Source organism: Eublepharis macularius, chromosome 8 (genome assembly GCF_028583425.1).
Source record: "Eublepharis macularius isolate TG4126 chromosome 8, MPM_Emac_v1.0, whole genome shotgun sequence".
In the NCBI taxonomy this organism is placed as follows: domain Eukaryota; kingdom Metazoa; phylum Chordata; class Lepidosauria; order Squamata; family Eublepharidae; genus Eublepharis; species Eublepharis macularius.
Window position 1 is genome coordinate 58,651,658 of NC_072797.1, and position 144,179 is coordinate 58,795,836.

General features: G+C 42.7%; 1 protein-coding gene across 1 annotated transcript; it reads right to left on the reverse strand.

The window, feature by feature from the left end:
• Nucleotides 1–11,620: 11,620 nt before the first annotated feature.
• On the reverse strand, nt 11,621–108,134 carry ST8SIA4 (ST8 alpha-N-acetyl-neuraminide alpha-2,8-sialyltransferase 4). Its single transcript, XM_054987134.1, has 5 exons — nt 107,772–108,134; nt 97,781–97,912; nt 69,592–69,849; nt 58,256–58,549; nt 11,621–12,014 (listed from the first exon to the last, which is right to left on the reverse strand). The coding sequence occupies exons 1-5, from the start codon at nt 107,882–107,884 to the stop codon at nt 11,732–11,734; spliced, it is 1,080 nt and encodes a 359-aa protein (XP_054843109.1). The 5' UTR covers nt 107,885–108,134; the 3' UTR covers nt 11,621–11,731.
• Nucleotides 108,135–144,179: the final 36,045 nt, after the last annotated feature.

A 144,179-nucleotide genomic window follows, 5' to 3' on the forward strand; every position in this document is an offset into this window, starting at 1 on the left:
CCATGTTTATTATGAACCTGTGCTCGGGGTTATTATAAACTTGTGCTTGCCCACAGGCAAGATATTGTGTGCTTTACAGCCTCCAGACCTGCAAGTAATGATGGGGCTTTGATGAGAATGTTGTCTAAGTATGAAAACAGGGACATGCCCTGAAGCCTCAGGTGTGCTACTAGGGTCACCAGAATCTTTGTAAATACTCTGGGCAATGACTTCAGACTGAAAAGTAGTGCCCAGTACTGGTACTGTTTCCCATTGTAGGCGAATCGTAGGAACCTTCTGTGTGATTCCCTTATCAGGACATGTAAGTAGGCCTCTGAGAGATCAATGGATGCCAAGAATTCCCTTTCTTGAATGGCTGCCACTATGGATCTGATGGTCTACATTCTGAATTTGCAGGTCTTGAAACACTTATTTAGCCATTGGAGATCCAGTATCGCTCTTATGTCCTCATTCTTAGGGACTATGAAGAATACTGAATACTCCCCTGGGCTCTGTGTTCTTCTGGTACTGGCTATATAGCCTCTCTCTCCAGTAGGTGGAATATGGCCTGTTGTATAATCATGTGTTTCCTGCTTGATTTGTTCTTCAGTACCTGTATAAAGAGATTGGTGGGCATCGAGTTGAATTCTAAGAGGTAACCATTGTTTATTATGTCCAATACCCACTTGTCCATTACCGAGCGATTCCATATGTCTGTGAACCTGTGTAATGCCCCCCCCCCCGCCATTGTTTGCACTTCCAGATAGTCATGCTGAGGGGAGCTTTTTTGATCCCTTAAAGTACTGTCCTGCTTTGCTGGAGGAGAAGGATCTATTCGTGTCTCGAGACTTGGGTTGCCAGCGCCCTTTAAAAGGTCTTGAATTGTTTGGATGCAATGGCCTTTTGGAGTCCCAAAAGAACTGGAACCTCCTTTTTGGCTTGCTCTCTTTTTTCCTTGATGGCAGGACCTTTTTCTTTTCCTTGTCTTCTATTAGAAACTTATCCAGGGCTTCACCAAACAAGTTGACCCCCTTGAAAGGGATCCCCACCACCTTGGCCTGTGTCCAGTTTCTGAGCCACCTATTATGCCTGGCTGCCACATTGAAGGCCATAGCTCTGGAGGCCAGTTGCAATGCATCTAAAGAAGCAACCACTGCAAACGCCATTGCTAGCGCAATCTTCTTGACCTCATCCTTGACTTCCTTAGGTACCTCACTCCCTGCTGCCACCAAATCTGAGGCCCAGGAAAATGCTGCTCTTGTGAAGAGTGAACCTACCACTGATGCTTTAAGTGACGTAGATGATGCTTCAAAATTCCTGCGAAGGGCTTGCCCTATCCTCTTATTGCAGGGGTCCTTGGGCATGCCTTCAACATCCATTAGTAGTAGAGGTAGATGCCAGGCTGGTCATTGGGGTGTCTACGGGGCAATTTGAGTTTCTTGGTGGCCTCTGGAGCTAGCAAGTAAAACTTATTAAAGACTACATAGGGGGCTTTTGGTTTGGCAGGGGTTTCCCATTCCCATTTTTATCAGGTTGTAGAAGGCTGCAGGAAGGGGAATGCCTGAGGAAGCCGTCCCTGACTTGGGGAGGGCTCTCTCTGATCCCTCTGGGAAGTCCAGATCAGGTTCCTCTTTCCCTTTGGGTTTATGGGTTATCTCCCAAACTCTCAGTACTTTAGGCAACAATATGCTATAAAGCTCCTGTGGAAAAAGCCTAGTGTGCATTGTGGAAACCAGTTCCTCCTCCTCCTCTTCCAGTAGTTCACCCTCTTCCCTATCTGAAAAGGAGTCAGATCTCTGTGAGTCATCTGAATGTGTGTCTAGCAGAAGACTAGGGTCTCTGCAGGTTTGGTTCCCTTCCCTCCTCTGTTTAGGTCTTGGGGGAGAATGGGATAAGTCATCTTTTTTCCTTTGGGGCTGTATCTCCTCTTAAGGGATCTTCCCTGTCTGAGGATCCATAGGGAGCACTACCCTGGGGGCATTTCTTCAGGGCTTCCCTAAATTCTCTCTTAAATCCTGTCCTAAGCCATGTTAGTAAATTTGCTTTGGCTTCTTTGCCCATCAAGTCTAGATCCTGGGCTTTCTGCCTCTCCCCCCTCCCTGACTTCTGAGAGGTGGTGGATGCTGAAGAGGTGGGCAGATCTAGATCACACACAGCATTCCCAGTGCCTGATACATTTGTTGGGCCTGTTTTAGCCACCATTCTGACTGGAGGGTGCTGTGCTCCTTCCTGGCAAAACTAGAGGGGTTAGAAGGGAAAGAATAAAATGAAAGTGAAAAGGGAGGCAGGGTGGATCCCTCACTCCAAGCCATTCCCCTTGTTCTCAGCCTGGGTAGTCTTACCACCTCCAGTGCCTACATTGCAGCCTGCTTTGGTTGAGCCTTTGGATGGGAATGCGATTTCCTCATGCTTTCCTTGCTCCTTGCTGGGCTTCCGTGGACTCTACCATGCCCCTGTGCTTTGCAATGATTGATGGGGGGTAGGGAGAACAGCCTGTTGGCTAGGCCCTCCTCAGGAGTCTGCACTAAGCTGAGGTACTAAAAGATCTCGTGCCCACCGTAGCCTTGTTGGGGGCCAATCATCCCCTGTGGACCTAGGGAGTGTCTAGGACAGTTGTCTGGGGAGTTCCACAGCTTCATGCCGTGAAGGGGGGGGGAAAGGAGAGGCAAAAAACGCTGGCCCCATCCCTCCCTGGAGCTTATGGTGTAGTTTGTCTCTTCTGCTGTCCTTTCTGCCGCCAGGATCGTTGCTGTCTGCAGAGTGTAGTCAGAGCAGTCCTGCTCTCAGGCAGGCCCAGAAAAACTGGAGAATGCTGGAATAAGCTCCTCCCCTGGGATCAAAAAGAGTCATCTGACACTTCATCAGAGAGGAGGAGCTACATTCCCAAACATCTGGACTGCCCCACTCCCTAAACCACTGGAGAATGACAAAATTCTAGCATCTGTGAAAGCCATTATTTGTACTCCTTGCCCATGCTGGCTACTAAAATCTTATAACGACCACATAAAGAAGCCCTTGATGTCTATTGTAAACAAGTAATTAACTAAAGGCACCTTCTCTCAGCCTCTCAAACAGGTGGTCATCCAGCCACTACTTAAGAAACCACCCTTAGACAAAAATGGTGTAGACAATGTCATTCAGTCTCTAATCTGTCTTTTTTGAGAGAACAGCTGACCAACTCCAGGCCTTCTTGGAAAACTCTAGTTCACTGGACCCATTTCAGTCCAGTTTTAGATCAGGGGAGATGGCCTTGGTGGCTCTGGTTGATGACCTACACCTGAATGTTGACAAAAACCATGCTTCATTGTTGGTCCTCCAAGATCTATCTGCAGGCTTTGATACAGTAGACCACACCATCATGTTGAAGTGTTTGGAGGCAGAAATATGTATCAGGAGATGTGCCTTGGACATAAATCATTCCTCATGGAACAGACTCAAAGGGTTGCTGTTGAAGAGAAACTATTGTCAGTGGATGCAGAGGAGTTAGCCGTGTTAGTCTGTGGTAGCAAAATCAAAAAGAGTCCAGTAGCACCTTTAAGACTAACCAATTTTATTGTAGCATAAGCTTTCGAGAATCAAGTTCTCTTCGTCAGATGCCTGATTTCAGTCCAGTTTTAGATCAGGGGAGATGGCCTTGGTGGCTCTGGTTGATGACCTACACCTGAATGTTGACAGTGGAGTTCTGCAATGTACAACCTTATCCCTCATGTTATTCAAACTCTATGTAAAGCCTTTAGGAGAACTCATTTGTAGCTATGGAATTGAATGCCATCAATATGCAGATGATACTCAGCTCTATATCTTGTTATCCAAATCCCCTGGTGTTGCAGTAGAGTCACTACTGCTTGACAGTGGTTGTGAAATTAGCTGAAAGCAAACAAATTGAAATTGAACCCATACAATACATAAGTGATGCTGGTTGGTGAAGCAGAGATCTTGAAGGACATTGTGCTTCTGACCTTTGATGAGGTTCAGTTGACCCCAGCTGACCCAGTTAAGAACCTAGGGGTTATACTAGTCTGTGTGGTCCTAGAGAAGCAAGTAAATGCAGCTGCACAAAACACCTTCTTCCAACACAGACTAGCCTGGAAGATGGTTCCTACTTTGACTCAGCAGATCTGGCCACCTGGATTCATGCCACGGTAATATCAAGATTAGACTATTGTAATGCACTCTGCAAATGCAAAGTCAACTCAGCTGGTGCAGGATGTTGCAGCCTGCTTACTCTCAGGAACTAGATAGAGCATTAATATCACTCTCATTTTGCAGTCACTTCATTGGCTTCCCATCTTTTACTGGGCTCGATTCATGACTATCACATTCAAAGTCCTTTTGTGGCCTTGGCCCCTCATATCTGTGCTACCATCTCTCCTCCTATGTTCCACCACAACAGCTTTGCTCATCTGAACAGGGCCTTCTCCCTACAGTTGGGCAAAACCAACAGCTGCTCATGCACACTCTTTCTCTGTGGTGGCCTCCATATGGAATGGCTCCCACTCTCCTGGCTTTCTGCAAACTATGCAAAGCTGAATTATTCAGGAAGGCTTTCTACCCAGATTATAGTGCTATGTTGTAAGAAATAGCTCAGGGCCAAGCTACAAGTGATAAATGACACTTGAACGGCAAGTGTATTTCTCCCTGTTCACTTGCCCTCCACTCAATCCACTTGCCGTTCAAGTGTCATTCATCACTTGTGGCTTGGCCCTCAGAGAGATGCTTTGGTAGGTAAAGGGGCTATATGCTCTGCTATTGGGTACTGTCTGCTGGTACTCATAAGCACCATTAGGGAGTTTTCATGTCGCTTAACATGCCATGTGACTTAGTTATGCTGCAGAAGATTTCATCTCTATGCTTAACTTTATGCTTTCAAATTTATGGCTACCATACCCTATTGTATCTGTTCACTGAATATCCTAATTGTTGTTCATTGTGGTACTTGTTCAGTGACTGTTCTGGCTGTTGATTATATTGTATCTCACTTGCACTGTGCAATCTGCCTTGGATCTCAGTGAGAAAGGAAGACTATAAATGAAATAGCAGCAGCAGTACATTCAGAGTTTTTATTTTGTGCCCCCTTGAGAAAAAAGTGACAACACTGGAAAGTAATGTACATAGCACAAAGAACTGGAAACCATTTTCACTGAGTGTGGTGTAATGGTTAGTACGTCACACTTGGATCTTTGAGACCCAGGTCCAAACATCCACTGTGCATGAACGCCACTGGGTGACTTTCACCCTGTCAGTTTCTCATAGCTGTTGCGAGGATAAAATGGGAAAGGGAGAAACATGTATAATGACTTCTGTTCTTTGGATAAAAATATGCTAGAGAGAATGATATGTTAAGCACTTCAAGGAGAATATTGGTCATTTGTAGCCTATTTCAAATAAATTGCCTATTAGCCACCTATTAATTCAAATTAGAAAGTATTGCTATAAGAGAGCACTGGCCTGAATCTAAGGGTCTTCTGTGTGCAGACAGAAGTCTGTAGAACAAGGAACAAGTGTCCGATGTCATTATCTATCACTAGTAAGAGTTGTGTTCTCTCCTGTCACTGAGAAAAAACTGACTGCTAGTGCTAAGGCATTTGTCCAGCAGTGAAAGTAAGGGGCCAGAGTCCATGTAGATCATCAGAATTGTGGGAACTGATGCAGGTATGCTATGGATAAGGGTCCTTGCCATACATCTTGGTGAGAATGGCAGAAACAAGCCAACTTGGTCTATCCTGTCTGCAAAATTATCCTGATATTCTTGTGCATAAAGTGCTGTTTCCAGTCGTTATCACAGTAAAAAGTTCATAAAACTTCTTCAGTGAAATGTGACATATACTTAATAGATATGACATCACTAAGAAACTCTAATAGGTACACAGTGCATCCACACATCTATGTATATGAAGTTATTTAAGTCAGTGGTGAAGTCTCCAAACACACACATGACTCAGGCCAAAGAGTTTTTATCGGCAGCCATGATGACATTAATGTAGCAATGAATAAAATAGATTGCATAAAAATGTTAGTAGTAGTAGTAGTAGTAGTAGTAATAACAACATTCAATTTATATACCGCCTTTCAGGATGACTTAACACCCACTCAGAGCAGTTTACGAAGTATGTTATTATTACCCCCACAACAAAACACCCTGTGAGGTGGGTGGCGCTGAAAGAGCTAGAAGCTGTGTGACCCAAGATCACCCAGCTGGCTTCAAGGGAAGGAGTAAGGAATCAAACCCGGCTCTCTAGATTAAAGTCCTGACCTCTTAAACATTATATCAAACTCCAGCAATAAGAAAGACCATCCATTATATAAATTTTCCATTAATCATACTGGCTGGCCAGCTTCAAAGCAAAATAAAATAAAATTCAGTACTTTTTAAGAAGATTTGAAGAATAATAATTTATTAATTTAGGGGATCTAATTTGAACTTAAAGGGATAAATTTTAGGCATATATGTTGATTTCATTGTACTTGGTTAGCACATGTACAAATGTTATAAAACTGTACAGGGTTGTTCCCTCTGAATACTTGCTATAAAACTCTTTACGTCTTGCTTTCAATAAAATTAACTCAGAGCACATTACAATAGGAAAGAGTAGGATTCGGAAGTGAGCCAAAGCAGTTAACTACTGAAAACAAAGTTTAATTTATTTTACAGTTTTACAAGTAACAAAGTAATTCAACTCCTGTACACAACATAATAATAAACAGCATCAAACAAGATGATCCTGACAGAATACATCTCAACAGTGCACACAAATGGGACCTGGGTACGCTCAATAGCAGTAGTACTGTTCAGGAAGGCCCGTTTGTACAAACTTGCTCCCTCATTAAAACAATTGTGCTTTTGCCTATCCAGGATAACAGCGCTCTTTTCTTAAGGAAGGGGGGAGGTGAAGAATGTGAAGTTGTAGAGCATTATTCCACAATCATTTGATATGTATGCCCACCACTTCGATCTAACAGGGAAATACATATGCAAATAGGTGCTGGGTGCATGATTCTTGAAAAGCCTGATCCAGACACTCCAAGATGAAGAAAATGTGTCCAAAGCACCTGTTTGCATGCACTTTTCCTGAAGATTCAGGATACAGGTCCTTTACTCACAAGGGAGCTTTCTGGTGATTTTCCAGGTCAATAGTCCCAAGACCTTCTACTAAACTCATCTTGCTTATGAAAACCTATTAGGAGTTCAGCTGGCAAGATGCTGAAATGGATATTGAATGAAACACCCTGGTGATTGTATGCTATTGCCTTTCCACTTGGATGATATTTACTAAATCGCAGACTAATCCTTGAAGAATTTACAGGGCTGCACAAAATCTACCCCAGTAAAGTCAATGGATATTTTGATGTAATTAGTATTTGAAGTCACTCACCACAAAGCAAACTAATTGGAAGGAATCCTTGATTTTGCCTTGGGTTGGTACACAACAAGATATTGATTTTATGTATTTCTCTTTATCTGCATGTTGGAGACCCACTGGCAGATACATTCATTCAATCTATCTCAACTATAGTTGATTATTTTTGTGTGCATGTGTAATGTCTTATTTTGCAAGATAGGTAGCTATCTAAACTGGCTAAAAAAATCTTTTGAAATGTTGAACAGACTTCACATTTTAGAAAGTGAGTAAGAGGAGAAGAATCCCCCCAAAGCAAAAAGCAAATATATTATCTATTTATCTTCATTAATCTCAGGAACTCCAGAGCTCCTAACAGAAAATAAAATCCCCAAGAATTATAAAACACTGGTTTATGAATTACATTCACAAGAAAATTATCTGAATGAAAACAAATTCCCTTTCTTACTTGTATGCATAAACAGATTAGGTTTTGTTCCATGTCAGAGACAGGGTTGCCAACTCCTGACTGGAGAATTTCTGGTGATTTGGAGGAGAGGTTGCCTGGGGGGCTTGGGGAGTGGGGTGACCTCAGTCAAGTATAACATCATAGAGTCCCAGCAAAGCAGCCATTTTCTCCAGGGGAACTGAGCTCTGTCATCTGGGGATCAGTTGCCATTCTGGGAATTTCCACCTGGAGGTTGGCAACCCTAGGCAGAGATAGTGCTGGACAACAGTGATTGAGAAACTACTATGATAGTTATTCATGACGGCAGTGGGGCAAAAAAAAATGTGTTATGAAAAAGAATGAAAACTGTTTCTTGACTACTTCAGAACAAATGTTATTACAATTTGATGAGAATGCAAGTATGGTGTCTGTCGAGTACCTTTCTTCCGAGGAACCTTAAAAATGATTCTAGCTGGGAAATGAGGAATTCAAATGAATTTTAAAAGAATATAAACCCTCAAGGAAGCTAAAAAAGAACAAAAAACTTTTTAAAGGGCACCTACATTTTTACTGCTCACAGTGAACAGAAAGATAAAGAGATTCAGATGAACACAAGGAAAGACTAGATATGACATGAGATCAGCTGTATGAAATAAGTTTGGCCAAATTCCGTACAATGCAGAAGTGCAGCCACATAGGTCAGACTCCCTAAATTGTACCCTATCTATCTGAAAATCTGAAACAGCACCATGTCTTTGATAAATAAGAGGGCATTGTACATCTGGATTCTACTTGATACTCAAAAAGGGGAAAGAAACCCAAAATTGCAGTGACCATAAAAGAGCCACTGAGGTATTGATTTATGGGCACAATCATAGGAGATGAAAGCTCCTATGAAGATAAAGATGGACAAAAATGATCCCATTCCTATTCCATCATTTAAATATGATTCAGTTATCCCAATTCTTCATCTCATGATTTCATCTACAGCAGAATCCTATGGATGTTTATCAGAAGTAAACCCATCAGAATTCACTGGACTATTTGTGGACAGGATTCCAGCTTTACATTATGTAGCACAAGAAAACATGCTTTCTTACATTTTGTATTCCAACTTTTGTTGTTGAATTTACAGTGTAATAGTAAAATTTCCCTGAGATGAAAAAAATGTAAAATCAGTGTTAATTAGTATTATTTTAGCCCTTGCTTGATTATGGACCCATGTAAATAGCTCGGAATATGAGGATTAAAGTTATGGAAGATGATGAAAAGGCACTAGTCTAAATTTTTTTTCAAAGAAGAGGATCTGTGAGTTTATAATACCAAGGTGCCAATCTCGTTAGACTGCTCTAAAAGAATATATATATATATTTCTTTTAGTAATCAAGGAACTAGAAAAATTTTTCTCTTAAAACATTTTCCTAAAATGAATAAAATAGTTACAGCCAATTCTAACTATTTCTATTGAAACATCTATTTTCTTATTGCACTGAAATAAATATGTTCATATATGAATTACATATACAAATTGAACTTGACCTTTGAAAAAATGTTGATTGTACATAGTGAGGAGAGTGTATAAGAGATATTGTTAAACACATTATTGAAACCCACATATAGAAGAAACTCTGTCAGACTAGGACTGGGGAAACCAGCGTTTAAATCCTCAGTCAGCCAGGACGTTTACTGGGTAAGCCTGGGACAGTAACTCTCCCAGCCTGCCCAACCTAACAGGATTGTTATGAGGGCAAAATGGCAGAGGGGAGAAGCATGCAGGCCATCCTCAGTTCCTGGGAGGAAGGGGCAGAAACGGAAGATGGGGGAAAGGTGGGTTCTGGATGAGACCGTTTGGGGTGAGGAAACTGACAGGAATGATCTTAGAAGAAAAGGACAGCTAAGCTTCAGTCCCATGCAACAAATGAAGTCAGTTTAACATAGTTAATATAAAAGGAAAGCTTCAATACCTCTATCATCAATTTAAAAGCTTTTGCCTCAGAGTTTTGTTCATAGGTAAGATGATTGGATTTGAAAAAAAATGTACCACCATTTCATCCACCATTAATAAAATGGTACCACCATTTTATTTATTTACTTACTTCAATTATACGGCACTTTTATCCTCTAATTCCATGGTCTGCAATAAAGAACTATTCTTATTTACTTTTCTCAGTGTCTTCTCTGTTCTTTCTTAGATGGCAGAAATGCCTGATGATGATAAAGAAATTGTACTTTCCCCCTACCATTCTGAAATAATTCACAAACCATAATTAAGTCTGCAGACAAAGGATGCAAACCTGAGCCTATACTGATAATACTACTTGCCCAAACTGCCACCATTAATAACTCTCATTATTCATCCATTCAGAACAAAGTATACTAATAGAACTTGTCAAAATTGAAAAATGTACAGAAGGGAAAAAGAAAAAGGAAAATGCTCACCCACTGTTCATAAAAATATTATTGTCCAGAAAAATGGGAATATTGTCCAGCACTATGAAAAATTCATATTTTGGATAAAGGGATTCAATAAATTAGTAAAATTTTGAGTATTGTTCAATATGGCAAGCAACTACATTGACTTTGAAATATCAGCATTATTTATGGTTTTCATTTCTGAATAACTGCCTGCTCCTGATTAACAAACCTTATATTAGTATCACAATTAAAGAATGGAGAGCATCTTTTTTGATTCAAGCCATGTAGGGGGGAAAAGGGCAAAGTCAAGTTAAAGAATGTGTCATTCAAACAAAAACTTTGACAGCAAGTTACAGTAAACAAAAATGACTGGAAACAATTTCCTCAGCAGCGCTGCAACACAATATTAAATTCATATGTTCCTGTCATAAGGAGAAAAAAAGAATCTACATTGATTACAAAATCAGCATAATCTTTGGTACCAAAAGTAAGGGCACCTGCTTGTTAACTGTCATCTTCATTTGTAATGTAACATCTTTCTTTTAAAAATGGCTCAAATTACCAACTCTTTTGAGAGCCTGTTTTTACAAGCAATTGGGAGATTTTAAGACCTGGTCTATCGGTTATACCACTCTGGAAGATGACTTATTCCAAACACTGCTACAAAGTGCAGAGTTGAAAAACACACTGTATTTGTGCATCACCTGGAAATGATTCATGCCCTTGCTACACATTCTGTGAAGTGGCTTGGGCTTGTATGGAATGTTTCCAAGATCTGCAAAAGTAAAACCTGGAGATTGGCTCTACACATTACAACAGTGTCAAGTCATTATCTGGAGGCCATTTCAGCTGTACTGATATACCAAGCCTATGTCAAACAACAAGACAGAATGAAGATTTTAAAATAATAGGGACTTTAAAAAAATTTCTAAGACCACTTCTTGAGAATTACTTATATTGTTCATATTATTATTATCATTTCAAAATCACTTAAAGAGTTCTAGTACCCATAGAAAATCAATGACAATTTTAAAAACAGGGAAAGAAACAGAGAAAGAGGATATAATACAAGGTCAGGCAGTCCTCCTTCTGAAGGTATTTTTCTTAATCTTTCTGTTGTTATCCACTGCACCACCAATTCATTTTGATTTTTCTTACCAAATGCTTGTAATTCCTTAAGATCAGATCTTATCCCTGGGTATTTCTTCTATTTTCTTGCTTGACTCTGTGGTGGCAGTTGAACAGTAAATCAACTATTTGCTTCTTTTACCGGTAATGAATGCATTGTTGGATCTTGTAAACACTACTTATTTTATACATTCAAGCTTTGTTCTTAGTGAAAGTGGCACTTACTTGAACCATTGCACTCAAAATTTAGCACTTCAACAGGTAAAACGTGAGCTGGTAATGGAGTACAGATGCACTACCTTATTCTCCATTGGCTTAGCCCAGTACAGTGGGGTATCTCCTCTCTATGGGCCCCATTGCTGTTCCATAAAATCTGTATGCCAATGCCCATATCCTATGCTTCTCACTGTATGTCACTTGTGCTTTATTGCTGTATACATTTCCCTGTTGTCAATTTAAGTGCTCCTCTGTTATGCAACACATTTAAAGTTTTAAATTCTAGCGGCATCCTGTGAGGGCTGGCATTCGAAAAATATCGGTACTTTAGGTCATCATAATAATGGTATTTGACTGATTTTCCATTTATATCCTTTGGGAAGGGCCAGAATCCATAGAGATGAATTTCATCACAGAACCTTGTAGCAAGTGTATACATGAGGAGTCCCGTGCTAGGTCGCTTGATGAAAACCTTGTTGGTCAGCCAGTACCTGGAACACAAGTGAGATAACAGAGGATCAGGATTTTTTTTGTTCAGCTTCTCTAAAAAGGGATGATTAATTTATCTGGTCATGATGAGAAAGGTAATAATTAGAAAGGACTATGCAGTTCCAAAAGTGCCCCTTGAACACTCCTGTTAAAGGTTGGCATTTTAGTTGCTTTTCAAAAATATTAACCTATCTTTCAGGCATAAAAAGTCTTTTAAAAACTACTCATAACAGTTTACGATTTTCTATCTACCCAATGACTAAAATGTTCTGTCCATTGACTAAAACCTTACAGAGCAACTTTCAGTCAGAGTCTACTTCTTAGAGCTGAGCATGGATCTAGTACTTAGGTAGACCTTTGGTCTAACTCAACCTAAGTAATGTACTTAAATCTGTAATTATATTTTTCATGAACTGCTGCCTTGCTAGTTGGCACTAATGCTTTTGCAGCTAAATGCAGCTGGTTGCCATCAACTTTACAATAAAATCCAATGGAAAAAAAGTATAAAGGGAGAATGCGCTCAGATCTATTGGCACCTGCCTCTGATCAATACTGTAAATTGTACTTGGATCCATATTATTTCTTTAACAGCTTGCTTTGCAGTTGGATCTTCCCTTATAGAATTTTCTTTCTTTTTCTTACCCTTTACCTCTAAGCTATATGATTTCAGACGCTGGGTCCAAGAGTAATAACATCTGTAATTCTTGCATATTGACCCTTTAAGTTGCCTTGAATGCCATCTCCAAATGACCACACCCAAGAGCTTTTGTGTATATATTCCATAACATCTTGCTCAGAGGTATCTTGAATGGGGATTGCTGACAACCAGGCTCTGGTTACTTACCTATATCACTACAAGCCTGGCAGGCAGAGATTTTAATTTCAAGGATGCCATATTAGCTCCACCCATTTGCCCACTCAGCAGATTCAAAGGCATCATCTACACTGTAGAATCACCTCTGCCTGTTCATGTGATCTCTAGAGCCACTTCCTGTCCAGGAAGAGGAGTTCTAGGCTCAGAGCATCCCAGGGATGATTTCATATTTCTTGTCTCAGCTGTTTCAAGTTTGATTTTAACTTCTCCTTTATACAAACTGAACCTGTAATTCTTTAATTTCCATATTATTTTCCATGGGCAATTTTTCTTCATAAAATGTACATTATTTCAACATTATCTGTTGAAATAAATCAGCATTATGCATATTAATGGCCTACACTGTATGTATCAATGCATACATATATACTGTATATCAACAATGTATGACATGTGCATACAATACAATTGAATAAACAAAGTTAACAGTCCAAAACAAAGAAACAAAACTACCAATAAAAATATAAATGGATATTAAAAAAAGAAACAGAAGAGGAAACATTCTCTCGTCTATACTGCATTATAACAAGTCTGTCTGACTGCTAGGTGCAAAGATCCAGCACATGGAGTTTGTACTCCAGCTGGAGTGAGCATGTGGAACCAGGGATCCTTGTGAGAAACCTAGATCTTATCCAAGAGGACTCTCTAAGGGCCAAGCTACAAGTGACAAATGACACTTGAACAGCAAGTGGATTAAGTGGAGGGCAAGTGAACAGGGAGAAATACACTTGCCGTTCAAGTGTCATTCGTCACTTGTAGCTTGGCCCTAAGTTATTAATGCTATAATATAAACCTACTCCAAGCTTCATCAAACTCTCCTGAATAGATCTGCAATAATAATATGTTCTGTCAGGCTTAAGTTTGGTTGTCCATAATACCAGGTGGGCCAGGTTTTTCAAAGCATGTAGTGGTTATAATTTAGAACTGCAGAAAAGCAAATGTTGAAACAGAAGTGACAGATGGAGGTGGGGAGGGGGTGGATAAAAGAGTGAGTGTAAAGCATTCACTAATTTTAGGGTTGTTTTCTCCAGTGTTAAGAGAAAAAATAACTCCAACTATCAGCAAATCCTTCAGAAGATAATTAATGGCCACTTTCCCACCATATTTTGAAGAAACTGAAAAGAAATATATTCTGCAAACAGACACTGAACCAAAATACATGACTTAAAGCAGTTTGATTCCTTGGTGTGCTTTTTTTAAAAAAATGCTACTTTTTTCTCAAGTTCTAGTCAGAAACCCTTTTCTGGTTTTTTTCTTTTTTCTTTTCTTTTCAGTAGAACAATATGAAAGCAACGGCTTGGATATACTGGTAATTTCCACAGATGGAAGTCTGTGGAATGCAACATCCTTGCCTTCCCCTCTCACTGCAGCCCCAAATGCCCTCTGAAATTCTGCTTCTGGTTAATGGTGGGGGAGGGGGGAAGGAGATCCAGCAGGAGCAGCATGAGGTGGGAGTACGAATTCTCTCATTGAAGGCAGGAATTAGAGAAAAACGCCCTCCACTTTTAGTGGAACTACTCCAAGTGATCCAACCCTATACTCCCAAATACCTGTAAGAAGCAACATAGGTAAGTGTTTATTTAAAACAGATTAACTGAGCCACAGAAAATGAAAGTGCTGCTGCACGTTCTATATATTTATTCAAAAAGGATAGGCACTGTATGTAATAATAATAATAACATAAGATTTATATACCGCCCTTTGGGATGACTTTTTTTTTTGAAAATTTTTATTTTTTAATATCTAACATAGAAAACTACAAAAAACTACAAAAATACAAGGGAAAGAAAAAGGGGGAAAAAGGGGAGGGGGGCTGGGAAAGGGGGAAGAGCAACATACAAACAATAAACACTACACTACATCTCTTGTATTCCCTTCATGCTGCAATTTTTCTTAAAAGTTAACTTTCTAACATGCGATCAGATTAGTAGATCTTATACAGTACAAGCCATATTCAGGATCAGATCTTCTCCCCCCCCCCTTGCGTCTCGGTCTCAATTCTCTCTGCGCAGCTGGAGCAGCTGTGCCCGCTCTCTCCTCCCCCCCACCTTCCCCTTCAGACTTTGGACGTTCGTCTTGATGGAACTCCTGATGATTGAACAAAAAGTCTGTCAGCTGGGCTTCCGATGTAATCTTATACGTTTGATCCTTATAACTAAACAAAACGCCTTCTGGAAACAACCATTTATATTTCACATCACATTTCCTCAAGAAAGCCGCAAGTCCTTTATACTTGAATCTTCTTTTACGAGCCAAAAATGGAACATCCTTCAAAATTTTAACCTTGTTGCCCAAATAATCCAAGTCCACATTGTACGAATTATATAAGATGGTGTCCCGAGTCTTCCTAGATGAAAAGTCAATAATAATCTCGCGAGGCAGCTGCCGCTTCATTACATACTTTGAAGACGTCCGCCGGACCTCCAAGATGTCGCTTTTTAACTCTTCTTTAGTTGCCTCTGCGAATGTCGCCAAAAGTCCAGACACCACATCTTTTAAATTTTCATTTTCCTCCTCTTTTACATTCTGAAGATGCAGTACCGTTTGGGCACGGTCCACTTGCAATCCTATTAATTGATTCTCCAAAAGCTTCACTTCCTTACTTGTTGCTTTCATGAGTACTGCGTTCTCGTGCGCAGACTTCTCTGCTCCGGTCGCTGTTTCTTTAATGGCTTTCACTTCGCTCTCCACTGAATCAACCTTTTGCCCCATTTCATTCAGTTTCGCTACAAAGGGCTGCACAGCATCGAAAACTGCTCGTCTCACCAACTCTTCCAAAGTTTCCCCCTTCCCCTGTAGCGTCGCCATCACCGATTTACTCATTGCTGGGCTCTGCTTTTTCATCACCATCTTGGTGGGGGGGACGCCAACTGAGTTCCGAAACTCGGTAAAGGGGGAAGAAATCCGCACCTTCTTAGCTTCAGCTCCCACCAATCCTTCGCATACGCTTAAGAATCAGAAGGGATTTGCTTACTTACAGGCTTTCACCTTAAATCTGCTTACTGCCGTTCTCCATGGCCCGGCAGCACACGTGGTGCTGCGCAAGTCTGCCGGCCTCCGATGGAGCAAGCGGGCAATTTACCCCCTGCATTACTTCCAGAGGGTTCTTCCCGCGGCGCCCCGGATCCAGGCTCCCTCACTGGGAGTCCTGGAGGTTAACCCTCACGGGTCAACCGCCCAGTCAGGCTGCTCAGACAGTTTCCCCGGACCTGCAGAGGGGAACATCCGACATGGCCGGGAAAACGAAACCGACTCCGCCCTTTGGGATGACTTAACACCCACTCAGAGCGGTTTACAAAGTAAGTTATTATTATCCCCACAACAAAACATCCTGTGAGGTGGGTGGGGCTGAGAGAGCTAGAAGCAGTGACTGACCCAAGGTCACCCAGCTGGCTTCAAGTGGAGGAATGAGGAATCAAACCCGGCTCTCCAGATTAGAGTCCCATGCTCTTAACCACTACACCAAACTGGATGTAAGACAATCCCTCTAAAATGTTATACATTTTAAAAATTACTTCACAAAACTTTAACTTGTATGGAAATTTGTCACAGTGACCTCTTTTTCTTGATGGTACATATGGAAAAACCACCCTAGTATTCTTTTCAATGTATGCTGAAACACTGTAAATCATGGAGAAAGACATCACAAGCCTCTACATATGTGCTGCTAGGATATTCATGTATCTGTAGTTATTGTACTACTTCTTAGGCTTCAGTGGTTCCTGTTCAAACAGAGATTATGGGTAAAGGCAGCCCCACATGGTGACGTTGCCCCATATGACGAACACCATGCTGACACTGTGTCCAACCTTGACAAAGAACAAAGGGTAACATTTAACATCAGGAAACAGAGAGAAAGGAAATTGATTTTCAACCTGTGCTTCATGTTCCTTTGGAAATCTGCCTCCACTGAGGGTAGTCGCTTTTACACTACAGCAGCTGACTAGTATAAAATGTTTGCAATGTGAAATCTCTTATTGTGGCAGAAAGAACTGAAAGTTGTTTTCAGGGCTTGGATAACTTCACATTTATCTTGCAGGGTAAATTCCCCCTCTCTCTTTGGCACTTAAAAAGAGTGACATTGAAGGCACCTTTAGCTGAGTCAAAGCAACTTAAAAAAAGAAGTGAAATGGTGTCACTGCTGGTAGAAAAAGTTGACAGGAATAGGTTTATAGCCTAGGAGTCAGATTTAGCTTCTGTTCTTATTGGGCATATTCTGACTGGACTGACTTCTCACAGGAAGTTAAATTTGCCAGACATACAAATCTGCTTTGAGATAGTAGCTTTGGCAAGGCTGGTTCAAGCGCTGAGAGCAGACAATGAGGATCTGCTTTCCTTATTTTCTTTGCTTGGATCCATGCCTAGAGTGAACATCTGTTGGTATTTTATTGTATACTTCCAAAGCATAGTGTAGATAAAGATTTACTGTGCTGTTCATGCTCAGCCGAGCTGACTCCAGGCAAGAAAGGATGTCGGTGAGTCTTCATTTCACCTGCAGGCATCAAAACCACACTCATACTTCACCCATATGCACGATCCCCTTGAGAATGTATGAAGAACATTCTCGGTATAACCACAGATAGCATCAAAACATCTGTGATCACAGAACGGGGCATCTAAGGTGATGACTATTACTTAAAAATACCACTCATTTCATATATTTAGGAAATCTGTGCTCACAGAACACACCAAAACTTTCTGCTAATAATGTGTATGGGCGATCACAGAACACAATAGCAAGGGGCATGGTGGTAGGAGTTGATGGTGGGCTCTTCAACAGTCTCTCACCACCAACAAATACCCAAACCCAACCCCAGCTGATGCTAGAACATGCAGAGCTCAGAGTGCTATGCTTGCTATATATGAGTAACAGACATGCACGTCTGTTCCAGGGCTGTATGGTCCACTTCCATAGAAGAGGGCCCTAGCAGATACTGGCAGGGCCAGTCTGTGTACATGCTAAACAAACAGAAAAATGAGTTTGCTTTTATGACAGAAGACAGGATGGAAGGGAAAATGGAGACAGAGATATACTTCCATCTCTTGCACACTAGGGTAGGCAGAAGAAGCTAGCCTACATGTACTATGTAGGGATCAGCGGCAAAATGGGGAGAAGGGGAGAGACGAGAATGGGAAAGATGAGAACCACAAAAACAGTATGTTGTGGCTGGTTCCCCACAGGGCAGAGTTTTTTTAAAAAGCTCAACTGAATGCAGTCACCAGAAGCAAGGTTGGACTGTCTGCAGAACAAGGATTCAGGTATCATATTGCGGGGGTGGGGGTGGGGGTGGTAGTGAGGTGACAAGGAAGCAGAGTTTAGCTGCTTTCACCTATACACTTCATTTTTTATTTTTCTTGAGGGTCAGGGAGATATTCTTCCTGCACCAGAAATTTGGAAGGGAGACCCTGGGTGAGAGGTGCAAACCCTGCAAATTTTATCGCAGATTAGTAGAGGGAAAGGGTTACAAACAATGTAATCATTCGAAGTAACTACTGGATTGATTTCCCAATAAAACTAGATGTAATTCCAATATTTAAGAATTTAATCCAATCATTAACAACAACATATGATGAAACGCCAAACTTTTTCTTTTTTGCAACCCTTGCTATGTACCCAAATACATAACTGAAATGCAAATACTTAGTAGTAAAAACCAATCTTTAAAAATTAATGTTGAAATGAACAAATAAAGCCTTTCTCACACGCTACAGATTCCTTAATATTGTGATATTATAACTGTTGGGTACTGTATAATTGACTTGAGAACCCAGATTAAACCTCAATTTCTAAAACTCTAGGAAAGCTTGAAATTCAGTGCTGAGTTTTGCAGCTTCTATCTTGAAGAGAATCCAAGTGCATCCAAGTAACAAAATGACTTGAAGCATTTAAAACCTGCAGTTTAGAGCTTAAATCCTTTTACAGATGTTGAGTTTGTAATTAATCAGCCAGTAACACATCTCACCTCAGTAAATCTCTAGCTCTTTATCCCTAGCTCAAAATGATTTAAAACTTACCTCCAGTTTCTTTGGATTCTATTATTTGTTTCTAGATTATATGACTGACCTGGTTAGTGAGCAATATTGCAACTCTTCTATGTGTTTGGTCAAAGCTGATTATTGGATAATTTTCTAATAAGGAAAATGATTGTGTGATTAATAGGCTGCATGCAATAGTTGTATCCTGTGGGTGGGCAAATTGCTATTAATAAATCCCCTTTTCGAAGTAGCACTTCCTGGAATACACAGATTCTCTTTGTAGACTCTTTTCTTTCTGCCACAACAGCAAAGATAATAGCATAATCATATTGGAATAAAGGAAGCAGTGGGCCCTAAATAAAAGTGAAGTTGTCACAATGCTAATTTTTAACTCTCATAGAACAATGTTTTTCATTTAAAATGGTATGACACCCTCAATTTTTTGATTTAAACCAATGCACTAGAAGCATTTTTAAATCCAAAGGTAACAAACTATTTTATTGAACATAGATGGGAAAGTCAGGTGAAACCGGGGCTGAAAATTTCTGAGGTAACTCAATATAGATAACTTTGAGGTACAATCAGTACATTCTAGAGTTGCCAGGTCCCCTTACCCTCTGGGCGGGAGACCTGGCACTCACCTTTGGGTGGTCCTCACGTGTATGTGCATGCTCCCAGGCTGTGCAATGACATCACTTCCAGAAAGTGACATCATTGCACAGGCCATGTGACATCCCAGGGAGCACTCCTGCACTCCACAGCAGGCTGAATTGGCCTGAAACAGATCCAATTCAGGCCGAATCAGGCTACTGCAGAACCCAGGAGCGCTGCCAAGCTGGAACAACGGCCCTGGAGCGCTCCTGCACTCTGCAGCAGGCCGAATCGGGCCGCTGCAGAGTGCAGGAGCACAACCGAAACAGCTCTTCACTGTTACTTAAATCTTTGTTGAGAGGCTTTGTTCCAGTGTTCCCCAAAAATTCTAGTACACTTTCTTTGAGTATTCTCTTACTGTTTTGGTTTCCAGAAGGCTGGTACCTGCTTTCAAGTACCCAAACCCCTTCTCTTATAACACCAGTAACTGTCTTGAGTTTTTAACTGACTTTTAAGGCTGTTTCTAACCACACCAGACCAGGAATCTCTTCACTCTTCAGAGCTAATTCCCTGTTTGACTGGGTAGGGAAATTCTCCTCTCATTAGAAGTTCCATCCCCTTTCTTTGGCCCAAATAGGAGTCTGCACCTGTTTTCAAACTTTCTTGCCAACTTTCCCCCAGTTCTCTCATCTGTGTTAAACTGCTCTCAGTCAGGGCTGATTCTTGAAACTCTGTTCAGCTCATGCTACCCAATCATATTCCTTGCAGTAGCCTCTCACTCGGGGCTCTCTGTTTCTGTGAAGAATTAACCCTTCACCATCCTTCAGCTGTTTATACAGCACTTCTAAGCTTTTAAAAAGTGCAGTCCATCACACATGGGTTCAACCATGTTGCTTCTCCATCTATAGTGGGAAGTAAGCCACAGAATGCTGTGCGCAGTTCCCTAAATCATGATGAATTGTCAGCCATCTGCATAGCAGCAAAAGAGCATAGATTGTCCATTGGCTATTATTTACATTATTTATAGTCCACCTTTCTCACTAGAACTCAAGGCATATTACATAGTGTAAATTTCTGTAAATTTCAAAGACATTTCAATAAACAATGTAATAGGGTATATAACTGCAAATTTGCAAAGATTTTAAACCAGTTGAGAACTGGACTTCATTGGGGGAGGGGAAGAACATGCATATGGGAAATTTTTGTATTGACAATTTCCATTTGGGTGATTTACTTTATAATGGAAACTGAGATTCACAAAAGAATGTGGAACTAAGTCTATGAGAAAAATGATGGAAGTGGAGGAAAAGGGAGTCTTGTAGTACTTGAAATTTGAAACATTTATTGTAGTTTAGCTTAAGAACAATGCATAATAAGAAATCTAAGTTAGCTAACTCCCAAAGCTTTCCCCTGGCTGCGCTCTGCCCTGCACAAGCCTCCAATATGTATATGGCTATTGCAAAGTGAATTAGGGAATGATTTCATATATCACGTCATGTGGGTCTGTCTTTATGAGAAGCCCAGCACTATCACAAAAAGCTTTCCCCATTTTTATAAACCACCTCTGTTCAATTAAATGATGTGATGGAGCCCTATTTCCATCTGGTTGATGTAGGAGTGCCAACAACCTAGAAAAAAGTCTTTCCCCTTTAACAGAATGTTATTTAACAGCCAGTAGTGCCACTGTGCTACAAAAAGCTGCAACTATCCATTCCCACACATTAAGTCTCTATTAAAGGGACAGGACATTTTAATCAGAGATGGGCACAATCCACATTACGATAATGGCGATTGCGCGATCGTGAACCGGCGGATCATGATTGTCCACGGCCAATGATCCAGTGATTGGGAGCGGCCTGGATCGGGGCGATCGGGCTCGGATCGGGGATCCAGACACTCAGGCACCAGCAATCTATTCCCCTGGCAACGGAGCCAGGGGAATGCCTGAGCTCTGTTTGCCCTCCTTCTGTCGCCCTGGAAACCTGAATGGAAGCCCAGCTTTCCTTGATCAGCAAGGCTTCCTTCCAACCACGGAGCAGCAAAGCAGTCACAAGTTGGGAGAAGACACCCAGGGGAGGGAGGGGGAAGGGGGTGTTCTGTAGCCATGGGTATTCCAATCTCATCCCTGCAAACCCTGATAGGCAGCTCTGATGGCCAAACACAGACCTCCTGGGTTGCTGAATGGGACCCATGCCATGGGCTCCCAGGCTGGGTTTCACTTTCTGCGAGCAGTGGAGTGGGACAGAGCTCTTGCTTGCTACTTGATAGCCTTTGGAGAGAGAGAAAGAGACTGAGTCAGCCGCTGCCACAACCCACCTTCCCACATAGCTGGGAATACCAGCGTGCCCTGCTTTGGCATCCACGATCCACGGTTCGGGGGGAGATGATTGGTGTGGATAGTTAATTCGTGATTGTCGCCGGTGCCGATCCACGATCAGCTGGATCGTTAATTTTTTTTTGGATCGTGCCCATCTCTAATTTTAATCCCAGTTTGTTGACAACCCTAAGTGGAAGACATCATCACCTCTCTTGCAGTTCTAAGGAAACAATTTCTTACTTGTGGGTAGCAACATGCATTTCTTTTCGGGTGGCAACCATGATAAACTTGGTGGACTGCAGGTTTATTTTAAAAGCAGTCTACTTCCCTTACAGAGTAACTATTAGGAGAATTGAAATGTGTGACATTCTATAATAGAATCTAATAAAATAATAGCCCCGCATTCAGAGTCTGAAATACTGAACAAGATTCATCAATCAGGGGAGGATATATGCCATGTCATTTTGTCACAATTTGTTAATCTATTCACTGGACTTTAAGTAGTGCATTAAGTGATATAATTGACATCTGTCACTGTAGAATATTTTTTGTCTAATCTTATTTTGCCCAAATGAAAAGGCATACATTCAAAGAAGTATTTACTTAGTAATTCGGGTTGCTTAGGTATGTTTGGTTCTTGCCTTGGTTGTAATTGCTGAACAAAAATAATTTTTCCCATTTACTGCAATATGGAAGTTTTATATTTTTATTTTTTAAAGAACAGAATTATTCCTATAATCATAGCATGAAAAAGTCAGACTTCATTCATTTGCTTGAAACATGCCTTCAAAATGCAGTTTCGCCATCTCCTTTCAAGCCAGAGATCTGGAGGAGAATGTTACACACTTCAAGAGAAACCACATACAACACCTTGGGTTGAATCCCACCAGTTTTCTGTTGGTACAAAAGGGAGAGGTGGTTTTGATCTCCCCAAAGGCTTGGCAGGGGATTGGGAGACCCATGAAGACCATAAGCCACACAGGGTGGGCTTTAGTAAGAATGGAAATTAGGTAAGATTGCTCTTCCTTAATGCTATAATGCTTTGTATTACTATGAACTGGCAACACTTTTAACTCTGTAGTGTATTTTAGTAGACATTCTAATATGGCCCTTTGGATTAACACAATGAAGTCAAAGTCACTCCATATTTTATAGGCAGCATCATCCCTCCTTCTTGCTCCTTTAACAAATTGTAACAGGATCATTGTCATGGCCTGTAGCTCAACAGATTTTCTAACATATGCAACTCTTACCTTCATCACAAGCTAAACCCAATCTTATATTGCAAAGGATCTATTAAGATGCTACATAAGACAGCGTATTCTTGTCGGAAATCAGCAGAGTTAATGCAACGATTGTGCATTGGAATTAATGAGAACAGACACATGCTCCAGTGTAGCTCTGTAAGAATACTTTAAAGGTAAAGGTAAAGGTAAAGGTAAAGATAAAGGTACAAGCACCAAGTCATTACTGACCCATGGGGGGGACGTTGCATCATGACGTTTTCTTGGCAGACTTTTTTACGAGGTGGTTTGCCATTGCCTTCCCCAGTCATCTACACTTTACTCCCAGAAACTGGGTACTTATTTTACCGACCTCGGAAGGATGGAAGGCTGAGTCAACCTTGAGCTGGCTATCTGAACCCAGTTTCCACCAGGATCGAACTCAGGTTGTGAGCAGAGCTTGGGCTGCAATACCGCAGCTTACCACTCTGTGCCATGGGGCTCTTCAAAAATACTTTACTAAAGGATAAAAATAGGGTTACATTGGAGAAAAATAATAAATTGCTAAACTGACTATATCTTGCTAGAAAGTAAGTGAGAGAGACTAAGAAAACAACTGAGACAAAGAGCAATAAAACTTCAGTATATAGCATCACTTAATTGCCCCCCCCCCAATAAACAGGTTACCCAATAGAAAATCCTAATTCTAATTCATTATGCTTAAAGACTCCCCTTTCTATGGTGGGAATCCAAATTCAAGGCCTAAGTGGTTACATACAAATAAGTTTACTAACTTAGTAACACAAATAGTTTAACTCTTTCATGACTGAAATGGAAACACTTGCTAAAATCCCAACAATTATCCTGAAGGAAAACTTATTTATACTAGGACTAACTATCCCCCCTTTCAATACATAAATGTGCTATGAGAGAAATGCTAATATACAGGGAGAAACAAATCAAATATTAAAATGCTGTTGCAAACCCTCAGAGGAGGCTGCATAGTGTGCATCTACATGTTGACTGAAACTGGTTTCGTTTCTTTCCAGTTAGCCTCCACTGGGGGCAAATCATTCTGCTGTCTCGTTGCATTGGTAGTAGTCATGTTCCTGATATTCTGCTCACCCAGTCACAAGGGAGTCAATTGTTCTGTGTTGTCTGTCAGTGTTATTTAGATACACAGAAGAAAATAATGATTCATCCTGTTATCATGATTACAGTGTTTTCTCACCATTTTTTTGCAGCAACCACCCCACTGGTGTCCACTGATTTTTAAAATACACAAAATCAGAAGAAAAAAATCAGTTTGAGATTTATGAATTGAGACATTACTAAAGTGGCTTTATGTGCTTTCTGTGGCTGCCCATGAATCCACTTAATCTTGCAATCAGTTCTTGTGATCTCTTATTGAACAGATGCTGCTGGCAGCACAAGTGTAGAAAGAAGGCAATATGAACCAGCCAATGTTGCTTATTCATCTGAGTACACAAGCAGAAAGAAAGGATGCAAGGAAAGAGAGAAGAAATGAATAACAAGTAATTTGGTGATTTACACACGTTGACATAACCATTAGTGATATGTGTCTCTTCTTTAGTAACTGAAGTGATTTAGTTCTTGGACTGGGCAAAAGCAACTAAAATGAATGGGCCCTATAGCACAACCAGCCACTTGTAGGGGAAAAGCTATTCACCATGGTGCTATGCTTGAGATAAACTTCACCAGGAAACATTGAGGCAATCCAGTCAGAAATAGACGTGGGCACGAACAGCATTACGAATGGAAAAAACCCACAAACAGACTGTTTGTCTGTTCGCAAACAAGGTCGAATCCACATTCATCCATTACCCGCATGTTTATCGGATAATCTTCCGTTTGCCTCCAATCCGCGATTTTTTCCTCTTCGTTCACATTCCTGCTTCCAATCCGTCTTTCTCGCGTGTCCCTCCGGTCACACGGCCGCTCGAAAACCGCTTTTTTGGGCGGGACCTTTTTTCCCCACCCATTTTTTAAAATTTTTTTGAGCGCACTTTTCCGTTATTTCGATCTTGCCTTATAAAGAAACATCATTGAAGATAATGATGCCTCTCTTTCCCCCACTGATAGCACTGATGGCTCTCTCCCGTTTCTTTTTTGGAAATTTGGAAGCATGTGGGAAGCTTTTGTGGGCATTTCCTATGCAGGACAGTTCAGTGCCTGAATTTTACTGAAGTTTCACTTCCTTGGAGTGTCATTATTTCGATATTTCATAATTTCGATATTACAGTAATATAAAATAAAAAAAATAAAAAACAGTTAAAAAGGAAGTTTCGCGAGTCCGTTCTGAAGGTAGATTCACCCCAAAATGATTTTTCAAACTACCAGATTTGATTCAGAAACAGCATAATCAATAAATCCAATGCTATGAAGTCAAAAACAGTCTTTTGCAGACTACAGAGCACTTGCAAGTTGAATCAGCCAATAGGAACTCTCGGAACGGCCGGAGAGACAGGAAGGGGGGTGGTTTTTAAAAAAAACCGCGTAAATTGCGCATTGGCCCGTTCACGGCCACCGTGAAACTCCTGTTGAAAACCTGTGACCACATATTCGGGAGAAATGCGAATGAAATGAGTCTGTTTAATGAGGTAATGTGACCGGCACTTGGGATTGCGTGGGGAATGCGGGGAACATGCGACTTAGAATGAGTAATGTGGATTTGACCCAAGCCATTCATGAGGCCCCATTCTAAACGAACAAGTGGTCGTTGCAAGCCTAGTTCATTGCCTTCATCAGCCATTCATCAAGCCAGACAGTCTGGCGCCTTTCAATCAATTCCCCTGGCAATAGAGGCAGGGACTGAACTCTGTCTGAACTCCTTCTGGCTTTCCTTCTGACTTTAACCCTTCAAAGTACTTCCAGCAGAGAGTCCTGTTTTTGCCACTGTGAAGAGAAAATGACAACAAAGGGGAGGACCCATGCATCATGCCTTTCCCAGGGTGCGATCTCTCTGAAACTTGGGAGGTCTTTGGAGGACAGTGAGGACTATGCCCGCTGCAAATTTGGTGTGTATTGGACATTGGGAAGGTCAGTTTGTAACCCATCGAAGTAGCTGCCTTCCAACAGGCAGTCCAGTTTTTGCCGCTGTGAAGAGAAAATGACAGCAAAGGGGGGGACACATGGATCATCCCTTTCCCAGGGTGCAATCTTTCTGAAACTTGGGGGGTCTTCGGAGGACAGTGAGTAATATGTCCCCTGCAAATTTGGTGGGTATTGGACATTGGGAAGGTCAGTTTGTGGGGTGTTTAAAGGGCCCTGCCCCTTGCACGTGGCAGGAAAGGGCCCTTTAAACTGTCAGCTGGCAGGCGGCAGGGGGGAATCCCCCCTGCCACCTGCCAGCTGACTGTTTAAAGGGATCTTTAAAGGGCCACGAACAATGAACAACGAACATGTTTGTGAACAGGGTCATGTCCGTTACTGTTCATTGTTTGTTGTTCGTGGATGGCAATGAACAAAAAAAAGCTTGTTCAGGTTTTTTTCCCCGTTCGTGCCCATGAATAGTCAGGAACTTGCCTAACATGTAATCAAGGGGGTCTGAGTACGGTACATTTGCCTCTGAATCACGTTTGTGTCAAACTTCACAGCATGCCTTATTAGTAATGGTTGAATCACTCAATTCTTGAAGCAGGGTTACCCACCCTCAGAGGAGACAGCCTATTACACTTCTGTATTAATCATAACAACAATCAATAACAACATTTGATTTATATACCGCCCTTCAGGACAACTTCACACTCACTCAGAGCGGTTTACAAAGTGTATTATCCTCACGACAATCATTCTGTGAGGTGAGTGGGGCTGAGAGATGTCCTAGAAGATATGACTGACACAAGGCCACCCAGCTGGCTTCAAGTGGAGGAGTGGGGAATCAAATCCGGTTCTCCAGATTAGAGTCCCACAGCTCTTAACCACTACACCAAACTGGCTCTCACTGTCCTAGGCCAGTTTCTTTTCAGTTAGGAGGTACACACAAATTATGCAGTAATACTGTGCTCCTTTCAATGACTAGTTTTCACACTTGTACACACTAGAAGTAACCCTTTAGGGCTATGAGAGAGAAGTGTGTTTAGTTCCAGAAATTTTGCTTCAGAAATTTGGGAAGCACTTTAAAAAAAAAAACCCTTTCTGATGCAAGAGCATTGCCAGTTGCTGAACACGATCCACTTAAGTGCTGAATATAATCCCCCTTTTCAGGGAGCAGGGACAGTCGTTTTACATATAAGCTGATTCACTAGGGTTACCATTCCTCTGGTGAGAGTGGGGAATCCCCTGCTCCCAGCCTCCACTCTCCCCTCACCTGGCTAGTGGGGAGAAAGTTTCAGGAATGGTCCAACCCCCCCACCCCCAGGGTGCTCTTGTATACTTCAGAATGCTTCCATGTCATGCTGGGAATGACATCATTCCCGGTGCAACACAGCAGCACAGGGTCGCGGCAAGGGCCAATGCTAGATTGGGGCAATTTTCACCAAATTGGCCCTTGGCGCAACCCGTCGCTTCCACGTTGCACTGGGATTGATGTGTTCTAGAGCATGTGTGTGCTGTGCACAGGTGCTATACACACGTGTGAAGTTGGTATCCCCATCACACACACCCCCATGCACCTCCATCCCCCACTTTGAGCCCTGGGGGACCTGGCAACCCTATCTACACAAAGGAAGATGTCATCCTATATAATCTATGTTGAAATATCCAATATTACTTGCCTCATGCAAATACAGCGTTGTGCAGCTAGGCTCAGAGGTGAATTCAAATAAACCATGAGTCATCATGAGTGTGCCCTGCACCTCTAACAGGAATCAGGCAAAGCTTAGATTTATAATTAAGACTGCACTGAAGATCGGAACTTATTTCCAAGTAAACATGCACAGAACTGAGTATTAAGAAAGGAAATTTAAATATGCACACTCAGCTGTTTATCATCTGATTATTATTCCTAGAAATTGACAGCACGGATTTACCCTGAGCATAAAGATGGTAAGTACTGGATCCTAATGGCACTGGTGGAATTCTGGTATCATGCGTAGGAAAGGCTCAATATGTCAAACAACTTATATATGATTATTTGAAAGAAAAAGAAAAAAAGCAGAAGCCAACAGCCCTCTACTAGTTTAAAAATTGTGTGTACTTCTAATATTTCAAAAAGATGGCAAATTCATGTAGATTGGGCTCGTTCTATGCATCCAATATACACAAATCTGTGGACACCTAGTATAAATCAGCATATGCTTGAGTAACCTTTATACATGATGTAAAACTGATTACTCAGAAGCTGAAACCGAGCCCTGTTTTATATGCAATCTGCTGATTTTGTGCTGTATCTCAGGCTGGACTATGACTGATGGATTGAGTTCACTCACAGTGCAATCCCATGCAGAGTTACTCCAGCAACCCTGAATAGATTGTACTGTGAATCTCCAGATTTGTGACTGCCATGGAACGTCATTTTTTTAGGGCAGAACAGGCCTTCTCTTGAAAGCAATAGTCCTGTGTCCAGATCTCTTCCTCCTTCTGTATGCTGACTTGGGATGTTATCATATTGTGTTTCCTGGCTGTGCCTTACATCATGGTGCTTCTAGCAGATACACTTATCATGATACTATGTCACAGCTGTATTCCTAAATGTGATAGGGCAGGGAGCAAAAAGAGGTTTCCAGTACCATGGTTCAAACACCATGTCTAATTCCACCTTCGCCCCCAATCAAAGAAGTGCATGTATCTAGCATACTTTTGAAAGGATAACAGAACATAACACCTACAAGACTAGAGGTTCGACAAGGAAACAAAATAAACACTGTCTATGAGACAAGAGAAAATATATGTATATCAGGTGTAACCAACTTTGGTAGATTTGGAGAAATGCACAGATTCTTGCTATGTAGAACTTCTCAACAGGCAGAAAGAAAATATACATTTATATGCAACTGTAAACCAAATTACACCCTTCTAATTCCATTGACTTCTATGGACTGTGGCAGGTAGTTTGTCTTCACAATTTAAAATGTCTTCAGGGAAGACTTTAATTTGGATTGGAATATGCACTTTCCCTCCAATCCAATTATCTTTTAAGTTGTGAGGAGACCAGTCCCTGTACATTTAAAGGATCCTAGAGGGGGAAACTGGGGTCAGAGTGCACATTCCCTGATCACAACCTTCCTCCTCATATTTGGTTTATGTTGAAAGGAAGCAGGAAGAAAACTCAAAGTGCTAGTGCTTCCCTTTCAAGCCCTAAATGGCTCTAAGAACTGCTGACTTTTATGTGAACCTTGCAGAATATTGACCTCCATTGTACGTCCTGCTATGGTTACCCCATGTGAAGTGGGTAGATATCTAAGACAACTCCCCCCCCCCTTTTATGATACCTTGTTGGTGAATTTCCCCCCCTGCATCTATCCATCTGGAATTTTTTATTTTAACAGGCCCCAATGATATGTGATTTTTCAGATTTGCACTCTCACCTTTCTTGTTTGCATCTAATTTTATTGCTTTATTTGTAGTTTGGTTGGCTTTTTTGTTGTAATGTTACCAAGGATAATCTTTTATTATTGACTTGATTGAGTTTATTGTATTTTAGTATAAATGCTGTGAGCTGCCCCAACGGGGCTGAGAGGCTTGTGTTTCTCAAGCAGCAGTCTCCATGCCATATGGTGAATACATCAGAAACTGAGAGGACTTTCAAATGGAATAGGGAATCAGCTCTTCTGTAAACACCTCCCCCCCAATTACACATAGGCAAACCAAAGCTATAAAGCAATTAATTGGAACTCAGTCTAAATGTCTATCTAATTATTTTTCCAAAGGCATATATATAAGTATAACTATTTTTGAAAAACTGCTATCATCTCTCCATGCCATTCTATAATATGTCATACAGTTCTACAACCTATAAAAATGTCATGCATGCTGTTTTCAAAAGAATGCAAAAGTGATTTTTGTTGTAACAGCAGTTTGTCCAGAGAGGCAAATAAAGACCCATACATCTTGTAGGCTTAGTCCTTTTAGACTTGCAGGAGTTTGCACATCTGATTTCCCCCCTTTTCCACACAGTAAGTTCTCATACAGCTGGAAGCCTGCTTCTCAAGTTCCCCAATTACTGGACATTGCTTGTTGAGAGCCTCTGGACTGGCTTTTAATCAGCAGTCTGCTTGTGCCTTTGGTTCAAGATTTTCTCACTGGATGATACAGCATCCAAGTGACAGTTTCAACAATCACTGGGTGCTGAATTTCACAATATAAATGTGTTAAAAAAATCACAACTGCTGACTTTTAATTATTTATTTTAGAGCATTCTGAAGCAGCTGTGTTATCAAAGGTGAAACACACTATAATAAAGGGAGTTTCAATGCCTGACAGTCTGTCTCCTTTTAATGATGGCAAGCTTCACTCTGTGGATCAATACTACCTTCTCCTCCTTCCCACTTTGACCTCAGTGAGTGCTAAGTGTTTCTGCTAAATATTTCAGGCACAGCAAGATTCCTGTTTGTAAAGCAGATATCAAATTGAAAGGCCATCAGCATGACCTTTAATTTTACTGTCTTCATTCTCACACAAAAAGATGAAAAAAGATTCTGTTACTGAAGCTTTAATCAGATTTTTTCATCCCAAAAGTACTTAAGGGGAAGGAAGTCCATCTGAAATCAACAGATCACTTGCCATGTCGGCATGCTTATGATTGGGACGAAAGCATGTAATGTTGTAAGACAACTGTACGCACGAAAAATTCTGAGTTGCCAAAAGCTGTCAATATTTGTTGTCTGGATATACGGCCTACGAACTCGACTGCCATCTGTGACTTTCAGTCTATTCTAGAGATATAACCCAGTTCCAAGTTTAGCTGATGGGACAGCATTTCAAGGCTGCTTCTGAACATACATTTCACAGATATGTACCTTAAGACTTGTGTCCTATAATGTACTGTCATGGCATTTCAGACTATTTAGAAAGTACTCTGTTTCCTTACCAAGCTTTCCTAAGTAATGTTGGTAACTTTTCTAAGAAAAAATATCTAATAGCAATCAAGCAAACAGTTGACAAATGACATGACATTGGGCTACATCCTATCCTATCTCTATCCCATTTTTATCCTATCCTATCCTCGTCCACTAAGGAGTGCAGGACCACATACTTGGTTCTGCTCTCATTCACTTTATCCTATCAGTCATGTGAGGCATTTCAGGCTTTAAGAGAATGGCCCAAGATCACAAAGTTTGTTCCATGGTAGAGTAAACCCAGGTCTCCCCAGTCTTAGTCTGATGTTCTAATTACTGTATAACACTGGCTTTCTACACAAACCTCTCAGCTGAGAAGCCCGTGCACTTTATTTTATTTTTATTTATTTACTTCATTTATACCCTGCCTTTCTCCCCAATGGGAACTCAAAGCAGCTTACATCATTCTCCTCTGCTCCATTTTATCCTCACAGCAATCCTATGAGATAGGTTAGGCTGACAGTGTGTGACTGGCCCAAGGTCATACAGCAAGCTTCCATGGCAGAGCAGGGATTCATACCTGGGGCTCTCAGATCCTAGTCCAATCACTCCACCATGCTGGCTCTCAGAGGATGTAGAGGTTGCAGATGATTCAGAGACAAGTTATAATTCGTATAAAGCATTAAGTAGGTCCATTGGACTCCATTTATTTATCTCTCCCAAGTATCACAGGACCCAAAGAGTTTAGAACAATATAAAAATTTGTTATTGCCTTCTGAGAACTAGGAGTATACCCCCCCCCCCCCAATCCAGCATGTCTGTACGATGCAAGTACAGGAAAAGACTGGCTGCTGTAGTTACTCAGAAAACCCTGTTCATTTACACTCATTTTCTCTTGGAGGGATTCCTGATAAGCTTCCAAAAAACCACACTGCTGTTCTAAACAGTTTGAAAAGCAGCAGATTCCTCCACTATGTGACCAGCGAACAAGGCCTGAATATTCACTGTACAACATTCTGAAGTAATTGTTGTCATACAGTAAGACACAGCAACTATAACAGTCTGACCTCTGTCCAGTAAACTGTGTGAAACTAGGACCCTTTTCACACTCTTGCCTTGCTCTTGAGCTTTTCAGAAGTGAAAGCTCATTTATTTGGACCATTTGTGTTTAGTGTATTATGCAGCTCTACTTTGGTGCTGAATTTCTCTCCCAAGTTAATTCTCTGTGCACGTGTGCGCACACACACCCCATTGGAAAAGGAGTTCTGATTGGAAGAAAGATCCTCTGAAAATACTTGCCTCATTGCACATGTAATTTATTTTGCATAACTTTAAACTGCTAAAGCAACAAATGGCCAACATCCTGCTTGAGAATATCTCCTCCTCTCTCTCCTTTCACAACTGTAACATATAGAGTTCTGGCTAAAACTATCTTGTTCTGAGATATTAAGGGAGTATCTTCCTGGCCACTAAGGTTAGAATCTGTTCTGAAATCTTGTGAGATCTCTTCATGGCAAAGATGCTGAGCCTTGATAATCCATTTTGCATTTTTTGTTCTGGGTGATCCTAATTGTTTTGATTGCAAGCAGAGTGATCTATAATTACAGAGATTGTAAGCAGAGGTTATTTGGGTTTCAAGTCATCTAGAAACCTTTAGATTACATGGGTATAGATAGAATGTAAGTGCTGATTAGAGAGACACTCCTCAGAATAGCCAAACAAGGTGAGAGAACTGTGGTGTGATGGACAGACTGAGCACCCCCAAGTAGCAGGAGTCATTTTTTAAAAAATACCCTGGAAGCTGAAAGAAAAGAGAGAAGGTGAGAAAGGGGAGGGAAAGGAGAAGAGGAGAAAAGGGAGGAGAGAGGAGCCAAAAAGATCAATTATCGTGCAGGGTCGATGAAAGGCTAATGTAAATATGGCCGTTTTCACACACCCTAACCCTCTGGAAAATCATGCAAAACTCACTGCATGAAGCATCTTCCTAGCAATTTCCCGGCACGATCCCCTTTAATGGCATGTTTTCTGACATCATCGAGCCATTAAAGGGGATCATGCTGGGAAATGGTGCTAGGAAGACGCTTCATGCCGTGAGTTTTGCGCAATTTTTCAAAGTGTTATGCACACGTGTGAAAATGGCCTATATGCACAGGAGTAAGACTCAGCATGTTCTCACATTAAGGAAAAAGCTACCAGAAACCAGCATCCACTAAACCCGGGCTAACCCCAGGGTATCATTGGGATCACTACTGAAGGTATCAAATGCTATGCATAAGTCAGAAGAACACTGAACACAGTACAGGGCCAAATGGGAAGCAAATTGCCCATGTGCAAAAAGTCTAGAACTACTGTTGGCTATGAAATTATTTTGGTGAGTTGATCCATAAATTATGCATATGGGTTAGTAGATCAACAATCTCACATCCAACTTCCCTAAGAAGGTCTAGAACTGCAGCTCTCAACATCTCAATTTGACTCCATTTTTCAGACTCCATTCCTGAAACAGTGACGTTGGCCTGCATACGTCCCACACTTTCCATAGTAAACACATTTAGTTTCTCCACTATCTCCCCATCTTTATTTAATAATGCTTTTATTCCATGGTCAACCAAAGTCCCAGCTATTTCTCTGTTGGTTTCTTGCTCTGGATATATTTAAAGAATTTAGCAATCTGATCCCCAGCTTCTCTTTTTGCATGCTTAACTGTTAACTGACATTTTTGTTTGCTTTTTCTTTTGTCAATATGATTAGAAGGGTGTATCTCTGCTTAGGACTGCTCCATAAATATTCTAAAATAAGTATCTCAGATATGGGCCATTTCTACACGGTTTACCTGTGCTTGTAACGTCCTGGTAGATCGCGCAAAAAACACGGAAGATCACATTTTCTCGCGCAACGTCATGCGATGTCGCACAAATCTCGTGCGAGGAAACGCGATCTTCCGCATTTTTTGCGTGATCTACCGGGACGTTACGAGCAAAGGTAAGCCGTGTGGAAACAGCCATGGTAATAGAAGAATTTCTTAAAGAATGAGGAATATGGACTGGAAGTTAAAAAGATATCAGTGGGGATCAACTTTGGGGATCAAATTTGATTGTATTCTGCATGTTTTAGTTTGTTAACTGCCTTGGTGGGCCTGTGGGTGTGTTATGTGCCACCAAGTTGCTTCTGATTTATGGCCATACTATAAATGAAAGCCCTTCAAAAATCTTATTCTTAAGTCTTGTTCAGATCTTGCAAACTGGAAGCTTTGGCTTCCTTTACTGAGTCAAGCCATCTCATTCTGAGTCTTCCTTTTTTTCTTACTAGCCTTTCACCTTTCCTATTATTATTGTATTTTCCAGTGACTATTCTCATATGTGACCAAAGTACAATAGCCTCAGTTTTATCATTTTAGCTTCTAGGGAGAATGCAGGCTCGATTTGATCGAGAATCCACTTATTTGTCTCTTTGGCCATCTATAGTTTCCATACAACTTGCCTACAACATCACATTTCAAATGAATCAACTTGCTTCCTGTAAGCATTCTTCATTGTCTAACTTTCTCATTCATACATAATAATAGGGAATACCACAGTGTGGATTATCTTGATCTTGATACCCAGGGACACATCCTTATCCTTATGGATCTTTTCTAGTTCCTTCATGGTTGCCCTTCCAAGTCTCAATCTCCTTTTAATTTCTTGGTTGCAAGTCTCCTTTTTGGTTGTTGATTGAGCGAAGGAACAGAAAATCTTTAAAAATTTCAGTTTATTCACTGTTGAAATGGAAGAGACAGCTTGTGAAACCTGTACCTTTCACTTGGTAAAGAGTTTTTACAAATGCCCCTTTCTCTTTATGGAAATACCACTGTTTTCCTCTGCTCTAGGGAGTCCAAGAAGGATTTTGTGACAACAGCACCTTCATAGCCCCCTTTGGACACAACTAACAACTATAGCTCAGACTAAAGAAAGAGGTGAAGTCAAATCACACTTAAGAGCCTGGAAAGCAAAGGATCAGGAATTAATGTGGAAGCTACCAAGGAAAGTGACAACCAGCATAACTAATCCTCACCATATTTAGCAGGCATTTAGCTTTTGTTGTATAATAATATTCAAATTGTAAAAACCTACAGAAAAACTACCCAAACTACCCCAAATAACAAAAAGCACCTCTAAACTTCCTCCTCAATACAAATATTAGAAGGTTGCCTGGATAATATAGTAATCAGGATTAAAGAATCAAACATATTATTATAATAATATGGTTGTATCATATATTTCATCCACAAAGGCCTTAAGTCTTCACACTGACTATTCATTTGTAACTATGGCACCTTAGTAACAGGGTTTTCCCCCCTTTATATACACAGTACATTAAATGTAATGCTATAATTATTGTTCGTTATATATTTTGGAGAGAAGCAAGTTGTCAGACTAGCCATAGCTAGATTCAGGCAAGACTAATCATACTTATTAGAGAACGTACGGGGAGTGCTGTGGGATGGGATCCAGCCACATAATAGCCCAGCATCCTTTGTCAAACAATGTCCAGAGGGATGTATCCAGGAAACCCACAAGCTAGGTAACAATTCAACAATTCTCCTGCAGTGGGTACTCAGAGGTGTAATGCCTCCAAATGTAGGTATCATTAAGCTATCTTGTCTAAAAGCCATTTATACAACAATCCTTCATCACTTTCTCTTTGAGACACAAACGAGCCAGTCATCAGCACCTCACCTTATGGCAGCAAATTCCATCAATTAATTATGCGTTGTGCAAAGATGTCCTTCCCGTTATCTGCCCTGAAGCTACTGTCAATCATTTGCATTGGGTGACCAGGATTTCTAGCACTGTGACAGAAAAATTTCAATCCATTTTCTCTACACCATACATAATTTGATAAGCCCATTATCATGTCCTCCCTAACTAAATGTCTTTTTAAAAAATCCAAAGTCCCAACCTTCCTCATAGGGAAAAAAGCTCGGATGCCTTGCTTTGATTATCTGATTACCATTTTCTCCCACTTTTTTCATCTCATATCCTTTCTTGCGTTGAGCAACATGAACCATACACATTTTATTTTCAATCTCCTTGCTAACAAGCATAACACTGAATTTGCCTTTTTGTAATGCACTTTCATAGTGAGATGACATTTTTCCTGAACAATCTGGCTTGAACTCTAAAATTTCTTACCTGTGCAGTCACAGGGTTAAAGTAGTTAAAGATGCTGGGAACTCCATGTGTGGAGCGCCTGAGCTCTTTTTCTTTGTAAACAGCAGCTGTAGTGGCTTCCATTTCAGAATGAGACAAGAGGGCTTAACACCAGCCCCCAAAGCTGTTTTACCTTGCTGTTCCATGTGCACAATAACTTTGACTCAAGGCTTGCAGAAATTCAAGATGATGGTGATTTCATCCAAGTCCCCCTCCTCATTGCAGTCCCCTGTGCCACAGCACATTATGTTTATGTGTACATCCCCAACCATCAACAAAGGATTTTTGGGGTGTGCAGGGAGCAGCTGTACGAACATGGTTACAAGTTTTGCACTAGTGCGAACTTCCTTATGTAAGCTAAGCCACTGACTGTGTACAGATTAGAATAAAACTTTCTAATTCAAAAAGTGTCAAAAATCACAAGTGTCTACAGTCAGCAATCAATCAGGGATGCATGATGGGAAGAAAGAGGGAAGGAGTATGTGAACCTGACTCATTCTCATAACAAACTGAGCTTTGTTCATGACATCTGGATGCAACTATTTAACTCCACCTACCATTTTGTTATTATTCAGCCAGTTTGGAGAGATTTTGGAAATCTGCAAGGAATGTTTCCAAAATCCTCCTTATCCAAATTTCTTTCCAGATTTTGGATGTGCGAATAATCAGATTATGTTTCTAAGTCAAACTGATACATTAATAACTCTTCACTGTTGTTGTTTTTTAAATTTCCAAATGTTGTACAAAGCACTGTGTATGTGCAAAGGAAAGAATGAGGGAGAGAGAAGGTATCATCCCAAGCTTTCAGTTCCTCCAGCTACTTTGTACTTCCCTTTTTATATAATGGTGCATGTACGCGCATTAATAATAAAACAATGCAAAAAATATTTAGTGTCAATTGTATATCTGGTTTGTATCAATTTTGTGTGTGTGGCTGTGGCTTTACTAGTGCATTGGAAAGCATGTTCACATCACTAAAGCACCACACAAAATGAGTCTCGATGCTGTGAATGCTAAAAGGTGCCGTGAATGTCAAAAGAATGTGGGTACAAATATTTTAAATAATAAATGCATTTAAACAAATACATAAAAGATTGCTTTCCTTGTGTTTTAGCAATTGACACATGTATATTGGTAATGCTGGAGAAAGGGGGAGGCAAACAATAGAAGTGAAAGCTGTGGCAAATAGTTTGTTCTGACTGACTTTAGAAATTAATATATGATAAAACCAGAATTCATGAGAAGTGGGACATACGGTAGAATATTACTGGTCAATAAAAAAGAAACAGAAATCTTGCATCTCTACTTGACAGCCTGCCTGGGTTTTCTCCAACCTGAAAAATGTTAGTTATTTAAACTGCTTTCTCTCCCATCAATTTTGTCTGGTTTCATCTGGAACCATGGTTATCTCACTGCGCATGCCTGCACAAATCCACAAAATGATTCAATCTGTAATAACAATAATAATATAATGTTGCTTTTATGCAGTATAATGAACATTGGGTAGATCCCATCTAGTATTCAAGGATTTTATGGAAACAAACTCTTCCATGTCTACTCTTCTGCTGTAGTTTGCTGTGAATTCCAAAATAGTTCCTTGGTGGGTTGGGAATAGCATCAAGGACAGAGTGATGGATTGCACTGGGATGGGAATTTGACAAAAACTGCACCTTTGTTCCTGGCAGACAATATCATGGAAGGTCCACATCATAATTTTGTTGTAATCCACTTTTGGTCTCAGAGAGAAAGGTGATAAATGAAGTAAATGAATGAAAAAAAATTAATCCTTACAGCAATCTTATATGACATCTGTATAATAATCTGCATACTATAAATGCAATAGTGGCTTTCCAAATGTCATTTTGTTATCTCTTGGCTATAAATGTTTATTTATTTATTGTCCACCTTTCTTACTAAGATCCAAGGTGGATCACAACAGTGTGAGTGAAAATACAATATAATGGACAGCTTTGACATTCATTGAGCAAAGTACAATAACGAACAGGACATTCAGGGAAAAGATACAACAGGGAATGGTAGGAGAAAAAACTTAAGCATAAAGTCAAGCACAGAAATGACATATATCTGAAACAAAGCATAACTAATTTCCATGGTATGTTTTCCAGTATGGAAACTTGCTAGTACATGCATATCTACATCAGCAGATGGTACCCAACAGCGTAGCATTTAGTCCTCATTCCTACCAAGACTAGAGATGGACATGAAACAAAATACGAACCAAAATTCATGGTTTGTGGTTAGCGGACCAGCAGTTCGTCAGATCCCATTTCTGACGAACCGTCACAAACTTTAGGCTGGTTCATTTGGTTTGTCACTGCAGACAGCCTGGTGCCGATCAATCAGTTTCCTAGGCAACAGGGGATGGACTTCCTGCAGATCTTCTGCTGACTCAGAAGTGACCTTCTGCTGGCCTGGAAGTGCTGATTTTCTGACCTGGATGTGGTGTTTTTACGAACCAAACAAACCGGTTCGTGAACTGGGGGGTGGGGGGGGGGGGAAGGAGGGCAGGTTCGTGAAAGTTCATGGTTCGTGAAATTTGACGAACCACGAACCACATGGTTCATTTTTTTTCTGGTTCATGCCCATCTCTAACCAAGACATCTTTCTGAGCTATTTCTTATGACACAACCCTATAATCTGGGTAGAAAGCTCTCCTGAATAATTTGTTTTGCATAATTTGTGGAAAGTCAGGAGACTGGGGGCTTTCCTGATCACCTCAAGCCGGCCATTTTACTTGCTTCTCTAACAGCAGCGCTGAGTCTAGTTTAACCCCTAGGCTCTTAATGGAGTAAGCCAGAGTCTACTGAATACATATTTCTTGAAGATTATATATACAGGTCTACTGGATGATAATTCCTATTTAGTCAGTCATAAAGAATTCTAGACTCTTAGGGAAGCAGGTTCCTACTGCAGAAGCCATTATTCTTCTTCACTCAAGTTTATTCTTTTTATGATTATGTCACAGAATAGGGTACTTTGGTACAGATCTTTTCCTTTGCCAGCTGCAGCTGTCCACTCCACCAGGCTCCAGTTTCTCATTGTGTTTCTAATCTGGTTTCAGGCCTGGTCATGGGTCTGAAATAGTCCTGGTCACCCTGGTAGATGACATGTACCAGGAGATGGACAGGGGAAATGTGACTCTGTTCATTCTCCTGAACCACTTGGGGGGGTCTTGATACCTCAATCATGATATCTTTCTGGGGTTGGGAATGGGAAGCACTTTTCTGGAGTAATTTCAGTTCTACCTCAGAGTGTGGTGTTGGGAGACTGCTGCTCCACCCTGGGTCCCAAAAGGTTCCATTTTGTTCCCCATTCTTTTCAGCATCTACATAAAACCACTGGAAGAGGTCACCTGGAGATTTGGGATGAGTTGCCACCTATATGCAGATTTCTTGCTTCCAACAGATCCCATGGAGGCTATGGAAAGTGTGAACAGGGGTCTGGAGGGATTTTTGGAATGGATGAAGGCTAATTAAGTGAAACTTAATCCCAACAAATCACAGATACTACTGATGGTGAAGGAAGAGTTGACCCAAGAAGTAATTTTTTGACAAGTTATGTTTTATGACTTTATTGTCATAAAAAGTCAGGTTAGCAGAAAAACCTGGAAAGAAAACACATGTGGGCTAACCCTGCTAATATGATAGAAGCAGCACCCTTAGCTTTAAGAAACGGATGCTTCTCAATGGCTATTTTGGTGGTTCCTGACTGGAAATGTTTGTGAGTGGGAAGGGGAGAAAGAAGCAGAAAAAGGGAACAGGCTATGGTGGCTGCCAAGCAAGGGAAGGGAATAAATAGTGTGGGGAAAGGTTGTCTAACTAAGGGCATTCATATTTTTAAAGCTACTGATACTCCTTCTATTATTGGGAGGGGGTAAAGCCCTCATATAAGAGGGAAGGCAGCATGGTATAGCTCAGTCTCATCAGATCTTGAAAGCTATGCAGCATCTGTATTTGGACGGGAGATCACCAAGGAAGACTCTGCAGAGGAAGGCACTGGCAAACTACCTCTGCTTCTTACTTGTCTTGAAAGTCCCTTGCTGGGTTCATCACAAGTTGGTTGTGACTTGAGGGCCCATACATATGTACATAACACCCTTGGAAAGGGCCTTCCCCTTGCCTTTTATTGACAGAAACCAAGACTTCATGATTGGTAGTGCTGATTCTGTTTCTTAAAAAATCCCCATAATGGTCACAGAGGCATTAATTCTTAAAGGTATAGGTGCTGCTTCTATTATTTTGGGTTTTTAAAATTTCCTAATTTAAAAATTCCCTGTACATGCACTATTTTCCTCCAGCTTTCAATATTCCTCTAAACATTGTTGTAAAACTGTTGGCATTTGTGTGGCTTTGGCTGTTAATGTCCTTGTATGTTCAAATATCATTAACATCTGCAGTGGGAACCTGCATCTCCCACAATGAACTTCGAACACACTTCAAATGCGGGTATACCATGTGCATTTCTCACCAAGATAGATATGTAATCTCAACTTCAGACATTTAGGATAAGCCATAATATAGAAAGAGTAACTTAGTTCCCACGAGTCACATACCATTAGTGTCCAATACAGCACTAGCTTTTTCAGAACAGTTATGTTTGTGGAATACAGCTTTTCATCAAATGAGGCTTTGGAGCTGTGAGCATGACTCAGTGCCTCAAGCCATACTAGGAGGCTCTCTGGGTTCCTCCTCTTTCTCCCCACATGTGATCAGTATTCACTGCTATTTTGAAGTTCTCGAGCTTTGATAAATGTGTTGTGATGGTGCCTATAAAAATACTAGGGATTGCTGGTAGATTAGTCAAGAGACTTTGATGATAGTAGGTATTATATTAACTATGACAGAATATACTTTGTGGTATTACTATACTGGGAATGCAAGAGAATTACACATATAATAAAGCTATCCATTGATCTATTATGCATATCTACTCAGTCCTGTTCTTCTTATGCTAAAAGTTTTGTGCCTTCTGGGTAGTATGATGGCCAAAAATGCACTTATCTTTGCTTTGCAGTTCTCATACCCCTAAAAACAATGAAAGTAACTTTCTTAGTAACACATCATATGCATTTCTTTATAACAATGGGTATGTACTCTCTATCAAAATGCACTTGGCTATTGCCAAGAATCTAATCTCACTATATAAGGAAGAAAAAAAAGAAGGTACAACACTACATAAGGAAAAAAGAAGAAGCTACCAGTAAGTTTTATAAAGAATTTTTATTAACTAGAGAAAACAAAAGCCTTAAGTAGACCTTTTGAAGTATTTCATGAGTTGCTTTCTAAGAATTCTATGGAGATTTTCATTTTTTAAAGCACATCAGCTCCTTTAAGTCTATCGGCAGAAAGCACCCTGCTGCCTCTTGACTTGACAACTGTTCCAAGCAGTATGTGCTGTCTACCTATTTACAGTGCAGCCAGTGGCAACAATTCGTGCCTAGTATAAATACACTGACAATAAACTGGAAAGGATATTGGTTGATGAGTTCAGACAACAGTTCAAGGAAGTCATATCTTCAAAGAGTTTTGTCATAAATGAACATCGCATCATGTACCCAGGAAATTCTTCAGTTCTCTTGCTTTTTCTTTAGCTACAGCCAGATACTTGCACATAAACCTTATCCTGCTTGCAGCACATGTTGATATATTTAATTAGAAATACAGAAATGTTTGTTGTCCTAAACCAGTTATTTTGAATGGTGGTTCCCCCCCCCCCACATTACTATAGGTACAAAAGTGTAAAAACTATTTATAAATGGTAGTTTAAGATGATTGTCAGATGGCACAATATTCCTTCCACTGAATGAAACTTCCTTTTCATTTTATTGCAGCTGTACTTCATGCCAGTGTGTGCGGGCAGCTGGAGGTGAGACAGGATACACCATGTTCATCTAGAGTAAGTAAAGAGTTAGAAGAGGAAGAAACTCCTGCCAGCATTAGACATTGGATGAAGCATTATATGAATAAGGAACGGGCTGTCAGAACAACCAAATTGGGGGTGGGGCAGACAGCATGGGAAAACATTTCCTCCATCAAGATCCTCCTCACCTCCTCTTCTCACCATAGCAAGTATAGCCAATAAGCAGGTCTCTCCAACTCTTCCTCTCTTCCCCAGGATTCATTTTGTAGAAAAAGAGCTGCAGAAACTCATTAGCATAACCTATTAGCATATGCCACACCCCTTGATCAGGCCGAAATGGACGGGATTTGGCTGCTGCCAGAAAGGGGAGTGTTTCCCCACCTGGCAGTGGCCCGATCAGGGCCCTTTTGGCCCCAATCCAGGCCAAAACAGGCCCAAAATGGCTCAAAATGGCCATTTTGGGCAGATTTTGGCTTGGATTGGGCCCCAAATGGTCCAGATTGGGTCAGTGCTGGGCAGGGGAGGGATCCCTTGCCAGGAACTGACCCAATCCTGGTGGTTATGGTCCTGATCCCAGCCGAAAAGGGCCCCAAATGGCCAAAAATGGCCAATTGGGCCCCATTTGGGCCTGGTTCAGGGACGAAACAGCCAGGACCAGGTCAGTGCCAGGCAGGGGAGGGTTCCCCCACCAGGCACCGACCCGGTCCTGGCCATTTTGGCCCCAATCCGGGCTGAAATGGGCCCAAAATGGCCATTTTCGGCCATTTGGGGCCCGTTTTGGGGCCGAAACGGAGAGGAAGGGGTCACACCCAGCCTGGATTGTGCACTCCATCTCTTTCATGACTTCTGCAACTGATTTACATCTACATGGCCCTCACTTTCTGTACCCTCCCTTCTCTCCCCTCACCATCTATATATCTTTGACCAGTTTCTTCATACCCTCCATGTATCTGACGAAGAGAGCTGTGGTTCTTGAAAGCTTATGCCTCAATAAAGTTGGTTAGTCTTAAAGGTGGTTTTGGGAACAGAATTCTGGTTTCACAAACCAACTATAGTTAAAATAACCTATGGTCTTACATTATGTCTGAACAGAACCACAGATATGGGCAAGAAAAATGCAGCAGCTGCAACCGGCTCATACATGTGAAAGTCATATTGTTCCGTTGTCAGTTACAGCAGGGAAAATGCCTACTGAGTCTCCACCGAGAACTCTAAACAAGCAGGATTACAGTTTTCAGCCAATGTGAAACTCCAGAAATGCTCTCTCTCAGTACACTTGCAATTAAATACTGGAGCATCAGTTGAGCTTCTACCCTGTATAACAATTAGAGTGATTCACCCCATAGTCTGTATTTTTGAGATGCCTGATATTTAATATTCATTCATCATACTGCTAAATCCTGATTCCCCCCCCCCCTTTAATCAATGTAATGCAAAGCATCCTTTTGTAAAAAGGGCTATTATATCAAATATCTATTACAAATGTTTAGATTTTAAACAGACCTAATTAATCAGAGATATAAAAACTATTGATTTTACTGTTGCTTACTCTACTGTTGTCTGGCAATTTTGCCAACTAGAAGAACCACAATGCATTAAAATAAAAGGCAACCCCATAAACAAACGAAGTATCAATTCCCTTGAAAGCAAAGCACTTAATATTTTGAATTAGTAGAAGTTTTCCAGCAGTGTGCAGATAGAACAGCTGGTACTGCATGCACAGAGACCCATAAAAAGAAGTTGGAATCTCATCAATCAGTGTGCTGAAGGGAAGGAATGAACATTGGGGCAAGGGACATGATCCAGCTCCCTCCTTTCCCCCTCCTGAATTCCAATTCAGCAGCTTCCCACTGGATTTTGTTTTTGAAATGCTTCTGTTGAACTATGGTGACCTTTAAGTCCTTGATGGAATGTCCTGATAGACTGAAGTGTTCTACCGGTCTCTAAATATTGCCATTTTGGATGTCAGACTTGTGCCCATTTATTCTTTTGTGCAGAGGTTGGCTGGTTTGTCCTGTGTACAGAGCAGGTGGGCATTGTTGGCCCACGAGGGCATATATCACATTGAGGATGAGTAGGTCTAAGAGCCAGAGATTGTGTAGTTGACACCATTGGGTCCTGTAATTGTATTTCCTGGGTAGATATGTGGGCAGAGTTGGTATCAGGTCTGTTGCAGGGTCTGGTTCCTTGTCGGTGACTCTGTTAGCCAGTTGTTAGTGAGAAGCCATTTAAGGTTGAGGTGCTGTCTGTAGGCAAGTAGAGGTCTTCCACCCAGGGCTTGAGAGAGAGGCATCATTTTCCAGGATGGGCTGTAGATCACGGATGATACTCTGGATAGGTTTGAGCTGGGAACTATAGGCAGGGCTGTTTTTCAGCAGGAACGCAGTGGAACAGAGTTCCGGAACCTCTTGAAAATGATCACATGGCCGGTGGCCCCACCCCCTGATCTCCAGACAGAGGGGAGTTTAGATTGCCCTCTGTGCTGCTGAGCAGCGCGGAGGGCAATCTAAACTCCCCTCTGTCTGGAGATCAGGGGTCAGGGCCACCGGCCATGTGACCATTTTCTCCGAGGGCAACCCACTGAGTTCCATCACCTCTTTTCCCAGAAAAAAAGCCCTGCCTATAGGTGACAATCAGTGTTCTGTTATTGGTTCTTTTTGGTTTGTCCTGGAGCAGGCTGTTTCTGGGTACTAATCTAGCCCTGTCGATTTGTTTCCTCACCTCATTTGGTTGGTACAGTAGCCCCAAAAATGTTTCTTGTAAATCTCTTAAGTAAGAGTCCCGATCAAGAGCATTAGAGCAGATATGACTGTATTTACAGCTTAGCTGTAAATGGACTGAATGGTATGTTTTGGGTGGTACTGGAGGCATGTAGATATGAGTATCAGTCGGTGAGTTTCCGGTATAAGGTGGTCTTTATCTGTCCATTATGAAGTTGTACAATGGTGTCCAGGAAGTGTACCTGTTGTGTAGAGAGGTCCAGGCTCAGGTTGATGGTGAGCTGAAAGTTGTTGAAGTCCTGGTGAAATTTCTCAGGGTCTTCCTTCCCATGGGTCCAAATGATGAAGATGTCATCCAAGAACCTTAAGTACAGGAATGGTTTTAGTGGATGGGACCCGAGGAAGTGTTGCTCCAAGTTTTCCATGAATATGTTAGCATACTGTGGTGCCATGTGTGTGCCCATGGCTTTGCTGTTGACCTGTAGGTATAGTTCATCACCAAATTTGAGGTAACTGTGAGTAAGTGGCAAAGTTCAGCAGCAAAGTGTGCTGTGGTTTAGTCTAGGATAATATTCCTGATGGCAGTCCATCCACATGTGGGATGTTGGTGTACAGAGCCTCAACATCCATAGTTGCTAGGATGGTGTCGTCCGGTAGGTTGTCAATGTACTGTATTTTCCTGAGAAAGTCAGTGGTGTCTCGTAAATAGCTGAGTGTGCTGGTGGCATAGGCTCTGAGGATAGAGTCCATATATCCTGAGACTCCTACTGTGATTGTGCCAATTCCTGAAACAATGGCGGTGTCCTGGGTTACCTGGTTTGTGGATTTTGGGTAGTAGGTAGATGTTCCTGGCTGTAGTTCCTGGGGTGTATCCATATGGATACGTTCTTGTATGTCCATAGGGAGTGTCTTTAACATTTTGAGTTCTCTTTTGTATTCCTTATAGGGTCAGAAGGTAGTGTTATAGAATGTTGTGTTGGAGAGTTGTCTCTCTGCTTCCTAAATGTAGTTGTGTTTGTCCATGATTAAAACTGCGCCTCCTTTGTCAGCTTCCTTGATGCTAGAATTATTTTTGAGGCTGTTTATGGCATCTCTTTCTGCACGGTTGAGATTCTGCTTTAAATGATATTGTTTGTCAATTATCTCAGGCTGGGTACATCGATGGAAGCATTCTGGGAAGCAGACTGTTCATCAATAGACATCCATGTGTGAGCATTTGAATCTCAGGACAAAGTAAAGCCCTGTTCATGAGTTACAGTGAACACACATGCAATTCAGCTGTAGTGAATATTTGATTTTTCTTAATATGCATGTTGAATAATTCTCATGTTACATTCAACATGTGTTCAGCTGAACATGTGACCCAAACTCCTGATTTATCCAGGTACTGGTCCTCATTTTAACATAAAATGAACACTACAGGTTGTTTCTTAAATGAGATAGATGTACATGCGAGCATGCAGGGTGCACCTGCACTCAGTGTAACAAGTAAATAAGGATCGGTAGATCAGATGTTGAGATCCATCTGAGATTCAAACATCACAATATATTTTTAACTGATTGGATTGGAGCCGCCACAAGAGAAGAGGTAATGTCCAAGCCCTGCCAGTTCCCCAGCAGAAATTGGCTGCTCTGTATTGCTATTAACTCCAGCAGAGGAAAAATATAGGTCTTTTTTCCCCTTCAAAGGCTAACAGCAGTTTGGGGAAGGCATTTCTATCAAGGCGGACTATAGATGACATAAATAAAAATAATAAATAAATATAATGTAGAGAAGGATTAAACTCTGCTCCTTTTATACTACCACCACAATCACATCTCATGTCCTTCCCTGCCCTCCTAGCTACATTGTAATGTTAGAAACAAGACATAAGATTGTGGATTTCCTACCCAATCATGTCAACACATCAGAAGCTTAGCAAGCCTTAGTTCTGCAAAATACTACTAATGCAGAGAAGTCAGAAGTCTATTATTTTTCCTTCCAAATTGTTTTGATTGATGTCCTTATTTCTCTGGTGGTTCCCCCCCCCCTCAAAATAAATGTTTTCCTTTTTTTAGAGGCTGAACTGTTGTAAAACTTGAATTAAATTGAAACTTAATAAAAAACAAACTTAACTAGATGTTCTGGGTAATATCGTGTATATACATATGAATATATGACACTGTGTTATACCAAGCGGGATGAAGAATGAAAAACAATTTCTTATATTTATAACAACATTCGATTTATATACTGCCCTTCACGACAACTTAACACCCACTCAGAGCAGTTTACAAAGTATGTCATTATTATCCCCACAACAAATACCCTGTGAGGTGGGTGGGGCTGAGAGAGCTCTTAGAAGCTGTGACTCACCAAAGGTCACCCAGCTGGCTTCAAGTGGAGGAGTGGGGAATCAAACTCGGTTCTCCAGATTAAAGGCCCACACTCTTAACCACTACACCAAACTGCTGGTTCAATTTGACTGCTGAATGTTTCAGTGAGATCTTTTAAACCAAGGAATGAAATTCCAGCCGCTACACAAAAACTTGGATGGGAAACCAGGTCAGCATTGATGGCCTTTGCCTGGCGTTTGGAAGTTAAGGGTTTTTTCCTAGCATTCAAGTCTGCTGACTGATCGGTCTTCTACTATGCTGTTGACTGGCCAATGTTTACTGAGGGGCTGTAAAACTGAGGCAGGAAGAATTTGGACTTCTTGTATATACCGATGTGGTCCATTTAGCTCAGACAAAGAAGAATATTTCCCCAAATTTTCTTCCCTGATAGCCTTTAAATGGGGATGCCATTTAAAGAGAACCACCTGCATATAAATCATGTGCCCAAGGAAATTTGTGCTCTACCATTTAGCTGCAAACGAACCCCATATTAAGACAGATTTATTAAGGTTAGTTTTCCTTGTCATACTGATTAGCTAAAATGTAACTCTTACGGGCTGCACAACCCTTGTGCCTGGATCCATAGTCATGAATTGAACTGGGACTTTCAACCATTTCAGTCCTCTCCAAATATCAACACATGTGAGGTAAATAAATATAAATAATGATTCTCTCGAGACTTACGCCCATAATGGTATTTGGACCAATGGCCTGTGGGATGTCAGGCAGGAATGTCACCACCCAGTTTATTTGTAGATTGAAAGGGCTAGGCATCCAGAAAGTGTGGGAATTACAGGTCTGCCCTTATCATCTTCCTCTTAAGCCATTGGCCTTCACCCACCATTTATACTGGGAGATAGAACTGTTCCACACAGAGCTGACCAAGTGACCTACCTCTAAGGCATCACTCAGAGGAATAGCTGTTACTCAGAATCTGTATGACACTGTATAAAAAAGGAAAGGCCAAACTGAGTGGTTTTTGACACTGCTGTTTTCTTAATTTTTCACAAAAATAAACGTATTGAAGAAAAAGTAATAATAAAAAACCTTCCTGTCCTAATAATCAGTCCTTGGTGGGAAATGAAGGTATTATCTTCTGTAAATTAGATTTAAAAATACAGAGTTACAGAGAAGTAAAAAAAACCAGCATATCTTTTACACTGTAACAGTTAACAACAGTGGGTAGAAAAGTATCAAACTCCTCTTCCAATTTTGCTTAATGAACAATTAAAAATAAATAGCATGGGACCTTCCAATAAAGTGTGCCAGAAAGAATTTTTTCCTAGTAATAGATGAGAAGCAAGCAAAAAGAAACCAATATGCTCTTGTTTAACAGAAGGACAGTTCGCTCTGTTTGCTTCCTAATTTTTTTTTTTACAATTAATTTATCTAGCACTAGAATCTAGCTATAAAACGTAATCATTTTGATCTCACTTCTTATGAACTCCTTTCTACTCCTCACTGTTAATCTTGTGTGCTGCAATATTTTGGCTGCCACAATTATTTTGTCAATAATGCACCCACAATTACATAACAAAATTCAGGAAAACCTATTAGAGACAATGCACAGAAAATGCTGTGAAATTGCCCAAACAGTTCTAGTGCATTTGAAAGCCGTATAATACAGCAATTTATTACCAAGTTAGAAGGAACAGCATATTTTTTTCTGCCAAATAGCTTACTGGATATTGATCTTTCTGACCAAAGTGGTGTATAACTTAAAGCTCAACAAACAGTATACTTAAGATGGACCATTGCTACAAAATAAAGATAATATAGTAGATTAATAAGATGTGCATGCAAAGCTTTGAATTGTCAATGGATTTTGAATAATGGCTATTACTGACGTGAAATTAACAGGGCATGAAAACCTCACAAAGCAACTACTTTTTCAGAATATTACAAGTTAGTATATAAGCGCAAAAGCTTTTAAAAATGGCTTTCTTGAAACACTAACATAATTTGAAACTATGATGAGCACTGAGCAGAACAGCTGGTCAAATTCTAATACCTAAGCAATCTTAAATTCATCAACCAGGATTATTTTCAGAAAGAATGGTGGAATTAGGTACTGATAGGTGAAACTCACATATTTCAATCTGGAATAGTGAGACTTGTGGACTCTTTTTAGAAAAAGGTCTTTTAAATATGCTTGAGAGAATTTCTGAGACACTTGGCTTGGTAGAAATGTTATATTGCCTCTTATCTGAAAGTTTTCCTCCTACTTCACCTTTTATATGCTTTTCAAATCTTACCAAGATTCAAGATGGGAGATAAAAGCAGCAGCTGAGAGTAATGTGCGAAAGGTGAGGGCTATCCCTAAACTTCTTAGCCTACAATGAATTATGCTTAAAGTCTGCAACTGCCAAAACAAATTATGGGAACTAAAAGATTTTTCTTCTTTCTCTCCAATAAATCAAATCAAACTTCTCAGAGATCTAAGTGAAAGCACTCATATCTTAATGCTGTATTTCCTCCACCCAACCACAACTTCAGTAGTGGCACTTCCTGTAGCCCTTCCTTCAGCAGCCAGTTTCATGTAGTGGTTAAGAGCAACAAGACTCTAATCTGGAGAACCAGGTTTGATTCCTCACTCCTCCACTTGAAGCCAGTTGGGTGACCTTGGGTCAGTCACTGCTTCTAGCTCTCTCAGCCCCACCCACCTCACAGGGTGATTGTTGAGAGGATTGTAATAACACAACTTAGAAACCACTCCGAGTGGGCATTAAGTTGTCCTGAAGGGCGATATTTAAATGGAATGTTAGTAGCAGCAGCAGCAGCAGCCCAGCAAAGCTCATTCTACAACAACAACAAAGGGCAGGCCAGTCTTATAGTCTGCCCAGCAAACTAGAAAACTCTTTCTAGAAAGTTATAAAAATACATCCTTCTAATACATTAGAGAATCATGAACAAGATTTTCCTTTTTTAAAAACAGTGGATGGTTCAGATTTGAGAACTGAATAACTGATCTAAAGTGCTGCTGGCGTGAAACAGAATAGTATACTAATCCAGAGGTCTCCAGTCCACATGAGTCTGTTGGCACATCCTCTTGGCTAAACAGGCAGAGTATTTGGTCATACCTCTCTTAAACCCTAAACTCTAGGAACACCCTTCTTGCTTTGATTTTTTTAAAAAATTGCTCTTTGTTTCTATTTCTAATGTTTTATTGTTATTTCCATTATTTATTATTATAAGTGACCTTGGAGATATTTATACAGAGATTTGGGATGTAACAACAACAAAAACAGTGTGCTTATATACTCCCCTTCTGGATATATTAGTGTCACATGTGGTGATACATTAATGTCACCACATTTGTGTGGTGAACAAAGTCAGTGTTATTATTATGCCCACTATACAGCTGGGGAGCTGGGGCTTAGAGGAGGGGCTTACCCAAGGCCACCTCCTAAGCTCAGGGCAGCTGTGGGAGTCGAACCACAGCAGAGTGCTGATTTTCACTTAACCACTATGCCACAGCAGATAGTTATATATTTTAGATAAATATGACACAAATACTTCCATGAAGATTCACTTTCAACTGTTGTAGGAAAGTTTATGAAGCTAAATGTTTTAGAAACGGGACCAGGACATTTTGAAAATCAGAGGAACACAGGAGTGCCTTCATTAAATCTGTAGATACTTGCCTGCACCACAATATCTGACTTCATCACAGATGCGATTATCTACAAATCATGCCACCTTTGTGAACACAGTTCATACAGTTCAGCCACATCCAAGAGCTCTATAGAACAGCAAATGCAAAATAATCTCAAGACAAAGGCTTGCCAGTCTGCCAAAAATGATTTTTTTTATGTTTTGACTGTATATAACTGATATTCTGCACTATAATTTCATACAAAAAGTAGAACCATGGGGCCATATGCCCAGTTGGATTTCTTTGAGCGTTACAGCGGTATAAATAATAAACTGTCCAATTGTGCATGTTCATGCAGTTTTAAAGTTGAAGCTCTTATAATAAAATTTTACATAAAGGCTGACTAAAAAATCATTTCACTCTGTTCAGAATATCTGTGGAGCAGCTGAATTCCACAGAAGGTAAAACAGTATGTGAGTAAAACACAATGGGCCGCTTAACTATTGGAGATAAACATTTCTTTCCTCCAGAACTGTTTAATGGACTCACTTAGACTATTAAACATCGAGTTGTGCTGTTTATTTGTTCCCCTCTCAGATGATAGCCTTCTGACTTTAACTTGCTAATGATGTGCCTCTGCTGAAGTTTCATAAAAGCTCTGCCAGAGACACATCATTCCCTCCCCACACATACTGAATCATTGGTCGGCTGCTGGTATAGGGCTGCCAGCCCCCACTTGGGGTAGAAGATCCCCTGCTCCTAGCTCCTGCTCTTCCTCCACCACTTACCTTGTTGGTAGGGGAAAGGTGTAGGGGGGGGGGCAGGAGGAGCATGTGGTGAAATGGCGCACACATGCTCTCAGCACAGCTTGAGTTTACAAATTGGCCCCTCTGAGACACCATCACGTCTAGTTTGACATCATTTCAAGCCAGGTAGAGCACACATGCATTTTGCAAGTGTGCACAAAGGAAAAACCAGACCACCACCCCCTTCCTGGCACTTCTCTGAAATTAAGGTAGGGGCACCTGGCAACCCTTTATTGGTATTCTATTTATGATTGTTTAAACTCCTGATACAGGTATTATGTGTTTCTCCAGTGGGATAAACAGGAGCTCCCCTGGGCTGTTTCAGACTGGGAAAACATAGTGGGGAGAGGGCATAACCCCACCCTACATGCCACAGTCCAATTCCTTATCAAGCCACTGGATCTGATTTTTAGAGAACAGAAAGTTGGGGCTCCATTCACAGAATATACAGCTGGAGTAGCACTGTGGTTAAGAGAGTGAGCTACAAATCAGGAAACCCTCAAGCTCACTTGAATATCACTTGAAATTGCTAAGTGGCCTTAGGGAAGCCATTCTTTCCTTTATCTGCAGAAGGGTGCTTTGACTCTTGAAAGCTTGAAAAATGTTTTTGGTCTCTAAGGTGCCACTGGACTCTAATCCTGCTGTTACACTGCAGACCAACACAGCTACCAACCTAATTTTCAAGCATGCTAGTCACTCAGACTTGGCCCAACGACATACATCTTCAGTTTGGGAGCCACCTTGTGGTGTTCCACAGTGTGCAATGTTATCCTTCATGTTAGTCAACCTCTATGTCAACCTTTAGGTAAAAGCATTTATAGCTTTGGAATTGAATGTCATAAATGACACTAAGCTCTGTATTGATCCAAATCTCCTGCTGATGCAGTTTAGGTCTTAAGCCACTGCCTGAGTACAGTGGTAAAATGGCTGAAAGTGAACAAACTGAAACTGAATCCAGACAAGACTGATGTGATGCTAGTTTAGAAGGTAGCGAGCTTGAAGAACAATATGCTTCCCATTTTCAATGGGGTCCAGCTGACACACCATTATTTATTTTATGCTATTCATCTTTCTCACTGAGACCCAAGATGGATTAAACAGAGTAATTCAATATGATCAATAGCTGGGATACTGAGCAAACAATACAATACGGTTTATATTGCAGAAATCTGAAAACATGCAGAAATCTGATACACAGCTGAAACAATGTGGAAACAAAACATAAGCAATTTTACATTAAATGACAGGAACAGCAGTGCACAGGAATATAGCCTACAATCCCTATCTCTTTATTGAAGCATCTCTTTGAGCCATTTCCTCATTGTACACTATTACTTGTGTAAGAAATCCCTCTTGAATAATTTGGTTTTGCGCAGTTTGCAGAAATACAGGCGAGTGAGAACTTTCCTCACCTCTTCAGGTAGGCTGTTCCATAAGGTGGGGCCACTACAGAGAATGCATGTGTACAGGCATTGCTACTTAGGAACAAATTAATGCAGCTGCAAAGATTGCATTCTACCAACTCAATCAAGGCTGGAAGATGGCCCGCTACCTTGACATGGCCAATCTGGCCACCTAGATGCAATCTACAGCAACACTGAGACTAAACTACTGCAATGCACTCTACATAGATCTCTTCTCAGTCAACTCCAGCTGGTGCAGAATGCTGCAGCTCTGTTATGACCAGGAGCTCAGTGGAGCTTGCATATTACTCCCATTTTGCAGTCACTCCAGTGGCTGCCCATCAGCTATTGGATTCCATCTAAGGTACTGGCCCTCATACACAAAACCCTTCGTGACCTGGTCCCTCATATCTATGTGACTGCCTCTCCCACTATGTTCCACGAAGACAGTTTTGCTTATCTGAGCCATCCTGCAAATGGGCAAAATCACCAATTGCCTGTACACATATAGGCCATTTCCACACACGTTGAATAATGTACTTTCAATGCACTTTCACAATCCTTTGGAAGTGGATTTTTTGTTCCACACATGGAAAATCAGTTTCAAACATTCACTAAAGAGTATTGAAAGTGGATTATCCAACGTGTGTGGAAGCAGCCACACTCTCTGTATTGCCGCCCCTCCCCCCTGACCCCTTACACACTGTCAACCGCCAGAAACCTCCCTTCACAGGGCTAGGGCTTCACAGGCAGTTAAGGGCAGTTCCAACCTGCCACCTATTTAATGTTTATTTTCCAGGCTGAGAGCCCTGACCCAAATCCACACTGGGGCCCCCCTCTCCTCTTCCCATACACTCCACCAGACAGGCAACCCATTCCCTCTGTTTACTTCCTCTCACCCAGTTACTGCCCAGGGCTATTGGGGAAAGGGAACTCGGAGTCCCCCCCCCTTAATACGCTGTCACCATTTATTTAAATTTGGCCCATTTGTAGTGACCAGAGCAGTTGAGGCTTCTGTGTGTCTTATTTCCCCTCATCCAACAACTTCAAGCCAGACCAGGTTAAAACAAAAACAGGAATTAATTTTATTTATAACATATAACACTGGACTGAATATTTTAAAACATATAGATATGTTGTGAGTAAACAGAGAATAGTTATGATGTACCTGCTGCCTTTCCTTAGCAGCCTCAAAGCCTTCTCCTCTCAATAACTACCATAACTGAATCTTTCAACTGTCTCTTACCCAGCATTCCTCCAGCTGTTTCCCAAGAGAGGCAGAACTGGAACCTGTCCTGTCTATCACACCCCCACTATGTGGAATGGTCTTCTTTAGGGTTACAAGCCACCCCCCATCCCCGCTCCAGAACTCTCCCACATCACTCTGAAAATGATGTTGATGGATATAGCTTGACATGTGAGTGTTCTGAAGTATGTGCATGTGCTGTACATAAAAGTAAGATCTCAGTGACAAAGGAGGCCTATAAATGATGTAAATAAAAATAAACCTATAATAATATGTATAGTACTTTCAAGTGTTCAAAGTACTTTACATCTTGGAATCCTTACAATAGCCCTGTAAAAGAGGTTTGTATTACCATAATAAAATCTACTTTACAGGGCTACTGTAATCCTCACAACAAGATAATGTATGTAAAGCCAACATGGGTAAATACTATAGATATGCCAATACTATTAATGACTTAGACCTGATGGCTGTTTTCTGCTATCAAGAAGATAATTTGGTCAGTGGTGGAAGGTCATGATTCTACCATTTCTTCTTGCAGACCCCAACACTAACCACAACACTATTCCTGTGGATCCCCCAAACCCTGGAGGCAGCATATGAGAACAGTTCTGCTCTGTCTGTGGTTCTTCTTAGATAACATTACTATATAACCAATGCTTTCTTCCCTGAACTGGCTTTTGGCCTTGATGACTCAGAGTCTCTCTACACGAGACTTCTTACACAAGGATGCTCAAGTGTAGGGAGACACAATGTTAGCCCAGAAGCGTAGTTTAAAAAGACAGAGCTGAAGGTTCTGTCAATTTCACCACTCTACAGGAGGGTAGCTTAAAAAGACAGAGCTGGCAGAGATTACTCCTCAAAGGATTTGTTAATTTCATCTTGGCCTCCCCAAAGGCTCTGTCAATTTCACCTTCCCTTCAGGGAGGCAGGTAAATTAACAAACCTCCTGAGGAGCAATCTCTGCCAGCTCTGTCTTTTAAAACTACACTTCCTGGCTAGCATTGTGTCTCCCCTCACTTGAGCATCCTCGTGTAAGAGGTCTCATGTAAAGAGACTCTGAGACAGTTCCCCACAGCTTGACCACTAGCTTTAGCCATGGGATGATTTGGGGAAAGCATAGCTAATAACCAAAGAAATCTAGTTTTGTCTGGACACTCCATCTCTGGTATTCAGGACTATCCACAAACTGGAAGTGGCTGTGTGTGGTCTGATATATACACAACACTTGTTGCTTTAAATCCAAAGCTTTAGCCAATCAGCTTTTTCTCTATATTTCAATGATGTGCATTGCATTTATTTTTCATGTTGCCACCAACAATTGGTGTATCTACTGGAACACATCATGAGATGCTGTTTCCCAACTCCCCACCCCTTTTGTAGTTGAAAAGGTAGGTCTCTGTGGGTACATTATGCTTCCTTATTTTTTTCTTGTATAGCTACCAGCAATTTCCAGTTTCCTTTTGTGTTCTTTTTTATTCTTCAACTAAAACCTTAATTTACCATAATTTGCTTATTAGACAGTAACTTATGGACTTCTGTTTTCAGAATCACGCTGTGCTCAATAGCAGCCAAAGCTACAGAGGAGAACAATATCACTCTCCCTGTTGAAGAGTGGGATTATTATCAAAGTACTTGCTCTGAAGTACAAAATTCATACTGGGCTGAATTTAGAATGAAGCAGAACAGAACACCGTACCTATTCAGACACTAACAGTGAAATCCTAAACAGAGTCTAAGCCCATTGGATTGCATGTAAATCCCCTGTGAATCTCTCTGTCCAGATGTGCCCGCTTCTGCCCTCACAGCATTGGTCATTTGACCAGTCAAATATCACCAACTATCAGTCAAGGGTTTTAAAAATATTCCCCCTTACGAGAACAAAAAAAAAAGATGCTTTAATCATCCACATTTTAATATTTACGCTAATTACAAAAATATTTGATTTAAAACATTTGTAGCCAGCTTATCTCCAAGAGACTCCAGGTATCCTGAGCTAATGTATTAGCTATTACTATAAAATAAAATGATTAACTTCTTTTTAAAATATTGTAATAAATTCTGAATAACATTTAACATTGAACAATTCACTTAACAGTTTTAGAGATTTTTGTTTGCTTGTTTTTATCCTGGGCCAGAAGATAAAAATAAAAAATAAAAAAGGAAAGGAAAGGAAAGGAAAGGAAAAGCCAAGTATAAAAAGAAAAATGGATATGAAAGACCAAGTAGTCAGCAGGCATGTCTGCCGCTACAGTTATGTGGCTGCTAGAAGAAGCATAGCCCTCACCCACCCTTGCTAACAAATGACACCATAATGAAAGCAAAAAAAAGCTGCCATTTACACAGTGGCCTTGCTACTTCAGGGAATATCTGGCTGTGGTCAGATAAATCACCATCCAATTAACAAAAGTGACAATATTTGACTGGTCAATTGGATAGAGTGACAAAGCCATGCACCTCCCATTAAGGGGAACAAGTAATAAATGAATTGGTAGTTTTTTGGCCATGTAACTTAACCCTCTTTCTTTGTGGGAGGCATACTTGGTGATCACAATGAGACCATCTTTAAATAGACATTCGAGGTGATGTCCATTCTCCCCATACTGCAATTTTTTTTATTGGGCCCTACATGAGACAGAGTCAGGTTTTTTAACTTTCTTTAAAGCTACAATCACTCAGGATTATTATCTGAAGATTTTGTACTTTAAGCTATGACTGAAGATTGCTACAGCAGTTATGCAGATCAGATATGGAGATTACAATTTTATTTAACATTTTAGAAAAGCAGACTATTTGGGGAGAATAGGATAGTTATTTTTATTAATGTAAGTGCATTAAAAAATTAAGCCTTTACATTTTCTCAACTACATAGTGCTCTATACATTTTCTTTTTAAAAATTTAACTTTTTAAAGTACCCGATTCGTATTGCCATACTCTAAGAACTGTCATACTTTCCACCGAACACAAAGGGAAGCACATAAAACACAGCTGTAGTCAAAATTACCATATTACTCCAAAATGGTCACCTGCAATGAGTTCCCTATTTCTAGTATCAACCACAAATATCTTTCCAGTCAGCACCAGCAGATTCTTGCAGTCTGACACCATACTTGGTTGTTTCTCCATTGCACCACTGCAGAAGTAGTGTTTTCCTAATGCAGTTAACAAAAATAGCTCCTGACAGATGTACCCCAGTAGAATTAAGAATTGAATGACGTTGCTGTCTTTATATGTCATAGTTGTATAGTATGCAGATGTTCAGGGATAGTTTTTTCTAATCAGTAGAACAAGCCATAATTGTTCAATTTTGGTTTGTTAATGCAACAGTACAAGTTTTTTGCAACAAAAACTACTTCTATATCCAACTGACTTCCTTCTGTTTCATAGAGCAATCACCAAAGCACAAATAAGCAAGCACCTATATTCACAGAACCAACCACTGCTGACCAATGTGAGAATGCTACAGAGTAATGTATATTGCCCTATGGAACAACATTTTTTTTCTACTCATAGATAAGTGAATAAGGCAAAAGTTGGATTTAAAACTCTAGAACATGATTAAACATTTGAAAACAGTAAAAGCACTTACTAAATTGACAGAATATTGGCTTTCTTGCAGCTTTTTTAAAAAAACAAGAAGTGGTAGGGAATCCATAAATTAATACAATCCTTCTTTTGTGATAATCAGCCCAGATCAACCTGCCTGCCAAAAAAGAAACCCAAGTTCTTTATGGTTCAACATATGGCATAAATGCTGCTAGTACTCTGCTAGTGAAATGTTTGGTTAGTTCTACAGCAAGTGAAAGCTTTTCTGAACATTTCTCCTAAACATCTACATCTTTTTATTTATACAGAGAGGAAAGAAAGGTCATCAAATTAAATAATTCTCACTGTTTGCCTTTGAATGGACTAAATGAGTGGGAAACATTTTTGACCAAACAAGCGTGACTTTGTCAAAAGTACAATCCATTATGACTAGAATAGAATTATCATAAACCTTTTAGAGCTATTCTTTCTGTCTAGTGGAAATTTTAGTTATGAGTTCTATTGTGCCAAGGACAGACCAGTCTTTTCCAGACACTTACCCTCTGACAGCATGAATAAGTCTCAGTGATGGATAGGCAGTTCGCACTTTCAATTTATTCTTAAGGATTAATGCATTAACCCACTCCACATGCTTCTCTCCGCCTTTGACCATGAAAGCTGGGATCCAAAGGACACTGTCATTCAGCATGGATAGTCTATGCACAAATTTTTCTCTGTCGCTCTCATTCCGAAAACCTCCAAATGCTCTTTGTACAACTGATGGGTTCATGGTAATAAAATCTGATTTAGTTCCCACATCTGCAGCAAACTCCACCACAGGAGCAAGATTGCACCTGAATAGGAAGAGATTAATGGACAAATAAAAATAAATATGAAACATTCACTTAAAAAGGCACACATGATGTAAAGGCTGAAAATGAACACTCCACGCTGTTTAAAAGCAAGTGAGCAAACAGACAAATAACCCAACAACAATAAAAGGGACATCCAGCATAGTTTAACACAGCACAGCACTGAGCAACACATCTAACATTCTGAACAGTATTGAGTGTAATCCAGAAGCATTTTTAATCCTACTGAACTCAACCAGACCTAACCTCTTAAAACTATACACTGAAGTAACATTAGAAACATAGAGCTGGAAGGTACCCCAAGTGTCATCTAGTCCAGCCCCTGCACAATGCAGGAAATTCACAGCTATCTCCCCTCCACCTCCCTCAGTGACCCCTTCTCTATGCTCCTGCTCTGTTGCGATCAGCTTCACTTCTTAGGGAACATATTGCCAAACTTAAAGCACACTACTTGGAAATTAAGTTCCAGTTAAGTGAATATAAGTGACTTCCAAAGAGTAACACTATGATCACGCTGCAAGATAATACAGTAGTGCACTTCACATCAGGACAGTGCTCATACACCCAGTTTGGCAGTTACCTGCTATTGGGATACATACAGAAGCCCTAAGGACTAACCAAAGGATTCATTTCATGACTGGTATTTCAGTCCATAATGTAGCACTGCCTAAATAATTATGCACAATAAATAAAGGTCCATTCCACAGTTTTACGTATTGGATGAGATAAAAGCTCTGCACATGAAGCTGCTGCCCACTGCACTGTATGAAAAGGGAAACAATGACTGCTTGGACAATCCTCCTGTGTGTATGGAATTTCCTTTCCCATATAAGATAAGCCCTGGGCCCAGACTTACCTGGGGCCCCTCTTTGCAGGTTGTGGTGTGCCTCCATCTCTTTGGGACCCAGGCAGCTCTCAGTAGCCTTCACAGGGCTGCACAGAGCCAATAAGCTCAAATCACCTAGCCAGCCAATCAGTATTACATGTCTCCAGGTCTTATACTTCTACAATTCTTTTAAGTAACCTGTTGTCCACATCCATTTTTTAATATTATTTCCACGCCTATCACCCAGTTATTCTCCAAATAGCCATCAGAGACGATAATATGGTTTCTTAGGATATTTCTAGTCTGCTTTATTTCTCACCATCACTATCACAGAGAGGGAGAGAGATCTGTTGATGTGCCTTTCAAAGACAAGAAATACCTGGTTGTTGAGTACTTTGTGGTATAAAATGAATTAGCACACCTTATATACTAATAGCCAAGCGGTCCTGATCTGTCGATACTTAAATCTGGAAACTGGAGCCATAAATAGACAAAACAGATCTTCCTACACACCTGAAACATGCCCCAAGTTTGCAGAAAAATCTGAAATCTAAAAAACCCCGTACATTGGTAGTCCCATGAATCAAGTGTTCGTGAACTATGAACCGGGCCAGACTGTGTCAAAATTAGGTCCATTTTCTGGACCATGCCCACCTCTACTTGTGACTGATTCCACAGAAAGGCATGTGGCTTCATGGGTGCACCTCATGCTCACCATGAGAAGCCATCTGTGTAAACTGCTGATTACACCCATGCAAGATCTCAGCGCAGGACGAAGCATCTAATAAAGCGAGATCACAGGAAATATTGGAAGTTTCAGAAATTAAAGTAGTCTGTATTTTCCCTTTGCATTTCTGAAGTAATTCTAATCCCTATATTTTGCAAATAATGGAGGATGAAGGTTACTTAATGGGAGATACTTTTTCCCCCACCCTAAATTGTTAACTTCCAAAAAACTTTCAAAACCCAGTCAATCATGATAATCTAAAAACTGCCCTGGAGATTTCACAAAGTATTTCTTCTTATAGACACTGCTGAAAGCATTTCAGCCATCTGCAACATAGACCATTCCATTGACTGAACCTGTTCATATGAGCACATATCTGAAATGAGTGTCATTCTCCTGTTGGCATATTGATTTGAGGAAGCAGGTGCAGGACTATAAATATGAACACCGAGGCAAATATCAGTGATTCATCACATCCTGTAAAAGACTGCAATTCCACTGATTCCTTCATCATAGAAACATGGTCTAATACTGTTTTTATGGAAGAACTTGAAATGTGGTCAGATGGTGAGCCAGAAAACAATAGCAACAAAGGACCACTTCTCGCTGAGGTGACAAACCCATCTCTGTACCATGGACCACTTCTGCCTACTGGAAGGAGTTCCTATAACAAAATGCTTTCCCATGAAAAAAGATTCCTGCATTAAGGGAGCAATTCCAAGCAGATCTATTCAGAAATACCCTGTTTTATATATTGGAGCATACTCCTGGGGCAGTGTTTTTAGAAATCCAACCACAGAAAGCTAGCATTTTAGGAAGAAGGCTAAGCTATAAGGCTTCTTGTTGATATGCTTCTTTCCTATGCAGAGGAGATATTTAATTGGTAGTGCAGAGGAGCATTAAAACATGTGAGCTCACACTTGAAGTCTGAAGTTGTACAGGGCAGACATAATGTTACCACCTCAGTAAGAACTAGGCTTTAGCCCATTACAGCTTCTGAGAAACCTACCTTGCAGCCTACTCAAATACTTTCCCAAAGGAGGGACAGCAAAAGACCAAGAAGAACACACTATCATCTCCTGTTAAAGGTGTACACTGAACCAGCCAATATTTGCAAACAGTGTTTTGTTTTTTTCTAATGTTTACAAGCATTTGTCATGGGGGTTGTGACATTCCCTTGTCCCAATAAAGTTTATATTTTCAAACAGAAATCTGTTACGTTTGAGTAAGACTACCTTGGAACCCGGTAAAGGTTGTTGGGCAACTTTGCCAGGGTTTATAAGGGAGAAAAGGGGTTCTTCTGGCTTCCAGGTACGGAGAGTCAGAAGAACGATGACAACTCCCTTGCCCCTCTTGGAGCTTAGGCGCTGCTAAGGGGTCAAGGGAAGTTGTCATTCTTCTGCCTCCCTGTACCTGGAAGCCAGAAGAACCCTTTTCTCCCTTATAAACTCTGGCAAAGGTGCCTGACAACTTCTATCGGGTTCCAAGATGGTCTTACTCAAAAGTAACAGATTTCTGTATGAAAATATAAATTTTATTGAATAAATTAAACCGTTAAAATAAAATAACTACAAGTTTCAGCAGATCTGAAGAAATGAAAATAACAAAGCTATTTGTCTAGTCTAGCTATTACAGATAGTACCTGGAGCTGAGCTAGAAATCCACTCCAAGCATACAGCTACAGTATAATCCTAAGAAGAGTTATTACAGTCTATTTAAATGGGTTTTGACTACAGTAACTCTGCTTAGGATTTCACTGTCAGTCAAACAGCCACAGGGCTTCCTGGCCAGTAGCATATAACCTCTTCTATATTTGACCAGTTTCTGTACCATGCATCTGACGAAGAGAACTTGATTCTCGAAAGCTTATGCTACAATAAAATTGGTTAGTCTTAAAGGTGCTACTGGACTCTTTTTGATTTTGCTACCACAGACTAACACGGCTAACTCCTCTGCTTCTTGGTAGAGTTACAGAAAGTGCTCTGAACACAAATCCCTAGGCCACAGCACAAGGCCTCACCAACCAGAATCAAAAATACATGTAGAATGCCGAAGCATCATAGCACCAAAACACACCAAAGATGGGACCCTTGGCCAATTATAACTTTCTGGTTGTTCTTCCTCCTGACCAGTGTTACCTAATGGAGTGTCCAGCTTCTGGGAACCTTCCAGACCTATCATGTCATTGCTTATTTCTTCGCCTCCCCAAATCTGAAATTGATTAGATAACTTGACAAGATAACTGGAAGCAAGAACGTCTCAGCCCAGGTGTGCCTTGTTGGCAGGACTGAGATGGAATGAACTGTTAGTTGACATGTTAACCCTTGATGGAATAGGGCTCTATAGCTTTACAGGGGTATTCACTGGTACGGAAGAGGAGACTCACAATGTGATGAAGAGGCACATGAGCTTATGACAGGCATGTCTCTTCTAGATGCTGTGCCATAGGCACCATCTTTTAGCAGCACCTGTATATAACCTCCAATCTCCATGGCCTGCAGTCATGATATGCAGACAAACTATTTCTTTCTGCAAATCAAGAAGAGAGGGAAGGAATCAAAGAGCATATATGGAGAAGGGAAGGATGCATGAGTCCAAGTCTTGTAAACCAGGGTTTAGTATTATGCTTCCCCTGAGCTAATTGCTGCCTTTTTTATTGTTCATCAACCAATACAAAAAAACCCACCACTGTTCTGCTTATCTTAGATTCACTGTTCTGCTTATCTTAGATATCTTAGACCCTATTGAGCTAGTAGGATGAGCAATGGTTCAAAAGAGGAGTAACTTCATGCTGGGAAAACACAAAGAAAAAGAACTGATGTGTATACAACTTTTTAAAAATACTTTTTGTATAACAATTGCAATGGAACCTGGTTTGGATTGCAAAACTCAGCAAAAATTATGAAGTGGGCTGAAATGCACTATATTATGCAGAAGTAGTCAGAGCAGAGCAAAAAGATGAAACTGAGATTTTACAGAAGTTTTCCCTAGGATATCTGCAGCCAGCATGAATGTGGTAATAATTCTAATCAGGAGTTCTATTTTGTTTTGTGGTTTCTCAAGAACTCAGTTCCCGTTGCCATTCAAATAACTAGTTTCTCTGTTTCATTATGCCTTTTGTAGTAGAATTTATAGAGTTCAGCCACAAATGGAAATTCTGCTTAACATTTTATGACACTCAGTGGGAAATCTTTTTTTTAAAAAACAGCTCTGCTGTAACTGTCAGAAGAAACAGTTCAAAGAAGCTGCCATTTGCAATATCAGGAAAAGGCTGCAAAAAAGGTCTGGAGGAGGAGAACTGAAACATCTTATTCAGCTAATCCTACCTGTTCTGTATATGCACTGACTTGTTTACCTTTTGCACAAAGATCTCGTGTGACAAATTGGATTTGAAACTGAGTGAAAACACACATTTCTTTCCCGCTGACAACCAAACAAAATTTCTTCCCCACTGACAACCAAAGAACAGTCAGCCAGTGTGAAATGAGGGCCTTCCCATCATGTCTCATCTAGGCAGGCCCTTGTGTTAATGCTAGAAGTAGCTTCCAAATCAATCAAGAGCTAGGAAAATTAATGCTTTCACCTTTCAAGGCTGCATTAACAGGTGAGAATCCACACTTTCCCAGGAGTGAAATACACACCACAGATACAATGCTGCTCATTCTGCACATCGAGAACTGTGGGCTATCTCAGGAAAGTGACTTTTATCTTTGTCAAGTATCTGCTCCTAAAACATGAATCCTTTACTAAAACAGCAGCAGTGACTTCAGCATGCTGGAATCGATTGTTTTGCAAACAGAAAGAAAAAATCAGAACTCACATTCTCAGTTCCTAGTTGCATGAATGATGCTTAAACATAGATTTCAGACTGTTTCCTTTGGAGAAGCTGCACATCTAGCCAGTAGATGGTAAGGGCATGAAAAAATAAGCAGAGGAATATATGTAAATTTGGGGGGTAAGGAGAGAGCAAGGTAGCTAGTTTGAGCCATGCAGAAAAAGCTCACCACAATGCTGCTTCCCCTCCTGTAAATAAAAGACTCACCTGCCCTGCCCCCTAGCCTCTGAACAAGATTCCAAACCTGCCTGGACTTATTGTTTCACATTGGATGGAAAGCAACCCATTAACTTTTTTAAAGGAGCATCTAATCACTTCAAAACTACGAAATATTCTTATTTGTAGAATCCTATTTTGCAAAGTTCCCATCTTATTAGTATGCTCATCTTTTCCATCCCCATCAAATTGTCTGTCTGTCTGGTTTCTGGCTTGGATCCACCAGAGCATTTCTGTGGACAGACTGATCCACCTGAAGGACACACTTAAGGATAATCCTGAAATACTGAAACTTCATATCCATATAACAGACATGTGACACTGACTACAACTTTAGGGTACAATTCACAACTTTTATTTGCTACAGAGTCCCAGGTAATCCCAGATGCAACTGTGAGTCAGAGAACTGAGCAAGCTCTCCACTCTCCTCCAGTACAGCACTGCTGACCTTCTGGCCAAGTGCCCACATGAGTGTGCAGTGATACGTGCACAGAACCCTGGCTTCTTGAAGTTTGCCTGTACTAGGAAGGGAGAACATCAAGGCAAAGTTGCAAATTATTGCCTTGTCTTGTGTTAATTCTGAGGCACTTCCAAGAAGCCAAAGAATAAGCAAAGAAGATTGGAAAGAATTCCCCCCCCCCTTTTGTACGATCTTCCCTCCTTGGGGCCCCTCCAATCCCTTGGCCCCAGAAGCAGCATTTCAGGGGACACTGAAAATCAGCAAAAATTACCCTTTCCTCCTTGCACCTGTGGAAACCTAGGTAAGATCCAACCCCCCTCCCCAACCCTAACTGAATAATCCTATTGCTTTTTGTTTCTGTTGGTTTCAATGGCAAACACATTTCTGTAACTTTGTTTCCCATCCAATTTAGGTGAATTTTTCAAGAACTGCACCCGTCCCAGACAGATCCTTATTACCAAATTTCAGAAAGTTAGGTCAAAGGTTCCCCATTTATTGGCAATTACATTTAAATCACATTTCCAGATACAGTACATTAGTTTCCCATCCAATTAGCATTAGATTTTCTTATACAGAAATATTACATCAAAGGGCAAAACTACAGATATCAGTCATGGGAAAAATGAGATGTGTGTTTTAAATACAGAATGCAGCCACAGAGGTTGCAATTTGACTCAGTAGTCTTTAAACCCTTTTCTAATCCAGTGATATTTCCACTTTAAAGAAATCAGCCCATGCTCAACTGACTTTTCCATTGCAAGAGAAAAGATGCAAGTTCTTCTGTCTTTTTTTCCACATGGGAACAAGCAGCTAGAGTGTAATTTTGTGAAAGGGGACAAAAGACAGACAGACAGAGTTTATAAGCTCCATCCTTCCATCTTATAAAACATACCGTTAACTCATTTTATTTTTAAAAAACCCAAACAGAAAACTAATTCAGTATCACATTCCGTTTGGACCTAAGCCATGACTACCAGTGACTGTCCAATCTGTTCCAAACTGTTCCCCAAGCAACAGAATTTTCAGCAATGGACCAATTCATATAACCGGCAGCCCCCATGTAACTGCTGCAGGGGTCACTGCTAGGCTGTCTGCCAGGAAATGCTCACAGATATTTTTTTAAAAACTGGCACCTTCACACGAGTGCTGCCCTTGAGGTTGGATGCTGTGGGCAAATGTGTGTTTCCTCTCTTGTATTTCTCCAATCTACTCCAAGGCCAATTAAATGTGAGGCTGGCAAGGCAACAGAACGCCTCCAGCCTCTGTCTCATTTCAACTGTGCTGCAAACTATGAAAAGCCAGTACGTGAGCTTAGTTAGCACGCCAGCCCAAGATCTACACGGGCTGGGGATCTCTGGCATGCAAATGCAAACTAAACACACATAGCTTCTTTGCACAAATTGCAGCACAGTTTAAATGAGACTCAGAGCCTCTACAAAGTATCACAGGAGAACTCTGCCTTGCCAGTGTTACAGTTCCATCCAGCCTTGGAGGACAGTAAAGCACAGCAGAATGGTACATGAACAGCTACGGAAAATCATCTGGGGTGAGAATAGAAGGTTTTCATTTCCAAAAAGCTACCAGAAATATCTGACAATAAGTCTGGATTAGAAAGCACGTACATACTACCTTTTTTTTAAAAAAAAGGCAAATGCAGTTACTAAGCATAATCCAGTCGTTCATAGAGAGAGCAGTCCTGAGTAGGTACAAGCAGAAGTCCCAGTTTATTCAATGGGGCTTTATTCCAGGAAAGTTTTCTTAGGACTGTAACCATAGATGAAAACACTCGGATAAAATATTGTTGCCGTCAAGTTCTAAATGCTTGTTCTTGTGTGGTACTCAATCAGGAGTGACTTCGGTACAACCTACTGCATGTCTGCGTTTAGGGAAGCTCTTTTACTTTTTATGACTCAAATACTTCAAACATATTTCTGGGGCTTAACCTACAGGATCTTAGAAATGCATACATTTTATGGATGTGCATATGTATTTATTTAATTTTATTATTTATATAACACTTTACCTTGAAGCCTGAGCTCCAGTTAAAAACAACAAAAACATTTTAAAAAATGCTATCACAATAGTCTTTGGTCATCATAATAGGTCATATGTCAGAGGCTTCCAATCATAAGAATAGCAACATGCTTCTCCCAATCTGAATAAGGCGAGTGCATCCTTAGCTAGCACAACAATGCCTTCTCATGCAAAGCTGAACATACTGACATTGTATAAGAGTATGGGAAATAATTTGAAGATGGATCTGAGGTATTTTGACCATGTGGGCAGAACTCAGTGGATACATCAAAACTGTATGGGGCCAGAACCGCTGGGGGAAAAAAAAACATTGGAAAAAGCCCATAGTGTAGGAATCTGTTCAAAAAAAATGTTAGTATTGAGGGAGGAGAGAATATGTCCATTTTGCCAAAGCAATCAATCCAGAGTGTGTCTTCACCCCCAATCCACTCTGCATAGTTGACTAGCGAAGGCAGAATGTTGTCACAGACCTTTGTCGGACAATAAGATATTGACTGAACAAGGAGAAAACAGGTTTGAACAATTGTTTTATTTTCATATTTGCAAAGCATGTTTTTCTCTGCTCAAGTTCTTACTGTACACCTTTCAATAAGATTACAAAAAATGCTTGAAATTACACCCCTACTAATCTCATCAGCTTGTTCTGAACAAGTACAAATTTTGTGATATGTATTCCATAATATGAGAAAGTATGCTTAAGCTTGATGAAAAACTCATCCAGGCCATAAGAAGGAACAACTCAGAAGGTGCCGGTATGGTTACATGGATTTCACATCACTGAGTTTCTATTAGATAGCCACAATACCTCCATCTCTCGTAACTCAGGTCTGAGAGATACAATCTAATGTTTCAGAAGGCACTTTGGTGAGATTCTTAAAATTCTATTTTATCATTTATATGCAAGATACATGGAATAAGGGGATTATGACATGTATGCTTATCATTTCTTTTACATATGAAACTGAAATATGCATCTTTGTGATCAGTGTAGATTTGACAGTTTCAAGATTGATTTATTTTTATTAAAGAAAATCATGGGTGATTATTAGCTGGAAACATGGTTCTCACTCTGTACCTGTAATAAATAACTTCTGACACTCCCAGTCAGAAGACGGTTAAATGTTAAAAGATAAGCTGTGGGAGAGAATAGCTATCTTAAATACAGCTCTGTGGCTTTGTTCTGTAGCTCTGTAGACTGTTGTTCTAGAAGAAAGAAATTCTTTTGTTTCCACATGAGTTTTAAAAATAATACTCCCCCCGCAGTAGAGATATTAAACTGTTACAACGTGGCTCTACAAATGTTCATTCAGACACTCAACCAAATGTGCATGAAATTGAAAATAATGCAATGTAGATGAGTGACATCCAGGTGCATATCCAAACACAGACATAATATATATGTATTGCGCGCGTGCGTGTGCGTAGCACTACCAACAGGGAGGTTCATATTTGGATACTTATCCAAATACATAACTTCACATTCAATCATCCCCAGGCAGTCATGCATAACTCAACATATTAAAGCTGGATCATTACAAGACTTACCATGCAGCACTGAAAAACAACAAAATCACCTACACAACCAAGTAAATCAGGAAGCATCAGTCTCCTTGCCTGAGCTAAGGAATACCTTCTTTATTCAAAGTGAGTACATGGACGAGAATCATTCACCTCACTGATGCTGTCACATAGCCAAATCTAATTGGCTACTTGCACCATGACATCAACTTGTTCACTAGGCCCTTCTTGATGACAAATTGAAAAAGTATGACAAATTGAAAGAGTAGCAGTAAGAGTAATTATAAACAGCTCTGAAGATGCAACCACAGGAGGAAATAATGGTGTGCAAACAGGGATGAAATATATATGAAACACTGGAAAGTGAAGGGGGATTCATGGGTGGCCTCTCCCTGCCCAAAAGACAATTTCTGCAACAAAATTTTAACCTCATGAAAATTCAGCATTAGTTGATGCTGATTTCATTAGCATGTACTACAAATAAGTGCGTATAAGATTGCAACTATGGAATCCTATTCAATGTGTATGCAGATACAACCCCATTGAAGTAAACAGGACTTACTCCCAAATCAGAGACTGGGGTTGGAAACTTAATATTTCAGTAGAAGAGTTGAACAGATGCTGTGGAAATGAATGGGATTTAAAAGTGCTTAACTTTAACAGGGTCATGTCCCTATATCATATAAAGACATAAAGAACTGCTACTGAGAAAAGCACAGCAAGTATAATCCATAGCCCACCAAAGTAATGGCAATATGTTTCTGGATTGCACCCAATGCTCTGTATTCTAATGAAAACTTGTTTTACATTCATGTAGTGATAGCCCATTAAACAGTGCCTGCAACTCCTTTTAATTTATTGCTGACCTTTGACAATGTATAGCATTTTTGTTTTGAACAAGCAAGCTAGTTATTAAAAATAAAATATGTGAATACATTTGCCCAAGAATTGAGAATACATTTTCAATGCAGCATATAAGCATTTATATGTGCGATTTCCAATTCTCTTAATGGGAGCTAGCTAGCTAATCCCCAATGTATTTCAGTTTGCCCCATACAGTGCATATATAATAAGTAAAAGTAGTGGTTTTCTTCTATGACTACTGGCAAGAACAAGAAAATGAAAACATTTTCATTTTTTACGTCCCAGCTCTCAATCAGAAAAGTGGTTTTTTTACATAAAGAGGAAACCAACTTACAACAACATCAAAAATCTCTCTGAATTTTCCAACTGTGCACGTTCTCATTTTCAATATACAGATGGCTCTGTTCTTTTTATATTAAAATATATTTAACTTTAAGCATCACACAGTGAATGATATCACTGAGCAATTCCAAATAACCAAATAAAGCATTTCTGTTCATTACTGGGGAACTAACAACCTGATGAGAAAAAGACAAATGCTCACCTTATGACAAACTCATGGTTGTCAATCTCTTTTCCACACCCACTGTCCAGAAGGATGCCAGAATTTCCCACTACAGCGCATGTCTTAAAACGACGGTTCTTCATTGGTGAAACTTCAGGAAGAAGGCTGTGCAGATCCTGAGAAATGTTTAGTGTGCGGCGTCTGTCTAGCACATAGTGGATTACATCTCCTGGCTTGAAGCTGCTTTTGACCACTGAGACATCTCTTTCGGCATCCAAGAATCGAAGGATGTTCTTTCTGGATTTAAAACAAGAAAGCCAACTTATGGTACCTCTGCAAAATATACTCCAGAAAAAGCAGCCTGTTGTACCTAATTTTGGCATGAGCTTTCATTAACAGTTTATGAAGACACTTAATACATCTGGTAAAGCAAGATCTGGCCTACGTACCTAAACACCAAGTCACAACGAACATTTGTAAATCTAAGGTTCAGAGGCTGTCACTTGATTTTAAAACTCAAAAGATCCATTTCCACTGATACATTTTTTTATTTTTGTAACTCAGTACAGTTCAACCAACAGTTCCACTGCATGACTAGTTTCCAGAAGGGTCATGTTAGTCTGCTGCATACAAAACAACAGAACTTTGTGGCATCTTGAAGACTAAAGAATTTATTGTGACAGAAGCCTGGATCAGCAGTCTTGGATTTATTTTATTTTAAAGTTTCAAGATAGTGTTATTTGCTTACAGTAAACACACAAAAAGAGCAACCCTAAGGAGGTCTACTCAGAATCTGATTCAGAACTATATTACTCCCAGAAAAGTGCTCTTAGTATTGTTCTGAAAGAGCAACATAGAGGAACAAACAAAACAACTGTGTGCCCTTTTCAGGATCGGATTCTTTGCATGCACATTCGTTGAGAAAATGTGCAGCCTTACCACCTGCTTTGAGATACGTGTTCTGGAGCTTTTGTGAAGTCTAGGAGCAAAATTGAATTAAGTTTATTTCTAATCAGGAGGAAGAATAAAGACCTCCGTTAAAGTAATTGACAAAATTCTTGTTGATTTCAATAAGCTTTTATTACATAATTTACTAAATTTCAGGGTTGTATAGAGACATTGGCTGCTTTCAGAAGACAAATGTAACCATGGTTAAGTTTAAATGCACATGAACCCAGCTTGTTTGCAGCTACATGCTTGTATGCATGTCTTGCTTCTTCCTTGTAATGCAGAGCACAATGAAGGAATCATCATTAAAAACTAATTTCAGGGGTCTGCACCCCCAAATTATCTGGGAAATCTGTATCTGGGTTTCAGGGTTCTCAAAAAAATCCAGCCATTATTTCCTATGGGGAAAACTATCTGACAGTTAGGGGCGGGGGCTTTTTCAAGCAAATTCCACCAAATGTGTAGGAAACATGCTCCTGACTGTCCTCTACAGACCTCCCCCCCACAAGTCTCAGGAAGATTGGACCCCAGGGTTCAATTCTATGGGCCCCTGAACAAACTGCCCATAGCCACTCTCCATTGTTTCTTATGGCACAAAAAAAGTCAAAGTTGGCTCTCAAGCCAAAACACAGTGAGGCAAGGCTGCCATGGCCAAGACACACTCCCAAATGCAAGCTAAACACATAGAAAGCCTCCCACAACCAAACTGATGCTCCCCCAAAACCAAGTGCTTTCTGAGCAAGCTGCCCCGCCACTCTCCATTGTTCCCTTTGACAGGAAAGTTTCCAAGCTAGTTCTCAGGGCACAAACACACAGAGGCAAGGTTGCACATGGCTGGAGACACATTCCCAATGCAAGCTCAATCCAGTGAAGCTAAACAGAGCCAAACTGAAGCAAGGAAATAGAATCCTCCCCAGAACTAATGTGAAGCAAGGGGACCATCATCACACCAGAGAATCATGTCCATTCCACCCATACTAAACTTTAGAAAAGGACACTGTTGCGACTTAGTTCAACAGAACCAGAGTCATTCACAGCAGCCAGGCAGATCCCAGAGACAGTGAAGGAACATCAGAAAACAAAACCAAAAGCAAGTACCCAGCTACAAGCACAAGATGATTGCAAGCGAACACAGTCGTTATAGTTTAATATAAGACGGATCCCTCTTAGCCTCAGACTGAAAGTGAGAGTGAGGGGTAATTATGGGAAACCCAAGTTCTCCTCTCTCTCTGCAGCCACTCTCACTGGCTCAGGAGAGCCTCAAGCTGCAGGCTGAGGCAACCCTTCATCACTGGCCATCCCTCCCACCTCTGCAATGAGGAAAGTTAGTATTAGAACAACACATATTTAACAGAACAGCATGCTGTAGCTTCATTTTGGGTGTTTCTGAGGGTTTGCTTCTGCTGGTAACATGGTGTGTTACATTCTCTACTTTCCCTAACATCTCTTTCTGAATTTTCTTGTCACAGTGGCAAGAGAACATTTCTGGTGCTGCTTTTCTCAATTTTCTACACAGATTTGTGCCAACAAGATCCAAGAGTGTGCTGGCTGGACTGGCAATTTGGGGTGTGCAGGGAGTTCCGAATTGGGAGTATGTGTAAAGAGCTTTTGCCTGTGTCTGAAACTAAGCTTCTACTAGCCAAAAGAAAGATGTATCATTTCTCTGGGAAAGCTTTCAGCAATTAGTTCTCAGACCTGTCAAACAGATGAGTTCTTGAACTACCTGTTTATCAGTACATTTATTTATATAGGGTTCAATATTGCTTTGCAACTCTTTATCAAACACACAGACACCTGCCTAGAGTTTATTTCACTTTATTGAAAATACACCCTAGTTTTTTAATGAAGCAAGTAATCAAAATATAAATGGTTATTAATATAAATTCTATAAAAACAGAACACAGAAAGGCAATAAGAAATAAGTTTGCTAACATTTCTTAATAAATTCTAAGTTTAACTTAATCAAAGTTTCTATGAAATGCATAGGTAAAGATAAGTTCTCACCTAAATTCTCTCAAGAGATTTCTTCCACCAGAGCTCTGCCATTCTACCTGAGTTTGCAATTTTATACATCATCATATGCAAATATCTAAGGTCTAGTCACATGATAGCACAAACAAATGGTAATTGGTCTGATGCTACATTGAATATTCATCGTTTCTATTGTATAACCTTCCAATTAGTAAAAAATTACGTTAGACTTGCAAAACAAAACTATAAATCTCTGTGAAGTGTCAGAAAAAGTTAAGTTGAGAGATCACTATTGGTTGAATCTCTGATAGAGGAACATTAATCTCGATAGAGTCCACTATTTTAATTAACTGTCAAAAGATTAAAGCACACCTGTCAGAATTACCTAACACACAGAAAAAACATACAGACAAAATCAAAAAGAGTCCAGTAGCACCTTTAAGACTAACCAATTTTATTTTATTGTAGCATAAGCTTTCGAGAATCAAGTTCTCTTCATCAGATGCCTGATCCGAACTGGTCAAATACAGAAGGGGAGGGGAGGGGAAAGAACGGGACATATATCACAAGAGGACAGGATGCAATTAGTGTGAAGGCAATCAAAACATTCCTTTGCTTGTAAATGTAAACATCTCCTTTTGGTGTGGAGTCAGTTTGCCGTGTTAGTTTGCCGCAGTGAAGGTATACAATTCCTATGTAGTATAAGCCCTCGATAACCACTACATAGGAATTGTATACCTTCACTGCGGCAAACTAACACGGCAAACTGACTCCACACCAAAAGGAGATGTTTACATTTACAAGCAAAGGAATGTTTTGATTGCCTTCACATTAATTGCATCCTGTCCTCTTGTGATATATGTCCCGTTCTTTCCCCTCCCCTCCTCTTCTGTATTTGACCAGTTCGGATCAGGCATCTGATGAAGAGAACTTGATTCTCGAAAGCTTATGCTACAATAAAATAAAATTGGTTAGTCTTAAAGGTGCTACTGGACTCTTTTTGATTTTGCTACTACAGACTAACACAGCTAACTCCTCTGGATCTATGAACATACAGACAGTTCATGCAAAGTCTGAAAGTTCATCTAGAATACAAGCGCTTGGCCTAGTATTGCTCAGTATTCATTATTGTCATGTGCTTTTATCTATATTGGTGCAACATATGTATTTTATGTTGTGCCAACTGGATCAACTGTCCCTCCTGCTGGTTTTCTACCGAACTTTTAAGTCTTCAGAACAATACTTTTCCCCACCTCTCCAACACTGTCTGGCACAGGAGGCAAGCCACAAGGTGGGCTCACTTCACTCACTTGGAAAATCTAGCGTTGGGCAAATGAAGAGCAGCAAGCTGACCTTCAGGAAGAACAGTTGCTCAGCTCCCCAGGGAAACAGGTGAGTGTAATAAAAGCCAACAATGTTACGTGCATGGGAAAAGACATGCTTGCTCTTCATGCTTGTCGGAGGGCATGAGAGGAGTCTCTGGGCCATAAGAGAGAGTTCCAGCCAGACCATGTATTTCTTGGCCCAGTAGCGCAGAGAACAGGTGGAAAGCAACTCACAGAGCTCTGTAAGGTAGTTCCTGACTATTGCCTCTGCTGGATCCTGGCTCATGTGCCTCACATTCCCAAAGGGGCCAAGCATCTCCCTAATGGCCACCATCTCCATGGATATCTCAGGAGTGATTGTGTGGGGGACCCTGCTGAGAAAGGTAGGCATGGGAACCAAAGCTGGTCTCCCTCTCTGTTCCCTCTGCTAGTAGGATACCCCTCCTGGCCTGGGTACACCATACCCACCGAGAGAGCTCATCTCTCAAGCTGGTAAGCCTCCTGGCTCACTCAATGATGCTGCCCTTAATGTGCGGGATGCAACATGTACACCTTATTCTCCATGAGAGGTTGCAGCTGGGACTTGATGCTCTGTTGCAGCCTTCTCACAAATGTGTGCACAGCTGGAACAAGCTTTGCATATTCTGCATCTGGGTCCAGAAAGGAGGCTATGTTCCTCTGAAATGTCTGGACCAGAGGAATAACCAGACTCAGGATCATGGTGTCAGATGAGACCACAACAGCGAATTCCTTGAAGGGCCTCAGGACCTCCACTGTCTGGGAAATGATCAGCTACTCTTCTTGACTGAACTGACTCTCCCCCTTCCAAATGCAGCTCTCAGAGACTCACATTGTGAGGGATGCATGCTGCTCCACCAAAAGCCTGAGCATGGCATGAGTTTGTGATAACATCACCAATCAGGTGATGCTGTGGCATGCTTGTCCTGACCTGCTTCTGGAACCATTGGTGAGTTGCTTTCACACTGTGCAAGAAGTTACCCATGAGGCACTGTGGAGGAGACACTGGAACTCATGAGTCACAGAGTCTTGTGTAGGTTTCTCCGGAGAACCCAGACCCAGTATGTCCTTCACAATGAGGTGAAGTTTGTGGGTCACACAATAAATGCACTTGAGGCCCACTTGCACTGCCTCTGCCTTGATGTTGTTCACTGTGTGTGCCTCATCGAGAACCTTGGCATGGAGCAGGTGCTTGTCATCCCACCCCCACCCAGGTCACTGGGTTGCCACCAATGTGCAGTTAGAGAGAGGTATGTGTGCTGCATCTGAGTGCAGGTTAAGATTCTAATGTGAAGTGCACATTTCTCCCAGCAACACAAGACAACAATGCCTGCACATACTCCTTGGCAGCTCTATAAGGGGAGGGCACCATGGTCCTGCTCAGTGTGGTCCGAGCAGGGGCCATATACCAAGGACAGACTTCTTGCAGCAGCCTGCAAAAGCCAGTATTTTTGACCATGGAAAAGTGATACCCATCTACAGCGATCATCTTGGCAATTTTCCAAGTGACACATTTGATGCCCTCTGGATCTCCCCTCTTGGCACACTAGTACCATCCTCATCAAACATCTCCATCAGAGATACTTGTACCTTCTCTACAAGAAACCTCAGGGGAGGAGCACCAGAAGTGGTTGTGGGACAACCCCCTGCTGGCTTGCTGGCAGCCATGTTGTGCCAACCTCTTTCTCTCCTCAGAGAAGCATGGCCTGGTAGTGCTTCTTCAAATGATTCCTGAGGCTGGTCATCAAGAAATGATGGAGATCTTTCCCTTGACTGACCTAGGATCTACAATGCTGGCACCATCCATGCACAGCACGGTCCTCCATCATCTGGAAGTGCTCTCAGACATGGGAAGTGTCGGGCCACCAACGCTGTCCTGCAGCCTACCCTGTACAGGAGTCACCTCCTGTGAGGAGCTCGGTGCAGATACACCATGTCTGGGGGTGGGGGGCAGAAGAAGTTTGCCATGGGTGGTTTAGATGCAGGGATCACTTCCACCATCTCTTCTTCTTCTTCCACCATTCTCTCCTCCTGCCTTGCCATGAAAGGGCTGCTGTTGGCCTCAGAGGAAATGGAAAGGCTCTTTCCATTTCCTCTGGAAAGAGAAAGATGGGTGATGGCCCCCTCCGCCTGTTCCTCCAGCATCTTCATGGTCCCTGGGGTGAGCTCAAGGGCTGAAAAACTCATGTCCTCCAAGCCCACTCCAAAAGACTCCTCATGCTGCTTCTCCTCCTACTGCTGGGCCTCAAAAGCTGGAGGGAGAAGCCTCAGCAACAGTTCCCCACCCAGTACCAGGGGTGTGCACCCAAAAAAGATTCAGGTTTCCCAAACTGGAAACCTGAAGCACACACCGCTACCCAGCACTAACTTCTGCCTCAAGTACTTGTGGTGGGGTATTATTCCTGCAGCTGCCTCAGTGAAGAGGGCTTTGTGACCCCTTTTGCTGCCGTGAGCCAAGTCAGAGGTTGGGCTGGTGGACAGCAGCTACACTGGAGCAGGTCCTCTTCACACAGGTGAAGGGAGAGCTACAGCCCTCCTTACTTCTACTATTAGACTTCACCTTTCCACCTAGCCAAAAAACAGTTTGTTTGTTTTTTTTTTAAAAACTGATCTCTAGTACTTACTTTAAAAGTTTGTTAATGGTTTTGGCTCTAAGGTTCATAGAGATGGAAAAATCTCTTTTTAAAAGGCCTAGTTAAGAATGTAGCATTAACTATCTACACTATTAAGAAGCTTAAATCCTCTTCAGAAATGAAGCAACTCCTTGCCTGAACCCTACTTCTAAAGAGCCTGGCCTGGCTTCAATGGTGCAAAGCAAGCCAGAGAAAAGGTGGGTAGCAGCCTAGTTAAATATGTTACTATGGGCAGCCTATTTATCTATTTGACTAGAATGCAACTGAACTCTTCTTAATCCTTCCAACACATGCCTATTAAAGGAAAAACTTTCTTGGTCCCTGTAAGCTAAAAATTAATTTTTGCTTCTATGTTAACAAGACCTACAACTAGCCTATGTCAGAAAGCCTTTTGAAAAGTTCACCCTCTGACTACCCAATAGGAGCACACCAAAACTTCACTACTGGCAATTTAACAAAAATAAGAACAATGCAGAACACACTTCTTGGTGGAAAACGATACCCACAAAAATAAAACAAGAACAGAGCTTACAAATTACAATAATAGTAAGCAGCAAGTATAGCGTTTAAATCAGAAGAGAAAGGCAAACCAAGCCAACAGCAAGAGTTACTTCCTCACACATAAGAATGGGAAAATCTCTCAAAAATGGCAAGCAGGAGGAGCTACTTTCTCTTGCTTTTAAACAACCATACAAGGTTTCAGGAAAAAACAGACATCCCACCCCCCAAGGATAATCAGCAAAAATGAACAGCAGCTATAAAACACCAACACCAAATTTCCAAAAAACAATTTTCCAAAAGCCAACCACCCCCCTACACACACACAACTGCAAAATCAATTTTTAAAAGGTTAATGGTAAAATCAAACTTGACCCTCACCCTCCTCACCCTATTACTCCCAGACAACAGGTCAATCCCCCCTCCATTACAACAGAGGAAAACCCAGTGAGACTATGACTCTCAACCCAGACTGAAGTTCTTCAGCAGATGCAAGTCTCTTCCTCAAGGCAGCAATGCAGAAGCAGCAGGCAGGCAACAAACCCACCAGTAAATCCAAAAGGCAAAGCAGTTCAGACCAGAGAAAGCCAGGAGCAGCAGTCTCAACCCAAGGCCAGATCAAACAAAATGGAGGTTGCTCTAGAGTTGCCAGCTTCAGACTGGGGAATTCCTGGAGATATGGGGGTTGGAACCTAGAGAGGGTGGGATTTAGAAAGGGGAGGGAGCTCAGCAAGGTATAATTCCATAGAGTTTACCCTCCAAAGCAGCCATTTTCTCCACAGGAAGTGATGCCTGTTGGCTGGAGACCAATTGTAATTCCAGGAGATCTCCAGCTACCATCTGGAGGCTGGCACCCTGAGCCAAGCCTCCTTTTTTGACTCTTGCAGAGCAATTTGAAAAACACTGGCCGATTCCAGACGGCCCCCCGCCTCGCGAAACGTCGTGCGTCTTCGCGCGTCGTCGCGCAGAAAATGCGAAATAATCGCGTTTTGTCGCGCAAAACTCGCACGAGAAAACGCGATATTTCGCGTTTTCTGCACGACAACGCACGAAGACGCGCGACGTTTCGCGAGGCGAGGGGCCGTCTGGAATCGGCCACTCTCTCCTTCTCCAAGAATCCCATTGGCCAGAGAAGGAAAGTTCCTGCAAGGATTGGCCACTCACTGACCCTTCCCTTCCTCATTCTCCCTTCCCTTCCTCACTCTCCCCTCCCTCCTCCCCCTCCCCCTTTTGCAAAAAAGGAAGGAAATTCCTGGAAACAGCCATGTTGTGTTTCCTTTTTTTTTTTTTTAAATATCTAAAACAGAAATCTACAAAAAAACTACAAAAGTACTAGGAAAGGGGAAAAGGGAAAGAAGAAAGAAAAGGGGAAGGAGGGCTGGAAAAAAGGGGGGTTACATACAAACAATAAACACTACACTACAATGTTTTCCCTTCATACTGCCATGGTTAAAAATTTAAACCTTCATAAAGTAATGATGGAGTGGTTGACCTTGCAAAATACAAACTACAACCCATATTAAATTTTCTTTTCCCCTCCCCTGGGCCTCGGATGCAGTTCTCTCTGAGCAGCTACAGCCACTGCGCTCACTGCCTCCCCCCTCCCTTCAGGCTTCGAGTCTTCTTCATTTTGCATGGTATCTTGCCCGAATTCTTGATTTTTGTCCACAAAATCCCTTAGCTGATCCTCTGAGTTTATCTTGTAGGCTTGATCTTTATAATTAAACCAAATTCCTTCCGGAAATAGCCATTTATACTTTATCCCTCGTTCCCTCAGGAGAGCTGCGAGCTTTTTGTACTTAAATCTTCTTTTCCGAACTAGAAATGGAACGTCCTTCAGTATCTTGAGTTTATTTCCCAGAAAGTCCAAGTCCGCATTATATGAGTTAAATAGGATAGTGTCTCGGACCTTCCTGGATGAAAACTCAATAAAAATCTCGCGAGGCAGCTGCCGCTTCATTGCATATTTTGAAGAAGCCCGGCGGACTTCCAAAATGGCGCTTTTCACCTCTTCCTTAGTTGCCCTCGCGGGTGACGCCAATAATTCCGAGGCAAGCTCCCTTAGATCCTCGTTTTCCTCCTCTTTAACATTCTGGAGACGCAAAACAGTCTGTGTTCGTTCCACTTGCAGCCCGATCAGCTGGTTTTCCACCAGCTTTAGCTCCTTGTTCGTTGCTCTCATGAGTGACGCATTTTCCCGAGCAGACTTCTCTGCCCCCCCCCACTGCTTCCTTAATGGCTTTCACATCGCTCTCAATTAAGCCCACCCTTTGATCTGTTTCATTCAGCTTGTCAACAAAGGGTTTTATGGCTTCGATGACCGATCTTTTCACCAATTCCTCGAGCGACTCCGCTTTCCCCTGCAGGGCAGCCGAAATTGACTTGCCCAAAGCGGGACGCTGCTTTTTCGCTGCCATTTTAGGGCGGGGGGGACCGCCAACCTTCTGAAACTCAGCGAGGGGGAAGAAATCCGAGTCTTCTTAACTTCAGATCCCACCACTCCTTCGCATACGCTTGTAATAACAGAAGGGATTCGCTTACTTACAGGCTTCCGCCTAGTCCTGTTCTTTGCCGTTTTCCGTGGCCCGGCAGCACGCAAGGTGCCGCGCACGTCTGCCGGCCTCCATGGGGACAAACGGGCAATTTACCCCCTGCCTCGATTTGCCAGAGGGCTCTTCCCGCAGCGTCCCGGACCCTGACTCCCTCCCTGGGAGTCCTGGGGGCTAATCTTTGCAGATCAGCCGCCCGGTCAGGTTGCTCAGACGTTTCCTCTCGGACCTGCAAAGAGGAGCATCCGACATGGCCGCGAAAACGAAAACGAATCAGCCATGTTGTGTTTCCTGATTTAACCCCCCCCCCCCCGATTTGTGTGTGTGTGTGTGTGTATGTATGTGTGTGTTGTTGTTGTTGTTGTTTTCTTCCGATCTGGGTTCCCAGATTCAATCTAGGATTCTCTAATTTGATCAAAGAAAGCTAGATTTTGCCAAGTTGCCACAAATCCGGTTTTAAAACCTGGTTCCTAGACCCAGATTGCACACCCCTACTGACTATATATAATATCTATAATATAAAATTAACTTTGGTTGTCTTTAATGTGCAAATACAGGCATGTGGCTTGACCCGAGGTAGTTTTTCCCTGCCCTCAACTGGAATTCTAATTCAGACTTGAAACCAGGCTTAGAATTTTTGCTTATTGCGGGTGAATTGACACTGGATAACCAGCCTTCCTGTATCTGTACATCACAGATAGCCAGTTCATTTTTAATTGGGATTCCTTCATTGCATGCTGTGCAAGAAAAATAAAAGAAAAAGGTCTCTGGAGAAGTTCAATATAAATAAACATTAGAATCAGGGGTCATGTACATTTTAACTTAGATACAATTACCGTTTGCTGTCTGAATGCAGTTCTAGCCTTACAAACTGGCTTGAGATTTTTCATGAGAACAGGCTGAGAAGTTACCTTTCAGGAAACAGCTATTGTACCCCTGGGAACTGTATCACACCCTGTTCTCTCATTAAATGCAGTACACATCCTGAACACTTGATAAATGCCCTGCTAAGTGGTTAAGCAATATCTCTATTTTAAAGAGAGATGGTTTTTTTCATGCTCTACTGGTCTTTAGTAATTAGCACCCCACTTGGAAGGGCAGCTTTAAATTCAACTTTGCCGTTGCTTAATCCTATATCTGCCAGTGACCCTAAACTTAACATCTAAGTCCCTAATTGGCCAAGAGACCTAAAGGAGAATTCTACCCATAACAGTGTCCTAAAGAAGGATTTTCTTATGAAGAAGTCAAAACTACAATTAGTTCTGCGTAACATGTTAACACCCTAATAATTGAGTTTTAGAGCTAGCTTTGCAAAATTTCCATCAGTGAAGCTCCACATTAGGGATTACATCTATTTGATTTTCTTGTCCTACTTTATTAATAGGGGATGTGGTGTTATCTGTTCTAGACTGGTGTGATGCCTCAAACTCAACAGAGCATTCCTAGATGCTCATGTAACATTACTTATCTGCACAGTGGAAACAAAGGAGGATTGAAAGACTATTCTAAATAGTGGAATCATAGACCAGCCTTTATTTATTTATGTATTCGATTAATAGACCCCCCCCCTCCCTGCGAACAGGCTCAGGGTAGGTTACAGTAAAATGTTTAAAAGCATTAAAACATATAAACACAATTAAAAACCAAAGAACACCATAAATACATATAAAAGCATTTTTCATGGTGGGCCCCCTCCAGTTTCCCCTATCATAATATAAACAAAGCATAACAGAAGAGAAGGGGTGAGGAGCCACAATTTATAATAATCTGGCGACTGCACTTATAGGGAGGCAGATGACCTTTAGAATATACTTTCCTAGCCACTTCCTTGTATCTACACAGTCTATATGGTACAGTAATGCTGAGTAAAACACAAAGAAAATCCAGACAAAAGGGGTGGAAAATCTCCCTCAAATGAGTGATTTGGGGATCTTACCCCTACCCCTAAAGCTCTGGATGACGGCCGTCGATACTCAGTAAAACTACAGAGATGCGCTGAGTTTCAGAGTACCTTCTATTTATATATAGGTTGTATTATATATGGAACAACAGCTCCGCTTCAATAATAATAACAACAGCAATAACATTCAATTTATATACCGCCCTTCACGACAACATAACACCTTCTCAGAGAGGTTTACAAAGTATGTTATTATTATTCCCACAACAATCACCCTGTGAGGTGGGTGGGGCTGAGAGAGCTCCAAGAAACCGTGACTGACCCAAGGTCACCCAGCTGGCTCCAAGTGGAGGAGCGGGGAATCAAATCCAGTTCTCCAGAATAGAGTCCCGCTGCTCTTAACCACTACACCGAATTAATTGCCTCTGACTAACAGGGTGATGGTTAAGAACATAAGAAGGACCTGCTGGATCAGACCATGAAACTGTCTAATTTGCTTCTAAAGCCACCTATGCTTGTGGCCATAACTAGATCGAGTGAATTCCACAATGTAATTACTTCTTTACTCAACAGATGTTTCCTTTTATGTATCTATTGACCACCAACTTCACTGAGTGCCTTTTTTCCTAATGCTAGAACACGAGGGTCACTCCATGTTCTAGCATTATGGGAAAGGGAGAAAAAGTTCTCACTAATAATTTTGAAACCTTTATCATCTACTCCCTTAGCTGAGTTTTTTTAAAAAACTGACACTTAGAAACCTGTATTAGTTAGTGGCATCTGGCAATGTAACAATAAGGTAATATAATACCAAAAAAAGATCAAGAGAATGAATTTTAAAACAACATTCTTAAAATAAAGCATATAAAAGCCAGATCAAGACAGTCTATAGACTTTGTAAAGGTACAAAGTAAAAGGAAATTAACTGCATCATACAGGGAAGCTGTAAATAAGCCCAATGAGAAAGTATTACAGTGAATATGTTAAGCTCCTTCCGTCTGCAAAACTAACCACATGAAAAGGAGAGAGAATGATTGGCATCTTAAGAAAAATACACAAGTATTTTCAGAGGGTCCTGACCAGGATAGCCTAGGTGAGCATGATCTCGTCAGATCTCAGAAGCTAAGCAGGGGTCAGCCTTGGTTAGTAATTGGAGACCTGCAACAAAGACCAGGGCTGCAGAGCCAGGCAATGGCAAACCACCTTTGATAGTTTCTTGCCATGAAAACTCCACCAGGGGTCACCATAAGTCAACTCTGACTTGAAGGCATCACACACACACTTTCACAGAGGGACTATCAGAAGGGAACAGCGTTTGAAATACCAGGACAGAAGCAATGCCAGAATCAAGACTGAATGTTACTATCCCACTTATTTACAAACTTTGCCAGAATGGAAAAAAATGAGAGCCCAATTCAATACATATTTATTTAGAAGTAAGTGCCACAGTATTTAGTGGAACTATTGCTAAGCAAGACTGCATCAGATCACAGCCTGATTTCCCCAGAAGGAAATAAGTACACACAGAATAGCATCTCATATACATATTCCAGACACAATATTTATTTATTTTATATATATTTATATTCTGCTTTCTCCCCCAATGGGGACTCAGAGCCCCTTAATTCACCATCCCTTCCTCCACTTTATCATCACAACAACCCTGTAAGGCATGTCAGGCTGAGAAACAGTGACTGGCCCTAATAACAACAACAACAACAACATTCGATTTATATACCGCCCTTCAGGACAACTTAATGCCCACTCAGAGCAGTTTACAAAGTATGTCTTTATTATCCCCACAACAAAACACCCTGTGAGGTGGGTGGGGCTGAGAGAGCTCCAGAGAGCTGTGACTGACCCAAAGTCACCCAGCTGGCTTCAAGTGGTGGAGTGGGGAATCACACCTGACTCTCCAGATTAGAGTCCCACGCTCTTAACCACTACACCAAACTGGCTCCCAACAAGATTCAATGGCAGACTGGAGATCTGAACACAGGTCTCCCAGGTTCTAGTCTAGCACTCTAATCACTAGGCCATGCTTCTGTTTAAAGCACTTCTAAACAGTTCTGAAACTGGATATGCTGAAGTTGGTTTTAATATCAAAAGGAAAGAGAAATGCAGTCAAGTTTTTTTGGGAACATTTTAAAAGCACTGTTTCTTGTATCTTAAACCAGATTCAAATGGGAAGTGGTGTTTCTGGGACCCCCCCCCCCCAGAGATGTGAAACAAAGTCACATGGAAGAACATGTGATGATTCAGCATGCATGAGAGAACTGAAGCAAAAAAGAGAAATGAAAACCTGAAGTGCCTAAAGCTCCCAGTAAATCACACAAGTCAAGAAAAAGGTTTCCCTTCTTCTCAGACATACAAAGACTATGTTTTATCTTAACAGTAACCTTTAAAAGGCTTCCAATATGTTTAAATAGGCAAATTGTAAGAATATTGGGGAAAATACCCTCATAAATACCCCCCCAAAACCCTATTCTTGCTGTATTAAAGGTCTGACAGAATCCTGCACAAAACAGCAACACCATCTCTCACTAGTTGACACAGTGCTTCTCTTGTCACTACAACCATTTTGGCCTAGGTCTAGGCTTCCCAGTTGCCCACCAGTGGTGGGCAATCTCCTGTGGCAATCGGTGTGAGGTGGCAAAGCCCCCAGCGATCATGCACCACCAGCAAGCAACCTGGGAAATGGAGCACCAGGCATGCTCCCAGATGGGCGCAACAACATCACTACCTGAAGTGGTGTTGTTGCACAGGCTGTGGGTCGTGCTCTCACTTCGCTGGGGCCAATTTTGTCCCCAAAAGGGCTGGATTTGCCTCATGCAAAGCTCGGGAGCATGCCTGTGGCTGGTGTGATAACATCATTTCCCACCAGGAGCATGCACAATATACAAGCACAAATAGAAGATTACCAAGAGGCAGAAGGTAAGAGCCAGACCCCCCCAACCCCCTGGAGGGTATAGGTACATGGCAACCATGCCTAGGTCTCTTATTCACTGCTATTCAGGGTACAGAAGCTTCCTTGAGTACAGGGTTTGTGGCTTTCTGAGGAGGAAATGCTACACATAACATTTCACAGAATCAAAGATAAGTTTCAACGGAAACCCTGTTTCTACTGTGTGCAGTTCATAAGGCACAGGACTAGTTTGGTCTGCAAGCTGAGACACAGTGCCACTCCCCAAGAAACTCACATAACCAATAAATTTTTAGTTTGTATTCCTGAGAGCTGTAAATTGGAAAGGGCCTAAGACACAGAGATCTTAGAAAGATCTTAAGCAATGCATTGGCATTTTTTTACCAGCCATCTGTGCTATGTGGAAGAGCTAGGAGGGCACAGCCTCCTCCAGACACACCCTCTGAGACAGCTGAATGAACTATGGCCCTTGGGGATTTGACCAGCTTCCAGAGGAGCCAAGAGGGAAAAGCCTCTCTGGGAATGTGTAACAATCCAGCCAATCCATGAGAGAATGCTGAGTAGTATTGTTAGGAATAATACGTGCCTTCATTTTGTTTGTGACTATGAAAAAATTTTAAGTCGAAAAGTGACTAGTAAATGCAAACAGATAAATATGTATGGAAATGATAGCAGCCAATCATAAAGTGCTGCTATAAGGATTACTGAAAATGCTCCGTAAGAAGTGCTCTGCGTACAAAAGGCTCTGAATATTTGAAAATGGACCATATAAATGCCATTCGTCAGTGGCCATAATTAATTCTGTCCAATCTTGTGCTCTATTAGAGCTGGCCTTACACTCTAACTGGCTTCTTCTGATGAGCCAAAAAGCACTGAATGGCAGAGTCAGGTCAACCTTCAGCCCTCAGCATGGTGGACTCAGCTGCTGGTACATTTCTATTCTCTCACATCTTCCTCTATGTATCTGTCTAGCTAGCTAGAGCATTTTTCTTCCTCCAAGGAGCTTGATGAAGCATATATGGTTTGCCTTTCCCCATTTCATCCTCACAATAACTCTATGATGTAGGTGAGGTTGAGAGAGTGAGTGTCAGGTCTAATATCAGCCAGGAAAGCTTCCCACTGCAGAATGGGGATTTGAACTTGCATGTACCTGATCCTACCAGGACACTCTAACTACTATAAACACCAGTTCTGTTTATCCCTGCTTTCTAAGCTCTCATTGTCTTATCTGATTAAAATATGCTGGTTTAGAGCATGACAATCTGCAGTGATCACATCACAGAGCTCTGGCACGGCGGAACTTGTGCAAAGGTATGCAACGTGAGGAGACCTGCCACAAATAGGCCAGATTTTGACTCAGTTTCCTGTACTTCATCTCCAATCAAAAGTAGGCTGCAATTTATGTTCACATGCCAGTGACTTAAACATTTGTACATTTGAGACACACTTTGCTAAAAGTGGGACTGATAACTGCACTGTACTGCACTGATTGAGAGGCAGAGGATTGCCACTATGCTGTGTGGCCTAAACAAGACATACAATAGAAGGTGTCAGAGAGGAAATCACATCTCCCAGAGAAACAGCTGGCACCTTTTTGAAGAAGGACCACCCTGCACAAATCAAATAAAATGTATCGTGTAACTGGCGGGTTGTACTCACCTAGCATTTTGAGAGCTACTGTGCTAAAATGATGGCAGGAGATACTAACATTCAACAGGGCTGACAAAGGTTCTGACAGAACAGTATTTAACCCACTGCACCCAGAAATCAAAAGAAGCTTTACAGATTTCTGCCAGAAGAAAGGATTTAAAGCCAGTGAAATGCTGATTGAGCCAGCTGGTTTGAAAGTCTGAATGCTTGGGAAGTCCAAAATCAAGCAGCATACTGGATGCAAGGCAGTGCACAGGTGACATTCCAGCCTGGGAATGTTCTGCATTTCAATGGGAAGGAATTACCATCTACACTGTTGTACAATCTATGCCTATCTGTGGTACGATAAAGTTAAAGCAGACTCTATGTTTTTGCACCACTATATTCGAAGAAGCCTCTTCACAATCTGGAAGAAGTATAAGGTTTATTTGGAAGATGGAATTCCTTCATGGGTGGTTCCGTATGAAGTAATAGATCCGAGAACTGTCGACAATGAACAGCAACGTTTGACCTACAAGGAGATAACACAAATACAATATTCAACAATAAGAATAAAGACAGAAGAAGAGCTGTCTCCTTGTTATGGATGGTTTCAATATAGACAGATCAGAGATCTTTTCAATTCGGACTGTTTAAAAGGAGGAATAAGAATGGAAAACTCAGAATTAGAAGAAGTGATATTACAAGAAGGCAAAAAAGAAATTTCAAAGATTTATAAAGTACTTCTAAAATGGCATACGGAGGATGAAATAGTAAAAGTCTAGATGGTGAAGTGGGCAGTAAATTTCAATAAAGAAATAACAGTGGAGGTGTGGGAGCACCTGTGGAAAAACACATTGAAGATTTCAACTTGTACGAACATTAAAGAGAATGTATACAAAATGATCTATAGATGGTATCTAACACCAAAGAAGATTGCGCTAGGAAACATTCATAATCTTGTTGGTAAGTCTTTTTCATTGTCCCTTATAAATCGCTCCATCTCCCGCTCAGATCTGATACGCTTTTTGGCGCCTCCAAATTCGAAGGACAAACCCTCTGGGAGCTCCCATCTGTACCTGATTTTCATGTCCTTCAGCATCTGGATTAGCGCTTTATATTTTTTCCGATCTAGTAACACTGATCTGGATAGTTCCTTCATTATAATGATTGTCTTGCCATCGATCTCCAATGGATCTTGAAACTGTTTAGTCACAATCTTCTCTTTCATATTTCTTGTTGTAAATTGTACAATCACGTCTCTTGGTACTTTTCTCTGGGTTGCAATTCTCGAGTTCACACGATATGCCACATCTAGGATAGCCACAACATCCTCCTCCTCCTTCCCCAGGTATTCAGCTAACACCTCCGTCATCTGCTCTTGCGCTGTCTTTCCTTCCATTTCCGGCAGGCCGCGAAATCTGAGCTGCTTCTCCATATGTCTACTTTCCGCAACCGCCATCCTTCCCCTCATCAACCTCATCTCTGTTTGTTGCGTATCTGCTAAGTTCTCCATCGCTCCTTCTACTGTTTTAACTCTCTGCTGCGTCCCTTGTAATTCACTTTGTATTGTTTCCATACCTTTCTTCACTTCTGACAGCTCCGATTTTACTTCTGACAGCTCCGATTTTACTGTCTGTTTAACCTCTTTGATCAGCTCCAATTTCATGTCTTTAAATTCTTTAATCACCTCCAAAAGTTTTTTATCCAGGTTTTCTATTGCCGATTGCCACTCTTTCTTCGACATCGTGGGGCTTGCTTTAGCTCGCTCCCACGAATCCGCTCTCTTCCTTAGCTCCGTGGCGTTAAATTTAGTACCTTTTTTATTTCAAATGTCCCGGTCTTCTTGCATAAATTAATTTTAAAGGGTCCAAAATGTCGGGCGTCTTTTCTCTATGGTCTCTCTATGATTTTATAATCCAATATGGCCTACTTCCTTTTCCGCTGAAGCCGCGACCCTTCCCCTCTCAAAGATGGCGATTCCCTTCTTCCTGCCCTCCAGCAAGGGCCGCTTCTCTCCAGCCGCTCTATTGTTGTTACGCACTTCCTGTCTCCCGTCTTCCCACAGCAGGTCTCGCGATGGTGTCTTTTTCTCACAGCTCCAAAGCCACAGGTATTCAAAACAATAATCCGATTTCTTTAATAACTTCTTTAAACTTAGTCTCTTTTCTAATACAACTCCTGCCGGAGCTTCCCCTCCTTTTCACTAGTCTGTTGCAGTTTAAAAGTCTACTTTTTTTCCTCTCTGTTTTTATCAATCTGTCCCGTATCGGAAGATAGTGATCTTTACCTTCCCTTCACTTTCCTCGGGTTGTAATCGCTGTTTCGATTTCAAGTTCTCCTTTCCACTTCTTCCCCCAATCGAAGCTTGGGTATGTAGGTCTTATGCCAGCCGAATTGGCCCCAAAACTGCCGCAGAGATTGTAGCCGACCCGTCGCAAGGTGGGACCTCAAGGATCGGGAGGGGACCCGTTATGTAGAGCCCCCCCTCGTCCGAGATCTAACTCACCCTAGGGTCTTGAGCGTTCTTTGCCTGCTCTCCGCCTGACAGCAGTCGGCCGCAGGCTATTTTTCACCCCGCCGGCCGCTTAAAACGGCAGTCCGGTCAGCTCCACAAATGGAGCTGCGTTAGACCTCCATGAATCCCCAAGCCGGAAGTCTCAAATAGTAAAAGTCTAGATGGTGAAGTGGGCAGTAAATTTCAATAAAGAAATAACAGTGGAGGTGTGGGAGCACCTGTGGAAAAACACATTGAAGATTTCAACTTGTACGAACATTAAAGAGAATGTATACAAAATGATCTATAGATGGTATCTAACACCAAAGAAGATTGCGCTAGGAAACACTAACATGTCAGACAAATGTTGGAAATGTAAAAAACATGAAGGGTCACTATATCATATGTGGTGGACTTGTGAGGTAGCTAAGCAATACTGGGGAGATACAATTGAAGTAATTAATGAAATTTTACAAATCCAAATAAATAAGAACCCAGAATTGTTGCTACTGAACTTGGCAATGGAAGGTGTTCCAGTGCAGTACAGAACATTGTTATTTTATATGACCACAGCGGCAAGACTTTTGTACGCGCAGAAATGGGAAAAAAAAGAAATACCAACTATAGAAGATTGGATTTATAAATTGCTGTACATGGCGGAGATGGACAAAATGACAAGAAAACTTAAAGATCTTGATCCAGGACAATTTATTGCTGATTGGGGGAAATTGAAAAAATATTTAGAAAAAAAATGGGATGTGAAGGGAGAACTGTGGCAGTTTGAGAACTATTAAAATGTGATGTTGTAAACAGAAGAGATAAGAGACTTTACCATTAAGGGGGAATTTAATTATTACAATCTAAGCTAGTATTATGTTTAAGCAAATCTTACTTAGAATATAGAGTTTAATCAAGGAAGAGTAAAATGGATACACTGGTGGATTAGTGATTTTAATATAGTATATATATAAAACAATTTGAATATGCTTAGAGTAAGAAATATTACGATATATGTGTTATAGAAGAATATAAGTGAAGTCAAGTTAAGTAATAAGAAGGGTTAAGGGTTGGAAAGCTGTTGGAAGTCGATAAGGAGGGGGGAGGAAGGAGTGGGGGTCAGAGTAAATTAGGTATGATGGGAATGTATGTATTAAATATGAAATATAAACTCACCAATAAAATTTTTTAAAAAATACACTGTTGTACAATCCCAGATATATAGAAGAAAGTCATGTATTGGACTTCCATTCTCTGCTTAAACCAACCTAATCATGGTGTGGCTTGTATGTATTAGACATTGGTTAAAACAAATTTGTCCTCCATTAGCAGCACAAGCCTAAGCAGAGTTACACCCTTCCAACCCCACTGACTTTAATGAGGTTGGCTGAACTCTCCTTAGGACTGCACCATAAATGTTAGTTTCCTGAGAGTGTACAGATTTTTAAACACTCTCTTTTTCTACTTACTGGTCTATACAACAATTGGGCTCTGAAACACACACACATAATCCCCCACTGAGAAAGAACATGAACGGTGCCTTTAGATTGCATCTGTGAAGAAACTGTGCTGTGAATACCTCTGGAAAAGATGCATTCCCATTTCTTCCTTGTTCTCAGCTTCCACACTGAACATGTATGTGTCTTTTAAGTGATGCTTCTGATTAAATGAATGATGCACAGTGGAATCTGATGAACCATTTTTATTATTTGCTGCTTCAAAGGTGTTTGCTATGTAGATCAGTAATTAAGTGCAGATCTCTAACACTGTCAGGAAGACAAATGGCCCCAACAACCACTCGGCAATCTACACTTTCAGGAAAACTCCCATCTTCTGTAGCTGCAGTTAATTTATTGTGAGGAATGAAAATGGAAGATTTATGTTTAGATTCTCCTAGGTGTTATTGATTACCAAAAGACAAATGGCTACTATTATAACTAACTCCATGCTATTTTATTTATCCTGTGAGGCATCTTTGTAAACAAAGCTTTCACTTTTTAAATACTTCATTGATCATTTTTCTAACAAGTCACATCATTTCCTTAGAACAGAATAAATCAAGAACGACAAACACATGGTCCTTTTCCCACTTGAACCGAACACTTTCTGGCTGGGATTGTTAATGTTAACTTGGTACATGCCCTTTTTGTGGAAAAGTGCAAAAGACAAGTTCTCACAAGGCCTGATCTTATATCCATGCTTTACCTTTCATGGCACTGAAACGAGGCTTTTAACCTTGGAACCTCAACTTGACACAAAAAACTACATCAGCACTAGAGATGTTTGAGCACTTGCCAGTTCAGCTCACATCCTACTCAGTGGACAGCCAATCATTCAGAAAGCAGATGTGTCTAGAACCTCCATATTGAGTAGCAGAACATCTCTGAATGCCAGGTGCTGGAGGAAGTAGAAGGAAGTAAGTTTGGGGCTCTGTGCCCCTGCTGTGAACCTTCCAGAATGGTTCTTCTGTTCTCTTGTTTCATTTAAAAACAAATTCTGTGTTTTATTCCAAGTACTATGCATGTGCAAGTTGTAGCTTTCACATATTCATTTCATCTGCATCTTTCTTCTCTTTCTATGTTATTGGTGTGCACTTGTGCACTGCCTTTTTTGTGTGTGGTGTTTTATCCGTCTTAATTAGATGGTATGTATGACTGTATTGAGTCAGCTTGTGTGTTTCAGCAATGCTCAGAAACTAATCTGCACATCAGAAAAACAGCATGTATCACCTTGCTTTTACTCTACCTTTATTATACATTGTCTTCATTGTTTATGGTATGTCATGCTTTAGAGAGTTTTGTTTGCACTATTTTCTAATTCTGTAATCCTAATCCTATTGCATTGTTTACTGGATGTCTCATGCAATCTGACTAGATTTTTAATGTATTTTGAAACCCACCTAGAGTCTCAGTGAGATAGTCAAGCTATAAAGACATCCAGATGCAATCATACATACAATCACAGCAGAGATTTCCCCCCCTTTCTTTCCAGTATGCCATGCAGACCAAAACAGACACAAATTTATCTGAAAGTCTTGAATGCTTTAGCAACCTGCCCATGCTCCAATCCCACAACTATTTCAGAAATGCTCCTAGTCAGATCTGGTTTAAAAGGAGTAACAGAGCAAGAGAAAAAATCCAGAAAAATAATGGAATGAAAGGAAACTTCAAATATACCACTAAACTAGTAATATCAATAAATAATAATGTAAAAGAACATAGTACTATTTAAGAATAAAATTGTCAGGTGACGTGGCCCACCATGAAACTCGTATTTTAGAAAACAAACCTCACCATCAAAGTAAATTTTATAATGAACCCGTTTCTCCTACCGCTGGTTACTATGTACAGCTGACCATGAAAGTTGCCACTGGAGTATGTATTAACGGCTTCAGAAATTATTTCACTGCTTCAAAAGACGGGCAATTGTTATATGTTGATTATATAATGGGGGCCTGCTATTATTATCATTTTTATTGTGCACTGCTCTTCAGGACTCTTCTGTGCTTTGTTTGCAACAGGGAATCTTGTACCACACTCCTCTTATTGTGACAATCACAAAAACAGAGTGGAAATCAGTCTCATGAGAGAGAGAGTATGAAGGAAGATGAATAATAGAAACATCATAAGGCTGTATTTTTTAGCATAGTAAGAAGAGAGGGAGGTTGATGAAATAATGTATGGTGCCACAGCAGCTAGGATTATTTATTTTTATTATTTTTTCTGCCATTAGTCTACTTGGTACTTTACCTAAGGAAAAAAACCATGTTGGCAGACAGAAGAATTTGCAATCTGGCATACAATTCACACATTATGAAGTCCTGAAGAACACCTAGAGAACTTTGGATCACATGAGTGTAGGACATCTCAGAAGCATGGGGCCTAATTCTGATCAGGACTGCAATTAAGGTTGCCAGATGGGCTACAGAGAAATAGTGGACCCTGAGGGGGGGGGGGAGCATTCACTTATTCAAAAAAGGAGTGTGCACACAAAGCATGCACACTCTCACGCACCATGTGACAATGCCACTTCCACAGTGATGTCATCATGCCACCCTACTATTAGGAGGGCAGCCTGGCGAGCTACTTCTGGGTGGCACTGCAGAGGAGTCTGGGTGGCCAGCCAGCCATTCCTGGGCTGCACAGGCCCCCTGGTGGCTGACTGCCACTTGGGCTGTGCCACGCAGGTGCTTAGGCAGGCAGGCAAGCGGCCACTCCCGGGCAGCACTTTGCAGGTGCCCAGATAGATGCCACTCCCGGGCAGCCACTCCCAGGTGCACCACGAAGCCACAGGAGGCCTGTCAGGTGCCTGGGATGACTAGCCATTCCTGCTGGCACCACACAGTGGAAGAAGGCCACTCAGGCTGGCTGGCTGCTTCTCTGGGCCAGCGGTGGCGCTGCACAGCTGCAAGAGATCATCAGGGCAACCAGCTGACTGAGAGCTTCTCCAGGCCAGCAACAGCACCGGCCCAGAGAAGTAACCAGCCAGCCTAAGTGGCCTTCTGTAGCCATCTAGCCCAGGAGACGAGTGCTTTGTTGCTTTGCCTAAGAAAAAAATACAGATTGGCAGACAGGAAAAGGGAGAAGGGAGGGGGAAAGGGGAGGGGCCAGGTGTCTTGTTTGGGGGGAACTTATTTCCTGGACAACCAGCAACCTTAACTGCTGTGCACATGGATAAAGCCACCACCTTCAGCCACCACCACCATCCCTTGCTGTTTTCCCAGCTTGAAATGGTCTCTGCTATTTTCACAGTTGGGAAATTTGCATGTAATATACACTATACACAAGTTTGTTAATGGAGCTCCCCAGAGCCATTTCCAGTCAGAAAAACAGTGCAAGGAAACGGGGGAGCCTGAAGCTCTTTCTCCCCACTGGCCATGATCCCAATCAGAATTAGGCCCCACATGCCTAGGAGGCAAGGAACCCCCAGTGTATATATGATCTAATATCCTGATGATGGCCATGAGGACTCTGTATCATGTGAAACAGCTGTGAATTCCAGCAAGCGAACAAAAGGAGGATAAAAATGAAAAAGAGACAGGATGGTATGCTGGTCCCAATCCGCTAAGGGTTTTAAAGGTTAAAACCAAAACCTTGAACTTGATCCAGAATTCCACTGGGAGCCAGTGCAGCTGGCACAAAACTGGTGTTGTATGTGACCAGAAGGGAGTTAAGGTGAGAATACGCATCGATGCATTATGGACCACTTGTAACTTCTGGATCAGGCCCGAGGGCAGACCAGCGTAAAACGAGTTGTAGTAGTCTGACCTGGAAGTGACCATTGCATGGATCAACGTAGCCAGGTTGTGGGCTGAGAGGTGAGGAGCAAGTTCTCTAATTGGACAAAGATGGAAGAATGCATATTTGACAATTGCCATGACCTGGGCCTCCACTGACAGGGAGACATCCAGGACCATGCCCAAACTCCTCACCACTGGCATAAGGATCAGAGGCGTCCCATCAAGGGGTGGGAGTCGGATTTCAGAACCTGTCAGCCCATGACCCAGGTAAAGGACTTCCATCTTCATGGGATTCAGTTTCAGTTTGATCTGTTTCACCCAGCAGTTACAGCCTCCAAAGCCCTGGGCAAACTTTCTGGAGCAGAGTCCAGCCCTCCATCCATTAACAGATAGAGTTGGGTGTCATCAGTGTACTGATGACAGCCCACTGATGACCTGCCTCATGCCATATGTTCCCCAGAGACTGCTCCATTCAGCAGATAAACATCTACTGGTGGTCCCTGGCCCTAGAGAGGTTTGCCTTGCCTCAGCTAGGGACAGGGCTTTCTCGGTCCTGGCCCCAACCTGGTAGAACTCTGTCTGTGGAAACTCAGGCCTACCCAGATTTATTAACTTTCTGCTGGGCCTATAAGACAGAAATGTTCCACCAGGCATATGGGGGTTGAGGTGAGTGGACCAAAAATGGCCTCCTACTGTGGGGGGAGGGAGTGTTGCCCCCCAGATAGTTGTCATCTAGTAACTGGCCACCCTGCCCCACAGATGTGTCTTTATGCTTGGTGATGTGCAATATGGGCGTGACTGTCCAATATGGGCACTGTCCAATATTGCACATTGTCCATGTGCAATATGGGCATGACTGTCCAATATGGGCACTGACTGATATGTTTTAATCTAATTTATGCTATCTGTTTTTATTGTATTTAGTACTGCCTGTGAGCCACTCTGAGCTCGCTTCCGGGGAGAGCAGAATATAAATTGAAACAGACAGACAGACAGACAGACAGACAGACAGGCAGAGAGACAGAGAGAGAGAGAGAGACAGAGAGAGAGAGACAGAGAGAGAGAGAGAGAAAGAAAGAAAGAAAGAAAGAAAGAAAGAAAGAAAGAAAGAAAGAAAGAAAGAAAGAAAGAAAGAAGAAGTGTACAAGCCATGAACTTGAGCATGTTTCAGTTGAAGTGAATTTTTCACAGGAAAGCTGGGATCCTAGGTGCAATTTGAAGGAAGTCAGAAAGGGAGGGGGTAGCATTATTTATTGGTTTCTGAGAGGGTCCTTCACCATAACACACAAAACTGCCCTGCACTGAATCAGACCATCAGTCTATGAAGGTCAGTACTGTCTACTCAGACTGGCAGCAGCTCTCCAGGGTCACAGGCAGAGGTTTTTTATATCACTTAAATTTAGATGGAGACACTGGGGAATAAACTTGGGACCTTCTGCACACAAAGGAGAGGCCCTTCCACTGAGCCACAGTGCTTCCTCAAGGGGCAGCTCAAGGGAGAGCCTGGCATTATTTAAGAAACCAAGGTAAGTAGACAGCATCAAGAACTTTAGGATTTTAGGACTCATTCTGGAAAATACTGCTCCTTTACTGGCTGGCTCTTTGCAATGACTAAGAAAAACTGTGTGCCCCACTGAATGGGCCACTGTGGCTCTCTGTTCCACCCCATAGTGTCAACAAGGAGTCAGTGGTTTCCTTCCATCACCACTTTTGAGCACGCATTGCATTACACTGCTTTGGAGCAAACAGTGCTGCTTTTCAGGGGAGAGAGTAGGACTATAAGCCAAATGTAAACTTAGAAAGAACTCATCTTCAAAGTCAAGTCCTGTTGCCTTCTCAAAGAAGAAAATGGAAATCCCCTTGTGCTACAGAGCTAGTTGCCACCATCACTGTGGTTTGCCTTCCGGCGTAACGGAAAATAAAATATGACTCATGAAGCCAACCTTGAGTTATAACAATTCTCAACAAAAGCAATTTTGTGGCCAATTTCTTAACTGCATATGCAAAACAATGTTATTTTGTTCAAAAAATCAATCAAGCGTACTGAAATGCAAGTCATCAAAATCACGGTTGGCTATTTGCTCTTCTGGTGATAAAGCACCGGGATTGTTCAGAGGCTAAGCCTTCCAAGAGCTCTTAGGCTAGAGATCTCCTGCTGATTTCCTTTTAATGCAACTTTGCACATCTTAATTAGCCCTATGCTGTTAATATCTTGTTTTTGGCAGTTTATTATGCACAACACTGAAATGCTGGGAGAAATCCAGCTGAATGTCAGGATGCATACTACAATAAGAATTTAGCCTAATAAGAGCGACATTTTTATAACACAATTATAATATAATTATAAAAATGAAATCCTCAATATAAGGTTGATACAATTTGGGGGCAAGAGAGTTCTTTGATCTCTCCTGTGTTCCTGAAAACTGTTCAGGAGGAATAATTTGCTACGCCTTCTCTCCAAGTGCAGCATTCTCAGGTCCTCACTTTTTAGTACCACAGAATTTAACAAGGAGGCAGAGTTGCCTTGCATCTGAAGAATTCCCAGCATCTTGTGTCACGTATCAACAATACTACTGATGTCCAGGAAGCTGTGCAGTTTTCTGGAATAAAGGCATTGGTGCTGAAGATCCCAAAGAAGAAAAATCATCCTAAGGCATGGAAAGTGTAAGGAGTAAGGCAAGCAATGATCAACACCAAACCTAATTTACAGGTAGACAAGCCATCAACCAATCATTGTCCAAAACACAATTATACATTGAGTCCAAAAGAGGCATAAAGACTTAGGCTGCCACTGTTGACTTTCAGATCTGGTTCAGAACTGAGTATGGATCTGTATTTTTATATTTCATTCATATTTTGACATATAGGAAGAATTTATTATTATTTATCAAAGTAGGAAGCATATTAATGATAAATGTTTATGACTGTTATAGTGTGGTATGTTTTTTGCATGTTATGCATATTTAATAAAAATTAAAATTAAAACAATTTTTAAAAGAACTGCACCAATTGCCCCACCCACATTATTTCCTTCTAGACTGAAAATTGCATGCTGTAAAGGTGCATTCCCCTCACCTGGATAGGCCAAGAAAGCTTGATCTTGTCAGATCTCAGAAGCTAAACAAGCTTGGCCTTTATAAGTCATTGGATGGGAGAACTCCAAGAAAGATCAGAGTTGCAGAAGCAGGCAATGGCAAACCACTTCTGTTAGTATCATGCTCTGAAAAACCTAGCAGGGGTTGCCATAGGTCAGCTAGACTTGACAGCAGTTTCCACTACCACCAAAGGTGTATCTTTGCAGTGAATCTGAAGGCACTGCATTATATTCTATGCATGTGTACCTTGATTTTCGGCCAGTTCCTTTGTTTGTTCTCATGGCAGTGTCCAGAGGGCCAGCACAAGCAGTCTACATAGCAAGTCAAATTGTCAGCCTCCAAGAAAAAGGTACATGCTTTATCAACTTCATATGAACTTAGAACTGCTATACAAGATCCAGCCCACTTGAACAGCAAGTGGATTGAGTGGAGGGCAAGTGAACAGGGAGAAATACACTTGCCATTCAAGTGTCATTTGTCACTTGTAGCTTCGCCCTTAGAACTGCTATACAAGATCCAGCCCAAAGTCCACCCAGTTCAACTTCTGACTTCAGCTACAGCCAGAAGATGCAACTGAGTGGTTCACAATGAACAGCTGTCCCCTCTTTGTTTTCAGGAATTTGGCAAATCAGGCCTCACTAGTATCATAAAGTCACTGCTAAAAAATAAACCTTGTAAATTAACAGTTCTTCTATTGTTTATTGTGTGAAGAATCAGTTTTCATTGTGTTAAACATACATGTAAGCATTTTCCTATAACTCCAAGATAGCTCAAGGCAGCATACACAGAACTTCCCCAACCCTCCTTCATATCCTAACAACCCTGAGAAGTTGGTCAGACTGAGAGATAATATCTGGCCCAAGGTCATCCATCCAGCCTTATGTCTTCATCTCAGATTAATTGTAAATTAACAGTTTTGATTCAAGAGGTTTGCAAGACAACCCCTCCCCCCAATTCCAAGCTCTCACAACATATAAATGAGCTGTGTGTTGTTTGAGATACTCACCTGATTTCCAGGACCAAGGAAGCATTGATTTTCCATCTTTCTATCGAATGCTGGAATATCGAAGACCCACTCTTTTGATTTATTTTGTCAGAGCTATTGACCATTGATCTACTTAAACTTAAGTCGCCATCTCTGAAACACAATGCAAAACAAACATACAAAAAGAGTTAAAATTGGCTTGGTACTACCCAGAAGCCTTTTTGGCAATACATAACAAATGTCAGCAACCTTTAACTTATCTGTACCAATGATGGTTATAATTATGGTCTATGATTAAACTCTCATTCTACTGAGGCAGGATCATCTCCTCATTCTGCAGCAACCCTCTGAAACATTTGCCTCCCCTTTTCATAATCCATTCACCAAAGTGCTATTACTCCTAAGTCATGTAATACAAGCCAATTGTAGCCCTGCCCAGTTGCCATAGGATGTCAATGAACACCTGAAAAAATTAGGTCTTGCCAATTGTCCAAGAAATCTCTAGCTACAATAAAAATAAAAATAAGTAAATGTTTAATTTGTATTCAGTTTATCTTCTTTCCCCCTGAATTCACTGAGCCATTTCACATGATGCAGGTCTGGTCCCCCCAGTGTTTGTTTGTATGTGTAAAAAGAAGGGGAGTTATGTCACTGCTGGCACTTCTGGGAGAAAAATCCATCCACCCCACCCTGTTACATTTAATTAGTGAAGCTGAAAATTCCACAGTGAACCTGTAGAGCAGTGAAACATACTGTGTTTGACACTCTCAATCACACTGTGATCCGTACATAGATTTTGTTCAGCTCAAGCAATAAAAACTGCTACTAAGCAGGTTGTTCAGAACTGGACTGCCAGCTAATGGGGGGGGGGGATCAGCTGGGAGGCAGCTTCCAGTTTTCCTCTCAGGAAATTCTGCTGGGTCACAGACTTGCTAGGAGACAGCAGTGCACAGCAGGGGGGAAGGGGAGAGGGATCAAAAGCCAACTGTGCGATGATCCCCCAATGCTGAGAGTAAGCCTCAGATCCACTCTTTGGGGCAACTGCTGGGAATAAAAACAGTATTCCCAGCATTCAAGCCTTGATTTCTGTCAGGAAAGGCAGGGGGAGGGGCAAGACCTTTTCCAGAGCAGTTTTGGCCTTTGAGGGAGGATCTATTGGGGCCAGGACTAGCAAACACCACCAGGCTACTGGCTACCACATAACTCCCAGAACTCACCCAGGACCATCTGCTTGCTACTGTTCAACTTCAAGTGCCCTATGAAAGTGATTAGTTTCAGACTAGGATTGTTCTGAAGATACAAGAGAAGAATGATATAAACAGCTTTGGGTCTCCATTGTAGAGAAAGGCAGGATATAAATGAAGTACATAAATAGCACTGAAAGTTTCAGGGTAGATGGCAGATGGAAAGAAAAGGAAGCAGGGAAACGGGAAATAATATGGGGGCTACCTGGAGGAGGAAAGACGAAATAAAGCGGGAAGAGGGATGCAGGGGGAAATGTTGCTCCCATATGTCCTTGCAGGTTCCCCACTGCCTGGACCAGGCCGACATCCAGAACTACTTAGTTTTTTCCAGGGAGATGCTGCTGGGGGAAGGAAGAAGGGAAAGCTGAAGACAGATGAACAAATAAAGGTAGGCTGGCTGGTGGGAAGGAAAGAAGGAGGCAGGAAAAGGGAGAAGTTATGAGGGCTTTCAGAGAAAGGAAAGAGGGAACAGAGGGGGAGAGGGAAACTGATGCTCCCGCAAGTCTTTGCATGTTCCCTGCTCGTTCATACTAATTTCCAGAATACCGTGAAATTGTGTCCATCGGCATCTATTATATGTCCTAGCTGTGTATCAACAAAAGCTCCACTCACAGTGCCATATGACATACATGCAACAGCAAGTGTTGATGGGATTTTTGCCCCAAATACCCATCGGTGTATCTGCCATGCTGCTCTGTGTTGTCCCCTACAAGGTATCCTTTGGCCACTTCAAGAGCTCACAGCTGTAATAATAATATTAACAATATTTTTAAATCAAGGGAAGGATCAAAATCAAATAACAGGTTTATCTTCATATACCCTAATGCTCTTTAAACTTTGTTCTGAAACAGCAGTTTATCTCCTTTGCTGCCAGTCTTGGAAATCCACAAGTATCCCTGTTGATAAAAATGTATGGTTCACTTATCAGCTAAGGTTGCCCTTTACTTGTTTGGGAATAAGCCACCCTGACATCCATTGAACTAACTGTTTGCTGGAGTAGATGAACATGGAATTGACACTGTACAGTAGCTAAGAGACCTGACTTGGATAGCCCAGGCAAGACTGATCTTGTCAGATCTCAGAAGCTTAGCAGGTTCAACCTTGGTTAGTAATTGGATGGAAGACCTCCAACTAAGACCAGGATTGCAGAGGCAGGCAATGGCAAATCACCTCTGTGAGAGCCCAACTACATGAGATGCAAAGTTCCCTGGGCAGTGTAGTCTTACAAAGAACAGCTGCTCGATGCAATTCTCCACAGAGGGAAGCGTGAGGGGAGGGATACTCTCTCTCTCTCTCTCTCTCTCTCTCTTTCAAAAAGCCTTGGCTCTGGTTCTCCTCCTGGAGCTCGGGGGTGGGGGCACGTAAAAGGAGGCAAGAAATCCAGGGTGGCTTTTTGCAAGAGAGAGAGACTCCCCCCGCCACTGCTCTTCTTCCCAGCAGAGAATCACATCACAGATTCACAGCCCCTCCCACCCGTGACCCTGTGATTCCCCTAGGTCCATAGGTCATTGGAGTGAGCTTGACAGACTCAGATAGCTCAGCACTATCCACTTGAGTATTACACTACCCTGAGGAGACCAAATGGTGGGTAGGTACAGAGCTATCGGTTGTGCTAATTTTTCTGCTGAAATTGCTGGTGGAATTACTACTGGGACAGTTGACTTGTTCTTTCCTCTTTCTCTTCCTCCACCAACTACCCAATACTATTTAATAGGCATTGAACCTGGGACTTCTATTTAACTAGTTCTCCACTTTCTGCCAGCTTCTCATTTGTTCTTTATCCTCTATTCCTCACTTCCAAGCAAATAAGATACCAGAGAATGTGTGTGCCACCACAACCAACTAATGGTGACCCCCCCCCCCCACACACACACAGGGTTTTCAAGGCAAGAGGTAAACAGAGAATGTGGTAGAGAGTGCTATCAAATCACAGCTGACATGTGGCAACCCCTGGTGGGTTTTCACAGCAAGAGACTAACAGAGGCAGTTTGCCATTGCCTACCTCTGCAACTCTCGTCTTTGTTGGAAGTCTCCCATCCAATTACTAATCAAGGTTGACCCTTCTTAGCTTCTGAGATCTGATGAGATCAGGCTTGCCTGGGCTACCCAGGTCAGGGCAAACAGAGAATATGCTGCTGGAAAAGATACTCTAGAGTTCAGCCAAATATTTCAGGTTAGAAGGACAGAACTGTGAATTCCACAACAGTTTACCCTTTTCTGTTACTGTCAGTTTTCTGGGATACTCAAAATTATTCTTGGAGTTTCCAGCAGTACTAAGCACATTTGAATAGGCAACCGCAATTCAGCAAGTATTCCAGGCTTAGTTTCTGTCAGTAAAAGGCAGATTGAGGGGGCAGAGCCCTTTCCAGGGCTGTTTTGGCCTTTGAAGCCAGGTTCAGAAACTACTGGATGATGATACCACAAGACTTGCATGACTCACCTAGGCCCAGCTGCTTGCTACTGTTCTACAGCAGTACTGGATCTGGGAGACCCTGGTTTGAATCACCACTCTGCAGTGGAAGCTCATTGGGTGACTTTGATCAAGTCACACACTCTCAGCCTAACCCACTGATCAGGGTTGTTTTGAGGATAATATGCAGGCAAGGATAATGTTGTAAGCTGCTCTGGATCCCCACTGAGGAGAAAGGCAGTATATAAATGAAGTACATTAACAGATGAAGATGGGAAGGGCAAATAAAAAGTAAAGTAAGTGATTTTACTTTACACACAGAGAGAGGACGTCCTTGTACACTCCCCACCATTCTATTGGGCACTTCTCAGTCTGCACCATGCAACAGGGCCATAAGGAGAGGTTGCCAGGAAGAGGAGAGGGACAGTAAAGATAAGAGCAGACAAAGGGAAGGAGAGAAGGAAGAAGAGGAGAGACTACAGAGGGCAGGGAAGGGGAAGAGAACATGGCAGAGGAGGGGAAAATTAGATTCCTACCCCCACAAGTCCTTGCAAGTTCCCATTTGTTCTCTCTAATGTCTACAGCTGACAAAGGCACCTGAAAGACTGAACTAATACTATGTGTCCTCTGATCACTAGTTAATATTGCCCAATGTGGATCCTTCTGACTTGCTAGAGCACAGTTTAAAATTTTCTACCTTTGAAAATGTAAAGATGATTCGATTTCTCTACTACTCTCAACCTTATAGACAGAGCTGAGGAAGGAACTATAAATGCTTGTATTTTTAAAGAGAGAGGGAGAGACAGCTTTTATTACATTAGTATTTCTAGGATTACCAACTACCTGAAGAAAAAAGTCCTGTCCCTTTAACAGAGTGGGATTTTATTTATCAGGCAAAGGTATTTACCTCCATGCCATGAAAAAGCTTTGGCTACCCATTTCCACACATTGCCTCTATTAATGGCACAGGACTTTTTTCTCCAGTGCTGCTGGCAACCTTAACTGTTGGTTTTGGGATACTTTGGAAATTAAAAAAAATGAAAGCTGGGAATCTGAGCCAGCAAATAGGCCAAATGGATGGATACTGGGTGGCATGCCCACGTTCCAGATAAAACATGGCCAATCAGGCCAGCCTAAGGAGAAAAACAGTGGCTAACAACATAGTGAGCTTTCAGTTTACTTGAATGCATTTTCATTATGCAGGTGCTCAACAATCTGAACAAATCACAGAATACCCAAAGGATCCTTTAAACAATTATAAGATCAATGATTATTCACAGAATGTAGTCATCCAATAAAGAGTCATGCTTTACAGTTAAGGGTGCCATCTGCTGAAAAACCAAACTATTTTTACACTTCATTTTGTACCCTATTATTTTGGGGGGACAGGGCCGATTTTCCGTGTTAGGGGTCATGATCTTTAACCCTTCATAAAGAATGTAGTTTATCGAAAGATATTTAAATACAGCCATAGGGAAAGATCAAAATGCCTTCTAATTCCATGTACAATTACCCTTCTCTTGGGGCAAAAAATAGTTACTACAGATTTTCTTCCTAGATCTCCCCCTGCTGTGCTACAGAGAATACTTCAAAAAAGAAATTAACAGAATGCATCAAGGTACAGACACAAAACTACACTGGAGAGGATTCTTGCTTATGCTGAACTAAGAGTAGTCCATTAGGAACTTCCATGAAGGAGCATGAAAGATAAAAGTGAGCTTTTCACAAGCTTTCATTTTTCAAAAAGTTAATGCTTGAATATAGCAGACATGAGAATGCACAATTTACAGAACATCTATAGTGAAGCAGAGTTCTGTCATAGATAATTAAAGTAAGGTTAAATTTGGGAAGGTGTGGGGGGGGAGCTGCCATAATATTTGTCCAAGAACACATTATTGGTATGTTCAATGTTTTTTGCAAGGTGGTCTTTACTATCTAGATGATTTTTCAACTAGGGCAGCTGCAGAGCAATGCTTAGGATCTCAGTAACATCCTTCTCCTGATCTGTGAAAGCACTTTTAAATATCAGTGAAATAAAGGGGACTTCAGAGTGCTTAATTTGGGCTGAATTATGCCTCTGGTCTTTACTTTGGGCCATTCATAGTTTATAAGTGTTCTTTTTTATGCTTTCTTACAGAATCTCTCCTTGTTTTTCTGTGTTGCTGACTTCCCCCCCACAAGAGTCAGCAGATCCCAAACTTAGAACAGGCTCTCCCCATTCTATAGAAAGTGAGAAGTACCATGTCATGAAAAAGCAAGGCAAAAGCTTAATCTGGCACCCCCAGTCAAATTCAGTAAGACTATAGGGCCATCACCCATCAATGCAGTCATCTTAGCATTACCTGAAGAGACATGACATACACAGAAAGGCCTTTTTGTGTAAACAGGTAGAATGCATATGAAACAAGTACATGCCACTGAACTTCAGTGGCCTGTTCATCCCTAAAATATTTGACTGTCACAGCACAATATTTCTGAGTTAAACACACAAAGTACTGTTGAGTTAAACTGAGTTGTTCTAGATAAATATGTGGAAAGTAGCGGACAGCGGCATTCAGCTGCACAGGATTGGGGCTAATAGAACAGTAGTTGCTGACATTCTCTTAAAACTCAAAGAAGCTTTTTTTAAAAGCATAGTACCACCAAGGGATAGATAAGCCCACATTATTATTGGCTTGCTAAAGCTAACTGCTATGAATGATTACTAAAGATCCTTCAGAAAGATCAAGGTGACCATTTCTAGCATAATACTTAAACAGTAGCTTACAACCACTATATGAGTCAGATCATAAAGGAATGTCTAAACTAGCATGGGCTACTTTTTTGTGCATCACAAATTAACAGGATTTTAGTTTTAAATCTCATAGACCATGGGCTTCTAGTGAGTATAAAACTCTTGGTAAAAATAAAATGTTAACTTCTAATAATCCTAGTGCAATGTTAAGTAGGGTTACACCCTTCTAAGTATGCTGAAGTCAATGGTCTTCAAAGGGTATAACTGTTTAGAATTGCACTGTCATACAACAACAACCACTAAAATGCCTCTGAAAAGTGTACCAGATGTGGACAAATTTGTAGAGAAAATGTCACAATCTGTCCTTTTATTAATGATTTCACTTCTGAGGAGGTAGAAGATAATTGATGAGATGGATTTGTTTTTATTTTAATGTTTTTTGCTTTACTTCATCTTAGAAAAATATCTTTGCCACAAATTTGTCCAAAAATGTAACATCTTTCCAGCAGATGCTAAATAGGCAATTATAAAATTAAGTAACATAAGCCAGATGTATGCATGCAAGTAAAGATAAAAATGTTTTATAGAGCCAGGCAAACACAAGTTACAGAAGCATACGGACCTTTCACTGTGGTTTTCAAGCACTGCTACAATAAACCTTTATAATAATCACTGAAGAAATGATTTGGAAGAAAGTTCCACTAAAATGAACAGAACGTTCCAGTCAAATGCAGACAATCAAGTTAGTCCACAAAATCAACTGTCTGAGGCTAAACAGAACCTAAAAAGATTCCTGCTTTTTCTGAGCCTGTGGACATCTACAAGCAGTGCAAGACGTGACAAAGGCTGTTACATCCTGAAGAGACAGCCAAAGAGGGGCAAAAGGTTTTTAAGGCTTGCCTGGGAAATCCTATACAGAGTTATACTCTTCTAAGTTCACTGAAGTCAGTAAGGGTGTAACTCAGTTTACGATGGCACTGTGTGTGTGTACCACTGCTAAGCAACATAAGGAAAAGGGGAGCATAACCACCTGAGACAGAGCACAGGTGCATTTTGCAAGTACTTTGGCACTGCTGGGAGAAAGAAAGGGGAACTCTGCTTCCTTGCACCTGTGCAGAGCTCCCTCCCATCTCCACCAAGACCTGTTTTGTAGGGCCTTGTCCTCCAGTTAACTAGCCTCATACTCTATCCTAAATAAACTGAGCAGTCATCAGTCCTCAGCTCTGCACTCACTGGCTTGAATTTAGTTTCCCCTTCTCTTTCCAAAGGTACAAAAAGCAACACTTTTCATGCCTCTGATGGTAAAGTGATCCTTTTTTGAATACTTGGGGGACACAATTTTTAAGAATTTCTTCAGGCTGTTATGCACTGAACCTAACGCTTTAATCTGATACAGGAATGAAAGAAAAAAAAGAAAAGATAAGGAACAGCCACCTAACATGCCACTGTGGGAAGAAAGAAGGCTTGTCATTTAAGTGGAGGAGAGAAACAGGCAAGGCATGAAAGAAGAGTTTCGCTTTCCAAACCAAATGGAACAGCATCCCACTCTCTAGGGTTCAAGCAGGAGGCGCCCCACTCACACGGTTGTGAACACACTGGGAGCGGGGGAGCAGAAGGCACCTGCCTGCCCCAGCAAAGTCGCCGGCTGTTTGTCTCTCGCCCTCTGGCCACCGCCGCGCTGCTTAGCCCGCACCGCGCTTTTCCTGCCTGCGCCCGGTCAGGTTTGTGAAAGGTGCGCTGCCACAAGAGCGGCCTCAGCGCGCATCCTCCCTGGGGGAGATGCGCAGGTCCAGCGGCTGAGCTTCGCCACCTCCGTCTGCGCTGCTGCTTGCAAAGCCAGGCGGCCACAGGAGGGGCGGCGGGGCTATTCTTCCCATGTCGGGAGGCGGTGGCTTTGCTGCTGCAGGTTTTGGGAAGCGGGATCCCCTCGGCAGTCAGTCTGGCTGCAGAAGAGGTTGCAATCCTAAACACGCTTCCTCGCAAGCAAGTCCCATTGGACTCCGAGGCTTACTTCCGAGTGAACAGGTTTAACGCCACACACGACGACGCGTTCTCTCCTATGCGTTCTGCGGTTCGTCCTGCGTTCCACCACCGCCAGGGCACTGGCCTTGCTTTCCCAAGGCCCTGAGGCGCGCGGCGTAGGGCAAGGCGGGGGCCAAATGGCCGGCGGCACCGGAACCTCCGCTGTCATTACTACGCGAAGCCGACTGCGCGCAAGAGTCGGGGTGCAAAGCGAGCGAGCGAGCGGCGTGCCGCCGAGCCAACTGAGCTTGCAGCGTCGAGAGGAGAGGGCTGCTGTATGTCAGTCGCCCTGGCTCTTCTGACTAGATTCTGCGCCCCCCCCCCCGCCTTTCCATGCATGCACAAGCCCCAATACGCGTCTTTTAGCATGGCTTTGGCTAACACTGAAAAATGCGAGTGTCTGCTTCACAACCACGTTTACACACACACACAGTTTTCCTCTTTGCCGATCCCCCGCCGCCGCCGCCCATGCCGCTTTGACTTTCTCTAGTTGTCCGATCTGACAGAACCAGAGTGCAATCGGGTATTGGAACTGAAAAGTCTGACATCTACTTTTTAAAAAAAGTTCATCCACAAGAGTCATCATCTAGGGAACTAACAACTTTTGACAGGACATTTTGCGGTTTCAGGGGGTAAACAAACGCTCACACAACACTGCCGCTTAACAGGAACAATGACATCAACACGGCAAGTAGAAAACAACAGAGGAGGTTGGGGTGATGAAAAAGAAAGAAACAGGCAGAAGGTCTTGGTAAGAAAGGAGCGTTTCTAAAAGGGCAGCGTACTTCCCTGGCGGCACAGAAACGCCCGGGCTATCAAACCCTCCAGCAAAGTTAGAGGAACCCGACCAAGAAACTTAAGGCGATGAAAGAATGAGCAGCCTTGACCGCCCTTCCTAAGCCGCCAAACCCACTAACCCTGTACACAAGGGCCGGCGCGCGCGAGAGAGCTATTACTCTGGCCCATCGAGAAAACACCTGTTTAGACCGCGAGGAACATTCCGACTATGCTGCTCCGGGACGGGGTTATATCCACGGGCCGGGGGGCAAACTTGCAAACTGGGCTGAGGCCGCCAGCGCCTGCAGAAGTGCCGGGTGCCACCTACAACTTCGGAGAGCTGCCACTCCCCCGCCGGCATGAAAACAGAGCAGCCGACGTGCCGCCGCTTTCTGCGCTGCTACTTCGAGCCAATCGCGGCTCTTCAAGATACTCCCCCTGCTGCGTTCGCTTTATCGATTGCTGCCACGAACGCCGCCGCGCCGCCACCCCGGACAGCAGCCTCGATTTGCGGGGTGGGATTCGGCCAGCTCGCGCCTCTATTCCTTCTCCCAACGACAGTCTCAGGAGAGAGGGAAGGAGGGATCCCTCCCATTCCCAGAGACTCCGCAGCGATTCCTGCCTTTGCAATGCATCGCTTCCCTACGGGAGGATGCTAAAGCAGCCGAGAGACCAAACGCACGCAACGCGGGGGGGGGGGGGGAGGGCTCATCGCTACAAGCCGGCGAGGTGGGCGGCCAAGAAAGACGGGGCTCCTCGCCTCCCGCGCAACCCCGCTCGCCTTCCCATTGTCAAGCGCCGGGCGAAGAGGCACGCTGCATTTACCCGCTGGATTGCGTCTCCTGGCGCTCCTCGGTCCTGGCGATCTCTTTTGTCTTATAAAAGATCAGCAGGAGACTTATCGTGCAGACCGTCCACCGCTTCCTGATGGCACGCATGTCTCCCGCAAGGAGAAACGCCTCCCGCTTTTTCCCTTTGTTTGGCAGGATGGGCTTTTCCAAAGAAGCAAAGAAAAGGCGAGTGACGGGAGGGAAAAAAAGAACCGATCCAACCCAAAAGGCAACGCTGCCTGGCGGCGCTAGGGTCAGGGGCTCCTGCTGCTCTTTGCCCAGACCAGAATCCTCTCCCCGGGCATTGCCCCGAAGTCCACGCGCTCCGCAAATCCTCGATCCTGCCTCTCCGCGTTCCTCTCACGTTGCCTTCCAGTTTAGGTAACAGCAGAGGCGGCAGCCGCCAGTCTCCGGGGCGTCACTTAGCCCCGCCTTTCTCCTGGCGGGGAAATGATGAGCAAAGCTCAGCCAATGGGCGGCCGGAGGAGGCGGAGACCGCGGCCGCCCTAACTTTAAAAACCTTGGCTGAGCAAGGAGCGCGGCGCTGCAGATGTCGACGGAGGGGTTGCGGCGCGGTCTTGGGAACGGGTTGTTCGGCAGGCGCCGAGGGGCACGCTCGCACGCAGCATTCTAGCCTTGCTGGTTCCGTACTGTGCATGTTTAGTTGGAACCAGTGGACCATATCCCCCCGCCCCAGCGCTAGGACTGAAAGGAAGGCGCAGAACAGCTCCTCTCGATTTTGCTTTCTTTGGAGGGGGCACTGTCCCCAAAGAGGGAAGGTTGATTGGTGCGAGCCTTTAGGGCTCTGTAAAGCTTTTGTTGCAGAAGGTTCAATGTCGGGCCGCCCGGAAGTGCACACCTTCCCATCTTGCCGGCTGCTGATACAATTGGGTCCATGTGTTCAGTGGTATATACATCCGCATGGTGGTGTTTCACGCGCAGGCAGCCAGTCCATCTTCGTAGAGGCGTAGTTCTGGGGTTGGGGAGGTGCTGGGGTTGGAGAGTTTGGAGGAGCGTCGGTAGTTCTTTTAGAAAGATGTGAAAACATAGAATATAGTCAGAAGTACCCGTGCCTTTCCCTCTGCTGAAACGGCAGTCGTTTTCTAAGTGTTAGTCCAGTCTAAGCCATTCATCCGTTAGTCCATTCATTTCAAAGAGTTTAGACAGGAGAAACCTTGCATAGGATTGCACTGTTATAAGTAGCTTTTCTAGTCTGTGTTCAGTCTCCTTTTGCCCTCGCTTTTTAACTGCAGCTGATTATAAGAGTTGGCCAATAGACGTTTGAAAATATTGTCCAGCCAATCACAAAATATTGGTCTGGTATTAACTTCTAGAACAAATACAGTTTAATAATCAGCAAGCTTAATACTAATCAAATTAAGAGTGGTATTATCAATATGGTCGATATGTTAATTGACAGCAACAAATTAGGTAACTTGTAAAAAATGAAATTAACTTTAAAAATGTGTTATGAATAATTATAACTTACCCATGCTAGGTATGTTAGAGTTCTGTAAAGGAGAATGATTCACTGAACAATTCTATAGCTTCTGTCCAGGAACATTCTAAAATGTAGTGGTATTAAAACTAAGCAAAATAAAAACAATTATTTTTAAAATAGTTTTTTAAAAAAACAACACAAAGCAAGTGGCAGACTTCTTCCTGGTTGAAGATGGTCAGTAGGAAAAGTTTTGCAATGCTGCTAGGTCTGCCCCTGACCCTTCAGGCTGAAGGGGCAGAAAGCAGCATTTAACAAAGGTCAGCATAGTGGAAAAAAAGAACTGAGTTGCCACCTTCTCCGTGGTATTCTTCACAGCATGAAATACTTGACATTTAATTTTGAGCATTTGACTGACTCAAATAATAGATGGTCAATTTATCAGATATTTGATGGTATTTTATAGGCCAACACCATTTCGCCCTTCATATGAGACTCCTTAAGGAGTACATGTGGGGAGAAGGGACAGGGGAGTGAATAAGCCTATTCTTTCTGACATTCTTTAGAGGCTAACAATTTTAGCAGAGAGTATTCTTTTGTGGACTGTGACCCACAGAAGCTCATGCCATGATACATTGTTAACCTTTAAGGCTTATGACAGTGTCACTATAAACTTACAGTGTGTCACTTGTGCTTATCTGAAGCAAAACTAGCTATTATCCTGAGTTTTTCATTAAAGAAAAACCTTCTCAGGTCAGCCTGACTTTTAGATCAGTCCTGAAATAGATGTAAGCAACAGATCAGCTCAACAGATAAGAGAAAATACAGATCTGTAAATTATCAGCCATGCTGTTTGCCCTGAATATTCTAATTTGTACTGAAACAGAAAAGACCATCAATCACTGAATCAATTAAAAAACCCCAAAAAACCGTGGATCTGCATTCTTGTTTTGATACTTGGTGACTATGGCAAAATCTGGAATGGATAGTGGATATAGGGTTGATTATGTACATTTATAATGCATCAAGCTTTTTGCTCTATTGTGGATCAAGAACAATACGCACAGAGAGAGGATATTTAATTCTTTGTGAGGTGCCAGTGTCCACACCCACTGACTAGCAAACACCAGGAAGTGATGGCTTTGGAGTTTAGGGTTGAAATTAATTTGGGGGAACTTCATTCTCCTTTCTTCCATTTTATCCTCACAACAACTCTATGAAGCAGGTTAGGCTGAGAGAGAGATTGACTGGCCCAAGGTTAAGACAAAACAGTTTATAACATTATGCATAACTCTACGACCCTAAATATACACGGTTCTTCAAAATTCTACCTTGTTTATCATCATAACAGCCCTAGGAGTTGCCTCAGATTTCCCAATGAGAGTCCTTGGCTAATTAGGATTAAGCCAGTTGCTGCAATTTTGGATAAAACAAGGGTCCTCGTTCTAGTCCTTGAGCACTTTCTACTCCTGTTGCTTTTGGACCTTGTATGGTTGCTGGAGGCTTTTGACTTCCTGTTTTGTGCTCTGGACCTGCTCACCTGGATTGATGTCAGCCCAGGATGGGTGCCTCTGGATTGAACTTGGGGGTGATTGTGATAATACATATTTTAAAAAACTTTTAAATCTCATTTTCTTCTATCCTTCCAAGTACCGAAAGTAATGTGCATAGTTCTCCTTTCCATCATTTTACCTTTTTGTGAGTAAGCCCCATTTTATTCAACAATTTTCACTTCTGAAGAAGCTTGGTAGCAACCTGAAGAGATGTGCATAAGGACTATTGCAGTGTTGAACAATCCTAATCCTGCCTAGTATTTTCTGAGGCTAAATCACATGGCCTCAATACCTTACTATTTATCTAACTCAGAGTACAGTTTGAACTTTCAAGACAAAATATTAAGCTAGATGGGAACTCACAGTTATATTCAAGAGAAGAGATGGGCACGAACCGCATTACGAACTTCAAAAACCCATGAAATTGGTGATTGGGTGATTGCGATCTGGCGGTTCGTGATTGTCCTCGTCCAACGAACCAGCTTTCGGAAGAAGCCTGGTTCAGTGCTTTCGGACGCGGTTCGGGAAGCCAGACAGTCAGGCGCCAGCAATCAATTCCCCTGGCAACGGAGCCGGGGGAATGCCTGAACTCTGTCTGTGCTCCTTCTGTCACCCTGGAAACCTGAATGGAAGCCCAGTTTACCTTGATTGGCAGGTCTTCCTTCCAACCACGGAGCTGCAAAGTGGTTACAAGTTGGGAGAAGACACCCAGGGGAGGGAGGGGGAAGGGGGTGTCCTGTAGCCATGGGCAATCTCATCCCTGCGAACCCTGATAGGCAGCTCTGACAGCCAAACACAGACCTCCTGCGTTGCTCAGTGGGACCTGTGCTTATAAATAGCCGTGGGCTCCCATGCTGGGTTTCACTTTCTGCAAGCAGTGGAGTGGGACAGAGCTCTTGCTTGCCACGTGCTAGCCTTTGGAGAGAGAGACTGAGAGTATAATTCAGCTTGGATTTGGAGGATAGGGATCTATCTCCTCTGGTTCCAGGGCTGCTGCCAGGCCCTGGGGCCAAGCTTAGTGGGCACCTCGGCTGAGGGCTCACAGTATTATCACTGCCTGATCTGGTGGTCAGGCTTGTGGGCGTGCTGCTGGGCTAGGGCTCTAGCCTCAGCCTCTGGTGCCAGGGCTGCTGCCAGGCCCCGGGGCTAAGCTCAGTGGGCACCTCGGCTGGAGGCTCACATTAGTGCCTGATCTGGACAGGTGTGTGAGAGTGGTGGGCTGGGGCTCTAGTCCCTCCCTCCCTCTGGTGCCAGGGCTGCTGCCAGGCCCTGGGGCCAAGCTCAGTGGGTACTTTGGCTGAGGGCTCACATTAGTACCTGATCTGGACAGGTGTGTGAGAGTGGTGGGCTGGGGCTCTAGTCCCTCCCTCCCTCTGGTGCCAGGGTTGCTGCCAGGCCCTGGGGCCAAGCTCAATGGGCACCTGGACTGAGGGCTCACCAAATGATTCTTCTTATGATCACAATCATTATCATTTTAATTCTTATTATTACTATTATTATACTTAGTCTCTGTGCCTATTCTGTCCAGGCATCTTGGTGTGCTGGACTACGGCTGTAGCCCCAGCCTCTGGTTCCAGTGCTGCTGCCAGGCCCTGGGGCCAAGCTCAGTAGGCACCTCAACTGAGGGCTCCCACAGTATTATTAGTGCCTGATCTGGTCAGGTCTATGGGAGTGGTGGGCTAGGGCTCTAGTCCCTCCCTCCCTCTGGTGCCAGGGCTGCTGCCAGGCCCTGGGGCCAAGCTCGGTGGGCACCTCGGCTGAGGGCTCAGTGCCTGATCTGGTGGTCAGGCTTGTGGGTGTGCTGGGCTAGGGCTCTAGCCTTAGCCTCTGGTTCCAGGGCTGCTGCCAGGCCTTGGGGCCAAGCTCAGTGGGGACCGCGGCGGAGGGCACACAGAGTCGTCTCCTTTCCTGTCCTCCTTAATTCTAGTTTGGTGGCACAATGAGTCTTCCTGTTGTGTTGGCCGCCAAGCGTGGTTGTGGGGTGACGTGCAATGGCAGTCCTCCTGGTTCAGTTGTGGAAAGCAGTATTGGGTGTGGCTCAGGGGCTGCAGAGAATGCTCCTGCTCCCTCCAATTCACCTATGTGGGCTGTGGAGGAGGCCCAAGAGGTCTTTGCGCAGGGGGGAGAGAATCTCTCTCAACATTTTGAGGAGGGGTAGTGGGCGATGGATTCCTGGAGGAATGGTATGTGTGTTATGAAAGATTCCTCCCGTCCCCATCCCAAACTCTCAGTGGTGTCCCTGCCTGCAGTCCAGCCCTCACCCTATCGTCTGTGTCCCGCCCCACAGCACAGCCTGTAACCATTTGTCCACCTTCCCCTGGGACAGTTAGTGGTCGACATTTCAATGCCTCCGTACGGAGGCACTTTCAGCCCTTTCCTGATGACCCCCGTGTGGTGTGGTGCCATGCCTGTATGCCCTGGTGTGCAGGGGCAAAACCCCGAAGCACCTGTCTTCGATGGCCCTGACTCGGCACCTGAAGAAGCACCACCCGAGCCTGTCTCCCTCCTCACCGAGTAAAACATCCATGGGGGGAGAAAGGGGGCCACCAGCTCTTCTGAGTGGGAGTCAGTGGGAGGGTCACTTTGCCCTGAGGGTGACACTGGTGGGAGCAGAGCGCTCCGGCAGGCCGTGCTCACGGAGGTTGTCCCCTCGGGGTCTGGGACAGCACCGCTTAGAACCTTGAGGCTGGTGGCTCCGGAGGTGGCTGCTGCTGCACTGTTCCTCAGTGGGACCTTCAGGTGGGGACCAGCAGTGGCTGGGGGATCAGGCCCCTGGTCCAAATGACATGTCCTCTCCCTCCCACACTGGGAATACCAGCGCGCTCCTCTTTGGCCTGGCGGTTGCGGGGGGATCTTTCCACTTACCCCCCACATGACAGGTCCTCTCTCTCCCATCCTTTCTGGCAAGGCAGGAAGGTGGGTGATGCTGCGGATGGCAGCCTCCTTTGGGCACTTGTGCAGCAGCTCAGGAACTGTTACACATATAGTTAAGCCGCACAGTGCCCCTATCTGTCGCAAATGCGGAGCCCTCCGAGCAGTGGGGAATGGGTCCCTTGACTCATGTCTGTCCCACAAAGGCAGGAAGGTGGCCAATGTCAGCTGCTGCTGCTGCTGTCACATTTCCGTCTCCCTCTCTCAGGAACCTCTCTGACCCGTCCAAGCAATGTCTCCTGTCCTGCCCATCCCCTACTTTCCACAAAGGCAGGACGGCGGGTCATGTCAGCCGCTGCTTCACGAGGGACTATCCTGTTAATGCTCCCTCCTTGGTTACACAGCTCAGTTGTGATCATGCAGCCAATTGTATCGTGTACGGATAGAGTCGGTTGCACAGCGTGGTGGCTCCCCTGTCAACGGGAATGACGGGACACCTTTCAGCTGGGTGGGAATGTGTCCCACAACTCCTGTCCTTTCCCTTAAGGCAGGAAGGTGGGTACTGTCGGCTGCCACCGTATTACTCCTCAGTGGGACCCTCGGGTGAGGACCCGCGGCTGCTGGGGGATCTTCCCCCTCCCCCTCCTCATGTTGGACAGAACAAGACAGAGAGACAGACAGAAGGATGTATTGAAAAACAAAAACAAAACCATTGGAAAAAGATGGACACACAAGCCTACATATGGATGATGATAGAGAAAGGAATATAGAAAACAATATAGTTATAGAATGAGAAAAAAGACAGCTAGCGATGGAAAGAAATAATAAAGGACAGTTATATGTAGAAAGAGATAGATTCAGATAAATAGTGGTGGAATCACATAGGGGGGGGGAGAGAGAGAGAGAGAGAGAATTGCAAATAGTGAGAGGGAGAAACAGATAGAATGGGGCACACAGATATCAGCCGTTCTAGAAGTAGAAATAGAATGCGAATGCATCAAGGAGATATAGAATCGAACAGAACACGCCACATCCATGGAGAAAAGGACTCAAAATCAAAAACAGAGAAAGAGACAAACAGTACAGAATGTATCAGTATAATGAAAAAGACACTAGGAATGTATGTACAAACATTAGAGAATGCATGTTAACAGTTAGAGAATGGTATATGGTTGGAGAACTGTATGTAGAGACAGATAGAGATTGAAATAGCGAGGGGATATCACCCACCCTCCGCGCCGGGAATACCAGCGCACTCCTCTTTGGCCTGGCGGTTGCGGGGGGATCTTCCCACTTACCCCTCACATGACAGGTCCTCTCCCTCTCATCCTTTCCTGCAAGGCAGGAAGGTGGGTACTGTTGGCTGCTGCCGCAGCACTTTTCCTCAGTGGGACCCTCGGGTGAGGACCCGTGGATGATGGAGGATCAAGCCCCTATCTGAATGTCATGTCCTCTCCCACCCACGCTGGGAATCCCAGGGCACTCCTCTTTGGCCTGGCAGTTGCGGGGGAATCTTCCCACTTACCCCCCCACACATGACAGGTCCTCTCCCTCCCATCCTTTCCAGCAAGGCAGGAAGGTGGGTACTGTTGGCTGCCGCCGCCGCCCTGTTCCTCAGTGGGACCCTCGGGTGGGGACCAGCTGAGGGTTCTTCCCCCTCTCCCTCCTCATGATGACATGTCCTCTCCCATCCTTTCCGGCAAGGCAAGAAGGTGGGTACTGTTGGCTGCGCCGCCTCACTATTCCTCAGTGGGACCCTCGAGTGGGGACCAGATGAGGGTTCTTCTCCCTCTCCCTCCTCATGATGACATGTCCTCTCCCTCCCATCCTTTCCGGCAAGGCAGGAAGGTGGGTACTGTTGGCTGCGCCGCCACACTATTCCTCAGTGGGACCCTCGAGTGAGGACCCACAGTTGCTGAGGGATCTTCCCCCTCCTCCTCCTCATGATGATATGTCCTCTCCCTCCCATCCTTTCTGGCAAGGCAGGAAGGTGGGTACTGTTGGCTGCGCCGCCACACTATTCCTCAGTGGGACCCTCGAGTGAGGACCCACAGTTGCTGAGGGATCTTCCTCCTCCTCCTCCTCATGATGACATGTCCTCTCCCTCCCATCCTTTCTGGCAAGGCAGGAAGGTTGGTACTGTCAGCTGCTGTTGAAATTTTCCTTAGTGGGACCCTGAGGTGAGAACCCGCGTATGCTGGGGGATCAGGTCCCCGTCCGAATGTCATGTCCTCTCCCACCCACGCTGGGAATACCAGCACGCTCCTCTTTGGCCTGGCGGGTGGGCACATGGGGGGTGCCACCGGCGAGCAGCCAGAACCCCCACCCCCTGAGGGGAGGCAGCTTGTCGCTGCCTCCCCATGCCTGCCAGGCCCAGCAGCCACCGCCAGTACCCACCTTCCATCCTGCTCCAGGAATACCAGCGCACTCCTCTTTGGCCTGGCGGGCAGGCAGATGGGGGTGCCGCCGGTGAGCAGTTAGACCCCCTGCCCCCTGAGGGGAGGCGGCTCGCCGGCACCTCCCTGTGCCCACCAGGCCCGGCGGCTGCTGGCAGTACCCACTGTTCCTACATTGCTAGGAATATCAGCGTGCTCCTCCTTGGCCTTGCTGGCGGGCACATGGGAGGTGCCACTGGCGAGCAGCCAGACCATCCACTCCCAGAGGGGAGGCGCCTCCCTGTGCCCTCCAGGCCCGGCGTCTGCCGTCAGCACCCGCCTTCTGTACACTGGGCCAACATCAACCAGTGACTCTAATTGTATCGAGTGGGAGTTTCCTGAGGGCCTTGGATTGGAGAGGGTATAGCTCCAAGATCCCTTTTGCAATCTTGTTCAAACTTGGGTGATGGCTGTAGGAGAGCTTGCAAAATACTTTCCAGGAATATGGCTCTCTTAAGTGCCACGGGGGCCGTTCCACGTTCCATGAACCGCAAACTGGTTCGGCAATGGAAAATGTTTGTTGCGGTTTGCGACCTCGGGATCGTCGTCGGCACTGAACCATGAACCGAAGAGTCGTTAAATTTTTTTGGTTTGTGCCCATGTCTACTCAAGAGTAACCCTGGAATTCACCTTCCATTTCGCCTTTTGCACCTTCTCAACAGCTGAAGAGCAATAGCAAATAGTAAACTGAACCTATGGCACACTTCCTTTGTAATTAAAATGTTTAATAACAGCACAAAAGTCTCTTTGAAACATAAGTTGGGCACAATTATTTGCCACATAAGCATCCCTCAACTGTGGCATATCTGGAATTTATTATTTTATTTTTTTAATTTATGTCCTTTATAGTCTCAGAGACTCAAGGTGGATTACATAGTGTGAGATTAGTACAATCAGTATCAAGGACATTTCCATAAACAATGTCATGGGATTTCACAAAGATAGAACATTAGCAAGGATCCAATACAGAGTTGAAGAATTGCTGAAACAGAACATAATCAATTCTAGGACTGACATTAGATAACATGAAACACAGGTAGTATATAGGAGTACATATTCAAAGCAACAGATAACATGCAAGGCAACATAGTGGTGAAGTCTATATTCCCTAACGCATTAGCAAAGCATCTGAAACTTCCTCCCTACAGTACTTCCCTCCTATCTGAGTAAAAAGCCTTTTTGAATAATTCAGTTTTGCATTGTTTGTGGAAAGCCAGGAGAGTGAGGGCTCTCCTGACCTCCTCAGACAGTCCGTTCCACAGGGTAGGGTCCACCACAAAGAAAGCCCATGTGCGGGCTGCTGTTGATTTTGCCCATGTGCAGGCTGGTACCTGCAAGAGACCTTGTTCAAATGAGTGAAGCTGCAATGGAGGGATATAGGGAGAGAGGTGGTCCCGTAGGTATGCTGGGCCAAGGCCATGAAGAGCTTTGTATGTAATAACCGATACCTTGAACTGAGCACAGTAACTGATAGGTTGCCAATGGAGTGACTGTAAGATGGGAGTGATGCTCATGCTTCTGGTCGCTCCTGCTAACAGTCGAGCTGCAGTATTTTGCAGCAATTGGAGCCTCCTAGTTAACTTAGATGGGAGACCAATGTATAATGCATTACAAGAGTCAAGTTTTGATGTTACCATAGCATGGATCCAGGTGGCCAGGTCGAGCTGCCAATGGGGGCTCTTACTTACGAATAGAGAGCTCAAGAGGATAGAGGTGTAGGTTAGAGCATTTTATTTAATGTTCTGAGGGCAGAGCAGTACAGAATCCACAAGCAAGCAAAACCCCTGTCTTCAAACCACACCATTTATTCGATAGAAAACCAAATATTGAAATATAAATAATGTGGTTTCTACCAAATGAATTATTTCTGAGAATGAATGTTAAATAGTTCAATTATGGGAATGAAGACACCAGCTGAGAAAAATCCAGTTTCATGGCCATTATAATATGATACAGTTTGCATTACAAAGTGGTCCTAGAAGAGCAAAAAGCGAATAATAGAAAATAATCATGCATTTAAGCTGTTCAAATTACATTGTGCTAATTAGCCTGTACAATGTACATTTTAGAAGAAGTATAATCTATGGGGTGAACTAGCTTGATTGTGCTGGAGTCTTAACTCTTATGTTACCATCTTCTGAGGACTTCGTAAAACATGAAATATCTGTCAAAGAGCAAGAAGGTAGCAAATGGCCCCTCCACTTCCTCAGTCAAGGTCTACTTTTAGAAATACCATGCATAGCTGAAAATAGCCTGTGGCACCTTAGAGACCAACAAGATTTTCAGGGTGTAAACTTTAAAGATTCAAAGTTCTCTTGGACTCAAATCCTGCTCTTCTATTGCAGACCAACATGGCTCCCTTCCTGAAAAAAGCTGAAAATGGCTACAAAGATTAAACTAGATTTACTCAATTAGGAGCCCCGTGGCGCAGTGGTAAGCTGCAGTACTGCTGCCCAAGCTCTACTCATGACCTGAGTTTGATCCTGGCTGAAGCTGGGTTCAGGTAGACAGCTCAAGGTTGACTCAGCCTTCCATCCTTCTGAGGTTGGTAAAATGAGTACCTCATTTCCTGGGGGTAAAGTGTAGATGACTGGGAAAGGCAATGGCAAACCACCCTGTAACAAAAGTCTGCCAAGAAAACATGATGTGACATCCCTCCATGGGTCAGTATTGACTAGAGATGGGCATGAACAGGAAAAAAAATGAACATGATGTTCGTTGTTCGTTGCCCATTGCCATCCACAAACAAGGACTCACGAACATGGGCCTGTTCACGGTTGTTCATGGTTGGCTGTTTGTGAGGGCCAGCAGGCTCTCCTCCAGCCGTCATCCAAGCCAAGATCCCTACCGCACCACTCCCAGAAACCTTACCTGAGCAGGCAGCAGGAAAGGTACCAATAATAAATAATAGCTTGGCCCAGAGCCTGGAAGCAGCCCTGGAACTTGAAGGGGTAGATCCCTATCCCACCACACACAAAGAAAATTCAAGCTCCAATGCACTCTATCAAAATGCCAGCAGAAACTCTCTCCGTCTCCACTGTCTGCAAACTAAGCCAGAGCTGGGAGCCCCCCTCCCCTTTGCTCTTTGCTCCCTTGTAACAAATTTGGAGCTTCACACTTGAAAGGAAGACCTGCCTAGCAAGCTAAATTGGGCTTCGATTGGGGTTTCCAGGGCAACAGCAGGAGTTCAGACAGAGTTCAGACAATCCCTGCCTAAGTTGCCAAGGGAATTTATTGCAGGTGCCAGACTGTCTGGCTTGACGAACAGCAATGAACAGCAACAAACAATGCTTGCAACAACCACCTGTTTGTTTAGAATGGGGCCTCATGAACAGCTTGTTCGTGAACAGCAGATTGGGCTGTTCATGGCTTTTTTTTTGGTTCATATTGCTGTTCATGCCCATCTCTAGTAATGACTCAGTGCTTGCACAGGGGACTTCCTTTACCTTTACCTACTCAATTAATAGTATTGCAGTGTTACGAGCCAGGGAAGAAAAAAAGAGCACCTTTATTTGGACTTGTGGTACAACTTTCTCCCCCTCTGCTTTATTTGTTATATCTCATTTTCATCTCAACTTCCTTCTTTCCATCAAAAGAGGTAGGATTCACAGAGTTCCCAAAAGGCATCTCATCTGAGTACTGATCAGACCCAAAATTGTTTAGCACAGCAAGTATATACGGCATAGAGTTGCCGGGTCCCTATACCCTCCTGATGGGAGGTGGGGACCTGGCAACTTGCACTCCTCTGAGTCTTCTCTCTGCTCACATGCAAAGTGCACATGATCCTAGTGCTTGCATGAAGACGTCACTTTTGGTAAGTAATGTCATTGTGCAGGTCCTGGGAGTACTCCTGAGCTTTGTGCTGGGCCCATTTGTGCTGAGCCAAATTGGCTGGTGTGAAGCCTGGAAGCACTCCAAGGGCCTGTGCAGTGACATCATACCTGGGAGTGACATCTTGCTGCAGTGGGAGCTCGCCACAAGAGGCCTGTTCTGTGCCTTTCCCCCCTTCGGCTAGGTAAGTAGTGGTGGGAGGAGGAGGCTGGGAGCAGGGGATCCCCCACTCCCACTGGGTGAACAGCAATTCTAATGCTGCATCATGTACCCTCAAAACCATTCATACGTTTTAATAGGGCCTACCTATAGATACTTTTAGGCCAGTCATTGTGCAGTTTATGCTGTTTTTATGTTCTGACTTGTTTTTAACATTAGTATTTACATTGTTTTTATGATTTAGTGGTATTTTTTAAATTTGTGAACCACCTCAAATGGACCTCTGGAAAAGCAGCATATAAATTCTATTAATTCATGAATAATACGTTTTTAAAAATTAACAACATAAGTGTCAGCCTTTCTGTTTGCATCCCTACAAACCCTTGACTGGGGAATGTGTGCAGTGAGAACTACCAGCAAGGTTCTCATGATGAAGCATGTTTGGCAGTTTAGCCCATTTAGTAGACAGAAATCTTTGATTCATACTTAGTCGTCTGCAGTGATGTGGGGCAGAAACTATGTTTTTCTGTGCAATATTTTCCACCCTACATATGTGAATATAGTCTGTTTATCAATAGTTTTCAGGGCTGCTGTGTTGCAACTCAATCCTGTTAGATGGGTTAAGTGCGGGATATAAAGCATGGATCCTATTGCTTGTTCATGACCCAGGCTTATGGTGATGGTGGAAAGTGCCATCAAGTTGCAGCTGACTTATGTTGACCCTGTAGGGTTTTCAAGGAAAGAGTGCTTGTACATAGTGTATCTGCCTTCTTTTGTTAACAGTATTTAAATATTTAAATTATTTATTTAAATATTTCTGGAAAATCCTTATCACTGGTCCCATGAAATTGCTACTTTCTGCAACAGATAGAGATTGGGGTCAAGACACTTCATGTATCATAGCCTCAACTATTTTAGCACAGGAGGCATTGCCGACACACTTTGGTATTTGATAGAATCTCACTATGCTGAAATGATCATACTACTTGGATCTAAACATTTGGAACATAAAGTAATTATTAATTTATTTTAAAAATAGCTCTGGTCTGATTCATACATAAAACATGTTTCCTAGCTGGATGCTTGAAACGTTGCCATATAGAGGCTGCTGCTTGTAGCAGTGTCAATTAGCTCCCCATTCACATTTACCAATACACTTCATATCCACACATGCAAAGTGTGCCATGTCAAATTCAAGGCAGCTGTGTTCCAAATGATCAGTCACTGGACTTGCCATTCCCCCACCAGGGTTAGGAGAATCCACACCCCCACTTCTTGCCCCTCTAGCCTTGCTCACCTGGCTGACCAGGAGTGGGGAGACATGGAAATGGGGAGAAAAGTGCGTGTGCTTCCATGCTCCCCCTTAGCAGAGGAATCCCGGTGTGCATTGAAATGGAGGTTTGTGAAAACTGCCCCTTTGGAGGCAGTTTTCACCCAGCTTGTCTTCAGCTCATGTTGCATGCACACACTGCAACTCCTTCCTCATGTTGGAAAACGAATACTGCAGAGGGGGGAAGAGTTGCTCTCCCTCCTCCATCATGATCATTTTCCATTGGGACAAAGGAAGAAGTTGCGATGCATGTGTGTGCATGCTAGCGTTGCCATTCCCCTGCTGGGGGCGAGGGGGGTCCTCTGCTCCCACCTCCTACCCCTGCTACCTGGTCAGCGGGGAGGGGACCCCGAATTGGGCCAGATTCAGGCCAAATCAGGGCCGATTTAGCCCAAATTGGTCCTCTGTGGAGCGTAGCCTCAGGCAGCTAGCTTATGATAGTAGCAGTGGGGGCCACCCCTTGCTTGACTCTGGCAGGAGGGGTCAGCAGGGGCAGTGACTCTGGAGCCCCATTGTGAGCAGTCAGCCCGGCATCCACCATTTTAATAGCTGCTTATGATATAAAACCATAAGCAACTGAATTTAATGCATTTCAAATTGCATTAGCAAGCCTTCTGGCTGAGCAAAGCAGTGCCGGATCCTGCCTGGGAGAATGAAATGTGAATGGAATGCAAGTACATGCCAAGCGACTGAGCGTGATTGGCTCCTGCCTCCCCACATTGCAGACGTGCTATCTTTGACAATAGAGGCCCTTGTGAGTCACCACCCTGAACATTCCAATTTCTCCTCTTCCCATTGATTAAATCCTGTCCTGCAATCAAGGGACATCAATCAGCTCTGATAAGTTTAAAACTCTTCCTGGGAAAATTTAATCCAAAGTCTAAATTTATCAGCCAGCTCTAGGAACATTTAATTAACTGCCGTTTCTTTGTAAGGCACACGCCAAAACAAAAGAAGTGAACCATCACCTGCATACTGATGGATCCTTGGGTACATGATAGGAATTGAATTGTTTGACTTTGGATATATTGTGGCCTGAGGAAAGACATTTCGATCTGAAACGAGCAAAGAGGAAACTTGCCAGCTCGTGCTCGTAGCCACTTACCTTCCTCCTGCACTGTCTTCCCTCCGACAACGCTGTTGATGATTCTACGGCTTAATTACTAACAGCTGCAACACTTGCCATTATCTAAGAACGCTAAAGAATTATTACGGCCCAGCTGGACCTTGAAAGCTGTTCTTACACTGTTTATGAATTGTTGTTTATTTCATTTTGATTAAGTTGTAGTAGATATACACAATTATAATTTAAACTTAGATTTTTGGTTGTGCCTTGGTTCACTTCTTTTTTTGTTTTGGCGTGTTTCTAGTGTGGAAGTGAAAAAAAACCCTACACAATTAGTGTTTCTTTGTAAGGCACCAAGAGCAACCAATCTAATTCCTTTGCCACACTCCAGCAGCACCAATCAAGGTACTTAAGCCTTTTGTCTGTCCCAGGAGGCAGCCATTAAGGTCTTTGTCTTAATGGCTGAAGTCTTAATCAGGCTGAATCCCCAGGGCCTGATTTGCCCTATAAGAATGTGGGCTCTGCCCCACTCAAATTGTGCATGCTTATTCAGATCCAAGCACTGTACCCTCAGAGTTTCCCTCTCTGAGCCTCTTCTGGTCAAGAACACTTGCTGTTTGAAGCCCTCTTCCTCTGTGGACTACTCTGTTCATCTGATACGTAATTATCACCTAAAAAACTCTGAAATCTATTCCAATTTTCACCACTGCTTTCCTAGGATCTTGTGTGCCTGTGATTTGCTTCTTGTATGTGTGAGTTTTCCCCTTTAAATAAAAACTACTCTTTGTTTGTAAAGAACACCCATATCATCAGTTTCCTTGGGAAGGGGGCCCCTAAAAATTGGTGGAGCTCTCGCTTGTTATCCCTCTCACATAACCTTCTCCTTGCTGCTAATTCCTCTACTCACAAGGAGACCAATTCCAGTAACACCATACTGGACTTTTGACCAGGACCCCAGTCTAGAATCATTAAAACCATGGCTGCCCCTATGTCATGTGGCAGTGCGAGTAGAATCTCAGCAGAATCTCTGGGCCCTATTGTAATTCCTTCTTGGATCATCACTAGTCCCTCCTTCCCATACTTCTTTCAGCCTCCTGTCTTATTTACATATGGAAGGACACACATACACTCTCTAAGAGTGCTGGAACTTTTTTATGTTTTTAAATAATACCACAATGTAGATGGTACACCAGAATACTCTAATGGATTTGTAGCTGTATTCAGTGTTTGATAAGATTTAGAGGGAGCTTTTGTCTGCTGAATCATAAGGTGTATGGATTAGCAAGGTTTTTCTACAGTATTTTAATAACCATGAATTCTCTCTTGTCATTTGGCTAACAGTTCCTGGTGGCAAACCTAAGTTGATTCTGTGAATTAGGAGAAGGAAGCTTTGCATTTGAATTTGTCACAACTGCAGGAATTTTGCAACAAATGCAATATTATTATTATTATAACATTCAATTTATATATCACCCTTCAGGATGACTTAACACCCACTCAGAGCGGTTTACAAAGTATGTCATTATATTTACAAAGTATGTCATTATTATCCCCACAACAAAACACCCTGTGAGGTGGGTGGGGCAGAGAGAGCTAGAAGCTGTGACTGACCCAAGGTCACCCAGCTGGCTTCAAGTGGAGGAGTAAGGAATCAAACCCAATTCTCCAGATTAGAGTCCCCTACTCTTAACCACTACACCAAACTGGCTCTCAAGATAAAGTACTTTCTCCCTGCTTCTTTCTTTTAGTTTGTGTTAATCTAATAGTAGTTCTTTTTAAAAGAAACATTATAATGAGTAAGTATGTGGCACTCAAAGCATCATGTATGTCAATTGATAAATGAAGTATAAAATGAAGGAGAGGAGAACTTTGTAAGGCACTTTGAGTTAGCACTGGGGATAAAGGTGGGGTATAAATGAAATTAATAAATAATGAATAAAATAAATTATTTCAGTGGATTGAATTCAAACATGTATGCTTGACCTGGATGGCCTATGCTAGCTGGATCTCATCAGAAAGAAGCTAAGCAGGTCAGCCCTGTTAATGCTTGGACAGAAGGCCACCAAGGAAGTCTAGGATTGCTACACAGTGATAGGCAATGGCAAACCACCTCTGAAAATCTCTTGCTCTGAAAACCCCATGATGAGTAACCATAAGTCAGCTGTGGCCTGATGACACTTCCCACCACCACCATGCTTAGAGTGAAATCTCAGTGGCCTGTTATTTACATGTGTTACCCTAGATTAATAACCCACACCTTCATATCAGTGTGCTGGAATGCAGGCGGGGAATCCAACACAAGCTTCACTGAAGTCCAGAGTTCAACTAAGCCGAGCAGGGAACAAGCAGGGAGCCAAATCCAAAAGGTCGGAGCCAAAAGAACAGAACTGGGTCGCAGTAGAACCGAGCAAGTCTTTGCACAGGTGCTTCTGCAATGAGGGAAAGAGCATCCTGGCTTAAGAGCAATCACCTCCAAGTCAGTGCTGCATCCTGCTAGGACTCAAGGTCACCACACCGCTGTTTGAGTGCCTGAAGTCTCGCATTCCATCTCCTTCCCTGAACCACAAGACGCTGCCGCAGCCTACGCTGCCTCTCAGGTTCAGGGGAGCTTGGTGGGGATGTTGCCCTGTTTTCAGCTGCTGGTGCAGGTAAGGGAACAGCTTCTGTCTCTGACTCTGCCCTGGATTCCTCAGCCTGCTCTGGCAAGGGTTCCTGCTGATCCTCCATGTGGCTGACTCTGGAGGAGCTGGGAACACTCTCTCCTCCGTCATCCTCCATGAGGTCTTCATCCTCTGAGGAATCAGAGCCCACGACAATCAGCATCTTATTTGCTCATGAATAATTCTAGTATGAATTATTCATCATCATCATAATAATAATAATAATAATATCTAACTACTCGAATTAGCAGCTATGGCAATGCAAGGTTTTTATGGTTTGCAATAAAGGGGCCAAGAGGAAGAAGAAACAGAAGAGATGTTGAACAGGACACATTAACCACATTAACCAATAAAAGAGGCAAACTAGAAAAAAATAAAATTTTGTTTTCAATCTTCTATAATCCCATACTGTGCATATTGATTCTTTTTAATTGTCCTGTAGTATTCCATGTCCCACCTTGTAATTTGTTTTAATTACAGTATATACACAGATCACTTTAGGTCATCTTTACCTCAAATGCATTGAAATTGGTATAAGCATATGAAGTGAAAGCAACAAAATGTTAATTTCTCTCTGTTGTTTTTGCTGCTGTTATATTATCTTACTGCAAAGAGGATATAATAAAGGGATGGGTTTTTTCTTTGGCAGCTGGTGACATGCTTAATGTAATCCCAATGATTTAAAAAAATTCTGTGACTTACTTTGGGTACTCTTCAACCCCACACTGGATTATTAAAGTTCACTTTTTGTTTCTGGAACGGTTAAAACACACAGCCTTGTGTCCAGCAGCAAAAAGAAGAAGAAATGATGTCCCTTTTGAAAACATGAAAATGAATTAAAAAACTGTGGGAGCAAAGTCAGGTTTAGTAAAAATATCACTAAAGAAGCTGTGGCTTTCTCTTCTTTGCATTATCGCTGAGCCTTGAAGTTGTACAATTAATGAACTGGGTCCTGAAAGACTGAAAATCCCTGTTCTAGATCTTAAGCCTGTAGGACTGAATTCAAAGTTCTGTCATATACAACTAGAGTAAGTTGTAGTGAATATTATCTTTTGGTTGCAAGAAGTCTCCAACAAAAGTGACTAAAATGCAAATGTTTCCCACAAATGGAAAAAGTTTCAATCAAAATCTTAATCCTATTACTTTCAGTCTCCCACAATGAAACAGAAACTATAGTTTCAAATATCCTGTTAACTTAAAGCTAGAAAATTTTAAACTGCTACAGTTATAAAAGAGTTATTTCTTTTTAAAAAAATTTTTTAGAAGCTATTCAATGGTAAAACATTTTCCATGAAGGAAGAAAAAAAAGGACTGTATCATCTCCAGAGTACTTTCTTTTCAACTTTTCAAGTAGGTCTTTCACTAAATAAAACCAAAGAAGATCTTTCTTTCTTTTATAAAAAAAAATGTCTTCAGGCGTAATTATATCTGTCACATAAATTCTTTGAAGCAAGAAAATATTAAAGTTATGGCTGAATGAGGAATCCTTTGTAAAGGAAATAAACAGGCATATATTGTGAACTTTGACATTAAATATTAAGGATCATAATCCTCAAAATCAGTGTTTGACCCTTTCCTTTTCGAAATGGTGTTACTTAAAAGAAAGATAAATTGTATACTAATACATTTTCATATTCTTGCATTAGATTGAATTTAATGGATTTAAACTGGCCCTAAGATTGTTTCACATAATTGTCACTTCCCCATTTATGATATATTATTGCAGTGAATGTCATACTTTTTATTACAAGTAAGATTTGTGCCTCTTTCAACCTAATATTTGGTCTATACATGACTTACCTAAAAAGGGAAAGTGAATTAGAGGGTTACCTCTTATACAATATAACTGTGAAAGTAACAACTATTCCTGGCTATCGTCAAGCCTCTACCAGCTGGGTGTTACTTGCAAGGTACTAACAATATCCACTCTAAATTAGAGATGGGCATGAAATGGGGGGGAAAACAAAACGAGCGTTTCGTGTTTTGTCACATTCCACAAATCATGAATCACGAACTTTCATGGAATTGTCCCATTTCACAAAACGATTCGTTAGTTTTGTGATTCATCAGAACCCAGGGCACTTCAATGGCCCCCTTCATACCCAGAGATGCCAAACTTGCAGGGAGACTTCAGCAGGCTCTCCTCCACCCACCCTCACCCAACAAGCCAGCAATGCTCTAAATAAGAATATAAGCAGAGAAAATTAAAGAAAAAAATAGGCCTTAGTCAATGCCCTGAGACTGGAGTTGGGTGGGGTGGAGGAAAGAAGGCATCCTCACCCAATGACCCCAGCAAGGCCAAGAGCTGAAAATAAGAAAGAGGCCTTTCAGTCTCTTTTAAAGCAGCAGCAAATTCAGCCAAAAGCTCCCAATTCCACTCTCTCACTCCAAATCCCAGCAACAGGTCCTCCCTCTCCCTCTGTCTACTGGAACTGAAAAGCACAAGACAGAGAGTTGTGCCTTATATAAGAAATGCTCACATAGAGCAGAACCGGAGGTCTCTGGATGGCAGACAGACCTGCCTAACAGGGTTTGGAGGGATGAGATTGGTGTTCCCATGGCTACAGAAGGCCTATCTCCTCAGTTTCTTAGAGGATTAACCCCCTGCTCCTTGCTGTATAGGGCAAAGTGGAAGCTCTCCAGTTGGCAGGAAGAGCTGTCTATCAAGGTTATGTGGGCTAAGACAGGGGTTTTCAATGGCAACAAAAGGTCTGCAGGCATTCCAGGCCTATGTTGCCTAGGGAATCAATGGATCAGCGCCAGCCTGTCTGGCATCACGAATCATTCACGAATTGAATGAATTGGCCCCAAAAGTCATGAATTTCATGAAAACCGTGGCCTCACGAAAGGCATTTAGCAAAACATGAAATGGCCCGATTCGTCACGAAATTTGATTCGTATTTTGATTCATGTCCATGTCTACTCTAAATGCTCAAGCACTGAGCATATACACTTCCCACTCTTATTTCCTACCTAACTTTTCATGAGCTGATATATGTCATTGCTTATTAAACATATGGGGCCCCCAGGAGATCTTTGTTAAGTATTGAGCAAAGCTAATGATGGTTAGCAAGATGCGAATGGAGAACTGAGCTTCTCATCATGCTAGACAAAAGTCCATCAGGATTGTAGAAATACAGAACTGTGTTATTCAGCTATTGCTTCCTGATGAATCATTACCAATACTTACATCTGTCTTCTTGGATATAAACTAAAAGGGAAAAAATGATCAGAAATAATATTTAGGAGAAATTATCATTTTCATTATGACCAATAACATGAGCCATTCTTCTGGCTAGCAACAGAAAACAGATGGCCTACTTTATAAGCCGCTAGCTTTACAGTTAGTTGTTAGGTGAATCCACCATTGAAGAGGGTTGAGACTGCTGCCATTTATTCAACAACTCAGTGGTTCATTTTGGATTAACATTGGGATACAAATTGAAAAATTAGAACTTTTAATGTCTTGATAAAAAGTCCAGAATCTGATTCTATGTTTCTATAAGAGAATTTCCTTAGACTAGAATTTAGAAATATTCCACTGCATGTAATTTTCATGATCAGATGCTGTGCTTTTGTTTTATCATTTCAACCAAAGAAAAGAGAGTTTCATATCTGGGGAAATGGTGCTATGGCATGCCCTCAGGGGCATATGAGATTACCAAGTGTCAGGGTTTGAGCTAAAGTTTCAGGGTCTTATCCTTCTACTGGTTTCCAGGGGGCAGAGGTAGATCTGTGGGGGCCAAAATTGATTCACTGGCATGTTTCCAGGAACCCATCCCCTACTCTCAAGTATAGACAGTTCCTTTATTATAGAATATCTTCTGGGTTGGTGTCTTAGTTGCGTTAAGTGTTCTGGTACTGACTAGGCAATCTACCAGGTGCTTTCAGGCTCTGCTCCAGCCTGACAGGTACCAACCTATCCCTGGCCACTGAGCCCTGTGTGGCATGATTCAAAGCTGCCTAAATATAACAGTATGAGTTTGGCTATAGAAAAAGTTCCTTTTAGATTAAAATACATCTCGTGGACAAGTTTGTTCCGTTGCTTATATAGTCATACCAACACCATGGAATTTACAAGTACCTGAGTGTGCTTATAACTGTCACATCTCACTACTGAGTTTATGAACCTCCCTATACTGAGACAGACTATTGGCTCTACTCTGGCTAGCAGTACTTCTATAGATCTGAGACAGAATTTTTACCTAAGTTTGATACCTGAGACGATTCAATTATTTGGTCATAAAATAAACAGCTTTTCTAATAGTTTTATGGCTGTGCATCTGTACAATGGTGTCATTCACCATAGTTTTTGGCCAAGAAGCTACTGTCAACACACAGTCACAATTACTAGTTTGCTTGGATTATGCACCATTGTAAATCAGTATTAGGATGTATATGCTGCTTTTGTACCTGTGCAGTTGATGGCATCAGTCAGAGGAATTTATCATACTGGTGTATGAGCAGAACTGATAAGACTGAGCTGTGGCAGTGAGAGAACAAGTAAATCCAGTTAGCACAAATGAATACAACCAGCTATGGGAGATGCTCAGTACGCTGAGAGACAAGCCATGTAGTTTTGCCTGTTTTCTAGCCTGGTAGGATCCAGACAACCAAGGAATCACCTGTTTTGTAAAACAGCCATGTTCAACAAATAGAACACAGGAGAACAGCCATGTATTTGTAATCCAGACCCAATGACTATTGATGTTGTCAGGTAAAACAGCCAAGACTAGAACAGAGAAGCGAGCTGGATAGCATGATTTACATATCTCCTTTTAATTTGGTTTTACTTAGTTTTTTAAACACAGTGATGGATAGCTGATTGGTGAAGCAATATGAGAATGCATATTTAGAGAGTTTTTTTGAGCCATTTTCAAACATCTAGGTACTTCAGCCTGGAAGAAACCATTCTTGAATATCATTTTAAAAAACGGCCAGAAATGTTTGGAAAATGTCTAATTTTTCTTTAAGTGACACTGAAAAGACATTTGAAGGGTACATTTTTGCAGTATTATGTGTACAAGGACCAGAGATTCTAGAGATATATAATGTATTAATTTGACAGTGTGAATGATCCATTATAAATGGATCAAGCACTCTGAATTTTGAAAATACTATGATCTGTGACAGACATGGTAAAGCTAAGTCATATGAACAATCCAGCCAACGAATTACAGATCTGATGGTGTGAAACTTTGGAACTGAAAGCAAGATTATTGTGAAAAATGAACTTGTCATTTTTTAAAGTGGATTTTCTAGCCTAATAAAAACTGTATTTTCCAATAAAAATATGAATAAGCAAAACAAAGACTGATGTTTGTCAAACTAAAAATGGAGACTAGAAAAGAATGACACTGACGTAGGTAGCAATGTTCAAGATCAATTTCCAACCATATACGATAGAGAAGCAAGATAGGATGAGAGCATGCACTTTGTCCTGAACTCCTGGGGAGGACCTTCACATTATAAGGATAGTTTAGATTAAAGAAAGGTTTGGGTACAGGAACCAATAGTTATCAGAACTGGGGCTCAATGAATTTAAGTATGAACCCAAAATTTTAATTGTTAGAATAGAGATATAACATTCTAGAATATTATTCTGGAAACTTTTGGGAGCAGAAAGCCTCAACGAGTTCAATACAGTATTAGATTGCTCTTCTGATGACTCAGAATCAAAGTGGTTAGCCTGAATCCATAGTGTGCAGGAAAGTGGATTTAACCCTCTTCCTGTGCCATTTTCCGAAAAGGAATTTCTCCTCTTCCCTCTTTCTCTTATACACACAACCAGGTGTTGATGAAGGAAACAGGTAAAATAACAGTGTCTGCTTTCCCCCCATAGTAGCACGAGGGATTTCTATTGGAAAATGGTACAAAGAGAGGGTGATATGCCTTTCCTTCCAAACACATCATGGTCTTGAAATGAATTAAGGCTGTATTGGCTTCTTTTTATGTTGGGAGATCATTCACTGTGAACCTGTGGATAATGCTGTCTTCTCCCCTTATCACTATAAAATGGTGACCTCAATGTGAAGTGTTGATGATGTGTTAATGTTAACACACATACTGCTTAAGGCCAAACTGTGCTATTAAAGAATAATAACTGAGTTTTGAAACTATAATTTGCACCCGTCCATTCATCCTTCTGTGTCTGTTAACTATCCAGAACATTTCTCAGACTGGGATCCAAAGACTCCTGGGGGGGGGGGCGGGGAATCTGTGATGACGCTCCAATATGTCTAGGGGTCCTTTGTAAGGACAGGGGACATATCCTTCTCATACCCATCTGGCTAAAATGTAGGAATGGAAGCAGGGAGAGAGAAAATCAGCTTACCCTTCTCTTGAAGGGTGGGAGCTCATAATGGAGCCCTCACCTTCTCACTTAGCTATTACCTCAGATCACTAGCTAGAAAATACATGAATTTCTCAGTAGCAACCAATAGTTCAGCCCTTGGAATGCTAGTTGATCAAGCAACACCAAGAAAAGAGCGTTAATGTAGTTGTCAAAATTACTTCCAGTATAAAATTGAACTAATTTTCACCCTGTTTTCCAATGCAGCATAAACACATAGAAAGATGCTATTCTGTATTCATAAACAATAATAGACAATGGTGATTTACAAGTAAATACCAAAAGTTCAGTTTGGGTATATTTTTCTATAAACAGTTCTTTGGAGGACACAAGAAAGATAAGGCTTCCATGAGGCAAGTGTGGCTTGTTGTGCATGCTTTGAAAAGGGGCTATCTGGCATGGCAGGTACCAGTGAGAGATTTGAGGATGTGCAAAAAAAAAAAAAGATCAAAATGAAGGTCTCAAGTTTTCTGAAGTTTGAGAACTTCTGCAATAAACCATCTGATCCTTATGGACCATGCAGTAACTTGGAGGGTTCCTGTCTTTGTGCATACATTTGCAACCCCAGCCGGAATGAAGAGACAGACACAGGCTTGGTATTAAAGGGCCGTTTATTAAAATGATCATTAAACATAAAGCACGGCAAGGGCTAACTAAGCGGTACAGGTCAAGCCACAGGATCAACTCCGGACCTCCACCTTGACCTGCCTGGGTGAGCCCCAAAGCCCCAGGTGTAGGCCATCTCATGAATGGCTGCAACCTGGCCAGCCAGGCCATCAAGTCCTAACGCCCCAGCCATCTAGCATGAGGGAAGGCCTTGTGCCTGGAGATCCCAGCAGGCATCTGCCCATGTTATGGTAGCTGCCAAAAGCATAATGCACTGATGGCAGACCCTGCCCCCCCCATGGGGAAGCACCACTGGGGCTCACCGGCCCACAACCTATTCCCAAAAATCTCCTGCCACCGCAAGGGTCAAGCCTCTGCTTAGACCCTCACGCCCCACAGGTGACGCAGGTCATCCAGAAATATGTCATTGCCCTCAGTCGACAGGTGTACACCGTTGCCTCTGTAGAGGTGGGCAAATTTGGCCCTAATTCTAGGGTGTGGCAAATAAATGCCCAAGCCATCCCCCCAGGACTTCTTAATAGCATGGTTAGCCTTATGCCGGGCCCTCTCAATTGCCCTAGGATCTAAGGCTTCCCACCAAACCTGTCTTTGTAGCATCTCTGACCAAAATATAAGCACGCCCGGCCATTGGCTGCTTATACACGGTAGGTCTTCAGATACTTGCATTGACAACAATATGTGGGGGAGGACCCTTCCTTCCCCGAAACAAGAGAGGCAGCAGACCCGGCCATCTGAGGTCGTGCTGGCCCTGCCACTCGACAGTGGCCACAGCACTCAAACCCAGTTGGGATCCAATCGGCGATCTCCTGGCTTGGTAGGCCACCCAGAACACCATGCTGTGGCCACATATCAGGATCCTCTTCCTCCCTTGGCCCGACATGGCACCTGAGGAAAGAGCAATTAGTATGGCCATTTAAAACTGAGGCAGGGGGCGGATATAGGTCTGAAAAGCCCCCGACCACCACCTGCCCATTTGCTGTATCGCCCAGTGAGGGTACCCCATAGCTACTGCCATAGAGGCAGCCCCAATCCTAAAGGAATGGGTGCCGAATTTGACCCCCAACAAACCACTTTTCTTAAGCACCCTCTCTGTCACAGCCCCAAACTGATACCTAGTTAATGGGATCTGATCTTCGTGGTGGAATAAGACACCCTGGTCTTCCCCCTGAAGAGTGACATACTCCCTAAGGGCCTTAACAAGGCACAACTCCTGCTTCACACAGGAGCCCAAAAGAAAAGTACTCCCACGCTGCCACTGATCCATCTTGGACCATCAAATACAAAGGGAGACTTTATCCCCAACAAATTTAATATCTTGGGCTGACAAAGCCCGGCCAGAAGCGTCCTTACGAGACGAGGACACCAGTTCACTGACCCGCAAGGCTCCAAAGAATGCTGTCAAGGAAGCAGCATGAAACAGCTTTCTTTCAAACTCCGAGGAGCACACCTCCCCCCAAGCGGCCCCCAACCCCCTCAATACAGATGGGGAGATGGGCTGCCTGGGGTCACTTGGCATCCTATTTTTCCTGGCCCAGCCCTCTAGCATTTTTCTAATCCTGAAAACGCCTGTGAATTCAGGTAAGCTGCGTGCTTTGCTTGCAAAGGCTAAAGCGGCCAGCTGCCCCCTAATGGACTTCACAGAAAGACCCCTCCCACACTACACCACACAAAAGTGCATCAGGTGTTCAGGCAGGATGGGCCACAACTGCTGGAGCCCTGCCGATGCTCTAAACTCATAGAGCTGCCCTACCGCATGGCCGTAGGCCCTGCGTGTGCTGGGGGCAATGGACAGTTGGATCGCTCTATTTGCTTCTGCCGTCCAAGCTGCCAAAGCTCCTGGGGCATCCTTGCTGGTTGCCTGTCGGCCCAAGGGGCAAGCTGCCAGAATCGTTCCATCTGTTGGCGAGACAAAGCGTCTGCCACACCATTATTAATACCTGGAACGTGTCTGGCCCTAAATAAAATGTTTAATTGTAAACATTTCAAAGTAAATTCACTAGCCTCATCACCCTTGGGGATCTCGAGGACAGAGTGTTGACCACATGTTCCACCGCCATGTTGTCACACCAAAAGTGGACAGCCCGGTTAGCCAGTAGCAGTCCCCAAAGCCACACAGCCACTAGCAAGGGAAAGAACTCCCAAAAACGTAAGGTCTTTGGACAATCTCTGGGCTACCCAATCTGTGGGCCATTGGTCGACACACCAATGCCCCCTAAAAAAGACTCCAAAGCCTGTAGACCTGGAGGCATCCAAGGTGACCTGGAGTTCAGCTTCTAACAAAAGATCCTCCCTCCAAAAAGTCACCCCGTTAAAGGTGTCCAGGAATTCCTTCCACACCATTAAGTCATCCCACATGCCTTTATTAATTCGTAATTGATGATAGGGCAACCACAAGTTCCCCATAGCATCACACAGCGTCCTGAGGAAAGCCGTCCCAGGTGCAACTGCCTTACAGGCAAAGTTTAAATGGCCAACTAATTGCTGCAACTCAAGGAGAGATACCTTGTCTCTACTCAAGCAGTCCTCTAATCGGGCCCCAAGGTCTACCACCTTCTCTAATGGCAACCTTAAGATCTATTGTACCGTGTCAAGTTCAATTCCTAAAAACGTTAGAACAACAGATGGCCCCTCCATTTTCTCATGAGCTAAAGGAACCCCTAGTTCCTCAGAAAGCTCCATGAACCCTGCCAATAGCCTGGCACACTGCCCCATGCCAGCTGGCCCAGACATCATAAAGTCATCAAAATAATGAACGGTGTCCGGGCAAGCCCAGCAGCGATGCAACTCCCATTCTAAAAAGGAACTGAAGTGCTCAAAAGCCGAGCAAGATATGGAACACCCCATTGGAAGGGCCCTGTTCATATAAAACTTGCCCTCAAATGAAAACCCCAGGACCTCAAAGTCTTCTGGGTGAACCGGGATCAGGCAAAAGGCAGACTTAATATTGCACTGTCCCATCTTGGCTCCCACCCCACACTGGCGCACAACCTTGACCGCCTGGTCAAAGGAAGCGTAGTGCACCATGCAGAGTTCATCAGGAATGCCATAATTCACCGATCCCCCTTTGGGGAAGGACAAGTGGTGAATGAGGCGAAACTCTCCAGGTGCCTTTTTTGGCACCACCCCCCAAAGGGAAACTCTCAGTGAAGGGACAGGAGGTGCATCAAATGGCCCTAAAACCCTGCCCTCGGTACATTCCTTTAAAACTTTTTGCCAGACCACCTCTTCCATGCCAGCCACCAATCTAAGGTTGGCTGCCATGAAAGGCGTCCGGGGGCCCTGAAAAGGGATCCTAAACCCAAACTTAAAACCTGAAAGTAAATAGTCAGTGTCCCTGTGCCTTGGGTAAACCTGAAGCAACTGTTCAAGTACCCTCAGCTTTACCGGGCTGGGCCCCTTTCCCAGGCCCTTGTTGGACGCTACCGCCCCCAAAGCGCTTTCCACTCTGTCTTTTTTGGGGGCAGGCTGAATATGGGTGGGATCCAGCGCATGCTGGACACTCGTGCCTATACTTGCTCGCTTTCCTGTTGCAAACCCCCTTGTACGTGAAGTCCCAACAGAGCCACTGTCATTGAACCTGCTGCCCCGCAGAGGTGCGGGAACCTAAACCCAGCGAGGGCTGAATTATCATATGACCACTGTCCGTCCTATCCCCAAGGTTGGATTTGGCAGGGGCCATGACCTGCACCCACAACTGTATTAGAATTTGATCCCAGGGGAGGCTGGGATTCAAGGCAGCCCGCATGCGGAACTCCTCATTGTACCCAAGCCATGCCACCCCCTCAAAGTCCGTGAATCCCCTGTAAATAATATTGATGTATTGGAAAAGGGGGGGAGCCTGTATCACGTGGGGACAGCGCCCTATAAGGAGCCATGCCATATCCCTGGGATCCATAAGGGGCCAGGCCCATCTGATTGCCATAACCAGAAGGCCAACCAACCATAGGAGGAGGGATGGACTGTCCGTTCCAACTGGCAGCATTGCCCGCAGCTGGCAAAACGTGTGCCTGCTGCTGGTGCAAGGAGCCACTGGCATAAGTAGGCCACATTGGCGGGCCCGCAGAAGGCCAACCATGCGTGGGATATGAACCCGAAACAGAAGATTCTAGCCCTCTGGTGGCTGTTTCCTGCCCCCAAGAGCCCCAGGGCCAAGCGGCACCCTGCTGAGGCAGAGGATCCTTACTGTCAGATACGGGCGGTTCCACCGCTATGGCGACTTGCCTGCCGTCAGCTTGCCACTCCTGTTCCAGGTCAGCAACATCCTCAGCTGAAGTTGGATGTTCCTGTACGCCGCCTCCATCACCTGCCACCACTCCAGATAATCCCTCAAGGGCAGAAAGACGAGAGAGAAAATCCTTGTTAAATTCAGCCCTCGAGATTTTCTTAGCACCCCTGCATGGCTTAACAGGTGGCACAGCTCATGCTGTGCCACCCCTAGCAGCCTTAAGAGCAACAAGATGTTCCATAGGTTCCCGCCTGCTCAAGCCATTGTCCTCATCTGAGGAAGACAGAGACGGAGCAGGGTTCCTCGACGCTGACCTTTTCACAGGCTACTTCCCCTTAGATGGGCCACCCCCTTTTTTGGACAGCATGACCCCTACCAAGTATGGCACAATGGTTGTCAATGTCAAGTAATATATGTAACTGGTTTGCAACCCAACCACTTAACCAACTATAACGCCAACCCTGCTATGTAGCACAGCTCCCAGTGAGATTGAGAAATGCAAAAGGGGGGGCAATACTGATACTCCACCACTAGGTGGCACAGATAAGCACCTCAGAGCAGACCCAAAGGCTCTGCACTACACAAAATGGCTGATGCCCCAAGCAACACAAAATGGCCCCTGAGCCCACAGAAGCCAGGCAGCCGCCCCACCCCACACCTCGATGAGGGATGCCAGCCCAACTAACCCCCACCAAACCTTTTATTTATGGGCTACCAGGGCCTGAGAGGTATTGTAATGAACCAGAGGGGGGGAATTCCACCCCCCACAGCCGCCAGGCCGCTCCCGGCCACAACATCAAATCCCCAGCCACACTGCCCCTGTCTGCCCGGGGGGGCACAATGCAGGCGACAATGTAGTGGCCGAAAGCCAAAAACCTCGCACCCCCCACTTTGAACTGCGGAAGCACCCACAGCTGGAAAACCGATCTGCTGTGGCGAAGCAGCGGGGATGCTCCTGCAGAAAGGCCCGCTGTCACCACCAACAGAGTGCTGCTGCCACTGTCAAAGGGCCTCCCAACGATCAGCTGTTGCTGCGGAGGCCAGAAGGTGCGGCTCACCCTTGCTTTTCGCTGCTTGGGGAAGCGTGGAGCAAGCAAAACACTCCTGCTTCCCCAAGCGAGTGAAGCAACTGACGCTGGGGGAACACGGAGCCACCTGTATAAGGCTCTTGACTCCGCCCCCCAGCTAAGCCCCGAATGGCCAGGAAGGGAGCCTGTCTCGGTTTCTCCGGGTGGGGCAGCAAATGACGGCTTCCAGCTTGAGCGGCTATGCCGCTGCTGGGAGAGCCGAATTCCATTCAGGATGAACCTATGCTTGGTTGTCAGCCTATTCCCCTATGGAAGCTAGCCATTAATATAAGATGCCCCTTCCTGGCCGGATGCAGAGCGACTTGGTCAGGACTCAGGAGCCATATTTTCAGTCCCATTAGAAGGAAAGGCTGACTGTGCCTTTCCTGGGCATCTGGGGTTTGCTGGGGTGGATGGAGTTTAAGGCATATACGCCTGCTCTGCCCTTCCTTCTGTGGGCAGTTGCCACATTTTGCTCTGGTATGGCAAAAAGCCTCGAATCCTGTGAGGATGGAGCAGGCTAGGCGCAAGGCCAACAGAGCCCTGGAAAAAGCTCTTGGTGAGGGTCTGGGGATCTACTTGCCGCACTCCAGAATTCAGGCTGAGCGTGCCGACCTCTATCGAGGTGATGGGGTACATCTTTTGGTGGCTGGAAACAACATATTTTTAGATGATCTATGGCAAGGGCTCAGGTTGGCCATAAGCCACCTGTGGGGCATGAGAGCCTAAGCAGAGACTTGGCCCTGGCAGTGACAGGTTAGGATGGAAAATGAGCAGGCCGGTGATCTCCTTGGCACATCCTCATTGGTGAGGAATTGAGGTCTGTCAGGAGCGCCTGGCGGGCTGTACGGTAGCCAGCTGCGAGGGCAGACAGCTGCATGGCTCCCCTGTACAAGTACAGCCTTCCTGTTGTATGGCGAGGTGCAGCAAGCTTGTGTTTGTATGGCTCACCCCTGGGGCAGTGGGGGCTCACCCAGACAGGTCAAGGTGGAGGTCTGGAGCAACCACAAGGCTTAACCTGTACCGCTAGTTAGTTAGATCCCTTGCCGTAGTGACAAGTGGTTCAATTTTATTCCCAAGTTTTGTGTCTGCTTTTCATTTTGACTTGAGGGGGGGGGATGTGCTAACTCCATCAGAATTTCTGATAATCATATCACAAGCAAAATATTTCCATATTATAGCAGTTAAAACCCAGTCAAGCATTTCTTTATTTAGAAAGATTCAGTCTTCATGTATTGGTTTGTAAAAGCCAAGAAAATATGTAAGCTTGGTAGGCAGGATTTTCATTGTCTTTTATAATTAAGAAATGTGGTTCAGGAGTGCTTTTCTTTAATTCTATATATAAAGAGTGAACCATATTCAAACAATAATTTACACTTAACAAGAAACCAAACAATTGCACAACTACCTATGTATATTCAGCAGAACTTTTAAGTTGAGCTTTGAGTGATGCTTCTTCCCTCTGAAGAGCAGACTATTCTAAAACTCAAGAAATAACAACAACAACAACAACAACATTTGATTTATATACCACCCTTCAGGTATATAAATTTAATGTCCACTCAGAGTAGTGGGTGGGGCTGAGAGAGCTCCAGAGAGCTGTGACTAGCCCAAGGTCACCCAGCTGGCTTCAAGTGGAGGAGTGAGGAATCAAACCCGGCTCTCCAGATTAGAGACCCTCACTCTTAACCACTACACCAAACTGGCTCTCAGAAAGTTTTAAAAACACTTTGCACCATGGCAGGAGATCTGCTGTTCAAATGGGGAAAATCAAAATGTACTTTCTTTGGGAGTGTCTAAAGTTTTTCTTAGGGTTGTAGTCCATGACCATAGTTACCAGATAACAGTTATCTCGTTCCAATATCAGCCTGTGCAGATGACAATCTTGAAATCACAAATGCATTGAGAGGAACAAGGGACAGAGCTGATCTTGAATTTCTCATCTCTCCTGTTTTGGCTTGAAAATACATGTTTCGATTTTGCTTTTTTGTGTGGAAATCAAGCCTGTGATTCTTTATTTTTGTACCATGTTTCCTCACTCTGTTTTTCCCATAAAACATATTCATTTTTATGTGTTATTTGTGCATCAATAAATCAGCATTATACATTATACATACAATGTGCATATAAATTATATATGTTGTACATATAAATACTGTATAAATTACATATTAAAAGTGTACAGCATGCATACACAGCACAAGCAAATCTACAAACTAACAGTGAAAAAAAGAGGTCAAAATCATTGACAACAATATAAATTAATGTTTTTTTAAAAAGAAACTACATAAGTAACATTTGCCTATAACCACACTAACTATCAAACTTACGAATAAGTTTGGCAGCTCTGAATTGGAAAATTCCTGGAGATTTGGAAGAGGAGCTCGGGAAAGGTGGAATTTGAGGAGGGATGTAGCTCAGCAAATATATGATTCCATACAGTCTTCCTCCAAACTTACCATTTCCTCCAAGGGAACTGATCTCTATTGCCTGGAGATCAGTTGTAATTCTGGAAGATCTTCAGCCACAATCTGGAAATCGATAACCCTAAATACTAGACCTATCCCTGGGCACCACACATTCTCCCCCACCTTTCCTCAAGTACAGGTCACCTAGAAAATTCTACATTCTTTGCACATAAAGGTTCTGTTCAGAAGGTCAAGTGAAAATGGAGAGGCTGAGCAGTGGGACAATAGTGTATTTTCCTGTATTCTCTTCCCATACATCTGTTCTCTCTAGATTGTTTTAGGAATATGTCAAGTCAGACCATTAGTTCTTTGTTGTGTGTCTGACAGCGAATCTTCAGGTCTCAAGCAGAGGGGACTTTCCTTGCTACTTTCTATCAATAAATACTTTCAATAAATACCTAACTTCCTTGAACTCCATATGATAGAGGCTGAACATGGGACTTCTGCATCCAAACATGTGTGCTCTTCACTGAGCCACAGCTCTTCCCCAGCATAGGGCTTTTGCCGTACATGGCTATCTTTATGTCCAGAGACAAATTCAGGCACACTATAAATAAAACGTGTGAAAAATAGTGTCCTCCCCCATCTTTCAAGCCTACTGTGAGACCCATCATGTTGTAAAACTCTAATTTTCAGGCTTTATGTGAGAGCTTGGGGAGGGGAGAGTGCTGCAATTCTGCTTTATGCTGTAATTACTCACAACTCTCTCCTAGTCAGTTTCTGACTCATACAATAGCAGAGGCTGAGAAGTATAGTTTTGCTGAATAAAGATAATGTAAAGAGGAAGACAGGGTGTGGAAACAAACATCCTGTATTGAAACCTTCTTCCACTTCTCCAACAGAAAATATGAAGCTTTACTGCAGATTTGGAATCCAGACTATAGAACTTTATTTATTTATACATTTATATACAATACTTATAATCCCCTACAATGAGGTCCAAAGTAGATTGCTAAAGGAATTTAAAGCAGCTACAAGCATGTATTGTCAAAGGCTTTCACGGCCGGAGAACGATGGTTGTTGTGGGTTTTCCGGGCTGTATTGCCGTGGTCTTGGCATTGTAGTTCCTACGTTTTGCCAGCAGCTGTGGCTGGCATCTTCAGAGGTGTAGCACCAAAAGACAGAGATCTCTCAGTGTCACAGTGTGGAAAAGATGTTGGCAGGTCATTTATATCTACTCAGATATAACCCCAACCCCACCCCTCCTTGAGAAAGTGCGGCTCACATATCCATCTTGCACGATCCACTAATGTTTTCATTATGCCTCTTTTCTGTCGGGGGTGGTGATTGGAGTTTTTGTGTAAGTACCGATCAGTGTGAGTTGGTTTCCTGTAGACCTTGTGACCTAACTGAAGGTTTGCTTTGCGGATGACCAAGGTATCCAGAAATGGGAGTTTTCCCTCGATTTCTTTCTCCATTGTGAATTGTATGTTCAGGTGGATGTTGTTGAGATGATTCAAAAACCCCATCAATTCTTCCTCCCCATGGCTCCAAATGATAAATGTATCATCCACAAACCGGAACCATACACTAGGTTTGTGGGGTGCTGATTCTAGAGCTGTTTTTCTTTCTCAGTGAGGAAATTAATCATCTAAACCACGCACTTCAGGCAAATGGCTACTCCAGAAATGAAATCAGAAGAGCAATCAAACCCAGGATGAATCAAACAACCAAGGAAAAACAGTCTCCTACAGGAAAAGTGTTTTTGCCATATATCAAAGGAATTACTGATCAGATGGGAAAGCTTATGAAAAAGCATAACCTTCAAGCAGTATTCAGACCCACCCGAAAAATACAACAGATGCTACGATCAGCAAAAGACAGCAGAGACCCCCTCACCTCTGCAGGAGTATACCGTATACCCTGCAGCTGTGGACAAGTTTACATCAGGACCACAAAGCGTAGCATCCAGACAAGAATAAAAGAACATGAAAGACACTGCAGACTTGGACAACCTGAAAAATCAGCAGTGGCTGAACATAGCCTAACTCAAACAGGGCACAGTATCTTATTCCAGGACACCAAAATACTGGACAACACTTCCAGCTACTTTGTCAGACTGCACAGGGAAGCCATTGAAATTCACAAGCATAAGCAAAACTTCAACAGGACAGAAGAAACCTTAAGAATGAACAGAGCATGGTTTCCAGTTCTGAAAAACACCAGGCTAACAAAACATTCTATCCCCGACAATAGCCCTGCAGAGAAGATTAGCACATCAAGCACCAATCCATATGCAAAAGAACCTCCTCAGGATACAGTGAAGCCTCCCACCATTAGCATTCCACACCCTGGGAAACTCTTACAGGATGACTCAGCTCAACCCCACCCCTCCTGAGTAGATATAAATGACCTGCCAACATCTTTTCCACACTGTGACACTGAGAGATCTCTGTCTTTTGGTGCTACACCTCTGAAGATGCCAGCCACAGCTGCTGGCGAAACTTCAGGAACTACAATGCCAAGACCATGGCAATACAGCCCGGAAAACCCACAACAACCATAGCTACAAGCATATTATCTTTTTCGAAAAAGAGAAAAATATGGAGCACTAAAACAAAATTAGTATTAGCCACCCTTAAATTCCCTCCTGAACTATTCTGTTGCCATGTCTTTCTGATGGTAAGGAGGGGAGGGGCCTTTCTGACACTCTCAAGAAGACTGTTCCATAGTACAAGGGCTACCATGGTAAAAGCTATGACTATCCTCACGTATCTGCTGGAAGAATAGAGACAATATAATATGGGGATGAGCAGAGCTGCCTCAAAGATTCTTCTGTGAGTTTCCTTGTAGTACTGTCCCTAGTATGGAGCTCCACACACAGAGATACATCCTTTCAAGCAACTGACGGAAATGTTTTTGTTTTACCTGGCACTTGCTCACTGAGAATCTCCATGTTCTGACTTTAAATACCACACATTGTGGTATTTCAACACATTTTTGTGAGCTACTGTGAATGCCTTCTGACAGAGACGTGATAAATTTTAAAAGAAATGCCTTTAAAAGAAACTGTTTACTTATTTGGTGTATAATTGGAGTAGAAATTGTTCTTCATACACACAACCAATGCCGGGTTTGAACCTAGTCTTCTCCCTAACAGGTTCACTTTTTACATGCAGGGAAGAGCATTCAACCTCAGTCATTTTTGTATGGAGCAATATTCATGAGTTCTCATATGTAATCTGAAGAATGTAGCCCAGATGCTCCCTTAATGAAGTTAGCTAGTAAAACATCAAAAGAAAGGTTATCTTTATTTGTAAGAAATCTATTAATAGAGTTGCATCATTTGCAGGGAAGAACATGATGGGTGCAGGCAGGGATTTTTTCTGGGAAAAGAGGTGATGGAACTCTCTATTATCACATGTGCATGTGCAAAGCACACACGTGCTCCTGAAAATGTGCAATGATGTCATTTACAGAGGTGATGTCACTCCCAGAAGTGACGCCACTTCCCAGAACCCAACACAATGCATTATGAGATAAATATTAGTAAGCTTGGAAAATTACACTATTATGAGAAAGGGTTTTTTTTTCCTTTCTGTGTCCTCTACAAAAAGTGAAATCTTTCATTCCCTTTCCCAAACATTTCATTTCTTTGGAATCATATTTTTAAAAATGCAAGAAGGAGGGGGCGTCTAAAAATCCAAAACCTATATCACAAATCTACATTCTAACAGATTCCCTCTGCCAGCGTAGAAAAAAAAATCCCAAAATTCTTTTTCAAAATTCCACAGAGTCTGAAATTCCTAATCTAATGAATATTGAATTTTCAAATTTTCAGGGAGGGTTTTGCTTTACTGGAGCAATTCAAAAGAAGATACTCAACTTTACCTGCATTAGATTTATACTTAGTTTAAAATGGCTTTTTTTGTTGCCTGCCAATTCTACCTTACCAATGGCTAAGCTGTTGTGACATTGTGAAATGCTCATAAATATTCCAATGTCCCAGACAAACAATATTCATAAAAAACTTCCTTAACACTCATATGTCCACTGCAATTTCAGTGATGTTAATCAGCTGAGGGTGGGGAGAACCATTTGAGAACAGCTATTAAGACATAAGAACACCTATATGCTGATGAATATATTGATGAAAACTTTCTGTGACTTGGACACAGCTATCCATTCGTAGCATAAAACTGGAATAACCATAACTGATATTTTAACTAATACAAATAACCATAACTGATATATTTAACTAACACAGAACCAATCTGCATTCAAAAGCTGTGGGAACCGTAACAATGTCAACTTCAGTCAACAAAAGAATGAAAGAAGCACACACAGACACACATGCATGCACAGTCCCACCCACCCCCAT

Excerpts from the sequence above, each read along its gene's own strand:
- ST8SIA4 (XM_054987134.1), bottom strand. The coding sequence starts at position 107,884 with ATGCGTGCCATCAGGAAGCGGTGGACGGTCTGCACGATAAGTCTCCTG. Across the intron at positions 97,913-107,771 it reads CAGGAGACGCAATCCAGCGG|AGATGGCGACTTAAGTTTAA; the intron begins GTAAATGCAGCG and ends ATTGTGTTTCAG. Across the intron at positions 69,850-97,780 it reads TCCTTGGTCCTGGAAATCAG|AAAGAACATCCTTCGATTCT; the intron begins GTGAGTATCTCA and ends TTTTAAATCCAG.